At 46.5% G+C, this 141516-nt stretch overlaps 5 protein-coding genes across 11 annotated transcripts; 2 read left to right on the top strand and 3 right to left on the bottom strand.

The window, feature by feature from the left end:
• Positions 1-28732: 28732 nt before the first annotated feature.
• Positions 28733-38732, top strand: ZC3H12A (zinc finger CCCH-type containing 12A). Its single transcript, XM_036257054.1, has 6 exons — positions 28733-28829; positions 29604-30079; positions 34441-34580; positions 35803-36037; positions 36927-37033; positions 37177-38732. The coding sequence occupies exons 2-6, from the start codon at positions 29685-29687 to the stop codon at positions 38055-38057; spliced, it is 1758 nt and encodes a 585-aa protein (XP_036112947.1). The 5' UTR covers positions 28733-28829; positions 29604-29684; the 3' UTR covers positions 38058-38732.
• A 10871-nt stretch (positions 38733-49603) lies between these two features.
• On the bottom strand, positions 49604-75224 carry MEAF6 (MYST/Esa1 associated factor 6). Of its 5 annotated transcripts, XM_036257018.1 has the most exons (8): positions 75105-75224; positions 73800-73915; positions 69114-69201; positions 68932-68977; positions 56260-56449; positions 52447-52476; positions 51633-51666; positions 49604-51119 (listed from the first exon to the last, which is right to left on the bottom strand). In XM_036257018.1, the coding sequence occupies exons 1-8, from the start codon at positions 75192-75194 to the stop codon at positions 51111-51113; spliced, it is 603 nt and encodes a 200-aa protein (XP_036112911.1). In that variant the 5' UTR covers positions 75195-75224; the 3' UTR covers positions 49604-51110. The 5 variants fall into 5 exon arrangements, 4 of the variants coding, with proteins under 4 accessions (XP_036112911.1, XP_036112912.1, XP_036112913.1 ...); XM_036257019.1 differs by lacking the exon at positions 52447-52476 and having other exon boundaries at positions 50199-51119; XM_036257020.1 differs by lacking the exons at positions 49604-51119; positions 52447-52476 and adding an exon at positions 52284-52341 and having other exon boundaries at positions 51638-51666.
• An 8765-nt stretch (positions 75225-83989) lies between these two features.
• Positions 83990-91422, bottom strand: SNIP1 (Smad nuclear interacting protein 1). Its single transcript, XM_036257457.1, has 4 exons — positions 91133-91422; positions 89179-89278; positions 87299-87900; positions 83990-85475 (listed from the first exon to the last, which is right to left on the bottom strand). Exons 1-4 carry the CDS (start codon positions 91357-91359, stop codon positions 85211-85213), a joined length of 1194 nt encoding a protein of 397 aa, XP_036113350.1. The 5' UTR covers positions 91360-91422; the 3' UTR covers positions 83990-85210.
• An 830-nt stretch (positions 91423-92252) lies between these two features.
• On the top strand, positions 92253-101107 carry DNALI1 (dynein axonemal light intermediate chain 1). Its single transcript, XM_036256455.1, has 7 exons — positions 92253-92368; positions 93115-93260; positions 95252-95421; positions 96698-96876; positions 97216-97380; positions 99392-99466; positions 100905-101107. The coding sequence occupies exons 1-6, from the start codon at positions 92288-92290 to the stop codon at positions 99425-99427; spliced, it is 777 nt and encodes a 258-aa protein (XP_036112348.1). The 5' UTR covers positions 92253-92287; the 3' UTR covers positions 99428-99466; positions 100905-101107.
• A 13-nt stretch (positions 101108-101120) lies between these two features.
• On the bottom strand, positions 101121-127877 carry GNL2 (G protein nucleolar 2). Of its 3 annotated transcripts, XM_036256452.1 has the most exons (16): positions 127698-127877; positions 125677-125761; positions 124222-124316; positions 122510-122649; positions 119096-119280; positions 116719-116785; positions 115683-115841; positions 114773-114886; positions 109739-109867; positions 108633-108737; positions 107694-107852; positions 107372-107485; positions 103146-103603; positions 102486-102565; positions 101831-101916; positions 101121-101306 (listed from the first exon to the last, which is right to left on the bottom strand). In XM_036256452.1, the coding sequence occupies exons 1-16, from the start codon at positions 127759-127761 to the stop codon at positions 101154-101156; spliced, it is 2193 nt and encodes a 730-aa protein (XP_036112345.1). In that variant the 5' UTR covers positions 127762-127877; the 3' UTR covers positions 101121-101153. The 3 variants fall into 3 exon arrangements, with proteins under 3 accessions (XP_036112345.1, XP_036112347.1, XP_036112346.1); XM_036256454.1 differs by lacking the exons at positions 122510-122649; positions 125677-125761; positions 127698-127877 and having other exon boundaries at positions 101154-101306; positions 124222-124318; XM_036256453.1 differs by lacking the exons at positions 122510-122649; positions 124222-124316; positions 125677-125761; positions 127698-127877 and adding an exon at positions 121048-121175 and having other exon boundaries at positions 101154-101306.
• Positions 127878-141516: the final 13639 nt, after the last annotated feature.

The following is a 141516-nucleotide window of genomic DNA, read 5'->3' as shown; positions in this document are numbered from 1 at the left end:
TAAGTAACTTGCCCAAACACACAGCGGGGCGGTCGGGAGCTGGGATTCAGCCCGGGAGTGGGCTCCAGAGGCCACACTGTTGACCACACTTCCCTCTTAGGAACAGAGACTGTTGGTGGAGAGCCCGGCGCACTCTGGCCATGCCTGCCCCCCACCCCCACCCCGCGCCCCCTATGGGACACTGAGAAGTCCTTCCCAGGAGAAGCCAGGCCCAGAATCTCTCCAGCCGGCAGCTTTGGGGCTGTGGCTTCTTTCACTTCCTTCTTAATCTTTCTGACAAGAACAGATGCTACTGCAGCTGACAACCAGCCTGTCGTTGTGAACAGGAAGGCGGATCCAGCCCCTCGTTTGTCTGCTAAGAAAATGGGATTGGACAAGGAGGCAGCTGAGCTTTGATAGACTTGGAGGCTCTGGGTGTGGTGGCAGGAGCAGGCGAGCTCCCAGCAGGTGAGGAATGGGTGCAGAGACAGGACAGGAGTCCCTAGGTGCCTGCAGACCCCCAGGACCGCCCCTGCCTCTACTCCTTCCTTCCTCCCACCCCCCTTTATTCTCTCCCTTCATCCAGAACTGGTGAACAACTGCCATGTGCTGGGCCGGTGCTGGCTACCAGGAGCACAAGGACAAGTCATCACTGTTGTCCTCAAAGAGGACAGGCTGGGAGCCAGCAGGTAGAGGCCAGCAGAGCGAATGGTGCCCCGGGAGCGCGCCCATGCAGCGGGACTCCGGGGCCCTGCTGCCTGATTCCCCGCAGCCTCCTCCCCTTCCAAGCTTCGTGAATTGCACAAGGTCCTTAAGTTTCACATCTGTAAACAGGATGCTAACGACGCCCACTTCACTGGGTGTTGGAAGGATTAAACGAGTGCACACAAGGAACACTTTGGAGCATGCTTGGCACACAGCAAGCCCCTGCTCCCCACATCACACCCCAGAACAGCAGCTCCTCACCCAACCCCAGGAGCCTCACTGTGCCTCTGCTGTTCCTCCCAATCCAGAAGTGCCCCGTGAGGTCCACCCACCGCCCTCCTGCTGCAAGGTCCTGTTATCATCCACAGCAGACGTTTGCATGCCCCACGTGCACTGTGCTCCAGGCCGAGCTCACATCTCCTCTGCCCAAGCCCACCCGGCAGGGTCCCCCTGTCTCTGAACCCCTGGTCTTGGAAGAGGGTAAGAATTTTGCTTGGGGTTAAACAGCTTCCTGTTCAAACCAGTTCTCTAATGCCTGGGGCGGTGGCACCCCTGACTGCAGAAAGCTGCCTTCCCAGCCGGACAGTTCTCCCTGACGGCTGGCCTCAGCTCTCCAACTGCAGAACCAAGGGTCATGTTCCAGCAGAGTAGAGGAGTTGCTGGTGTGATCTACGAAGAATGTTCTCCCTGACTCCACCACAGCCCTGTGGCGCACAGTCGCAGGGAGCAGAATAAGGAAGTGGGGGAGCTGGGGTACACCTCTGGCCCCGCAAGCCCCCGCCCCGACATGAGCACCTGTGTGGATCCAGCGTGGCCGGTGTGTCTGGAGGGACTCTGCCAGCGTTTCCACCCGTGTGTGCGTCAGTGCGTGTCTGGGGGAAAGGGACCGTAACCGCGTTGTGTCTCTGTGCTTTGTGTCATTGCAGCTTCGCGTCTATGTATAACTGTGTGTCCAGGTACCTGCATGAGTGTGTCTGTGTCCCTGGGACACTGTCCCCAGCAGAGCATCTTGTTATCATCACCAGTACCAGGATCGCTGCCATCCACTGAGCATTCACTTTGGGCTCGGTGCTTTATCTACGTGTTTTTGTATATCCCCATTAAAAGAAGAAAAGCTTCCTGGCTCCAAGCCTGTCCCAAGCCCTACATACGAGATCTTAGAGGCAAGGTCTAGCCCCAATTTATGTACTATGGTCTTCAGAGCCCCCTCACAATCTAGCCCAAAGTGATTTCTTCCACTGTATCTTCCCCTCTACCCTCTCCTAATCTGGATTCCTCCTGCCCTGCCTCTCATGTCCAGGAAACTACTCACCTCGCAAGACCCAACAAACATTGCTTCCTCTGGAAAGTCTCCACGGATGGCTCTGCCACCTCCTCCAGGAAGCCTTCCCTGACTGTCCAAGAGTTGGCACCTTTGGTCCACCACTGCTGCTCTGATGCCCTCTGGGTGGTCATTACTTCTTACACATCTAGTTCCCCATCTGACGGGGGGCCTGATTCCCCCATGAATCTCCAGCCTGCTAAACAGTAGGTGTCCAGGAAATGTTGGCTGAGCATGCCATGCTTGGCTTGCTAGGGGTGAGGGAAGAAGGAAGGTGGCCCAGTTTCTATTCCCTGAGGCTGCCCCCACCCCCACTTCACTCACGGATGCAGCTCTGCTCCCTCTCCTGGCTCATCTGAAGGGTCAAGGTGCTTGGTCCAAATTCGACTGCCTGATGCCGCCCAGACCTGGAGGAGCTGCACAGGAGTGTGCCCAGAGCAGGCACAGACCTCTGCTGGAGGCTGAACGCTCCCCTGTCCCCAGAACAGCTGCTCCTGCAGACCGGAGGCCAAGCCCGGAGACCAGCCATGCCACCAGCACCACCCCCATCGCTGCAGTCGCTGTCACCATCAAAGAGGTCTCCCTCCGAAGGGGGCAGGGTGGAGAGGGGAGGAAGGAAGTGAGGGGGAGCAGAGGGGATGAGAGGCCGGAGCAGTGGGAGGGAAGGAGGGAAGGGTGAGGGGAGAAGAGAAAGGGAAACTGATCATTGGTTTCTCTCCGCCTGTGCAGGCTGTCACTTCTCCCTAGTTAACAATCGCCGGCCAAGCACAGCCCCCAGCCCCTGCTAATTACTATGATTAACACTAAGCTGAGCGAGCTGTCGCATTTTATGACTCTCCAAACCAAAAAAATAATTAAAGCTAGTACTGTCATTAACACCCCGTGTCTTCACCACCAGCTCTGAGAGTGAGCAGGGAACAGGCCCTGGGGGTCCTGCTGTCTTTCCGTCTCCTGTTGTGTCCCCCAACACCACTGCCACCACCCGCCACCTCCAGGAGCACCAGCCTGGACATCTCAAGGTGTCAGCAAGGCTAGGTGGCCACAAGGAACGGTCTCCATGGGACCCCGGGCAGACCCCCAGCATCTTTGAAAAAGTTAGAGCCAGGCCTCTGGGAAACTGCCCGGAGAGCCTACCACCCCGGGGCCCTGGCTCAGCCCCAGCTCTGCAGCCCTTGGTCCCAGAGAACAGAGGTCCGCCAGGCCCAGTCACCTCAAGATTTAGCCTTGTCCCCAATCCCACAGGCAGGTCTCCCCCAAGCATGTTCTCTCTGGCTCTCCAAGCTCCTGCCAAAGCCAACCCAATCCTCCAGCACTCCCCGGCTGAGGGACCTGGTCGCCTAAACCTCCGGTTTCCGTTTCATTGTCTGTCCAATGGGCTGTCTTAGCTCGCGCTGCTGTAACAAACGACCACAGACTAGGCGGCTTCAACAACAGACCTTCATCTCTCGTGGTTATGAAGACTGGATGTCCAATATCAAGGCCTGGCGAGAGCCCTCCTCCTGCCTTGCAGAAGGGCCTGCTCATGGTGTGCTCACCTGCTCTCCCTTGGTTCCTGCCCAGGAGGAAGGGGTGAAGGAAAAGGAGGGGAAGAGAGAGAAACAAGCTCGCTGGTGTCTCTTCTTGTAAGGGTGCTAATGCCATCATGGGAGCCCATCCTCATGTCCTCATCTCAATCTAATTACCCCCCACAGGCCCCACTTCCAAATACCACCACACGGGGGGTTAGGACTTCAACGTGTGAATTGGGAGGAGGAGACACAATTCAATCCACAGCACGGGCTTTGAGATGTCTGTGGAACAACCCCTTCCTCATGAGCGCCTTTGAAGATTAAAGGAAATAACAGACAGGAAGCTCCTAAAGCATTGCCCGGTACACACTCGGCCCTCCATCACCAGGGGTTCTCTTCAGTGTACCCCGGGAGCAAGAGGATCTGCTGAGGCGCCCAGGGAAGGGGCCAGGCAGGCTCAGGGCCCTGATGCTTTGTGAACCATGACGCCTGTGACCCAGGATCACTGCAGTGTCTCCCAACTGGTGTCCCTGCTGCTGTTCCTGCCCTTGCCCTTCCATTCATTCTCAACACATTCTCCAGAGTGAATCTGTTACAACGTAAGTCCCAGAGCACAGAGGGATTTTAGGGCAGCGAACTCACTCTGTATGATGCTATGATGATGGATACCTGTCATTACACATTTGTCCAAACCCATAGACTGTACACACCAAGAGTAAACTCTAAGATAAACTCTGGGCTCTGGGTGATAATGATGTGTCCGTATAGGTTCTTCGGTTGCAACAAATGTACCACGCTGGTGGGGACATTGACAATGGGGGAGGCTGGGCTTGTGTGGGGGTAGAGATCATGTGGGAAATCTCTGCATCTTCCTCTCCCTTTTGCTGTGAACCTAAAACTGCCCCCAAGAAATTAAATCTTTACGTTGCCCCCCAAAAAGTAATAAAGAAATGTACCACCATAAGTCAGATCATGTCATTTCCCCGCTCCAAATCCTGCAGAATAAAAACCAAAGTCCCTCTGATGGTCCCCAAGGCCACATTCCTTTCCTGCGATCATCCCCCTCACGCACTCTGACCTCAAACATCTCCAGCACTGTCCTGCCTTAGGGCTGACCCATCTGTCTGTAACTCTTCCTCCTCCAAGGCTTTATTCAATGTCTTCCCAATAATACAGCTCTCACTCAACATCCCGCCATGCCCTCCCAAGCCCCTCCCCTGTTTTACTTTTTCAACCTCTCGTTGTGTTTAACACTTCGGAACATGCTTTATAAGCTACTTCTTTCTGTACCGCAGGCCGACGCTCCAACCGCTGAGCCAAACCGGCCAGGGCTATAAGCTACTTCTTTATCGTGGTCACTGTTTATTGTCTAGCCCCCAGAAAGGGAGAGATTGTTGTCTACTTTCTTCTGATATTTCCCAGAACCTATCTCAATGCCTGGCACAGAGTAGGGACTCAGTAAATACTTATCTAATTAAGTGAGGAACTGTAATCTTAGCCAACACATATGGTTTCCTCTGGAAGATCTAGTGGTGCCCGTGGAGGGACCTGAACCAAAAGAGACCTCAGTATAGCAACGGACAAGCGATGTCCATCAGACAGTGCAAGACTAGTCTTCAACAGCGACACCATGTGGCAGGAAGAAGCAGTCCTAGTCGTGGGCTTTCTTTTTGCTTCTAGGAGCGGTCCGGGAAGCTGGGCTGACCTCAATTAGAAGGCATCAGCCACAGAGATTCCTGGCCAGGGAAGACATGGGGAGAGATTCTCAATCAGACTTTCTTCTAATAATCAGTGGCTCTCAGCAATTATTTAAAAATTAAAAGTTTTCACTTTGCATCCATTAAGATGGCTATTAATTAAAACAACAAAACGAGTGTTGGCAAGGCTGTGGAGCATTGGAACCCTTGTGCACTGCTGGTGGGAATGTAAAACGGTGCAGCTGCTATGGAAAACAGTAGTGTGGTCCCTCAAAAAACTAGACATAGGATTCTCCTATGACCCAGCAATTCCACTTCCAGGCATAGACCCAAAAGAATTGAAAGCAGGGATTTAAACAGATATTTGTGCACCAATGTTTATAGCAGTGTTATTCACAATAACCAAGAGATGGAAGTAACCCAAGTTTCATTGACAGATGAATGGATAAACAATGTGTAACAGATACACACAGTGAAATATTATTCAGCCTCAAACCGGAATGACACATAATACAACATGGAGGAACCTTGAGGATAGTACGCTAAGTGAAATAAGCCAGTCACAAAAGGACGACTACTATACAAGGTACTGGAGTCATCAAGTTCACAGATACAAAGTAGACTGTGGTTACCAGGGAGGGGGAGAAAATGGGGATTTCGTGTTTAACGGGCACAGAGATTCAGTCAGGGAGGATGAAAAAGTTCTGGAGAAGGATGATGGTAATGGTCACATAACCGTGGGAATGTACTTAATGCCAGTGAACTGTACTCTTCAGAATTATTGAAACTGTGATTTTTACGTTATGTATATTTTATCACAATAAAAAAATTTTTTTTTCATTAAAAACAAAGCCGGAAAAGAATTTCCAGAAAATAGAAAGGTTGGTGTGTCGCTGAGTCCAAGGAGAAGTGTTTCAAAGCACAGTACGGGGGTGGGTACAGGCCAATTTTCCACCCCACGGGGAGCCCACCAGCCACTGGCATGGACTGATCCTGCCCCACTTCACCATGTTGGGATTTAGCGTTGGCTCACATTTCCATTCTGGGGTCCATCTATAGTGGCTCTGAGCCCCTGAAATTCAAACTGCACAAAGCACATTCCCCTATGAGGTTCCTTCCCCCTCGTCTTATTCAACACTCGGAAATCCGCAGAACGATAGCTCTGGTCTGCTCAGGGCCTGGAACTGGCTAGCGTGCCGGCCAGAGGCAGCTGGCTCTCCAGGGCACGCTGCTTTGTTTGACGTTCTGATTACTATTGATTAGGGCCCATGCTCTGTAAAGTCAGATGTTCACTTGTAGAAAACTGATAAGGTATAAGTGATTTCCATCCAGTAGAGAAAACAACCCCAAAGGTTATAGTTTTGTTGCCCTATAGCAACGATTTTCAAGCGGTGTGCCGCAAGATTTTTTTTTAAACATGCAATACCTGACTATTTAGTCAGGGCACTGACCTCTTCTCCCTTAGCTTGTCAAATTAAAAAATGACAACAGCCAACAGGATAGCCATCCAGTGTGAATGGATCAAAAGTATAACCCCCCAGCCAGTTTGCTAAGTGGTTAGAGCATTGGCCCATGGACCAAAGAGTTGTGGGTTCGATTCCAGCCAAGGGTACATACCTCGGTTGCAGTTCATCCCCGGCCCTGATCTGGGTCACCAGGGCTGTGCAGGAGGCAACCGATGTGTCTCTCTCATATCAATGTTTCTCTCTCTCTTCCTCCCTCACTCCCTCCCACTCTATCTGAAGAAAAATGGAAAAATATCCTCCAGTGAGTTTTTTGGGTTGTTTTTTTGTTTTTGTTTTTGTTTTCTTGTCAGATTGGCAAAAAAATATATTTTTTAGTGTGCTGCAAAATTTTAGCAATTAGTTTATGTGTGCCATGAATGAAAAAGGTTAAGTGAAAGTCACTGTCCTATAGGATATTGGCCAATTTTGTATCTAGTTTAGTAATCTTCTTCCATCATATGAGCTTCTCATATCTTCCTCTGAACCACCTTTGTTTAGATTCTCTCATTGAGCTAAATAATAATATCTTGATTGTGCTCACTACGCATTGAATGAGAATTATGTTTTTAACATTTTGAGAATTATACCTGGGCATCTGGGGACCTAGAGAGGAGTTCATGTGTTGCACACATGGTTCTTCTTCTCCTTCCTCTCCTCCTCTTCTTCCTCCTCCTCCTTCTTCTCCTCTCTCTCTCATTTCACACACCTGAAAATCTCTATTCTCTTCTGTTGCTATCCCAGCCAATAAAACCAGGTCACACGTATAGCAAACTGCTTAAGTACTGTCATTACAAAACACAAAATGCACCACATCAGTTTGCCTTCCTGCACTTAGATTTCTTCTTCCAGGACTCTTTTTACAAAAACAGGTGGTATTGCCCTTATTTGTATCAATGACCCATCCCAGGGATGTTCTTGAAAAGGGGAGTTCTAATTCAAGGTCATGTGTGTCTCCACTTCTAGAAACCAACATGGTTTCCAGCAGTCAACTGTCCCCAAGTGAGCATCCTCATTAAGTTAAAAAAAAAAAAAAAAGTAAAAACCCTCTTCTCCAGATAACCTACTACAATATTTTAAAACTAATTATTATTGTTATAGAAAAAAGCCTTCCTTTCTTATATTTATTATTCTGTTTCCAGCATCTTATTAAACTCTTTTATTTGCCATAATTAATTATTTTGACTTAATTTTATTGGGTTTTCTAGTGATAAAATTGTGTCTTTGGCAAATGATGGTAATTTTCCCGTAGCTAAATTTTGTAATTATGTTTTCTGTCTTATCACATCAGCTGGAATATGTGCTTTTTTCCATGATTAAATGTGTTGAGCTTTTGAGCAGCTATTGAGAAAAATGTATTGGTGAGCAAAGAAGCTGGGGATGGATAAGCAGCTAAAAAAAAGTCATAGTAATTTGAGTATGGGTGGTGGGCCCTGGCCTGGACCACTATCATGCCTGCAAAGGAAGAGATACAGGGAAGAGAGAGTTTAGATGCTGAATCAGCAATGAGGACAGAACCAAACACGAATCTAGGTCTGCACACCTGTAGTCCAGTGGTCCACCTGGATGACCAGGTATGGTGGGCACCCATTCCACCTCCCTAAAACGGGGACTGTCTTAGGGATGGGCACTTGATCCAGATCTATGCCAAAAGGGGCTGGTATTCCCCATCCACATGACCCAATTGGTCCAATTAGAAGGGAGGTTCAGAGATTTTATTGGAGGGTTGTCCAGAGGGAGTCCCTCTCTCTCCCAGGATTTGGAGGAAGAAGCTGGAAGCTATTGGCACCCGACATGGAGAAGCTGGCCTGTGCACCAGGAGTATCCAACTCTGCATCTGACATACGTTGAAGTCCATGCTGCCTGTGGCCTTTCAAACCACCTAAACTACACTGGAGTCCCAACTGATGCACCAGGAAATTAACAATATTTTTAATAGCTATGCTAACTCTCTTACAGTGAGTTCATCTGAAAAGAGGTGTGAGGGAGAAGAGTAATTAGAATTCTCAGTTTGTAAACATTTCCTAAAATGTGAATTCAAGAGAGAAATTAGCAGATATTTTAATTGTCTACTCCATCTCCACATTCTCACACTTCACCTACCTACTCTTTAAATCTATTAACATTCTTATCAACACTTTTCCAGTGTACAGTGCAACTTCACACATCTCGACTCAGTTGTTCCCACGACAAACCAGAGAGGTGGGTGGTAACAGCAGTGCCTCATTTTGTGTGGTGCTCTACAGTTTGCAAGGCTGTCTCTCTCTCACCTTATTTTGTGTGATGCTCATACACCTAGCTCCTGCAAATTCTGGACCCCAGGAAAACCGATGTACTTGTAGTTTTCTTGGCCCACAGAGAACTGTTTTACATTCTATGTCTTCACTGTCATCACTCAGTCAATACTGTCCTTCCCACCTTGTTCACCAGGTGAACTCCTATTCATACTTAAAAACCCATTTCAGATAGGGCAAATTGTGTCTCTCTCTATAGAAAGATGGGCAGGTGGTGTGGTCCTCAAGAAGTGTGTTGCCTTTGCCATGTTTCTCAAGGACAGCCAGCTGGTTATCGGGATGGAATGGGGGTTCTGGTCAACTGTTTTGTGGTTTGAAGTAAACTTCATACATCACCAAAGGAAAGAAAGGGGCCACTCTGCCAGGCCCCTGGCCATAAGAATCCACTTCCAGCTTGGCCAGGTTTACTCCTTGTTGTATGGAGAGAGAAGGGTAAATGTCAGCCTTGGCCTTGGGCCGTTTTTATTGGTTTTATGCTACAAGTCCTCCGGCCAACCAGTCTTGACGCCTTCGAACAGGTCTCAAAGAGACTTACAAATAAACTCACACTTCTCAGGCTGGTTTCAAAGAGACCCTCACCTGGATCCTCGAGGCCATGGATCAGGGCTCAGACCTGCATCAGGAAGCCCCTTCCTGCCAGCGTCTGTGGCCATACCACCCTGAATGTGCCCGATCTCTGATCTCAGAAGAAGCCCCTTCCTCTGACCTCAGTTGTTCCCTCAAAGACACCCTCCCAGAAGAGCCTGGAACTGGCACCCACCATCCACAACCCCCGCTAGAGGTCTGTCTGGGGCACAGAACTGTCTGGGAATGCATTTGTGGGTCCAATGGCCTTATTGGAGAGGACTATGGGTGCTGGGGTGACCATACTAACCAGCTGGATTTCCTGACTCAGCAGGGGGGATACTCTGCCTTCCCCAACTTATTGTTGCCCTGGGGGTTCTAAGATGGCCCTCTCCACAGAATCAGGGTCAGAGGGCAGAAAGGAGGGGGAGAAAGCTGCCCCAGTGGAGGACAGAAAGAGTCAGTGAGGGGAGGAGGGAGGTGATGGGAGCAGAAAAGGTGGCCCAGGCCCCTTCTCTGAAACTGTTTTCCTGGGCGCTCCCTGGGGGCTGTGGCACCGCGGCCCAGTATTTACAGGATCCAGTTGTAACTGCCAGTGTGGAATCTGCTTCCTCCCAGCACAGTCAGGCCCACAGCTGCGGGTCAGCTTGTGTCGCCACACTCCGAACTCCAGTATCCAGGAGTCTAAAAACCCAAAGCAACCACCCATTTGCACACCAGTACCACCGCCTGCCATCTGGAAGTGCAGAGCGCGCACCTGGGCACGAGGTCCTGGGGGCAGCAGTGGGCGAGGCCCAAACGCACACGTGTGCCAGTGGCCGGCCCTTTGCTCCCCGGCACTGGCAGCCACCACCCTCCACGGCCGCCTGGCTGCTCACCTCCCCCAGCTCCCAGCACACCGCGCTCCTGTGGTTTAATTTTGCTGAACATTGAGTCACAACCCTGTGTTAATTGGTTTTACTCCAGCCTTTTGTACCTCCCATTAAACGAGGAAATGCCACCTATAAAAATTTAATTTTAAAAGCCAACTTGTTTGTTTTATACTGAAATTCCCCAGGCAGCTCCAGCAGAGGAAACAGACACATTTTCGTTTCATTAAAGCAACTTGAGTGAAGATAAAAAAAGGAGCTGAGAAATTAGATTTAAAAACAGAGTGAGAAGCATTTAAAGAAAATGAATGAAAATGAGCTGCTGCAGAGGACGTCAGAGATCGAGGTTCCGCCTCTACCTGCCTGTGCCTCAGGAGCAGAAGGGGGAGTCAGTAGACAACTGCACCCTGAGAAGGCTGGACCGTGGACTCTCTGCTCCCTGAAAATTGGCACACTGGGCATCCTAGAAGAAGCAGGCTAGCCTGGCTGGTGTGGTTCAGTGGATTGAGCATCATCCCATGGACTGAGAGCGCCCAGTTTGATTCCTGGTCAGGGCACATGCCTGGTTGTGCGTCTGATCCCCAATCGGGTCGTGCAGGAGGCAGCTGATCGATGTTTCTCTCTCACATCGGTGTTTCTATCTCTCCCTCTCTCTCTAAAATGTCAATAAAATATATTTGTAAAAAAAGAAAAAGAAGCAGGCTAGAGGACTCCACCCTGGGGCCAGCCGCATCCGCTTCCTCAAGGACCACCTGCATGATGGGTAAACCAACTGGGTGGTCCTGGACCTACCACTTACCAGCTGTGTAATGGAGGGCAAGTGGCCTCAGTTTCCTCATCTGTAAAATAGAAATAATAATGTTACTTTGTTGGAGGATTAAGTAGGCTAATACCTTGAAACTCTTAAAACAGAGCCTAGTATGCAGTAAGTGCTTAATAAATGTTAGCTTTTGTTATTCGATCCTGCTGCTACCCTTCCACTCCGCGGTCCTCCTGTGGTCCCCTCAGCTCAGTGCACCTGTCTCCCTCTTTCATCTACACATTCCCTGACCACTCAAAGGTCCTTTTAATGATATCCCGAAGCTAAAGACAGCTAAGAGAGCCCTGGCCGGTTTGGCTCAGCGGTTAGAGCGTCGGTCTGCGGTCCCAAGAGACCCGGGTTCGGTTCCCGCTAAGGGCATGTACTTGGGTTGCAGTTTGTCCCCAGCTCTGCTTGGGTCGTGCGGGTAGCAGCCACTCGATGTGTCCCTTTCACATCGATGTTTCTCTCTCCCTCCCTCCCACTCTATCTGAATAAAAAAATGGAAAAATGTCCTCGGATGAGGATAAAAAAAAAGATTTTTAAAGACAGCTAAGAGAGGTTGGGGGATCTGAGAAGCTTGAGGAACCCCCATTCTATGCCACAATTCTTGTGGCCCAAGCCAAGTCATTAGATTTTTATTATAATCCTTCCAAGGAAAGCCAGCTCCCCTGGGTTCATATCCCAGCTCCACCATTCACCAGCTGGGTGTTCTTGGGCAAGGGACTTCTGGGCCTCAGTCTCTCCAATAATAGAATGGGAACAGTAAGTGGATCAGCCACACCTTGTCATGAAGATCCAGTCAAACAAGCGCCGCAGAGTGCCCAGCACAGCTGAATGCCCAGTGAATGGCCACTTCTGCTTCAGGTCGTGGAGGTGGAAGAGGGTGGCACGGGTGGTTCTGTAAGAGCGTGACCTCACCTCCCACTTCCTGGTTCTTGCCATGGGGCAGTTACTAATGGTGTTCCCTTTCATTCTCCAAAGTGTCCTAATCTGGATGACTAAGTATATGGTCATCTGACTTCAAATCCCCCACCCCGGGGAGCGCCTCAGAGCTTGCCACCCACCCAGGGCTGGGAAAGGGTCCTGAGCCTTGGCCTATTTTCTGCCTGACTGCTGAGTGCTAACCTGGAGCCCTAACCTCACCTTGGCTCAAGCAAATGAAGCTCATTACCGCACTTAGCATGATAAAGACACAAGGCGGGGAGAAGCCTGGGGAAAGCCAAGGGTGCTGGGGTTGGAGTCTCGGCCTCCAATTCAGTGTCTACAGTTCAGAGCAATTTACGCAACTCGTGCTCTTTAACTTCCTCTTCTCTCCCGAGGAAATTAGTAACGGGTACTATTACCACCGATTGCAAAGATCAAGTCAAAACAGTGAATGAATGTGAAAGTGTTTCGTAAACTGTAGTGTTGCTCACAGTCTGATGAGTACCCTTAGGAGGTCAATGACATCTACGTCAGCCCCCAAAGCAGAATTTCCAGCTTCTGTTCCTGGAGGTGACCAGAGATGGGGACATCAAGAGTCTCAAAGAGGCACAGAGTGGGAAGGGGTGGCCTGCTCAGCTCTTTGGAACGTGGAGGTCCTACAACTCAGAGGCTGTGTCCTGCAGACCTTGACCTATTTCTCACAGGCGTCCAACACCTGCCCAGGGCCCTCTGGCCCCCTTCAGAGACCCTTCCTCCAGGCCGGAGCAACTGCAGGCCCAGGCTTCCCCACCAGCTCAGGATGAAAGGTGAGCCAGCAGCCTCATGTGCTGCTTCTCAGAAAAGCTCAGAGAGGACATCTTAGGAGCTGTGAATCAGCACCATTTTTATTCTAGGCAAAACCCTTTCCCACTGGTTCCCAAAGTGTACACCAGGACTTAGTGACAGCTCTGAGTGGGACCAAGTGGGTGGGGCCCTGGGTTCTCTCTCCCTACCTCTTCTCCCTCTCTCTACCCATCCCTCTCCTTCTCTCTCTCTCTCTCTCTCTCTCTTTAAATATGCTTTTATTGATTTGTTAGAGAGAAGAAAGGAGAGAGAAACATCCGTATGAGAGAGAAACATGGATCAGTTGCCTCCCTCACGCCCTGACTGGGGCTGGGGATTGAACCTGCAACTCAGGTATGTGCGCTTGACCGGAAATCAAACCTGTGACCCTTTGGTCTATGCGCCATGCTCTAATCACTGAGCCAAACCAGCCAGGGCTTCTCTTTTCCTCTCTCTCTATATCTATCTCTCTCCTCTCCACTCTCTCCACTCCTTCTCTCTTCAACCAGAGCAGCTCTATTTTATATATTCCTTCCAATATTTTGCTTGCACAAAGATTTCCATCTTTAAAATTGTGTGTGTGTGTGTGTGTGTGTGTGTGTGTGTGTGTTTCAAACACTGTTCTGCGGCTTCTCTCCCTTCCTGAAGCCACTAGGTGAGCAGAGCAAGGAAGACATCTGCAGGGAGTGGGGGGAGCTCCAAGGACCAGAGTGGGAGTCAGAGCAGAGGGTGGGCCCAGCTGGGTGAGGAGAGTGTCTATCACAAGGGCCAGCCTGGCCTGGAGGGTCGAAGTACAAGGGGGCGAGGGGATGCCCACACATGGGGCAGCTGGTGCAGTTGTCAGAGCCCAGTGGGGGTAAGTAGGGCAGCCACGTGAGGGGATGGGCCCAGTGTGGGAAATCAGGGCCTGGGTGAGGAGGGTTCGGCCCGGGAGAGGGTGTCAGGACCTAAGAGTGAGGAAGGTGTCTAAATGACGCCCCGGTGAAAGCCCACGCATGCACCCCACCAGCAAGCCAGCCCTCAGTGCTACTCCCCAAAGGGCCCTTTTAGCATAGAAACTCTACATGGGGTCCCACTCTAGATGGTGCTCCCTTCCATGGGCTCCAGGTGGCCCAGCCCAGCCTAGAAAAGGGACTGCCTGGACTCCTTACGACCTGATTTGCAGGCTTCCGACGGCCCAGGAGTTCAGGCCAGACCACCAACAAAAGCACTCTCTTTTGTTCAGAAAAGTGCCAACAGCCCTGGCCAGTTTGGCTCAGCGGTTGGAGTGAGGGCCTGCGGTCCAGAGAGACCCGGGTTCCTTCCCGCTAAGGCCATGTACCTCGGTTGCGGTTTGTCCCCGGCCCTGGTTGGTTGTGCGGGTGGCAGCCACTCGATGTGTCCCTTTCACATCGCCGTTTCTCTCTCTCTTCCTCTCTCCCCCTCCCGCTCTATCTGAGCAAAGAATGTCCTCAGGTGAGGATAAAAAAAAAGTGCCAACAGCGCCCCTGCGCCCGCTCCCTGCGGTCACCAGAAGGGGGCGCCACAGGTCAGCCACAGGTCGTGCGATCGGAGGACCCGCAGGAAGGAGGGAGGTCTGGAGGGAGGGTCTGCGAGCCCGGGCGAAGCAGTGGGGGCGCTGCGGGTCGGAAGGGGCGCACCGGCCAGCCCGAGGGGGAAGGGAGTGGCGTCGCGTCCGCCTAGTCATCGCCGGGGAGGACTTGCGTCACCTCTGATGTCAGGGCTTCAGGGGCTTCTTTCCAGCTCCGGGCTCCAGGAAGGGCGTCGCGGGGCCAGAGGTTACGCAGCTTCCCCGAGGTCGGGTGGAAGGCAGGGCTTTGAGCGCGGGCCCGTGGGCGCCGGCCGCGTGGGCCCGGCCCGGCCCGCCAGCACCGTCCGCAGGCGGCGGGCCCCCGGTCCCGCCCCTTCGGAAACCCGGGCAGCACCGGCCCTGGCCTCGCTTCCCTCTCGTCTCTGAAACAGGCTTTCAGAGTGAGCTCTCCCTGGCAGCTTCACAATTTAAAAAGCCTCCGGAAACCACAAATGTGTTCTAATGAATTCGGGTCCCAAATTCCCGGAGTGGGGTGGGAGGCGCAGGATGACGACCACCCCTTTGCTGTGCAAGTCAGCCGGCCGGGCCCTCCGCCGACCTCCGCGCTCGCGGGGCCGCGGGCTCGCCGCCTCCGCCAAGTGTCTCCTTTTGAAAACGCACCGGCCCTGGTGGTCTGAGTGTTTTGAGCTGCGTCCATTACGAGAAATCTTCTTTTGAGGATGGATATATTCAAATCCAGATGTTGTCCCCGCAGAACAAAGCGCTGTCTCCAAATTCTCTTTATGGAAAAATAGCTTCTCATCCATTGAAGGAATAACACCTCTTGATAAGTGGAATGTTTTGTCCCCAAGCCAAGAACCTGCTGCTCTGAATTTATTAAAAATGGTTTAATAGCCTGTCTCTGTTCCATTTCAGATGCAGCAAGGACAGCCGTGATGAGGTAAAATGTCACCTGCTGGTGGATTCAATAGACTGAGTATAGCTTCACTAAGAAGAGAACGTTGGAATGTTTTAAATATATTATTTATTTAGATAAATTTCTTTTCATTCGAGACAGACATTCTCATGGGACAAGTGTAAGATGAAATACAGATTGTCAAAAAGCTTCCCGAATCCTACATTTCATCTTGCTAATTCAAAAATGCTTGCATAACAACTCTTCAGAAAGAGGGGTGCATTAAATGTACACAATGATTGTAAGCAAGTCCCAATTTCAGTAGTATTCATTTTTAAAGTATACTTTTAAGTAGGGGAAATATGGATTACATATTTATTGACTACAATATGTAAATACATAGTGAACATATATATAACATGAATATACATATTGTATGTATTATAATATGTGATATAATATATAATATACATATAATATGTATATACATTTTTATCAGCAGGGTCTAGAGTTTTTTATTGAAATTGTGAGCCTGAAGCAGGAAGCCTTTCCTCACCCTCCTTGCACACCACTGGCGATGGGGTGCCCACCACCTCTGATCACAATCCTTTTCACTGTGGGATGGTTCTGGCAGGCAGAGTTGGTGCTCAGCCCCTTGTTATCTCCACCGGCCACAGTTAGGCCCTTAAAGCCAGGCAGGGTTGTGCTACTGCTCCTGCCTCTGCCCTTCTGAGTATCTCTTCTCCAAGGTCAGTATCCCCACGTCCTCACTATCCTTTGCCCTCCACAAGTTGGACTCTGGTCTCTCCCTGTCCCCTCAAAGGTATGGCAGCCAGCCCCCAGCCAGGTAGCTCAGTTGGTTGGAGCATCATCCTGTGCACCAAAAAGGTTGTGGGTTCAGTTCCCGGCCAGGGCACATACCTGGGTTGCAGGTTTGATCCCTGGTTGGGGTGTGTGGGGATGGTGACCAATCCATGTTTCTCTTTCACATCAATGTTTCTCTCTCACATCAATGTTTCTCTCTCGCTCACTCTTGCTCACTTTCGCTCTCTTTTTAAATCCTCACCTGAGGATATTTTGCCATTTATCTTCAGATGGAGTGGGAGGGAGAGAGAGAGAGAGAGAGAGAAACATAGATGTGAGAGAGACACACTGACTGGTTGTCTCCCACACGACCCCAACAGGGCTGGGGATGAGCCACAACCAAGGTACATGCCCTTGGCTGGAATCAAACCTGTGACTCTTTGGTCCACAGGCTGACACTCTAACTGCTGAGCCAAACTGACCAGGGCATCTCTCTCTCTCAAATCAATAGAAAGCATGTTCTCAGGCACCCTCCAGCTACCACCTCCCTCATCCTCAACCTTATATCTCTATAGATACAACCTGAGATCACATTAGCTTGGGACTAAACTATGATGAGATCACATTAGTTTGGGGCTAAGAATGTGCCACAGAGAGGTCAAGCAAGTCATTCAAGGAGGCAGGGCCAGAAGCAGTGAAGTCAGGATTCAAACTCAACCCCTTCAAGTGACCCCAAAGTTTCAAGGAGTTTTCCCGAGGAGGATCTATGTCTTTAAATGTAGTACTACCATCTGTTTCTACTTACATATTTTAATCAATTAATAAATACTAATGTATTAATTTTTTTAAAGAACACTGTTTTTTTTGTCGTTGTTTGCTTGTTTTGTTAATCCTCACAAGAGGATATTTTTCCATTGATTTTCAGATAGAGTGGAAGGGAGGGAAGGAAAGAGAGAAATATCTGTGTGAGAGAGACACATCACTTGGCTGCCTCCCACCAGGGATCAAACCTGCAACCCTTTGGTCCACAGGCTGACTCTCTAACCGCTGAGCCAAACCGGCCAGTGCAAAGGGAACTGTTTGAGAGATGCTGAGTGCTTATCAAATGCGGATACTCAGTTTTTTCATCCCTCAGCTGAACATTGCCAACCCCTGGGGTAGCTTGCCTATGAAACAGTTTTAAATGATTTTTATTATAATGACAAGTTTATAGTCTATATACATAATGGATCACTGGTTAAAAACAAATTCTTTTTAAAAATTGATGCTGAAATACAAGTTATTAGGAATATTTTTAATAAAAATATTTCTGCAAATTACCTATATCTACATACTGCCACCTCCAATCACAGTCTCACACATATCTGATAAATGTGTTGGGACCACCATGTATCCACCAGGATAACTTGACTGGATCCCTACCTTACACCTATGTCAAAATTAATTCCAATAGATACAGAAAATTATACATTAAAAAAAAAAGAAACCATGAATGTGCTAGAAAACAATGGGAGAATTTGTGTCAGAATCTTGAGTAGAGAAAACCTTCATAAGAAGCATAGAAAACAGCCCTGGCCAGTTTGGTTCAGCGGTTAGAGTGTCGGCCTGCGGTCCGGAGAGACCCGGGTTCGGTTCCCGCTAAGGGCACGTACTTCGGTTGCAGTTTATCCCTGGCCCTGGTTGGTTGTGCGGGTGGCAGCCACTCGATGTGTCCCTTCACGTCGATGTTTCTCTCTCTTTCTCCCTTCCTCTCTCTCCCTCCCACTCTATCTGTACAAAAAATGGAAAAATATCCTCGGGTGAGGATAAAAAAAAAAGAAGCATAGAAAACACCCAAGCCATAGAGAGAATGATTTCTTTGTCTACATCAAATTGAAATTTTTTCCTGGGTCAAAAAAGGAAAGAAAAAAAAGAAAGAAATCCATATATAAAGGCAAAAAACAATTGACTAACAGGAAAAGATAATATTTCAAATATATCACAATGAGCTAATTTCTCATCTTTAAAGACCTACATATCAATAAGAATAAAAAACCAGTAATTCAATAGAAACATAGGCAAAAGATGTAAACAACTGTTCACAAAAGCCATGCAAATTGGCCTTAAATATATGAGAAAAGTGAAATACCAGCTGGACTACCAGATACCACTTCTCATCTACTCGAATGGCAGGGCTCAAAGTGTCCGATGTGCTATTGTCCTCATTGCTCATGGGAAGGTAATGGTACAATTTCTATGAAGAGCAATTTAGCAACATTTTTCTAAAAGTAAATGCTCTTAGTCCGGCCGGTCTGGCTCAGTAGATTGAGTGCTGTCCCATGGACTGAGAGGTCCTGGTTGATTCCTGCTCAGGGCACATGCCTGAGTTGCAGACTCGATCCCCAATAGGGGGCATGTAGGAGGCAGCTGATCCATGTTTCTCTCTCACGTTGATGTTTCTATTTCTCTCTCCCTTCCTCTCTCTCTGAAAAAAAAATTCAATAAAAAACATATTTTAAAAAAATAAAAGTAAATGCTCATATATTCTTTGTTATGGATTGAATTGTGACCCCCTCCCAATTTGTATGTTTAAGGTCTAACCCTCAGCACCTCACATGCAGCCTCATCTGAATATAGGGTCATTGCAGATGTAATTAGTTAAGATGAGGTCATACTGGAGCAGGGTGGACCCCTACTCCAATATGACCTGTGTCTTTATAAAAGGAGAAATTAGGACACACACACACACACACACACACAACACCATGTGACCATCAAGTCAGAGATGGGTTGATGTGTCTACAAGCCAACGAGCACCAAAGGTTGTCAGCAAAACCTCCAGAAACCATGGGAGAAGCCTGGAACAGACTCCCTCACAGCTCTCAGCAGGAACCAACCCTGCCCACACCTTGATCTTGGACTTCCAACCTCCAGAACTGTGAAATAATACATTTCCGTTGCTTAACCTCCCACTCTATGGTACTGTGCTATGGCAGCCCTAGCAAACCAATACACACTTTGACCCAGCAAGACAAGTTCATCCCACTATGTATTTGCACAATTGCAAAGTGGTGAGTAATCCAGGGCCTACATTGCACTGTTGTTTGTAACAGCTAAAGCCCAGAAATAATCTAAATGTCTATCAGTCAAAAATGGCCTCAACAATCCTTACTATGGAATATTTTTTAGCTGAATCTTTTTCAGTAATGAGGCCATGTCACACGTGTACTGATTGGAATTGTCTCAAAGGTTTATTATGAGTTGAGAAAAGCAAGGTGCAGTTGGTTGCACAGAGGGACTCGTTTGTAGAGAAATAAAGAGAAACAAAGCAGAATATATCTGTGCAAATATTTGCTTGCAGCAGCATAGATTCTATCGGGAAAGATACGTAAGAAACTGCTCACTTCAGTTGTTCCTGGAGAGCAGACTCATTTGAAGGACCATGGAAAAAAAGATTTGGTTCTACTATAAACACACCTGTGCTTTCTGAATATTTTACATTGTTTATGTATCACCTGTTCAAAAAAAAAATCTTATGTAGAACATCAAGATGTCTCTAGTACTTCAAAACCCAACACTAGAAAGAGAAAATATAACCATTTTAGCTTTTCATCTTTTGGAAATAACAGCTATTCATACCTGAAATGGATTATTTGAAGAGCTTATATCTTCTCTCTTATCTCCTCATTTAGAAACAAAGCACAAAATGTGTTTTCAAAATAACTGGGTAAATCACAAAAATGGAGCATAAAATGCAAAAATTCTAAACTGCCATGTATTGAAAGCAAGTATATCTATTTTTCTAATTCATAGCATGTAGTTAAATTTCAATCTATAATGGTAATTTCAGCATACATTTAGTCCCCAAACCAAGCCCGATGAAACATTTTTAATTTATTTGTCTATAAATCTTGATTTTTCCTCGCAAAATTATTTAAATTCTATCAAACAGTAGGCATCATTTATGAAATAGGAAAGGGTCAAAAGTAGCCTTTAACAATAGCAAATCTTATTAAATATAAACTTGTAATACAATCTTTGAGATCAGACTACTCCGAAATAAATGTTCTCAAATTAATCTCCTTTATCATACAAAAATGATGAAATTACTCTTTTATTCAAAAAAGGGTTTGTAAGGTCACTGATTGCTGTGAAAACAACTGGAGTAGCCAAACATGTTGAGAAATGCAACCTGGGCTCACCGTGCACAGTCAGTTGTGCAAGCTGTGAACTGCACAACTCCAGGGGGCGCCATTCAGATCGTAATCCAAATTGCACAGTGCAGCACCTGTACAGCGGCACATATCAATCCCGTGGCCACTGAAAATGTTGAGGAACCACGGAAGGCTTTGGACCTGGGAGGGGAGGCATCAGAGCTGAGGTCACGTGGATTGTGAAGCCAGAATCTCATGCATACAGCCCCCCATCTCTAGGTTGCCCTTCCTTTTTGGAGGCTCTGGCAACAGAAATATCTTCAGTGTTCTCTGAGCTTCATAGCCTTGGTTTTCCTAAGGTTGGGGGGAAAGACCCATCTGCCAGGGCCAGTGGCTCTCTTGGCCTGTACAAGCCAAAGTCCTCTTTAATCACTGGGCAGCTGAGAAGGCAGGCTAGAAGAAAGAACCCCACCAGGTTCCTATTCTTCCCTCCTCCCCTAATGAGGCAGAAGGGGCCAGCACAAGGGGCGAGATAGAGGGGGCTGACCCTTAAGTGACATTCAGGACTTTTGGCCTCCGGAACCAGCTCCACCACTGCCTTTCTGCATGACTTTTGGCAAATCTCTAAGCCTCCAGGGACTCTGCCTTCCTCTTTGCAAAATGAAGAGGATTATTGCCATTCTTTCTCTGCCTCTTGAAAAAACAGGTAAGAGGGAAAAACATGTAGTGATTCAAAAGGAATGCATAGACATTCAAGCATTTCCATTAGTATCATTAAACATCAAGAATTAATAGACCGAGTCAGGAGGCCCTACTGAGCAGCTATAAAACCTCGAGTAAATCTCATGACCTTTCTGAGCTTTAGTTTTACCATGTGCCAAACAGTAAAACTTGAACTAGATCAGCAATTTGTTGACCTTTCATCACTAAGAGTCCATTTTACTATTTCCAAACCATTCCCACAGACCTCATATTTTATAAGATTTTATCCCCTAAGCTGTATTTAGGTAATTATTATATATTTAATAATCATTAAATAATTCTTGTTACCATTATAAAGGATACATTTGGTTGTGAGTGACAGAATTTATGAACTTACATAGCCAAAAAGCGTAGAAATGGGAATAGCTTCAGGCAAGGCTTGATCCAGCACTTATTACCAAAGCCCTATGTTCCTTCAGTCTCTTGACTCTGCCTCCTATGATGTGTCACAAAGTGGCTTCCAGAAACTCCTGGCACTACTTGCTTTCTTCATTTGTGATTGGCAAGAAACAGAGAGCTTACTTCCCAGTTCGTTCAAAAGACCCAGAACTGAGACTCAGATTGGCCTGATGGGGGTAAGGTGCCTTTTTCCAACCAATTACAACAGCCTGGAGGTTCGATATTCCCATTTGCTTAAGTCAGTTAGGTGCTACCCTTAGAATGGGGTCATTTCTGACAGATCACAAGGCTGGGAAATTCCCAGGACTGTTACGAAGGAGGAATCAGGCAAAGGGGGCTTTAGAAACTGCCAGAAGTTTCCTATGGCATGCGTATTGGACAGCCCGTCAGAACTTCTGACCAGCATGTGAGCTGCACATTAGTGACCTCTGGGATCTTGTGAGCTGGTCAGATGAAAAACCCATCTGTGGGTGGCCACACTGTCCACATGAGCTGACGTCAGCCCAGCAAGTTAGAACTGGCCTAGTTCATCTGTGTCCAGCTTTTAGATCTCCAGTCCCATCTGACTCTTCACAGACGGCTTAGGTGGAGGCTGCAGGAAAATCTCGAGCTCCTGAGTTCTTAGGCCCACGACTGCCCTTTTCATATACAAGGAGACATCACAAGCTGAACTTGAAAGGGGGGATGCAACAATCTCCACAACAAAACACACCTGGAACTACCCAGGCTCACTCAGGCACTGACTCTCCAAGCATCGGTGCCAGGTCCTATCCCGGGGATGCATCTTCAAGGAGCCACTCAGGTGGGAGGCAGTGGTGCCCCAGACCGTTAGCGTTCAGATGGAAACACACAGAGGAAGCAGAAGTGGAGGCCCTGGGACAGGAACCGGCCCCTCCCCCTCCCAGGCCAGCCGGCAAGAATGGCCACCGCGGCGAGCTGAGCACAGGGCCACCTCATGGTCTCATGGCCCGAGGGAAGGCCAGGGCCCTCTCTGGCAGCTTCCAGTAAATCACCAAAGTTGTGTCCCCCAGTACAGATTAGGGAGCGTTCAACCTCAAGACCCAATCCCTCCGCACACTCCGGGGGCTTGACAGCGTTCCCTCTGACCCCTTCACAGCAATGGCTCCGGAGCCGGGAGGAGGCAGGCAGCCTCACCCTTTTGCCTTCGTTCAGATCCACCTCTCCCTGGATCGTCCGAACTCGGTGGGATTCCCTGGCTGAGTGCACAGGGGGGCCAAGGGGACCATTTCACTGCAGCCGCACGCTCCAGCAGACACCAGCGAGCCTGCCATTCCTTCTTGTTAGGGACCGCCTTTCCCGGGGTTGGAAAGTCGGTCACCAGCACTGCTGAGCACCGAGCCCCATGTCTGTGGCAAACAGGGCCAGAGGTGCTTGGATGGCGAAAGCCTGGCTGGTCCCATGCTCAGCTTTGCCTAAATTAACTTGCCACATGACTAGGGGCAAGTGCCACCCCCTCTTTCAGTCTCCCTGGCTAACAAAACACAGGTTTTGGGCTTCCCCACCCTAACGGTGCAGAATGTGAGCATTCAAGGTATAGAAAAGAGGGGGCAGAGGTAGCTGAATTGAAGGAGGTGAGGGGAGCAGGAGGGAGCAGAGCCCTACAGGCAGAAAGTCCCCAAATTTAGACTTTAGACACGATCTCCAAATGATTATACTTAGTCATTTCTATATACCAATAGGAATGAACAAAGCCATCTGGCCCTATTACCAAAACATACTACCTGCAAGGCTCATGAAATTATATTTTTAAATAAACTTTTAAATGTTGGAATTAATTATAGATTTACAGAGGCTGCAAACACAGTAAAAACCATCCCCATATACCTCTCACTCAGTTTCCATTCCGCTCATGTTATCTCACACCACGGTGCTACATGGTCAGAACTAGAAATAAAAACAGCATTGGTACATCTCTGTTAACTAAAGTCCAGACCTGATTTGAATTGGACCAGCTTTTCCATCAACGCTCTCTCTGTCCCAGGACCCAACCCAGGAAACCTTCCTGCATCCAGTCGGGCGGCGTGTCTCCTCTCCTCCTCTGACCTGTGACTGCTTCTGTTTCCGCCTTTTTCAGGCCCCTTTCAGTGTTGAGAGTCCTGGTCAAGTATGTTGTAGAATGTCCTTCAAATGGGGTGTGTCTGATGTTCTTCTCTGAAGTTATGGGTTTGGGAGAAGAACACCACAGAAGTGAAGGGCCCTCCTTCATTACATAATATTGGGGGACATGATATCCACTTGACTTATTATTGGTGATGTTAACCTTGGTCACTTTGTCAGGGTGGTGTTTGTCAGGCTTCTCCACTATAAAGTGACTGTTGGATGAGGGGATAATGAAGCTGGGGGAGGGAGAATCCACATACACTATTTGAAAGATCTGTCTCTCTCCCCTGGTTTGTTCTTCAGTCAATCACTTATTTCTACCACTATGGACTCACCGATATGTATTTTATGCTTTGGGTTATAATCTAATACTCTGTCATTTATTAATTTATTTTTAATGTGTTTCTATTGATTTTTTTAGGGAGAGAGAGAGAGAAACATTGATGTGAGAGAGAAACATCAATTGGCTGCCTCCTGCACGCCCCTTACTTGGGATCGAGCCCACAACCCCGGGCATGTGCCCTGACTGGGAATCGAACCAGGACCTCTCAGTCCATGGGACAATGCTCAACCCACTAACCACACCTACCCGGCTACTCTATTATTTATTTTATTTCTCTAACTGTTGCAGTTTTGGGCATTGGGAGCTTTCAGCTCCTGGGTCCCTTTGACATCCCTCCCCATCTCCGCAATCTTTTTGTATTTTGAGCACTTCCTAACTCTGGTACCACAAGACCTTCCGGGCTCACCTTTTTCCTGCCCCAGCCCTAGAATCAGCCATTTCTCCAAGGAAGTAATATCTTCTAAAAACAAATCCTCCACCCTGGCCTGTTTGGCTCAGCAGTTAGAGTGTCGGCATGCCGCCTGGAGAGACCTGGGTTTGGTTCCTGCTAAGGGCACGTACCTCGGTTGCAGTTTGTTCCCGGCCCTGGTTGGGTCGTGAGGGTGGCGACCACTCGATGTGTCCCTTTCACATCGATGTTTCTCTCTTTCTCTCTCCCTCCCACTCTATCTGAACAAAATATCAAAAAGTGTCCTCGGGTGAGGATGAAAAAAAAAAAAATCCTCCAATTACCTTGTCTGTAGTCCAAATATATTACACTGCATTTTAATACATGATGAAAAGACTTAATTTGCTCAATTACAGTTTAAAACAGACTTTGATTTTTGTATTGCTATTGTGAAAAGTCTTTTTTTCTAAATCCCCAACCCCAAGGATATGTTTTTATTGATTTGAGAGAGAGGAAGGGAGATAGGGAAATATCAATGTGAGAGAGAAACATAGATTAGTTGTCCCCCACCCCATATGTGCCCCGACTGGGGATCAAACCCACAACCTAGGTATGTGCCCAGGCTGGGAATCAAACCTGCAACCTTTTGGTGTACAGGACGATGTTCCAACCAATTGAACTATCTGGCCAGAGTATGACAAGTCTTTTCTAAATATACCAGGAGCCTCAAAACCTGGGAGGGACCTGGCCCTTTCTCCACTGTCAGGCCTTGTTGAATTTAACCTCTGCAGCTACTCTGCCAAGGATTGGGGGCAGCCTGCCTTACCCTTCCTACAGAGGTGACCTAGTTCCTTCCTTTGCCACCCCAGTCTGAGCTGCCCAACAGAGTTACCAAAGGCCAAGGTAATTAATTCCTGGGACCTTTCCCTCTCTCCAGCCTCCTCCCCCACTCCCGCCCCCTCCAGGGGGTGACCAATCCTGGAGCTCTGCAGACCTCATCCAGGCTGTCCAGGTGCAGGCAGGTGTCAGGAAAGCAGAAAAATTCCAGGAAGGAAACTGGCAAGCCCAGCCGTTGTGTCATGCATGCAAGAGGCAAAGGGGTGTGTGGTTAGGCACCATGAGGTCCAGAAGTCTCCTGGGTACGAGGCCAAAGTTTGCAAAATCCAACCGTAAGTAGAGCAGGAGTTCAGTGGAGGAAGAGTCCCCAGAGCAGCCCTGGATTCTGCAGAAGAGAGGGGGCTTTTCAGCAAAGAGCAGCCTTTATGAGCCGGAAGAGAGCTAGACTTTGCTCACTCTGGGAGGGCACGGAGCTGGGTGACTCATCGCCCAGTCCCAGCCGGCTCCCTCTGGCACAGAGCTGCGCAGCATGGAACCTGGGAGCATACATAGGTGGAGTCCCAGCCCAGTCCTGGCTCCAGAGGAAATCCCAAGCAGGCAATCACAATCCAGCACGTAGGGACACACAGGGAGCACAGAGGAGGAAGCAAGTCAGCCCCGGCAGGCCTCACAGAGGAGGTGACATCATCAATAAGATGAATGGAATTGGCCAGGCAGCAGTGGGGAGGGAGGAAGAGGAAGACACTCCTGAGCTGGGGAAGAAGCAGATACAAAGGCACGGAAGTGTCTACAAGGTGCTGGCACAGTGACCACAACCTCATGAATGCTTCATAAATATGAGACATTATCACCATGGCATTCTTGACTTATCATTATGATTATGAACCTTAACTTGTCACTTACTATTTTTTCTATCTTAAAGGTAGTTACTACAATGAATAAATGTCTAGCTTCACTAAGCTTTTCTCAACTCTAAAAGGGACTGCTAGGCAGATGAGGGCTGCAGCGTACACAGTGCTCAGTGAGAGTGGCTGAGGTTGCTGTGTCCCTGAGGGGCACACAGGAGGGGAACAGCTACAGGACTGAACTAGAAATGCATGTTCCCCCCTCCCTGGGGTGGCCTGCGGCCTCCAGGAACAAGCAGGTGTCCACATGGAGATGGATGCCTTGGAGAGAGCTGTGAGATTTCCAGCTCCACCAGCCCTAGGAGCCTGGGCAAGTAACAACCTTTCTGAATCTCCAAGAGTCCAGTCCCTGAACCACACCTGCATTAAAGCAGCTACAAGGATATCCAAAGCATACTCTTTATAATAGTAAAAAAAAAAGAAGAAGAAGAAAGAAAGAAAGCCCTGGCCGGTTTGGCTCAGTGGTCAGAGCGTCGGCCCGCAGTCCAGAGAGACCCAGGTTTGGTTCCCACTAAGGGCATGTAACTCGGTTGCAGTTTGTCCCCGGCCCTGGTTGGTCGTACGGGTGGCAGCCATTCGATGTGTCCCTTTCACGTCAATGTTTCTCTCTCTTTCTTCCTCTCTCTCTCCCTCCCACTCTATCTGAATAAAAAAATGGAAAAATGTCCTTGGATGAGGGAAAAAAAAAGAAAGAAAATCCTATAAACAACATCTAACAACACAAGAATGGATAACCAGTAGTATATTCTAAAGTGGAATATTATTCAACAGTAAAATAAATATATTATATATACATAGCCAATAAAAGTGATTAAAAATAAAAGATTCCCTTGCCGGGCAGCTCAGTTGGTTAGAGCATCATCCCAATATGCCAAGATTGTGGGTTTGATCCCCAGTCAGGGATCAAACAAGAATCAACCAATGAATGCATAAATGAGTAGAACAAGAAATTGATGTATGTCTCTCTCTCTAAAATCAATCAATAAATTTTTTAAATGTTACATGAAAAAAGGAAGTCACATAATCATATAGAATGATTCCATTTGCACAAAGTAAAAAAAAAAAAAGTAAAACTAATATATTATTTAGGGATTATACAAAGGTGACAAAATTTTAAAATAGCAAAAAATTATGATCATAATTAGAACAAAATTCAAGAAAGTGGTTGTTCAGAATGGGGGTAAGAGATTGAAATGGAGGTACACAGAAGGCCTCAAAGGTACTGGCACAGGTCTGTTTTTTAAGTTAGGTGACAGATATATGGATGTTTTATTATTATTATCCATTAAGTTGCACATGTATAGAGTTTATGGTGTCTTTTACAATAAACAATGTTTGTTTACAACACTAATAACATGTAGCCTTACAGGATAGACACATGCCTATGATAAGGCAGAGAAGATGTAAGTAAAGTCTTGGTACACATAGGAAACGCTCAGTATTGAGTACTTTGGCTCCCTGGACTCATTTTCCACATCTGCAAAGTGAGCTGGTAGCACGGCCAGACTTGTCCTCTAGCTTGTGGGTTCCATGTGTTCCCTTTGTTCACACACACACACACATACACACACACACATTTGAAGGCAGGTTCCAGGCCTCACTCTTCTACCAGAAAAGTCTTCCCTCTGTCCTAGGTCACTGGTGGTTTCAAAAGTGGCAAAGGTAGCACCTGATGCCCTGGAATGGAAGCTCCTGGTCTGGTTCCCAGTCTTTCCAGCTGGGGAAATCAAGCCTTTTCTGAATTCCTCTAGGGTACAATAGACATAATAGACTCTGTCTCCCTTAGCTAAGCCCATGGGTAGATACTGTAAAGTGTTGTGCTCAGTGTGGTATCCTGACTGGCTGACCTGGGAACCTAGAAGCATCCTGGGGGAGGGCGGGACGGCCTCTGAATTTCACAGCTGTAAGTGTGAACACTCTGTGAACACTCACAGGGCGCTGGTGTCACTGCACCTCCACTGCCTGGTTTTCCGCCTCATCGCCGTGTACGTGTTAGTTGTACCTGCCTTCCTCTCCTGGTAAGGTCCTTATTTCAGAAAACGCGTGCCTGGCCCTGAGTGCGGCCCCACCGCTGTGTTCCTGCTCCTCACGGTGTACCTGCTGAGCGTTCCAGTCTCGACCCCAAGTGTCTGAGTGTGCCTATCTGGGTGTACCTGTCTTTATCATTATGACCCTACCTCCAGTGGTGCATGGACCACACTCTGTGTACCTGATTCCCTCTCTGCATCTGCGACTGCACCTTCACTCTGTCGGAGGCCGTACTTGTCAAGCGTGTGAGTGTACGTGGCTGGACCTGTCCGGCTTCTCGGTACGCACGCGGTCAGCCGTGCCCGACTCGGCGCGCGTACCTGGTGCAGCCTGTGCTTTCCTTCCACACGCGGGCCCTGCACTCCCACCCTCTGGATCGCCTCGCCGCCGGGGCCTGGAGGCCGGCAGCCTGGGCGGCGTCCCGGCGCCCCAGCCCCCGTTCCGGCCGGGCCCGCAGCGCTCGCGAGCGGCGGCGGAGCCCGAGGCGAGGACGGGGCGGGGCCGGCGGCGGGGCGGGACGGCGCGGGGCGGAGCAGGAAGGGGCGGTGGCCGACTAGCTCTTCGCCTACGGGGCTTCCGCGTCTCAGTCCTTAGCGCAACCTGCCCGCCTACCGCCCCGTATAAAGGCTCGGCTGGCCTTGCCCCTGGGACTCGGCCCCATGGAGACGCCGCCGGCCTCCCCAGGCGCACGGCGGGGTGAGTTGCGCGCGGTGGGGAGAGGGCGCGAGCCGCGGGCGGGAGGGGGCGGGGAGGGATGTGGGGCTGGTCCCGCCGGCCTCGCGGGTTCTCGGGCCCCCCCCCTCCAACTTAGCCCAAGTTGAGGGAACCCGGGGTAAGGGAGACCAAGCTCCGGAGGGGGAGCCTAGGGAGTCGGGGCCGGGACAGTCTCCGCGTCACCGAGCCCGGCGGCCAACCAGAGTTTCACAGCAACTTTTCTCGCTGGTGGGTCTCCCCGGAAAGTTCTCTCCCGGCCCAGGAGTTCGGCCACGGGCTCTGCGCCTCCTGGGCCTGGCTCGGAGCGCAGGGTAGGCGGGCGGGGGCGAAGGCCTCAGCGGGGAAGCCCCCGTCCCCCCCGCCCCCCACCGAGCACTTCCAACCCTAGGTTTCCATCCGAGCGCCCCGCCCCGCAGCTGTGGGGGCGCGGCAAGGTCTTCTAAGGCCTCCCAGGACATCTGGGTCCCCTGGGTTGGTGTGGGGCTGAGTTTGGGGTAGGAGGTGGAGTCACACTGCCTAAGTTCAAATCCTTGCGACACCAGCCAACCAGCTGGATGACCTTGAGCAAGATTTTAATGTCTGTGGCTCAGTTTCATCCTTGGGAATGAGGATCCCTAGCTGGGAGAGCTTTTGAAAGTACTAACAGATGTATGCATAGTGCCACCAGAGTTGCCTCATCTGGTTGGGTGGGGCGGGGCCAGAGCAGGATGGACGAGAGCCATTCCCCATCCCTAATACTTGTGGTTTTCCTACCAGGAGCTGTGACAGGTGACTTCCACCAATCTGATCTGTGAGTGGCTGGTGGAGAGAGGCCCACCCAGGAAGCCAGCCCCCACAATGAGTCTATGGGAACTTGAAAACAGCCACAGCTGCCAAGTTACCCCCAGGCCAGCCCAGGAGCCCTCCACTGAGGACCCATCCGCTGTGGAGCTGCAGATGAAGGTGGACTTCTTCCGAAAGCTGGGCTACTCATCTGCTGAGATCCACAGTGTCCTGCAGAAGCTGGGGGTCCACGCAGACACCAACACAGTGTTAGGCGAGCTGGTAAAACATGGGTCTGCAGCTGACCGTGAGCGCCAGGCCTCACCAGACCCCTCTTCTCAGCTTCCTCTGGTCCCCCGGGGTGGGGGCACCCCCAAGGCTCCCACCCTGGAGCCCTCACCCATAGAGGAGGACAAGGAGGGCAGTGACCTGAGGCCTGTGGTCATCGACGGGAGCAATGTGGCCATGAGGTACGTGTCACTTTTGCAGCCAAGACGTCTCCAGGAATGGTGGCCCTGTGTCTGCACCTCTGGTAGAGGGGCCTTCAGGGAAGAGTCTGACCTCTTCTCACACACTAAAGGAAGGGAAAGCCCTTTATTGAGGCCCTACTGTGTGCCAGGAGGCTCCCATAATCCTCATGGCTTCTTGTAATGTTTTAGGGATGAGCACAGAGGCTCAAAGACTTGCTCGGGGTCACACTACTGGGGAGCAGTGGAGCAAAGATTCGAGCTTGGGTCCTCTGTCTCCAGAGCTCGCTTTGCGCTCTTTGTCTCTTCCCAAGGGCCCACACTCAGTCTGAGTTTCTCTCCTGTTACTTGCAGTACAGTGGAAGGGTCAGACCGAGGTCCAGCTCGCTCTCAGCCTTCTTTCCTCATCTGTAAGCAGGTCTGACCTACCCCCTCAGGTGGTCGTGAGCAGTCAGTGTAGTCCCTAGAGAGAGTAACTACTCAGGAAACAGCAGTAGTTGATGTTATTACAATTATTCAGGGTCTGGGCTTCTGAGGCCTTGTCATCTCAGACCTGGGTTTCCATGGAAGCAGGCCCAGCTCCTGAGGCCTTTGTAGCTATGACCAAGAGTGACCTCGAGGACCTGGTTCTTTGAGGGGGGTGTGGCCCGGTGACCTGATGCATTGGCTTCAGGTGAGCTGTGACTTGGGTCCATTCTGATTCAGCAGGAGCCACCTGGGCTGGACCAGGCTCTGGGGGCTCCTAGGGGCCAGAGCCAGGACTCAACCCCAGTACCACTTCCCCTCATGCAGGCTTTAATAGGGAATGGGGTGGAATGGGGCCAGGGTTGCCCCTGGCCTTTCTTTCTTCTAGTCCCTCCAATGAGAGCAGGTGAGTCAGGGCTAGCAGACAGATTGTTCACAAGGAAAAGTTCCTGTGGGTGTGGACAGGGGGAGACCCCAGACTGCCCTCAGGGATCTCCCACGTTGGAAGTCTGCGTCTGGGGCTGCAATGCCTTTGGCCCCTCAGCCCCTCCCACTTCCTGCCTAGCTGGGTCAAGTCAGCTGTTTGGTTGGCCCTGGCCCAGCTTAAGCCATCTTTAGGTGAGTCTTCCAGTCTCTGAAATGGGTGGAAGGTTGGGTAAAGCTGGCTCCCAAATGCCAGTGGCTGCTGGTCAATGCATGTATATGCTTTGACAGTTAGGGGTCCCCTCTCAGGCTTCAGCTCCAGCAGTGTGTGCCTAGGAGATCTGTGACTCCTTCCTCTGGGGCTTCGCTGCGGTGGTAGCAGCCATGTGCATGTGTTGTTTGTGTGTTTGTATCCTCGAAGAAAGAGGAGGAGCCTGGGAGGGAGGGGCAGATCGAGGCGGGGGTGGCCTGAGGAGCTGGCTGGAGAGGCAGAGCCACTGGGGGTTTCTGAGCTGAGGCTGGAGCTAGAGGGGAATTCCAGCCTGAGACTTCCTGTCTCAGCTGTTTCTGGGTTTCTGCCCTGGTGCCCCTCCACCACAAGGGCAGGCGGGCCAGCCCCCACTGTATGCAAATCGTGGGGAAATTCACCTCTGTTTCCTTCTAAGGGAATTTTTCTCTAGCTGAGCCCAGCCCTGGCAGATCTGTTCACCTGGGTAGCCTGGTTTGGCCCTGCCCTCTGTCCTAGGGTGGGAACTGCTGGGCTAGAGTCTCCTACACGTCTTACCAGCATCTAGTTAGCCAGGCGGAGGGTCCCTGACCTTCTGGGCAAACAGGACTGTGGTGGGGGTTGGAGGATACCTGGTTTTCCTATGCCAGCCGAGCTTCTTTTATTGCAATGAGAGGGACTGAAGTTAGCTATAAGGAGGAGCTCTGGTCTGGGAGGGCAGTCAGTGTGTGATGTTCTACTTCTGCCAAGAGTACGACTGACTACCTGCCGAGGGGATATTCTGATGGCTAGGGCTGCTGAGAGTAGACTTGTCCCCCGCCAAGGTTGTTTTGTTTTGTTTTATTTTTATCTTTTTTGGTACGTGCCCCAAGTGGGAGCCGAACCCGGGACTCTCTGGTCCGCAGGCCGATGCTCCAGCCGCTGAGCCAAACTGGCCAGGGCCCCAGCCAAGGTTTTTGATGCCCAAAGGCAGTAGGCTGTCCCAAAAGCTCTGGCATTCCATTAAGTTCCAGGCCTCAAAGACGCTGGCCTAGAATGGGCCAGATGCATGTACACACGTGTGTATGCAAGGAGGTAGGTCGATGCCTGTGCAGACTGCATACCTGAGAGAGGAAGCCAAGCCGGAAAGATCACCCCCGCAGTCTTGGGAAGTTAGAGCTGAAGCTCCAGGGAAGGGAGGAATGTGTTGGGGGAAGCAGAATGCCCGATGGGAGCACCTCCCTACGCTCACTTTAGCCTCTCTTACTGCAACGAGCATTATGAGGACAGACCAAGGGCCTGACCCATCCGGGAAGGTCAGGGAAGCTTCTCAGAGGTGGTGATGCCTCACACAGGACCTGACAGAAGAGAAGTTTGCTAGATGCATCATTTTTCCTGTCCCCAGCCTGCCCCTCCCTCCTAACACTTGGTTCAAACTCAAGTTGGGGAACTTTTTTCTCCTAAATAAACTTCAGGTCTTACTGTTGGGGACAGGAAGGCAATCCAGTGGCCCCGGACATGGGTTCAAGTTCTGTCCCTTACCACTAGCCAGGGGATCTTAGATGAGCCTCAGAGCCTTGGTTTCCTTCACTGCAGCTAGCCTTGGTAAGGATGGAGCAAGGAGGAATGTGATGCACCTGGCCTCTGATAGGAGCCGGGTACCGCCAGTCCCCGCTGCGTCCCACCGGCAGGGCTGGCACCTGTCTGAGCATCAACATAGTGCTTCTGAGCACGGGCATCTCTGTCCCACAATTGCTGCCGTGTGGTGCTGGCAACGCGTTGCCCTCTGTGGACCAGTTTTCTCATCTGAAAAAAGGGGAAAGGAGCCTTTAATGACAGTACCCTCCCCCAGGGGCTTGCTGGCGATTCTGTGTGAAGCACTTAGATCAGGGCCCGGCTCAGAGCACTCAGTAAATGTTAACTTTTATCACAAACGGGCTGGGGGAGGCCCCAGCAGGTGAGGATGAGCGCTGCCCTCGGGCTGGACTTTGCCTCCCCTCCAGTTTACACAGCCCTTCAGACCTGGGAGTCCCAGCCGCGCCCCCAGGCAGCTCTGTCCCCCGGAGCGGCCCTGCCTTCTGTGACTCCGGCTATCACCCGCCCCCCCCACTCCAAACCCCACCCCCCACCGCCAAAAGCCACCTACAGGATGTGGTTGGCCATGGACTTGCCTCTTTTGTGTAACGTTTATAGTTTTATAGTTTTATTTGCGGAATAGGAGAGTCTGAGTTGTTCACAGAGGGATTAGTGAGGAGTAGCAGTGTCGGGGAGGGCCCCCAGCCTGGTCTGGAGCCCTTCCACCACACCAGTGTACCTGGGAGTCCCCCAGCCTCCTAGGAATCCAGTGGGACCCCTCACTTTTCTGGATTGTCTCGGCCTCAAGCAAACAGGAAAGTTGTCCCACTGATCTGGGCCCTTTGTAAGGAGGCTGCAGATGACCGGTCCCATTTTTCAGACACGGAAACTGAGCCAGAACAACCCAGCAGCACCTCAGGGCTTCCTTCTGGACCCGTCCACATGAGGATGGGGAGGTCTGGTCCTGGGGCCAGGGCAGGGGCATGTCCCTTCGGCTCTCAGTCCCCTGGCCACAGTCTTTCTGCCTGAGGCCTGCCCTTCTGAGGGGGTGAAGAGAGGACAGGGCAATCTAGGCATTTTGGGGAATTGGCGGTCTTGAGAGGAAAAGCAGTATCCTTTCACTTTCAAACCAAAAGGTTTGCAGCCTGCTCCGTCTGGCCCAGACTGGCCAGAAGGCTGGGATGTGGCTTCTTCCCCTTCGCCCTCCTCAGTCCCAGCCCCACCCCCACATCCTTAGAGGTTAGTGCAGGACTGAACTTTAATCCAGAGCAATCTGGTTTCTCTTCTGTTAGTGGGGCTGTGCCTTCCCTACCCCCACCCCTGGGTGAGGGAGGGGTGGTGACTCAGTCTGCATGTGTACATCAGTGTCCCCTTCGTCCCAGCACCCCCCGGGTGGGGCAGGAACCAGAAGTCTCCAGTGCCTTTCCCCCACCCCCAGGTGTGTTGCAAGCAGCCTGCCCCTGCCCCATGCAGGGAGCGAGTGCTGCCAGGTTCCTGGGCGTTTCCTCGTGTCGGGAGATGGAACCTCAGGGAAAGTCCCGGGTTTGCTCATCCCGGGTGCTGTGGGAACCAGGAGGGAATGCAGCCCAGGGCCCCAGCCTGAGGAGTGGGCTGAGCCAGGGAGGGGCTGGCGTGTGACCCACCTCCCTCCTGCCCAGGCCTCGCGGGCTGACCCCCTCCCTCTGCGCCCCTGCAGCCACGGGAACAAGGAGGTCTTCTCCTGCCGGGGCATCCTGCTGGCCGTGAACTGGTTTCTGGAGCGGGGCCACACGGACATCACCGTGTTTGTGCCGTCCTGGAGAAAGGAGCAGCCTCGGCCCGACGTGCCCATCACAGGTGAGGGACACCTCTGGACAGGGGTCAGCTTGCTGCCCAGGACAGACCCTGTGTGTGTGACCAACGACTTCCAGGCCTCAAGCAGGGAGCGGCATTTCTTTTCTCCGCGTGTGCTCTCCTCGGCATCCCTGCCCCAGGCAGGGGTCATTTGAGGTCACCTGTGCAGCCTCTGCTGAGTACTGGAAACGTCCCTCGTCTCATGGTGCGACGCCCTCTCCACTGCCCCAGTGGCGCGGGGCAGCACAGTGGTGACTGAGCCCATGGGCTCTGGAACCCTGGCTCTGTCCCTTCTGGGCGCCCTGCTCAGCCATTTGCTCCTCCCCTGAGACGGGTGGGGGTGGATACCATCACAGGGTTATTGTGAGGATCACGAGTTAATACATGGTAAGTGCTAGGAAGGGTGACTGGCACATAGTAAATGTCCGCTGTTAGCCAGCTCTTACAGCAAGAGCCCCCTCGCTTTGGGAGTAGAACCCGAGTTTATTTCCCTAGAAGTCTTAAGATCTGGGACAGGCTGGCTAGGGCCATCTGCTCTGGGAAAAGTGGCCCCTTCTGGATGGGCTCTTATAGCTTTGTCCTGGCTACACAGGAGACACAGCCGAGACACATCCCCTGCCCCAGCTCACGCTGGGGTCATTCGCGGACCCCTATGGGACTGGCTGGGTGAGCACCAAAGTCCCTCTGTGGCATGAACAGGCCTGATGTTCAGGGGGGAAAGGAGAGGGCCCAGTGTATGCTCTGCAGCCTTTGCTGAGCAGACGCACAGGCCTCATCTCAGGTGTTCTCGATCTTTTTTTAATCCTCGCCTGAGGATATTTTTACATTTACTTTCAGACAGAGGAGTAGGAGGGGGAGAGAGGGAGAAACATCAACATGAGAGGGACACATCAATTGGTTGCCACCTGCACAACCCCAACCAGAGCCGGGGATGAACCACAACCGAGGTGCGTGCTCTTGGCCGGAATCAAACCCGGACTCTTTGGTCTGCAGGCCGACGCTCTGACCGCTGGGCCAAACCAGCCAGGGAAGTGTTCTTGAGTTTTGGGCAGCAGACTGTGCGCAGGGCCCAGGGGAGGGGCTGAGGTGTGGTAGTGGCCTCAGCACAGCCGCCTCCTGCCCCGCAGCCAGGAGCCCCTGTGCCAGCCACCAGGAGGTTGGGAGCCCAGTGGGCCTGGCTCTGGGTCCAGGCCGAGCTCTGACCTGTGCCCCTGCCGCCTCCCAGACCAGCACATCCTGCGGGAACTGGAGAAGAAGAAGATCCTGGTGTTCACTCCGTCCCGGCGCGTGGGTGGCAAACGTGTGGTGTGCTATGACGACCGCTTCATCGTGAAACTGGCCTTCGAGTCTGACGGGGTGGTGGTCTCCAACGACACGTACCGGGACCTCCAGGGCGAGCGGCAGGAGTGGAAGCGCTTCATCGAGGAGCGGCTGCTCATGTATTCCTTCGTCAATGACAAGTGCGTTCCCGCCGGGGGGGTTGCACGGGGGGACCATGCAGCTTTGATAGGGAAATGGACACAGCGCCGCATAAGAAGGGTCAGACTGGGACCAGGCTGAGGCCGAGGGGTTTTGATTTGGGGGGCAGAGTTGTAGCCTCTTTTTTTTTTTTTTTTTTTTAATCTTTATCTGAGGACATGCTTAGAGAAAGGAACGGAGAGAGAGCAAAACATCCATGTGAGAGAAACATCAATCAGTTGCCTTCCGTATGTACCCTGTCCAGGGATTGAACCTGCAACCCAGGTAGGGGCCCTGACTGGGAATCAAACCAGCTACCTTTCAGTGTGCAGGGTGATGCTCGACCAACTGAGCCACCCTGGCCAGGCCAGAGCAGTAGCATTCGTTTTTGTGTGTGTGTTTTTCTTCATTGATTTCAGAGAGAGAGGAAGGGAGAGGGAGAGATGGAAACATCAATGAGAGAGAACATGGATTGGCTGCCTCCTGCATGCTCCCCACTGGGGACCAGGCCCACAACCTGGGCATGTGCCTTGACTGGGAATTGAACCGGCGACCTCTTGGTGCACGGATCGACGCTCAACCACTGAGCCACACCAACTGGGCAGAGCTGTAGCATTTGTAACAGAATGTGGTCTGTGGTTCCAAGAGAGCCTCTGGGTTCCCAGCACTGGACCTCTGACCAGAAGCCAGTGACAGCCTTCGATTCAGATTTTCAGGTTGCCCACCTCCCTGTGGCCTCAGAGAGCTCCTAGCATGAGGGTTGCCCAGGGGTGTCCTGCTGGGTGGGCTCCGGTTTTAGGAGCTACCCTCCTATCATTCCAAGTGAGGCTCACTGTCCAGCCCCCTTCCAGTACTTGGAAGTCCCCCTCATGTCTGCCACCTCTTCTGCAGGTTCATGCCCCCCGATGACCCCTTGGGCCGTCACGGGCCAAACCTGGACAACTTCCTTCGGAAGAAGCCGCTCACAGCCGAGCACAGGAAGCAGCAGTGTCCCTACGGTAAGAGACCAGCCCCACCCTCCACGGCCCTCCTCGCTCCTCCCCTCCCCTCACACAGATCTGCCTGCACCCAAGTTCTTCCTCGGAGGGACCTCCCCTGGTCCTAGGGATGCCCTGCTCAGAGCCCCCTCCCTTCTCTGCAGGGAGGAAGTGCACCTACGGGATCAAGTGCCGGTTCTTCCACCCCGAGAGGCCCAGCCGCCCCCAGCGCTCCGTGGCAGACGAGCTCCGTGCCAACGCCCTCCTCTCCCCGCCGCAGGCCCCCGGCAAGGACAGGCGCGGCCGGCGGCCTTCACCTCCGTCTCAGCCCGGCTCTCTGCCCACGGAGCGTGAGCAGTGCAGCCAGGAAGGGAAGAAGCTGGGAGCCCAGGCACCCCCAGGGCCTCACCGAGAGGGTCTGACCCAGACCTTTGCCCCGGCAAACACCGGCAGGAGCCTCCCACCCAGTGGCGGCAGCGGCAACAGCTTTGGGCCCACGGACTGGTTCCCACAGATCCTCGACTCTCTCCCGTACACCTCCCAGGACTGCCTGGACTCGGGCATCGGCTCCCTGGAGAGCCAGATGTCAGAACTGTGGGGGGGTCGAGGGGGGGGCTCTGCTGAGCCAGGCCCCCCTCGGGGCCCTTACACTGGCTATAACCCCTACGGGGCCGAGCTCCCGGCCGCTGCAGCCTTCTCTAACTTTGGACGGGCCGTGGGTGCCGGCCACTTCAGTGTCCCTGCCGACTACGCACCCCCGCCAGCTGCCTTTCCGCCTCGAGAGTACTGGTCTGAGCCATACCAGCTGCCCCAGCCCACCCCAGTCCTGCAGGAGCCCCAGGTGCCAAGCCCGGGGGCCGACAGGGGCCCGTGGGGTGGGGCAGGCAGCCTGGCCAAGGAGCGAGCCAGTGTGTACACCAAGCTGTGTGGCGTCTTCCCCCCACAACTGGTGGAGGCCGTGATGGGGCGCTTTCCACAGCTCCTGGACCCCCAGCAGCTGGCGGCCCAGATCCTCTCCTACAAGTCCCAGCACCTCAGCGAATAGGAGCCCTGGCGGCCCTCCAAGGGCCATCAGGCTGGGCTGCGGGCCCCCGAGTGGCCTGTTCCTGCCCTGAGGCCCACCCTGGAGGCTGGACAGAGGGAGGATTAAAGTAGAGAAGGGAACCCACAAACCAAAGATACTGTAGGATTGGTTCTGACCCGTTCGGCACCACTAGCTGTCCGCCGAGTGGGTGAGAAGCGATCACCCTGTTGATGCACATTGTATCTCTGTAGTGTAAGGAGACGCTGCCAGTAACGGCCGTCGGTCCGTGGCTAAAGCCCAAACCCTCCTTTCCCTCAGAGGGCGGGGAGGGAGGCGGGGGAGCAGAGGCCTGAGCTGGGGGCCCTGTACACAGCCCCCACCTCCACCCCGTCCCTGGGATGCCAGCCTTGCTGGCTAGTTGGGCACCGTGTGCCTGCCCTCCAAGGGCCGCTCCTCTAAGCCAATGAGGCCTCATCCATGCTCTCTTGGGCATGAGGCTTCATGTTAGTAAGCAAGATGCTTCTTAATAACCTACCTTCTGTCCACTCAGTTCGCCTATGCCATGTCCTCTGCCCCTGCCCTCTCTTCTTCGCACTTCGAGTCATTCACCCTTCCCCACAGATGGGGGGAGATGAGTGTAATGTTCATATTTTAGGTGGAAAGTCTATGCCCCCCTAACATGTCAATAAAATACAATGTGAGCCCCTTTAAGAGGTGATGGTCTTTGTTGTGCTTGAGGGTTGAGCTGGCCTTTGGAGGATGGAGGGTCAGAGGTGTGCGCACAGCCCTGCCAAGCTCCCCCAAGTGCTCCGTCCTTGGGGGCAGAGGCATCCCTGTGAGGCCCTGGGCCAGGCTTGAGAGGAGGCCATGGACGTGCGCAGGGTGCGGGGAGGTGAGAAGCAGAGGTGGACGAGCCTGGAGTCCTGAGACTGGTGTAGGGGGAGCTGTTCCCCTTTCCTGTCCTATGACCAGACAGGACGGGAAACCACCTGTCAGAAGATGCTCCCAGGGGAGCTGGGTGGAGTGGGAATGGGGGCCCTCGGGCTCTGATCCTACTCTCCCAGAGATGGAGTTAGAGTCAGAGAGCGGGCGGGGGCGCTGGGGCAGAAGCAGCCTGGAGTGGCAACGCCAGGCTAACCCAAGTGGCAGGGTAGAAGGTCATGGTCCCAAACTCAAGAACCGGCTCTGCCACCAATGATGTCACCTGGGGCAAGTGACTGCTTCTCCCTGGGTCTCAGTTTCTTCATCTCTGAAGTGAGGATAATAATGGTACCTGCCTTCCAGGGTCGCTGTGGGGAGGACGTCAGATCATACAAGCTGGGCGCGTGACCCAGTGGCCTGGCACATAGAAAGTGCTCATTAGAGGCCTGTGGTGTTGCTCTGGCTGGGCTCTATTCTCCTCCACCCACCATCTCAACCTGCCGTCCCCCCCAGGAGGGAAGGGGCCAGGTAAGAATATACATCTCTCGCTCGCTCGCTCTCTTTCTCTCATTTTTGCAGATAAAAAATTGAGGTATAAATATTAAATATTTTAAGTGAAAAGCTGGGCTGTCAGATGATCCCCAAACAAACACCATTGACAGGGGAAATGAAAAAAAATATAGTTTTCATAATTATATCTTTGACCATCTCACCTAATTTGTACATACTGTTCGTGAAGCTTTTAGGGCATCTTTTTTTTTTTTTTTGAGAAACTGCTTCACCACAGGACAGCCGTGCAGCATACGGAGAAACGCCACTCGGGCGGGCTCGCCCCGCCACCGCGCTTCACGAGCCTCCCTCGCCGGCGTGAGGCAGGAGTCCATGCCCAGTCCCACTGTCACCAAGGCACCCCAGGCCTGTGGCTTCCGGCCTCCTCAGGAAGTCGATCAGCACAAAGCTGTGTCATTGCATACTCATAAAATCTTGTTTCCCCAATGAAGAAGTGTACTCCAGGTTACGAGGCTATTTATGGGCTTCTGTTTTTATGGGACAGGAAGCTAACATACTGGACTGTCCTGTTTATTATCAGCCACTGGCAATGCTGAGGGACTTGCCCAAGGTCCCACGGAGAGGGATGGACTGGGGCAGGGCCTCGAATTCCGGTCCCCTGGCCCCACAATCCTGAGGGATGGATGCGGGGTGCTCAGCCTCACACCCCACAACCCTCTTCCCTTTACATTGTTCGCAGAGGAATCCCTCGAGCACGACAGTGACATGACCTCAGCTACCTGCTCAGCAGCAGGTACCCAGCAGCCCCACCCACCAAGCCTCTGTCTGTACCCCACAATGGAGCATGAGGGCAGTGAGGCCTCAGGGGGTCTGGAAACAGAACAGGGTGCCTTCATCCCTCCCCCCACCCCACCAGCCGCCCGTCCATAGACTTGAGAGCTCACACTTGGCCCTTGACCAGAGCTGAACTCCTGGTCATTTGCTGCCTCTGCTTTGTGGGGGAGGGTGGGGCAGATCCTACAGGAGTGGGCAGGAGGTGGCAGGTCCAGGCTGGCTGTAGAATGCCTGGAGACCAAGTCTGTCCCTGTGGCTTGTTGACAGGCACCGACAAGGACAGCGGAGCCCACGTGGCAGGTGCCAACTGGGGCTGAGCTCTGGGAGGATTAAGGCAGTTCAGCGCCCTGAGCGTGTATCCTGCTTTCCTGGCAGCCCCAGCCAGGCTGGGCTGGCCGTCCGGGGTTTGCAGCCTTCCCTCCAGCCTCTTTCTCAATCTGACTTCCAGGCAGAGCCACTTAGAGGCTGCTAGGCCCGAAACCCAGGATCTCTCTCCCACCATCTCTGGCCCCACCCTCTGAAGCACCTTTATGAATGGGGTCTCAGTGTCCCCACCTGTAAAAGAGACACAATGACCCCTGCATCCCTCGAGATGTGATAAGATAATAACTCTCTCGGTTCGGTGGCGGCAGCAGCATGAGAGGAAGAACGCCTGGGTGCGAGTCCCCGGCTGGCTGTGCGGCCCTGGGTGACGCCCGCCCCTGGCACAGCCCAGCTCCCTGGCCTGCCTCACCAGGCAGCTGTAAGGTTCTCATGGGCTCCTGTGCAGGAGAGGGGCCGGGCCTGGGCGGCCTGGGACAGCAGCTCAGGTGCTGAGGCACTGGGGGGTCAGGCTGGGGGCTGCCCCGTGTGCTTTCCTCTTCTTTTCCTGGTTCCAGAATCTGAGAAGCTGATGGGGAAACCATGAGTATGCAAATTCCTGCTTTGTTGGGAAATGATCCTGGGGAGCTCACAGAGGATGGCCCCCTGCCAGCCCTTCCCTGAACCTCCCCAGCCCCCCCACCCCATCCCGGGCCCTGAGCCTGAGTCTTGCAAGCTGTGTCGTTCACATGGGTTAACCCCGCTTCGGGCTCAGGATGACTGCGGAGACCTCAGCCACCCTGGCAGAGAATGGACTGGCCCACGTCACGGATAATTCCTTGCCCTGAATGTCCCCACCCACTCTGTCCCGTATCACTTCACCAGCCTGAGAAAAAACCCAGCTGTCCCTAAAGGTCTGGGGACCTAAACTAGGAGTAGGAGAGCTTTGGGGACCCAGAGGAACACCTCTCCCAGGGCCCCCAATGCTGCCACCACCCCAAACATGGCTAGTCTCCTGCGGGGGGGGGGGGGGGGGGGAGCGGCGGGGAAGAGGCCACCACTCACCCTGCAGCTGCCACTTCTTCCCTCTTCCTACCAGCACCGTCCTGTGCCCGCCCACCTCCCTGGGTCTCCTGGGAAGGCTGGAGTTGGTCTCCCCTACAAAGAAGGCCCAGACCCAGCCTGAAGGAGGTCTGGGCAGGTCTCTGTCAGAGACACAGTAAGCAAGAGAAATGGGGATTCCATGGGACACAAATTTAGGGGTTGGGGTTGCTCTCAGCCTGAGGCCTGGGCTCAGCTAATCCCCAGGGGCTTGTGCCCCCGAAGGTGGGCCAAGGATCAGCACTTTCACCCCAGGGCTTCTCAAACCTCTGGCTCAGTGGGTGGAGCAGAGGGTGGTGAGTAAGAGTCTCTTCTGAAGACCTCCTAATTCATGGGAAGGGTGTGGGAGATTTGGCTGAAACAGACAGGAAGTAGAGCCCTACAATTAAGAAAACCCAAGCCATCCAGGTCATGGTATGTAAATCCTTCCAACTAGTTCCTGGATGGGGAGTAGGCACCAGGCTGTCACCCTGGGGTGTGGCCTCTTGAATCCTATCTCAAGGCAGCTGCTGGAGATTGTGAACTGCTCACTCATTTAAGAAATGGCTGCAAAACTAAGTGAGAGGAAAGGATCAGGCAACCCCACCCCGCTGAGCTGGGCTTGTTGCTGCGAGGGCAGGTCACTGGGAAAGGGTCCAAAGGCTCTGATTCTGGCTGCTCTCCAGAGAGCCTTACAAAGGCCAGGCCGCCGGTTGTGCTCTGTCTGCCATCTGCCGGCGCCTCCAGGGATGACCGCGTGGAGCAGGAGGCGGGCCTCGCGCCTGTCACCAGCGCCCGGGCCCGAAAGAAGGGCCTGAAGACAAGGACCTTCAGTGGGGAACTGGTTATGGCCTCTGCAGCTCCACCCTGGAAAGTAACACCAGAGGGCACGGTCGTGCCTCCTACAAAGTTTAAAGTTCCAGAATATTCCAACTGTTCTGGGCAACAAACTACCCAAGTCAAACTCAGAGACTGAAGGAAGAGGGTGGGCGGGCAGGCATGCAGGAAGGAAGGAATGCAGCAGGCAGGCAGGAAAAGGAGAAAAAAAATACAAGTATTCATTTTTTTTTAAGTGATCTGGGAGGTGAAGTCACAGTGAGATCCACGTGTTTAAACCCTTTGACACACACCCTTTGGCTCAATAATCCCAGTGCTAAGAATTTATCCTCGAGATATTTACATACTTGCCAAATGAGGTGTGTAAAACACTGTATGAGCCCTGGCCAGGTGGCTCAGTTGGTTGGACTGTCATCCCATGCATCAAAAGGTTGTGGGTTCGATTCCCAGTCAGGGCACGTACCCAGATTTCAGGTTCAATCCTCGGTCGAGGCAAGTACTGGAGGCAACTGCTCAGTGTATCTCACACTGTCGTCTTTCTCTCTCTCTCCCCTTTCCTCTCTCTCTAAAATCAATAGACAACCTGCCGCCATCAACAAACAGCCGCCATCAACAAATCATCAAACAACAAGTGCTGGTGAGGGTGTGGAGAAAAGGTAACTCTAGTACACTGCTGGTGGGAATGCAGACTGGTGCAGCCACTATGGAAAACAAAAAATTACAAATTGAACTGCCATTTGATCCAGTGATCCTGCTTCTAGGGCTATATTGTAAGAAGCTTAAACACCCATCAGAAAGAATATATGTACCCCTATGTTCATAGCAGCACTATTTACAATTGCTAAGATCTGGAAACAGCCCAAGTGTCCATCAATAGATGAGTGGATAAAAAAAGATGGGGTGCCCAGTCAGTGTGGCTCAGTGGTTGAGCGTCGACCCGTGTACCAAGAGGTCGCCGGTTCGATTCCAGTCAGGGCACATGCTCAGGTTGTGGGCCAAATCCCCAGTGGGGTGCACGCAGGACATGGCCAATCGATGTTCTCTCTCATTGATGCTTCTCTCTCTCTCCCTCTACCTTCTTCTCTCTCTAAAATCAATAAAGAAAGAAAAAGCTGTGGTACATTTACACAACGGAATACTATGCAGCTATAAGAAAGAAAGATCTCTTATTCTTTGAGATGACATTGAGGGACCTGGAGAGCATTATGCTAAGCAAAATAAGCCAATCAGAGAAAGACAAATATCACATGATCTCACTCATTTGTGGAATATAATGAACAATACAAGCTGATGAACAAAATAGACACAGAGACATAGAAGTAGGATTCAGACTGATGAACCTCAGAAGAGGGGGATGGCGGTGGGGAGGGAGGGAAGAGATAAACCACAGAACTTACGTGCATGTACACATAACCAGGGACACAGACAACAATGCTGGGGGGGGGGGGGAGGGTGTCAATGGGGGAAAAAGGAGAAACATCTGTAACAAAATTAATTAATAAAAACTGCAAAAAAAATAAAATAAACAGATCCTTGGTTGAGGATAAAAAAAAAAATACACACTATATGACACAACAAAAGATAGGAAACACCATTAATACCACCAACAGAAGACTGGTTAAATGTTGGTATAGTATACACAATGGAATATTAAATAGCCAATAGAAATGAGGCATTTGCACAGATAGAATATCTAAGCTAGGTTGCTTACATGGAAAAAGCAAGGATATGACAGTGTGTGTTACATGCTAACATTTTTGTAAGAGACACACACATATTTCTCAGATGAGCACAAAGTTCCTCTGTGGGGATACACAGCTGGTAGCTGAGGGACAGGTAGACTTACTTTTTTTTTTAATCTTTATTGTTGTATGTATTACAGATGTTCCTCATTTCCCCCCCATTGACCTCCTCCTCCCCTGTCCCGCCCCCCTCCCACCTTTTCCCACACTATTGTCTGTGTCTACTGGTTATGCATATAAGTTCTTTGGTTTATTTCTTTCTACACCCCAACCCCTTTCCCTTTGAGGTTTGTCATTCTAGCAATGAATTTATACTTCTTAATCCTTTCACCTTTTTCACCCATTCCCCCAACCCCCCTCCCATCTGGCAACCAACAAAATATTCTCTGTATCTATGAGAATGTTTCTGTTCTGCCTGTTCATTTTGTTTGTAGATTCCATTGTCGATAGATATGTATTCATTGCCATTTTGTTTGTTCATATATTTTATCTTTCTCTTCAAAAAGACCCTTCATCGTTTCATACAATAACGGTTTGGTGATGATGAACTCCTTTAACTTTTTCTTGTCTAGGAAACTTTATATGGCCATCGATTCTAAATAACAGCTTTGCAGGATAGAGTAATCTTGGTTATAGGTTCTTGCTTTTCATCACTCTAAATGTTTCTTGCCACTCCCTTCTGGCCTGCAAAGTTTCTTTTGAGAAATCAGCTGACAGCCTTATGGGTACTCCCTTGTAGGTAACTAACTGCTTTTCTCTTGCTGCTTTTAAGATTCTCTCTTTGTCTTGAACCTTTTGCATTTTGATAATGATGTGTCTTGGTGTGGGCCTGTTGGGGTTCATCTTGTTTGGGACTCTCTGTGCTTCCTTGACTTGTATGTCTGTTTCCTTCACCAAGTTAGGAAAGTTTTCTGCCATTATTGTTTCAAACAGGTTTTCAATTTCTTGTTCTCTCTCTTCTCCTTCCGGCACCCCCAAGATGCGAATGTTGGCACGCTTGAAGTTGTCCCAGAGGCTCCTTACACTATCCTCATTTTTTTTTTATTCCTTTTTCTTTTTGCGGTTCTGATTGGGCGTTTTTTGCTTCCTTATATTCCAAATCAATGGGTTTGCTTCTTGGATTTACGTACTCTACTATTGAATCTTTGTAAATTATTCTTTATTTCAGTTAAAGCCTCCTTCATTTCTAATTGTGCATCCATCATTTCTGACTGGTCCTTTTTTATGCTCTTGAGGCCCTCACTAAGTTCACTGAACATCCTTATATGCAGTATTTTGAACTCAGCATCTGTTAGGTTGCTTATCTCCATTTCGCTTAGTTCTTTTCTTGGGGTTTTGTTCTGTTCTTTCATTTGGGACCTGTTTCTTTGTCTCCTCATTTTGGCTGCCTCCCTGTGTTTGTTTCTGTGTATTACTTAATGAGAGGTATGGGGCTATCTGAGACCAGATGCTGCTTGTTTGAAAGAATTTAGGAAAACCTGAAGCAGGATCGAAGACAGGCCAATCCTATGGTGAAGCAGCTGGCAACAGCTTGGGTGGGCCTGAAAGTTGGGTGGGCCTGAAAGTTGGGTGGGGCGGGGCCTCAGGGAGGCATAGGGCGGGGCTACCAGTGTGAGCCAGGTTGCTGGAGTCCCAGATGTGGCGGCTGTCTGCCGCCCCAGGGAAGGGCTCACCAAAGAAACAAAGGCCTCTGACAGCACATTTGTCCCGGAGAAAGCCCCCTCTCCAGCCCTCGCTCCAGTGCCAAACAGCTCAGTTCTTCCCTGTTTGTCTCTGGTACCCCTCGCGCTGCCTCTCCTCCAAGCTTAGAGGGAGAGAGTCCGATAAGTCTGTGCGCAGGCCCTTTAAGAGGAGATGCCGCCCTGGCCAATTTGGCTCAGCGGTTAGAGCGTCAGCCTGCGGTCCAGAGAGACCCGGGTTCGGTTCCCGCTAAGGGTGTGTACCTCGGTTGCAGTTTGTCCCTGGTTGATTGTGTGGGTGGCAGCCACTCGATGTGTCCCTTTCACGATGATGTTTCTCTCTCTCTCTCTCTCTTCCTCTCCCTCCCTTCCACTCTATCTAAACAAAAAATGGAAAAATGTCCTCGGGTGAGGATTAAAAAAAATAATAATGAGGATCTGCCTGGGGCTCCAGCCACGTCAGCTTCCCTGAGCCTCAGTTCCCGCTGGTTTTTCCAGCCAGAAGTTATGTGGACTTCTCTTCCTGGCACTGGAACCCTGAGCGGGGCGTCTGGTGTGGGACGGGGACCCCTCAGTCCTCAGGAAGGACCTTCCCAGCCGAGGTGTCCTCCTGATTTTTATCCGCCACACGTGGGTGTGGGACCAGCCCCTCTGCCTCCGCCCCTCCTACCAGTCTCAATGCAGCTTCTTTAATTCCATAGTTGTAAGACTTCCATTCAGATCGATTTTGAATGATGGTTGTTCTGTAGTTTTGTTGTAACTTTGATGTGGTTGTGGGAGGACGCGATACCGCGTTTACCTACGCCGCCATCTTGACCGGAAGTCGGTAGGCTTGCTTTTCATTGACCACACTTCAGTACCATTTGAATGTATGTCATTTGCATGTATTACTTATTCAAATTAAATATTTTAAAGTCCCCTTGGGGTATAGGACTAAATTATGAGTGTGGGGTGGTGGTCTGAGGATGGTTATATTAGCCAGGGTCTCCGAAGTTCATTTTTGTATACGAACAGTAAAAACTTAGAGCGTACGTATTCCTACCAGGTGTATGTAATCCATAACAACTGCCGTTTTCTGTTTTTTTTTAATCCTCACCCGAGGACATTTTTCCATTTTTTGTTCAGATAGAGTAGGAGGGAGAGAGAGAAACATCGATGTGAAAGGGACACATCGAGTGGTTGCCACCTGCACAACCCTACCAGGGCCGAGGACAAACTGCAACCGAGGTACGTGCCCTTAGCGGGAACCGAACCTGGGTCTCTCTGGACCGCAGGCTGACGCTCTAACCGCTGAGCCAATCTGGCCAGGGCACAACTGCCATTTTCGAAGATCAAAATGGTTAAGTATCATCAATTGCTGTGGTTCAGCCTAACATTTATTTATAAATGATCTAGCTGTACTAATAAACTAAGATCTGAGTATACTTTATGACACACTCAAAGTGAAAGTAAATACGAATCAAAGGCCCTGCCACAAGCCACTCTCCACACCCTCCCCCGTGGAGACGGGATGACTGGCCTGCGATGTGAGGATCAGAATCTCCTGCACCATCTCAGTGGTGAGAACTTTTACTCTACAGAAGCAGTTCTTCTAAACGAACACTGTTTCAAATCATGAAGTTTAGCGCTTGTTTAAAATTCAGATGTGATAACATTAATTTAGATCAACAGAGGAATGAGAGTCCCAATCCGTTCTTCTCATCATCTTTGCATCCCCCTGCACATCACCTTCCCAGGCACCAAATACACTACCATTCTGGGAGAAGCAAATGTGTACAAAGTCACACGATCCACTCTCTCCACACTGCACCCAAGCCAGGGCACTGCCCCAGAGTGCGGCTTTAGGTGTGAATGTTTAGGGTAGCAATGCCTCAGTAATTTGGAGTTAAGGTTGAGGAGCAGAAAATTCAGAATAAAAGCAAAAACTAAGTCACGGGCTATTTCAAAACAGCATGCTTACTGCTTTCCAACTCAGGCCACACCACACTTGACTGACTCTCCTTTTTGCTGCACAGGTCAAGATGTCATGAATGCTCTTTATAGAATACTCACTTACATCACCCCAGCACCCAAAGGCCCCAGCCTGGACTTGGAACTAATTCCAATGCCTGCTTCCTACTCTTTCAAAGCAAGGGATTTTTTCCTAAGCAAACAGTATAAACTCAGTTGTGGGGAGAACGGTTAACCTACTTTTTGACAAGTTCTTAAAGCACTCCGAAGACCCCCAAGATATGTATAGCAGCTTTTAAGTCCATGCTCTCTCAACCCACACTGGCCATGTCCAAATTCATGCTTCCCTTCAGTCCCTCCACTGGCCCACACAGCTTCTAATCTTTTACTCTGTGGGTTGTTCCTACAAAGTTGCTGTGGACAATTTGTAGGGTCGGAGGGCAGTTCAGGGGGCTGCTAAGATGGAACAACGTAGGCCACCCAGCAGATAACCTCTACTCAGTTATACACAGGCGCACTATGAAAGCATCTGCCACCTAAATAAATGTATCCCTCCTGTTAGCACCTTTGTTCTCTTGAACAATGACTTGATCGAAGTCATTACCTTTTTTTTTTTTTTTTTTTAATTTCACCTGAGGACCCTTTCCATTGATTTTCAGATAGAATGGGAGAGAGGGAGAGAGAGAAACATCGATGTTAGAAAGACACATAGATTGGCTGCCTCCCACAGGAGCTCGACCAAGGCCAGGAATCAAACTGCAACCCAGGTATATACCCTTGACCAGAATTGAACCCGTGACTCTGGTCCTAGGGCCGATGCTCTAACCGCTGAGCCAAACAGGCCAGGGCCCTTATCTTCTTTTAAGTCAAGCAAACTTAGTTTATAATCAAGGTTACAAGTATCACAAGCATGGTGAGCAGGTACCCCTTGGTCCCTCTTTCTAAACCACCCCAATGTAGAGGACCTAAGCAATCTCTCAGGACTTGAAAATCTCCAGTATACTTTGGCCAACTTACAAGAAAACTGGGAGGTTCCCCTAATCAATGATTAAACTTCATGGAGAAAGTAAGTATAAAACAAGGAGCCTGGCTCTATGATCACATACACACGTGGGTATATTCGTGCACACAGATATACTTTTTAATAATACACCTTTTTAAGAGCAGTCCTGCCCTGGCCGGTTTGGTTCAGTGGTTAGTGTCGGCCTGCGGTCCAGAGAGACCCAGGTTCGGTTCCCGCTAAGGGTGCAAACCTTGGTTGCACTTTGTCCCCGGCCCTGGTTGGTCGTGCGAGTGGGAGCCACTCAATGTGTCCCTTTCATGTCAATGTCTCTCTCTCTGTCTCTTCCTCTCTCCCCCTCCCACTCTATCTGAACAAAAAATGGAAAGATGTCCTTGGGTGAGGATAAAAAAAAAAAAAAAAAGAGCAGTCCTGCTACGCATCTCCAGCAAATGTCAAACTAGGAGAGAAATGTTTTGAGGTCTACCATGTGCTTTGCTCAGAGTCAGGGACACTGTTAGGCATCCCTCTTCTCCCTCCTGGAAAGGAGACAAATTGACAAAGGATACAGAATGCTTCTGGTTTACATTGTTGTGTTGTTGTTTTTTTCTTTTTCAAAGGAACAATCTAAATATAAGAAACTATTTTCTTACAAACCCTGACATTACAGTTCTGCTATCAAAGACATAGCCAAAGACATCTAAATAGCCACAGAATCCAAAAAATTTATTTGAGAAAAAGAGTGAAAGCTTTTGCACATCTGACAAGGTAGAATTGTTTTGATCATCGACACCACCCACATTCAGCTCTACCAATATTATCACAAATAGAACATATTTTTTCTAATAAAGATATAGGCATAAGTGAAGGCTATAACTAAATAGAGTCAAAGGAGAGGTGAGGCCCCAAATCGTACCCCTTAGACTGATTCACAACACAGGAGTTAAATCACATCATCCAGTCTCCTAATGCAGTGGGTCTTAACTTGGCTTCCTATCAGAATCCCAGGGACTCTCTGAAAGGATTTCCCACAGCTAGACAGTACCCTAGCCCAGAGTCTCTGGGGATGGGACCCAGGCGTCGGCCTTTTTCGAAGCCCCGGTGATTCCAATGTGCAGCCAGGGTAGATCACAACTGCTCCTCAGCCTGCTAACCATCAGCAATTTCCTGGGCCCATGACCCCCTCTAGGAACGGGGGACCTGTTGGGCTGGCTCTCGTTGATCCTATATTTCACTCTGCCCAGGAACTCTACATATTATCAGTTTTGAGTGCAATTATGAGCCTTTCCATATGCCTTCATGATTTTCTGAGCACTATTTAATCAGGCAAATACCAGCAAAGAGAGAAAAGATGAAAAAAGAAATTTCCATAAGGTATGATATGAATAAATAAGTGAAAAAAAAACCTCAGGTTTAAAAGCATGAAAAGTTAAAGCCTGTGAAATTTTATTTATACAAAAGAATAAAAATATTTTAAAAGGACTGATTTAAACTTACGTTTTTCAACTTTTCCTATTCCTTGAACATGACTGCTTCCAACACAGAGATTTAAGATAGGTAATTATTAAATAAACATACCTTACCTTTCCCCTTCAAAAAACCAAAGAGCCAAGTTCCCCATTTTATTTATGGTAAACCAGGTCACTTTCAGTTTAAGAACATTGGCAACTCCGCAAAACAGATTATTAGATATGTCAGCAGGAAGGTATGAGCTGTACAAAGTCATTACAAAAAGCCCCAAAAGAAAAAAAGATGGTAAAAACAACAATAGAAAAATGATAAAACACAAACAAAATAAGGATATGCCAGATATTTACAGCCTCCCTCTGAAATGTGATCTGTGCTCTACTTTCAGCGGAAAAACCAAAGCAGAGACCATGTCCCGAAGGGTATCACAGACAAAGCTGGTGCCGGCCAGTTTGGGGGTAGATATTTGTTCCAAGAAGGGAGAGATTCAGTTAGCAACTTGCTGGGATTCTAACCATGTCTTGGTCTCCCTGCAGTTCTGTTACTAAGAATGACACAATGTGAATGATCCGATGTGGTCTTACAGAAATGACTTTTCACCACTTTTCAGAACAAACTACTCAGAGTCACAGACACTGGGTCTGGGAAAGCAGAGGTGGATGGCCACACACGCGGGCAGGGATGTTTGTCTTTGTGAGGTCGGAGGAGGGAAGCAGGGCTCTACAGCCTGGAAGCTTCTGCACTAACGAGTCTTCTAATAGTCCTAAAGAGAGCAAAACAAAACCCCATTTATTCTCAGAAGAACAGTGGTTTGAACACATATATATATCTCAATCTCATGAATAATTCTGCTAGGGGACTGTTCTATAGCCAAAGATTCTATTTCAAATGTAGCCAAAGATTTCTATTTCAGGTATATTTCACACCTGAAAATGATCTGTCTTCTGAATCCACAAGGGACTGAAACACAAATTCTGCCCTAATTATTAGACATCCTGAGCTCCCAGTCAGATATAAAAAAGCTAATATTAACAACTCATCATTTAACCAACGGGATGTTTACTTCAGTAAAAATGTGCGACTCCTTTCTTTCTCTAATATAAAAAACGTAAATAACACCTAAAAGTTGAAGTTTATACAAATGGACACCCCAGACTTTAAAATTAGAGCTTTGACCCCAGATTTGAGACACTCAAGCTCTGAAGACATTCTTCTAATTATTTTTCTAATCATCAACAAAGTTATCAGTCTCTGAAATGGTCCAGCTGATACTTACAGCTCGTGGTTTTTTATTTAACTTCAGATCAATCCTGTATAGAAAAGATAAAGATATTTGCATTTCAATTTACAGAAAAAGAGTCCAAGAATCAGCTACTGCTTAGGGCACAAGCTATAACAAAGACTATTTGGTTAAGTAAAATTCACATTCTTCATTACACTATGTCATATTTAGTTGTTTATCCAGATATTATTAAGCAAGTATTTAAAAACATGAGCAGACACTCCTGCCACAAGGCAAACTTAGATGACTCAGAAAGAAATATAGAACAGTTATAAAAGCCATATAATTTTTAAAAATTATTCCAAAATTACACGTTAAAGAGACTGAATTAAGAGGGCATGCTCTATGTTAATGTGTTAGCTCTGTAACTATATCACTGATAATCACTAGACACATAGTGATTAAGAATAGGAAAGAGACTAGGAGTTTGTATTTCCAGACATGAAACACAAAAGAAATTAAACAAATTTCAATTTTTAAATCTTTCCAAAGCAAAATATCAAGATCTTAAACTATTAATCTCCTTATGAAGCAAAGCCAGAAATAAAATTAAATATAAATTAAAGTTATCTATTTTAAAAGCAATTAAAATGCATAAAAGTGAAGTTTACTTAATTTTGCTGAAGTTATTAAATAAAATGTTACCTCCATCACGTTTTTCTGTTTTTAAAAAAAACTTCCCAGCCTAACCTAATATACATACCTACAATTAAACAGATAAACTATGGGTTAGAAAGGTCTCAAAAAGGCATATTGGTCTCTACACACTAAACAACACAGCACAAACACTAATTCAAATCAAACTTACTCAAAGTCATAATCAAACATGCCAGACGGGCTGAGGGGCAGCATTTGAAAGGAAGAAAGCAATAGAAATTAATATACTAATTGAATAAATTAGTTGATTAGCCACCCTAGCAAGATTTATAGAAACAAAATCAGCTTTAAGAATCTTAAGCCATAAAGTTTCAAACATCAAAGCACCGAAGATTTTGTGGTTGGGAGATTCCCTTCCCTCAATGGTTTTCAAATAAGAACAGACTATGAAAGGATAAGTTATTTCATTAGAAAACTAGATACCTGCAGGCCTTCTATTAGCTGCCAGATTCAGAGTTAGAAGTTGAGAAATATTTCATTGTAATAACAATTATTAGGGCATTAGAAGAAGTAGAAAAGGAAGGGTTTAGTCATATAATGAAAGGTGCTTTGAAGATAGTACTACCAATTTAGCAAAATACACTTGCACTAAAACAAAAGATAAAAACATACATTTTTTAAAAAGAAAACATTTTGTAATTTTGAACTCAAGTTATATGTTCTAAACAAGTTATATGTTCTAATCATGTCCAGGGAACATGGTACTCCTTTTTTACAGCATTCATTTTAGAAGCCCAGGGTCGAATGAAGGAACTTCAGTGACAGGTGATTCTTGTTCCAGAAACTGCAGAGCCTGAACTGGTGATGGCAGTTAACTGTTTATGTCAGGGCTACAGTATGGGACACCAAAGTCTGCAGCACCCCTATGAAAACAAAGAAAAGTTGACACCCACAAGCACCCAAGCCTCGGGGATCTGGATGGGAGCAGTATGAGAAGGTCATGTGGGGCCATCACTGATAACCATGATCTGGGCAGACCTCCAAAGCAAACATTTACCCAGAGCATGACACCAACTCCTTGCTGGCTCCAACTTCTCAGACTATAGATAGGTGGTAAAACAATATGCAAAATGGCTAACTTTTCCTCCTAACCAGTGTTTGCAAGAGTGACGCTAGAAGAAAGCTTAACGTTAAAATCCCTTATGTAACAGTTTCACTCAAGACATTTCGAAAAGAGTATACAGTGCGTGTACAAACCAGGAACTATCAAAAATTTAACTCTCAGCATCGCTTAACTTTGTTTACAAAGTAGACTGTACCTATTAATGAAAACTGAACAAACCTAGAAGAATTCTAGAGTTTCGTATAGTAATAAAAACCTAAGAGCAGCTATAAGTTACTATTTCAACTTTTTTCTTTAAAGATACTGGAACTTATCATTCAGATATCATGTAAAACATACAAATTCAGAATAGTGTGGTCATTTATGAATACTAAAAATTACCTGATAAATTTTCATATTCCTGAAGACAGATTCAAAACGTATTCCTTTTTGCTAAAGTAACGTATTTATTTCCACTTTGCTTTACTCATCACAAAACAGTGCCTGGCACATAGTAGGTACTCAGACATTGGTTGAAATAATTTACTATTGACTATCTGACTATTTGGGGTGTGGTACGTTGGAGGAGAAACAAGTACTATACAAGTACTAAACATTTTCACAAATATGTACAAAATGCTCCACCCCCAGCCCCACTAAGACATTAGTCAGGGGCCAAGGGTTTGAGCCAGACACATTTTCTGACTAAAGACGGCAGGAATCTGAGAAGCTTAACTGGCCACTGAGCTGCCAGTCAGGTACACTCAACCTGTTTTCCCTAGAAAGAAGGTAAATAGCTCTACTCTGCTCACTGGGACAGGTGAGTACCTAAGTCCAAGGGAGAAGCCCAGCCAGATTAAACCAGGGAAATGGTCAAAGGATCCTGCTTTCCAAACAGAAAGCACCATTTGTGAAAATAATAACTAACATCAAAGATCTTTATAAATCCTACTTATTTTTCTGGAAGGAGTTCGCTTCTAGGGCCAGGAGAGAAAAGGGTAGAAGGAAGTGCAGTTCCTATGTAAATCTACTAGAAACCCACAAGAAGAAAGATTTAATGTCTAATGCCATTTTCTCATCAGCTGATCATGTCACTAAATGAAATGAAGTATTACCTGAAATAAACAACAGCTATCTAGAGTGTCTATTGGTATCAGTAATTGAAAAAAACCTGTCCCAGAAAATTTCATAGAATTTCCCCCTACTCTAGACACTGAATAGGAAAAGCATCATTACTTTAAAATGACACTGGAGCCCTGGCCGGTTTGTTTGGCTCAGTGGTTAAGAGCATCGGCCTGCGCTCCAGAGAGACCCGGGTTCAGTTCCCACTAAGGACGCATACCTCGGTTGCAGTTTGTCCCTGGCCCTGGTTGGTCATGTGGGTGGCAGCCACTCTATGTGTCCCTTTCACGTCAATGTTTCTCTCTCTCTCTCTCTTCCTCTCTCTCCGTCCCACTCTATCTGAACAAAAAATGGAAAAATGTCCTCGGGTGAGGATAAAAAAATAAAATGACACTGGAGTAAATGTAATAAAAGCAACACAGCATGACATTTAATTATCTTGACAGTTTTTAAAAATACTTTTAAGAGTATGGTTCTCTGCTACTATTGTGATAAGCTAGCATCAGTCCTACCACAGTGATCAAACATGTAGCTTACAAAAAAGGAAAGATAGGTAATTTTTGCTATTTCTTACTGCACTTAGAGACTGGCATGGTGATCTGTGGTTTGCAGAAAAATGCTGAGCTAGCAGTCCTTAGTCACTATTTGGAGGAAATACTATTTCTGCATTCTAAAAACCACCACCGCCATCGACAATAAAAACTCTTCGAACAAAAGAATCAGTTGATTCCAAAGAGCCTTAAACCAGTTAGAGTTCATTCTACATTATCCCCGTGTGCCACATCCAGAGCTAACAACTCAATACCTTGGATGCATGAAGGAAAATCCCACAGGTTTGTAAAGCAACCCAACCCAGAAGCAAACTGGAGGGCAGGGAACTCCACCCATCCCTTGCATGCCTCCTTTCATCTCCTCAGCATTCAGGCTCCTTAGAGGAGCAGGACAAAAGCCAGCCTATGGATACCTAGTTTCCATGCCTCCCAGAAGCAGGCCTGAGGCCAGGGCAAGATTCCTTACTCTAGAAACGATGCCCTCTTTGAATGCAGCTGTATAATTTTTAATTATCTGAGTAAACAAGCCCCGTATTATCATACAAACCCCAAGCAGAGTGAATGCTACAATCCTCTCTGGGTGATACCTGACCTCTCTGTCCACTGATGTCATTCCTATCTCATTACGCACTGCAAAAAAACACAGTGGACAAATGTTACCTAGGAAGGCACTCTCATATCTTACAGACTTTACATTCTTCCTCTAATATCTGAAATCAGCATATTGCAGCTACATAAAAACAGAGAAATCACATGCGATAAAAAAAACTTGTATTTATAAAGAAAAAAGGCACATCAAATTGGTTCTCTCCATTCACAAGGAAACAAGAGGAGACAGGGATTGGGATTAAAAGCAAAGGACTTTATCTGATTTTGCAGCTTCCCAACATGGACTAGTGGCATTATACAGACTCTGTTTCTATTTCCCTTTTTCCACTTCTAAAAGGATTCCAAATTCATTGTATTAAACAAGTTTTTTACAAAATAAAATTCTTCCACAGCAAAAACAGTGAGAAGGGTATCCTACATGGTTATGCCCACTAATCTCTCCCCTAGAAAGAGAAAAAGTAGTTTGTTTCATTTGGACCAATGGAATGTCTTCCCAACTGCACAGGACTAAACCAATCATGAAGAATTTTTATTCTAGTAAAATCCCTTCACAGCAATAGTCATGAAAGCTATAGAAGGGTGGGGCTGGGGATGGGGAAATATGGTGGATGGGAGGGGGGAAGTGGTCCCTACCACTGACCTGTGTCGGTTTTTATTCTTTCGTTTTTTATGGCTGCTGTGATGACTCCCTGAGGAAGTAGAAGCAGCCTTCTGAGGTTTCACTCCCTGCACAGATCCATCCAGATCCTCAGGATCCTCCTGGTTGGGCTCATTTTCCTGATTGTGGAAGTCTGGAGAAGTATCACTTTCCGTCCCACTTCCTGGTTCCCCTGGAAGGAATAAACACAAATCCCCAGAAGCATCATCAATACTCAAACAATCTATCAGTCAGGAAAAAATTTTTGAGCACTAATATATAAAAAAGACTATATGCCTATTCTCATTGATCATACCTCTAATTGACAAGAAGTTACATATAATCAAAGCACCAAGGTTACCAGAGTTCCTGACATGTAATCTCAAACAGTGTAACTAAAGGCCAGATCTAAGGACTGCTGGGAGATGGGACCACACATTCAGGATAACCTCACTGCATAAAGGTTACTTAAACATAGAAGACACTAATGGGATTAATAGTTATGCAGGAAGGTGAGGGGTGACCTTGAAAAAAAACTTCCTATAGCTGGCCCAGTTCCTTCCCTAAACCATACAAGAATCCTGTCTTTCTATCAAGAAAAGAGACTCATGAGAAGAGCCCCATTACCTAAATTACTGAGAAATCTTAAGAATATTATTTTTTAAAATAGTAATAATACTCTTCAGCTGACACATATTCCAATTTTATAACACCCCTTAAATATATTAAATACATACGGTCAAGAACAATTTGTATAAATATATACATTTTAAGAATAATTACATATATTTTGGTAAATGTGTACTTTTGTTTTCTACTAAAAGTAATATCTTGCAACTCTTAATAGAAGAGGATGGGCAATGATTTTCACTTTACTCAATTATTGAAGGATCCTAAATATGTACACTATCTGTTTCTAAAATGTATCAAAAAAGTTTATATAGACAGTAGGACCTGGGGCCATGTTTCTTCTTCTGATGTCTTTGTATCATAAACTGCTGGAAAGATTTTAAATTGAGTAGCACATGGACACAAGAAAAGAAAGAGATGGTCCCAAAAAGCAAAAGAGAAACAGAACCAGATCTCAGAAATCCTGAAATCTTATTTTTGATCACTTCATGAAAGCAACAAAAGAGGGAGCTCTAGAACTATAAAGCCAGGAAAAGTATATTGATCAATCTGGCCTTTCTATAGTTCGGGAAAAACAGATTTCATATAAAAATTAGCAAAAGAACTTCGAAAATTACCACATAAAACTACAGTAACCAAGGGAGTGTGGTACTGACATAAGAACAGACATACAGAAACCAGGCAAAAGAATTCAGAGGCCAGATATCAACCCCTAACATTTATGATGAACTGATTTTCAACAAGGGTATATTGACCCATCAGGCCCTTCTAAATTTGACAGGGCAATTCAATTAAAAGACACTAAAGAACAAAACAAACTATTTATTCATTGTGGGCCAGATACTATGGGAGTATTGAGTAAATTAATGAGTTGGTCATATTCTATAACCAAACACATGCATATAAAACAGTGTACATCAAATCAAAGTCCTGTGATTGGAGAAAGTAGCATGCCAGGCAGTATCCAATGTCACAAAGTACTGATACGGATATTAAGTATCATGAGAGTCAGAGAAGAAAGAGTGAATTACTCAATAAAAAGTTTCACTGAAGGGGTAGAATTTAAACTGAACCTTTAAAAATGAGAAGCCAAAAACATCCTTCAGAACCACCTGAAATCAAGGTGAATGGAAGTCCTACAACTATGAAATGAAAGCAGCAGCCACATCGAGACTGGTAGGAGGGGCGGAGGCAGAGGCGCAGATGGGCTGGTCCCACACCCATGTGTGGTAGATAAAAATCTGAAGGACACCTCAACTATGAAGGTCCTCCCTGAGGTGCCCAGTTCAGGGTTCCAGGACCAGGAAGAGAAGTCCCCATAACTTCTGGCTGGAAAAACCAGCGGGAACTGAGGCAGAGGGAGGCTGAGTCTGCTGGAGCCCCAGGCAGCTCCTCTTAAAGGGCCCGCGCACGAACTAACTCAGACTTGCTCCCTCTGAAGTCCAGTGCATAGGGGAGGCAACTTGAAAGGCACCAGGGACATACGGGGAAGAACTGAGCTGTTTGGCATCAGGGTGAGGACTGGAAAGGCAGCTTTCTCCTGGAGAGACTTACTAATGGAGGCCATTGGTCCTTTGGTGTTCCACCGTTCCATTGTTCCTTCTCCCATTAGGCCAGCAGACAGGCACCATAACTGGGACTCCCGCAACCTGGCTCACACTGTTTGCCCCTCCCTGGTGATTCCCTGAGGCTCTGCCCCACCCAACTTTCAAGACCACCCAAGCCGTTCCCAGTGGCTTTACCTTAGGAATGGCCTGTCTTGGATCCTGCTTCAGATATTCCTAAATTCTCTCAAACAAGCAGCATCTGGTCTCAGCGAGCCCCATACCTCTCACTAAGTGGCCCCAGGTCTGGCACTAGAAGCAGCCAGCCTTGGTTCACAGCTTGGCTTCGGCTGGGTACCTCTAAGCCCAGCACAAGAAGCAGCCATCTGAAGACCACTTTGTAGCTTATGTCTGGTGGCCCTGGGTAGAACATAGGCAGTGGCTGACCTTGACCCAGAGCCAGCACACCCAGTGGATAGCTTCAGATCATGTCAAAGCACCACCATCCAACCACCTCCACAAGTGACACACTCAAGGAGTGGACTTAGTGGGTACCAGAGCCCTGCTGAAGTAAATCTTGCTCCTGCACAGCTGTTCATCCAAGGTAGTCAGAGGTCAGTGGTTAGTGGGCACAGCCAGTCCTTGCAGCTGATCAGCCTGAGTAAAACCTTCCCACTGATGTGCCAACAGCAATCAAGACTCAATTACAAACACCTCGAGGACCAGGCTAGGAGACCAGGGAGGCTGTGCCACTGGATCCTACAGGACATCTACGGGACGCTCAATAGGCCACCCTATGAAGCCTAGGAGACATAGCAACTGTACCTAATATGAAGATACACAGGAGGCAGCCAAAATGAGGAGACAAAGAAACATGTCCCAAATAAAAGAACAGAACAAAATTCCAGGAAAAGAACTAAACAAAATGGAGATAAGCAATCTAATAGATGCAGAGTTCAAAACACTGTTTGTAAGGACGCTCAATGAACTCAGTGAGAATTTCAAGGAACTTTGTGAGGATCTCAAGAGCATAATAAAGGACCAGTCAGAAATGAAGGTTGCACTAACTGAAATAAAGAATAATTTACAGGGAATCAATAGTAGAGTAGGTGAAGCCAAGAAGCAAACCATCAATTTGGAATATAAGGAAGCAAAAAAACACCCAATCAGAACAGCAAAAAGAAAAAAAGAATCCAAAAAAATGAGGACAGTATAAGGAGCCTGTGGGACAACTTCAAGTGTGCCAACATTCGCATCATGGGAGTGCCAGAAGGAGAAGAGAGAGGGCAAGAAATTGAAAACCTATTTGAAAAATTAATGACAGAAAACTTTCCTAACTAGGTGAAGGAAACAGACATACAAGCCCAGGAAGCACAGAGAGTCCCAAATAAGATGAACCCCAAGAGGCCCACACCAAGACACATCATCATCAAAATGCAAAAGGTTAAAGACAAAGAGAGAATCTTAAAAGCAGCAAGAGAAAAGCAGTTACCAACAAAGGAGTTCCCATAAGGCTGTCAGCCAATTTCTCAAAATAACTTTGTAGGCCAGGAAGGAGTGGCAAGAAATATTTAAAGAGATGAAAAGCAACGACCTACAACCAAGATTACTCTATCCTGCAAAGCTATCATTTAGAATCGATGGCCACATAAAAAGTTTCCCAGACAAGAAAAAGCTAAAGAAGTTCACCACCACCAAACCAGTATTATATGAAATGTTGACAGGTCTTCTTAAAGAAGACAAAAAATATATAAACAATAAAATGGCAATAAATACATATCTGTCAACAATTGAATCTACAAACAAAATGAACAAGCAGAACAGAAACAGACTCATAGATAGAGAAGTTTTTGTTGGTTGTCAGATGGGAGGGAGGTTGAGGAAATGGGTGGAAAAGGTGAAGGGATTAAGAAATACAAACTAGTTGTTAGACTGATGAACCTCAGAGGGAAGGGGGGAGGTGGGGCAGGAAGAGAGAAACCAAAAAACTTATATGCATATATGCATAACCAGTAGACACAGACAATAGTGTGGAGAAAGCAGAAAGGGGGTGGGCCTGGGGAGGAGGGGGTAAAGGGAGGAAAAAAGAGGGACATCTGTAATACATTCAACAATAAAGATAAGTTAAAAAATTTTTTTTAAAGAAAAAAAATGAGAAGCCAAAACAAGTAAAAAAAAATAGCACAAGCAAAAGCATAGAGGTGAGCCCAGACAGTGTGGCTCAGTTGGCTGAGCATGGTCCCATGCACTGAGAGGTCACTGGTTCGATTCTCTCTCTCCCTCCTTCTCTCTAAAATCAATAAAAATGTATATTTTTAAAAGTGTAGAGGTGATACTGTGGCCCAGCGGTTAGAGCATCAGCCCACAGACCAAAGACTCATGGGTTCGATTCCAGTCAAGGGCACGCATATTGGTTGCGGTTTGGTCCCTGGCCCTGGTTGGGGTAGGACAGGGGCAATCAATCGATGTGTGTCTCTCACATCACTGTTTCTCTCTCTCTCTCTCTCTCTCTCTCTCTCTCTCTCCCCCCCCCCCTCCCATTCTGTCTGAAAATAAATAAAAAAACTATCCTTGGGTGAGAATTTAAAAAATTAAAAGATAAAAATAAATAAATAAAAAAAATGTAGAGGTGAGAAAACACAAGGTGTATTTGGGACAAATGAATCAAACAACATCATTTAAACAGAGAGCTTAATAAATCAAAGGTGAGCTCTGGCCGGTTTGGCTCAGCAGTTAGAGCATTGGCCCGTGAACCAGAGAGACCCAGATTTGGTTTCCACTAAGGGCACGTACCTCAGTTGGGGTTTGTCCCCAGCCCCGGTTAGGGTCGTGTGGGTGGCAACCACTCAATGTGTCTCTTTCACATCGATGTTTCTCTCTCTCTCTCTCCACTCTCCCTCCCTCCCTCTCTCCCTCTCACTCTATCTCAAGATAAATGCAAAAATGTCCTCAGGTAAGAACAAAAAATAAAAAAAAATTAAAGAAATCAGAGGTGAAATGGAATGACAGGTTAAGAGGACTCAAGTGTCAGATTAAGTAAAGGATTTAATCCAGGGAGACAGTATAAAGTGATGGTCAAGAGAACTGATTTGTGGCTTAACCTTTCAAAGCCTGTTTCCCCATTTGTAAAGTAAGAATTCGTTCTTTCATGTGTTGAGTATCTCTTATGGATGAGACATTGGGCTAGTCACTGTGGCTACCAAAATGTTCCCTATTTTTAAGGAGTAGCTTTAAGAACTAAACGAAATAATGCAAGTCACGTGTCTGCTTGCTGTGTGAAAAACAGTACATGTACAAATCTCAATGTCCTTGAGATCCACAGCATGCAAGTCAAATTCTAAACAAACAGTAAAGACTACTTGCAGTAAAATAGTTGTTAGCAGGACATAACAAGGCAGAAAGATCAAGAATCTCTGAACAGAGAAGTGACATCCAACAATCAATATTTATAGAGTTCTCTGTACAAATCCGTGTTTCAGGGTTATTAGGCTAGAGGGACTGGAGCCAGGGAGACTAAACACTGTTAAAATACAAAGTGAGACCACAAAGTAGGAATAATTTTCTTCCTTGGCTCAGGAAGCAGAGGAGGAGTGATGGCAGAAGGGCTTGGTGACAATATCTCAAAGTGCAGCAGTGAGTCAGTCAACCGTATGGTGCTGCCACCAGGGACAGACACATACGCTTGTTTCTCACTGACACAAAAGTGAGCAACTCATTTTTAGAACAAAGAACATCAGATTTTGATTAAGTGTAATAAATCTACAAATGAGACACTGTACTTATTAAAAGAAGGGAACAGAATTAAATAATGTCAAGGCAATAACTCTGAGCAGCACAAACAGTTGAAAGGAGGCAGGGAAGGTGTCCAGAACAGATTTCATGCAGTCGTATATTTATCCACTGAAGCCATGTCAATGCTGAGAGATCTGGTTTGATGAAAGCTCAAAAGGAGTCCAGTAAAACTAACAGTAAAGCCTTGTGCTGATCCTTTAAAGGAAACTGGGTAAATTCTGCCTGTTTTGTTTTTCTCTTATTATTTTTTTAAAAATAGTAAATGGTTCACTAATCTGCATAAAATTCCCCTTTAGGGGCCATGCTAACCCACTTTATTATTCTAGTGTGGGTATGTCTGAAGCCAAAGGAAGCAGAAAGCAATGCATTTCTGAGGAAAAATTTCAAAATGGTTTGAAAATAAAATGCCAAAAGTGAAAAAAAATTAAATCCTTGAGATCTAAGAATATGCAAGTCAGAATTCTTTCTTTTTTAAAACAGGAAACATTTTTATTATTTATTTATTTATTTTTATCCTCACCCGAGGACATTTTTCCTTTTTTTTTATCCTCACCCGAGGATATTTTTCCATTTTTTGTACAGATAGAGTGGGAGGGAGAGAGAGGAAGGGAGAGAGAGAGAGAAACATCGACGTGAAGGGACACATCGAGTGGCTGCCACCTGCACGACCAACCAGGGCCGGGGACAAACTGCAACCGAAGTACGTGCCCTTAGCGGGAACCGAACCCGGGTCTCTCCGGACCGCAGGCCGATGCTCTAACCACTGAGCCAAACTGGCCAGGGCCATTTTTCCATTTTTTATTCAGATAGAGCAGAAGGGAAAGAGCGGAAGAGAGAGAGAGAAACATCGACATGAAAGAAACACATCGAGTGGCTGCCACCTGCATGACCCAACCAGGGCCAGGGACTAACCGCAACTGAGGTACGTGCCCTTAGCGGGAACCAAACCCGGCTCTCACCGGACTGCAGCCCGACGCTCTAACTGCAGAGCCAAACTGGCCAGGGCTGCAAGACAGAATTCTAAGAGAAAAGAATGTTCATTTCATTGACACCAAAGATCAAAAACAGAAATCATTCCACAAGATTTGTTATATGGAAATTCTGAGATATTGCAGAGATTTTGTACAAAGGAAAAGATATGAGAGGCAACACAGACCATTCCTTCCTCTCATGGAATTAAAGCTTAGTTTGAATCATTTGAGTCACTCAGGGACACTCAAGCCTTGAACTTGGTTTAAAGAGGTACACATAGCCCTGGTCAGTTTGGTTCAGAGGTTAGAGTGTCGGCCTGCGGTCCAGAGAGACCCGGGTTCAGTTCCCACTAAGGGCATGTACCTCGGTTGCAGTTTGTCTCCCGCCCTAGTTGGTTGTTTGGTTGGCAGCCACTCCGATGTGTTCCCTTAACGTCGATGTTTCTCTCTCTCTCTCTCTCTCTCTCTCTTCCTCTCTCTCCCTCCCACTCTACCTGAACAAAAAATGGAAAAATGTCCTCGGGTGAGGATACAAAAATAAATAAATAAAATAAAGAGGTACACATACCGGTCAGTGTGGCTCAGTGGTTGAGCATCGACCCATGCACCAAGAGGTCACTGGTTCCATTCCTGGTCAGGACACATGCCTGGGTTGTGGGCCAGATCCCCAGTGGGGAGCATACAGGAGGCGGCCAATCAGTGTTCTTTCTCATTGATATTTCTATCTCTCTCTCCCTCTCACTTCCGCTCTCTCTAAAAATCAGTAAAGGGAAGGAAGGAAGGAAGGAAGGAAGGAAGGAAGGAAGGAAGGAAGGAAGGAAGGAAGGAAGGAAGGAAGGAAGGAAAGGAAGGAAGGAAGGAAGGAAGGAAGGGGTCTACATACCTAGCAGAAGCAAACATTAAGTCTTCTCTGGAAGACAGCACCTTCATCCTCACTCTCAAATTATTCTCTGAATACTCTTTTTAAAATATGTTTTTATAGATTTTAGAGAGAGGAAGGGAGAGGGAGAGAGACAGAAACACCAATGAGGGAGAAACATCAATTGGCTGTCTCCTGCACATGCCCCTTTGGGGATTAAGCCTGAAACCCAACCATGTGCCCAGCCTGCAAATCGAACTGGTGACCCCTTGGTGCAAGGGAGGATGCCCAACCAACTGAACCACACTGGCCAAGGTCTATGAACACTTTTAACAATAATGAGCAGTACATAAAGATAACCAAGCATACAGGGAGATTAGATTTCATGAGTAATGACCAGTAGAAACTAAACAAAAACAGGTCATTAAGGACTTCAGAAACTGAAATTAAATACAGACTATAGATAACTATGCTTACTATACTTAAAGAAGTAAAAGATGCCCTGGCTGGTTTGGCTCAGCAGTTAGAGTGTCCACCCATGGACCAGAGAGATCCAGGTTCGGTTCCCGCTAGGGGCACGTATCTCGGTTGTAGTTTGTCCCCGGTCCTGGTTGGGGTCATGTGGGTGGCAACCACTCGATGTGTCTCTCTCACATCAATGTTTCACTCTCTCTCTCCCTCCCTCTCTCCCTCCGGCTCTATCTGAAGATAACTGCAAAAATGTCCTCGAGTTAGGATAAAAAAAAAGTAAAAGACAAGTTTGAAAATAACTGCAAAGAAAGCTACTGAAAAATTACATAACAGAGTTTTAAAATAATTAAGTAGAATTTATGGAAATAAAGTTGTAATAACAAAAGATTTAAAAAATCAAGGAAACAGCAAATCAGATTTAATTGTGTGGACAAAAAGGGGCCACATGCTAACCTGACAGGCTCAGGTAAGACCTGCGGAGTGACCTTGCAAAAAGACCTAAAGAAACCATAAAGGATGGTCTGAAATTAAAACTTTCTAATCTGATGGAAGGTAGTCATGTCCTAGGCTGGCATCTTCCCAGAACAAAGGTCAATCTTTACTTTAACTGAGCCTGTCTATTGACTTTTTGCATCTACAATATCTTTGAAATGTCAAAGTAATTTTCCTTTTTCTGGACCCCTCAAAGCACAGGTACCACTCTGCGGAAACCACAAACTCCCGCATTGTTATGGAGTTAACTGTTGACTGTTAACTATCCTGTACCCACTTATGTAAAAGATGTATGTGTCTATCATTTTTGTATGTCTATCATTTTACTTTTCATCCAATCCCAGAGGTTTGCCTTCTCCTGACTCTCTAATCTATCACCAACAGATTTCATGTAACCCACTTATGTCTCCTCTTTTTATTGTAATGTATAAAATAAGGTGCAAAACTACCATTCTCTGGAGCATTATCTCAATCTGTTGAGGTTTTGCTTCCTGGCATTTGTTGACGGTTTTGGCTCAAATAAACTCACAAAAATTCTTCACAGGTTTGAATGTTTCTTACGTCGACAATTGAAAAGAGAATTAGGAAGTGGTATGTCAGGAAAAAATTACTCATAATGCAGCACAGAGACAAAAAGATATGAGATATAGAAGAGATAATAAAAGACATAAAGGTTAAAATGAGGTTTAACATACACTTAAACAGAGTACCAGAAGGAGAGGAGAGAAAGCATGAAACAAATGCAGTATCTGAAAAGATAACAGCTGAGAATTTTCCAGAACTGATTAAAAAAATACCAAACACAATTTCAACAAGTCCAGTGAAACCCAAGCCAGATAAATTTTTAAAAATTCATACTTAGACACATTGTAGTTAACTGCAGAAAATCAAGACAAAAATAAAATCTTGTAAATGGCAGTGGGAAGTGGTAATGGTAGAGGTGGTGAGATAAAATGCAATAGAATTACTTTAAAGGGACTCTGACAATTTGAATTAATGAACTCCAGTATTTGTGTAATTCTCTATACTCTGCTTTATTCCAAAAAGAATTCCAGGCAGCTTGCCAAGATTCATATAATGTAATCCAGTAAAATAAATTTAAAATGAGATAAGGCAAAGAGGAAAGTAAGCTGGATGTAGTACTAAGGTTCGGTCCCAAAATGCATGCTATAAATTCCTCTTTGCTTCCTAGAAGGGCACCACAAATTTGGCTTTAAGCATTTTAGCACCCATACAAAGAGAGAAACTGTCAATTACAAGATTTTCAGTAAAAAACAACTAGTCCCTCAGGGAAAGCAACTATTTCTAAAGGAGATGATAATGAGAATGATAGTAAACAACATCTGCAACATCCTCTTACAATAAATAGAAACACCTTTTATAAGATCAAATGCAACTTTAAAGGGAAGACCAATATGATGTATTGCAGGGGTGAGGCTCAATCCAGGAGGAAGATCTCAGGGTAGTGGATGGTCTGCATATGCTTCATAAAATCTTTAATACATAAGTACTTTCTCAGGTAAGCTTCTGAAAGGAGTGGCTTTAAGAGTCTTCCTGACAAGAACCTAGGTGTAACTACTCTGTTGAGTAATTAGGTGCAGAGCATATACTAAACTATCTACTAAGCCAGGGGCAGGATAACAGGCTCTTGTGAAAACTGAGGAGTCAGACATGATTCCATCTCAACTCAGATGAGTGAGATCCAGAATGTTCCTTAACCAGTCTCATTACCCTATAAAGCAGATGAAATGACTCTATATTCTACAAGTGGCATTAATTGAGAAAAAACAAGATATAACTGACAATCATAGCAAAAGGAAAAAAAAAATACTTGGTACAATTAATTAGGTTGGCAAAAAGAAGTAGAGATGCCTACAAAGTTTCTAATAATACGGAGAACAAAAGTACAATAACAGAAAAATTGGGCAGACACATTTTGAAGGAAACAGAACAGCTCTTTTAGACAAAATGTTTGGGTCTGAATATCTGAATGGAAATGTACAGATGACATTTCCTAGTATTTTCTAGAAATGTATCACTAAAGCTCAGGAAAGGGATTAAGGATAGAACTAAAAATTTTGAAATCTGTACATAGACATAAAAATTGAAATCACTGAACGTTCTTTCCAACTTGGGCCTGGCATAATGGCTCTCACAAAGAAGGGTAGAAGAAGGGCTGTTCTGCCATCAATGGGGTAGTAACCAGAGAATACCCCATCAACATTCACGAGTGCATCCATGAAGTGGGTTCAAGAAGCGTGCCCCTGAAGCACTCAAGGAGAGCCGGGAATTTACCATGATGGAGATGGGAACTCCAGATGTACCCATTGACACCAGGCTGAACAAAGCTGCCTGGGCCAAAGGAATGAGGACTGTCCCATACCATATCCAGGTGTGATTGTCCAGAAAACGTAATGAGGATGAAGACTCACCAAACAAGCTCTATACATCGGTCACCTATGTACCTGTTACCACTTTCTTCTTATTTTTTATCCTCACCCAAAGACATTTTTCCATTTTTTATTCAGATAGAGTTGGAGGAAGAGAGAGAGAGAGAGGAACATCGATATGAGAGTGGCTGCCACCCACACGACCAACCAGGGCCGGGGACAAACCGCAACCGAGGTACGCGCCCTGAGCGGGAACCGAACCCGGGTCCTTTGGACTGCAGGCTGACGCTCTCACCGCTGAGCCAAACCGGCCAGGGCCTTATTACCAGTTTCAAAAATATACAAACAGTTAATGTGGATGAGAACTGCTGATTGTCAAATTAAGTCATAAAACTGGGGGAAAAAATTGAAGTCATTGAGTAGTCCTAATTCCCAAACCACTAAATCCCTTCTCCTTAAACCACTGCCCCAGTGTTAACAAAAGAAATGGATCCCATAAGACATGCCATCTGAAAGAAGTACACAGCCACAATACAAAAAGCAGGTTGTATTTCAAAGTGACCCAATGCACAGAGAGAACATTCAATACAGCTACAGAGTCTGACTCAGAAAGAGAAATGTACAGGTCTATATCCCATCACTAGAAATTAGAACAGAACTACATTATATGGCTCACAGAGAATGACACAATTTCTCTACAAAGTAAATATATCTACTCTCCATTTTATACTTAAGAATACATAGATCCATTCTGTTTCACGATTAGAATTTCCTAAAAATTATTAAGTTCGGTACATGGCAATTTATTAAATATGTCTGAAATTTTCCATGATAAAAGATTTTTTTAAACTTTTTTTTTAATCCTCACCCAAGGATATTTTCCACTGATTTTTTTTTTTTTTTTAAGATAGAGTGGGAGGGAGAGAGAGAAACATCGAAGTGAGAGAGACACATCGATTGGTTGCCTCCCACAAGACCCTGACAGGGCCAGGGATCAAACCTGCAACCAAAGTATGTGCCCTTGACCAGGAATCAAACCTGTGAATCTTTGGTCCAAGAGCCAATGCTCTAACCACTAAGCAAAACCGGCCAGGGTGTTTTTTTTTTAACTTTTAAAAAATTCCCTAGGCCCTGCCTAGTTTGGCTCATCGGTTGGAGTATCGGCCGGCGGACCAGAGAGTCCTGGGTTCGGTTCCCACTAGGGGCACGTACCAAAAAAAAAAAAATTCCCTAAAACTTAAAGAGACATATTTTTCTGTCTTTGAGCAGATATTCCCTAAAACTTAAGAGACATATCTTTCTGTCTTTGAGCAGCTAACATTAACCTTCCTGTGATATAAGAGGCAGGAAGGAAGGACATGGTCATTTCTTTCTCATTTTCAATAACAAGAGGTTATTAAATTCTAGAAAGAAGACGCAAGAGTGTAAGAGATGCAGTCTTCAGATACACAGTTGGATAGGTGTTAAAGATAGGAACTATGGTAGCTTCAAAATAAACTAATGGAAAAGTAAAAAAATAAACTTACTCTTTTCAATGAGCTGGTCCTGAACCCCTGCCAGCGCACTTACTGCCTAAAAGAAAAAACCACCAGTTATGAGAAAAATTATCACGGACCTCAGGAGAGCACTCACAAACAGAAGGGAAAGAGAAAACCCACATAATTTCCTCAACAATGGGCCACATAAAGAGTCCCCCCACCTCACTTACAGCTGCTGAAGTCACTGAGGATTTACTGAAGAGCCGCTCAGCTTCCTTAAACTTCCGGTTCCTTCTATCATTTTTGCTATTGGAGTTTCTAAAACACACAAGGATTCATTATAAGCTCCAAGCTTTGTCTATGGCTCAAGCTAAGGATGTCCCAGGGAAAATGTAAGGAACTCTTTTTGCTTTTATTACCTCCATACCACTTGGACTGACCAAAACAACCTTATGCTGAATGCCTATGTAGACAGACAATGTTTTCCAATGTACGGAATGTGCTCCACTGTGGTACATGAGACTGCTTCGGTTGGTTCATAATCATTTTCATTTTAATATGTATATACTATAATAATTTTTAAAACAATTAGCATAGACTAGTGATATGAAGTGTCTGTTAAATAAAGTTAAATTTTAAAAATTTAAAGGAAAAAAACAAGATTTTTGTTTTTTATTTTTATCCTCACCTGAGGACACTTTTTTGTTTTGTTTTGTTTTGTTTTGTTTTGCATTTATCTTCAGAGAGAGTAGGAGGGAGAGAAGGAGGAAGTGAGACAGAGAAACATAAATGTGAGAGAGACACATTGAGTGGTTACCACCAACACAACCCCAACCGGGGCCAGGGACAAACTACAACTGAGGTACGTGTCCTTAGCAGGAACCAAACCCGGGACTCTCCAGTCCTCGGATTGAAGCTCTAACCACTGAACCAAACCACCCAGGGCAAAAAACAGGGTTTTTTAGAAAAATGGTCTGGAACAAGGAAAAGGTGACAGAAAAGAACAAGGTGGTCAAACTAATAAAATCATATCAAAAGGACAAAGGAATCAGCTTAAGGAGGTTCCCTCTGGCCACATTTGAGATAAACTAAGCATCAAAAAGAATGATGGGAGTCCTAGCCAGGTGGCTTGGTTGGCTGAAGCGTCATCCCGTACACCAAAAGGCTGCGGCATGATTTCCAGTGAGGGCACACATCTAAGTTGTGGGTTCCATCCCCAGTCAGGGTATAGACAGGAGGCAATAGATTGATGTTTCTCTTTCACATCGATGTTTCTCTTTCTTTCTCTCTCTTTCTCTCTCTCTCTTTTTTTCTCTCTCTCTCCCCCCTTCTCCCTCTAAAATTAATAAACATATCCTCAGGTGAGGCTTTTTTTTATCCTCACCTGAGGACATTTTTGCATTTATCTTCAGATAAAGCGGGAGAAAGAGAGTGAGGGATAGAGAGAGAGAGAGAGAAACATTGATGTGAGAGAGACACATCGAGTGGTTGTTACCCACACAACCCCAACCGGGGCCGGGGACAAACTGCAACTGAAGTACATGCCCTTAGTGGGAACCAAACCCGGGCCTCTCTGGTTTGCGGGCCAACCCTCTAACCACTGAGCAAAACCAGCCAAGGCGGATTTTTTAAAAAAAGAAAAAGCCCGCTGGTGTTGCTCAGTGGATTGAGCATTGTCCCATGGACTGAGAGGTTCCAGTTTGATTCCTGGTCAGGGCACATGCCCAGGTTTGGGGCTCCATCTCCAGCAGGGGGCGTGCAGGAAATAGCCCATAGATGTTTTTCTCTCATCGATGTTTCTCTCTCTCTCCCCCTTCCTCTCTAAAAAAATCAATAAAACATATTTTTTTTAAAATATGTAAAAAAATGTTAGAAAAAAAATGATGGATGTGTCAGCTTTATGAAAAGTCACTGAGCTGTATATTTATGATTTGTGCACCTCTCTGTATACATTGCAACAAATTAATTTATATTTAAAGAATAAACCTCTATAATAAAAAAGTGAAAGTGCTAGATCCCAACAGTAATTTAAAAAAAAAATCCATGAGTCTATAGTGATACTAAAGAGAGACAGAGATAAAGAGGATGAAAGGGAGAAGATAAAAAGGAAAGGCTCTGCTTTCAGAATACCAGTAACAAATGCAAAAGGAATAGTAAAATTGGAATCACCATTCTGCAACCTCCATACAATAACTGAGTCAGATAGGAATCAACAATGTAGACTAAAACCACTGAATAAAAATTTGGGAGTAGGCATATATTCCCACTGCCTCAAAGTATAGGCTCCAAACTTACATGTTAATTACGAAGAGAAGTAATAAACTTTATAATGTAAAAATCACATGGTCAAACTTAACAGCACCAATAATGGGGCAATCTGACATTACATGCCTCCTGATGAAACAGAGGTAAACACCAAGAGGTACACAAATTACTAATGCAACATTTCTGCCAAAAATGTTTCAAGTATCTCTCATGAGATCGCAGTAAGAAAAATCTGGAGTTGGGACATTCTATAAGACAATGTCATAAACAACTACTTTACCATCAAAAAATGTTGCAGACCCTCCTAAATTAAGAGACTAAAGAGACATTAGAGCCAAATGCAATGAAAAACTCTGACGGGATCAAAATAAGGTAGCAAAACATGTTGGGGATAATTAGGGAAATTTGAATAAAGACTTAGTATTAATATTATTAGATGATACTATTAATGTAATGCTAATTTTTCTCGACATAATTGTGGGTAGGTAAGAAAAATGTTCTTGCTCCACTGGTGTGGCTCAGTGGACTGAGTATCGTCCCATGGACTGAGAGGTCCCGGTTCGATTCCTGGTCAGGGCACATGTCTGGGTTGCAAGCTCAATCCCCAGTAGGGAGCGTGCAGGAGGCAGCTGATCAATATTTCTCTCTCATCGACATTTCTCTCTCTCTCCCCTCCTCTCTCTAAAAAAATCAATAAAACCATTAAAAAAAAGAGAAAGAAAAATATTCTTAGTCTCAGGAGATAACTGCTGATATATTTAGGGGCAGTATGTCATAATTTCTGCTTCTAATTTAAAAAATATTTTTTTTCTTTACTGATTTATAGAGAGGAAAGAAGAGGGAGAGAGAGCTAGAAACATCGATGAGAGAGAACATCAATTGGCTGCCTCCTGCATGCCCCTCACTGGGGACTGGGCCCACAACCTGGGCATGTGCCCTGACCGGAAATCGAACTAGCAACCTCTTGGTCGACGCTCAACCACTGACCCACACTGCCCAGGCTCTGCTTCTAATTTTGAATGGGTTAGCAAAAAAAAACCCCACAAAGTATAAAGGAGATACAACCGTAAAGGAATGGCATAACAGAGATCATTATGGTGGTGAATAGTTCTGTGTCTTTTTTTTTTTTTTTTAAATCCTTACCCAGGGATATCTTTGCATTTATCCTCAGATACAGTGAGGGAGGAAGAGAGAGAGAGAAACGTTGATGTGAGAGAGACACACTGAATGGTTGCCACGCACAGGATCCCAACTGGGGCCGGGGACAAACTGCAACCGATGTACGTGCCCTTAGTGGGAACCAAACCCAGGACTCTCTGGTCCATGGGCCAATGCTCTAACCGCTGCGCAAAACTGGCCAGGGCAATAGTTCTGTATCTTAATTGCAGTGGTCATTATAGGAATCTACACATGTGATAAAAAATGATAGAACTATAGCTACACATTGTGCTACTGCCAATTTCCTGGTTTTGATATTGTAGAATAGCTACATAAAACCCAATGGGGAAAACTGGGTGAAGGGTACATGGGACCTCTCTGAACTATTTTTATAACTCCCTATGCATCTATAACTATTTTAAAAATCTTTTTAATTGATGCAGATATAGGTGAGTTTATATATATATATTGTACAAAAAGAAGAGAGAGAAAACAAATGTAGTAACAAGTTAACTAGCAATTGGTGAATTCCAGTGAAGGGTATCAAGTGCTCATGTACTATTCTTTCACTTTTTTTTTTCTTTCTTTAAAATTTTATTGATTTTTTAGAGAGAGAAAGGGAAAGAAAGGAAGAGAGAGAGGGAGGGAGAAACATGGATTGGTTGCCTCCTGCAAGCATCCCGATTGGGTATCAAACCCAAAACCTGAGTACGTGCCTTGACCAGAAATCTAACCCTCCACTTTTGGTGTGCTCCAACCAACTGAGCCACACTAGCCAGAGCGCTTTCAATTTTTCAATAGACTTAAAAATTTTTCAAAAAGTTTAGAAAGTTTTTGAAAATACTATTACTAAATAAATCATGGTACAGTTGGTAATAGGTATGGCAAATATTGTGAAGGTGGAACTCAGAACTGATTAAAATGTGGAAAACACTAATAGAATGCTGCTGTATAAGGTATTATATGAGCCCTGGCTGGTTTGGCTCAGCGGTTAGAGCATCGGCTCGAAGACCAATGAGTCACAGGTTCAATGTCAGTCAAGGGCACGTACCTCGGTTGCGATTGTGCTCGGCCCTGGTTTGGGATTGTGTGGGACCCTACTAGATGTGTCCCTTTCACTTCGATGTTTCTCTTTGTCTCTCTTCCTCTCTCTCCCTCCCACTCTATCTGAACAAAAATGGAAAAATGTCCTTGGGTGAGGATAAAAAATAAATTAAATAAATAAATAAGGTATTATATGTTGTATTTCACTTAAGCCTCACACACCCCTGTGCCACAGGCAGGTCTTTTCCCTATTCTACAGATGTAGGATTTGTTTAGGATTATTTAGTGAGAGTGAGGCTGAGGCTGAGGATGAGCCAGAATCCAAGTTCAAGCCCAAATCTCCTTCCACACTACTGCCTCCCTGCAAAGCTGCTAGCAAAGACTTATAAAGTCCTAAAAACAAGTATTAGTAGGTCACAACACAAACACCATAGGCTTCTGACACTCACTTTTGGTTGGTCAGATACCTATCCCAGCCACGAATAATATTGCCATACATCTGTGTGTCTTCAAGGTAGCTCCCTTCAAACGCATAGATCTGTCTCTCCAAGTTTGCCAGTGTTTCCTGAGAGATGAAAAACAAGTAAATGGATAATGCCTTTTAACAAAAAAAATCTTTATTGTTGAAAGCATTACAGACGTTCCCCCTTTTTCCCCCTGGATAATGCCTTTTGAATACAAACATTAAGTCTGACAAAAACTGAAATCTTGCTATTAGACTTATAAACTCAAGCACAAATACACTAAACCACAGAGATGGATGGCATGGGGGGTAGCAGGCAGATGAAGACAAACCTAGACTTGTCTTGTTGGATCCCTTTGACAATAGAATGAAACAGAGAGAGCCTGTCCCCTGAAAAAATGTATACACATGCAAAACTGTGTTTATACTTCACAGGGTCCATGGAAACCCAGCTGTGAAGAGTCCTGGCTCAGGCGGACTCCACTGCCATGCATAAAAGGTATGGCTGGAAGGGGAGCAGCCTTCCCGTGCTAGCCAACTCGCTCCCCTCCCCTCAGAAAGCCGCCTACACTGGACAGACAGTTGCTATGGAAACCTGGAAGGACAGCTTCAGGTGAGATGTGCCTCCCAGGTGCCCAAACCTGGACGCTGGGTGCAGGGAGCGCTTAGCCACTTGGGTGCATAGGACCTTGGCTGCATGTCACAATTCCTAATTCCCCCCAGAGTCCGCTCCCCTCGCCTCCCACCTTCTAGACATTCCCCAGCACACCGCATCCCTGCCCATCGGAAATCCCATTCAACGGATCTACTACTGGTCCCCAAAGGGACATGCGTCCCTCCATTCTCCAAAGACCAGACTGGATGACTGGGTCCCCCTCCCACAGCCGCCACCTACCCCACCCCGCCAAAGCCCACCGGCAAGCCTAACCCATCCCGACAGCCTACCGACACGCCCGCCCCCTCCGCCCACCGAAGCTCCCGGCACCAGCCTTTCCAGGGCTCCCGCACGCAAGCCCCCAGCCCCGGCGCCATCTGGCCTCCACGCCCCCCGCCCGCCGCGTCCCCTCCGCCTCCCCGGCCCGGCGCCCCCGCCCCTGGCCCCGGCTCGGGCGCAGCCGGGAAGCCGAGGCGCCGGCGGGCCGCGGAATGCGCAGCCCTGCCTCAGGCCGCCGGGCTCCGGACCGCCGCGCAGTGCCCGCGAAGTAACGGCCTGGCGCGGCGGGGCTGAGGCCGGGAAGCGGGGGTAGACGTGGGGGACCCCCTGAACCCCCCTCGGGTGTCAGCCCCTCACCGCCAGCTCCTGCTTCCGCTTCACGAGCTCCGCCAGCTCCCGCCGAGTGTCCGGGATCTGCGGTGGCGCTGCCTTGTTGTGCATCGCCATGTTGGGCTGAGGCGGGCAGCGGCGGCGCCGGGCGGGGGCGGTCCCTGCGCGCCGCCGCCCGCCAGGGGGCGCCCGCGCCGCACTGCGCCTGCGCGCGCGGCTTCCGGAGACGCGGGCCGCGCCGCGCTCTGCGCCTCCCGCTCGCCGCGCCGGGCCTGGAGGCGCCCGGTGGGGACTCTCTGGTCCTGGTACTGCGGCAGTTTTGCCCCTGGTGGACGACTTACCTTTACAGGCACCGCAAACTCACCGTGCCAAAACCAGACTCCACCTTAGTCCCCTCGGGGAAGGACTGTCACTGTCCACCGAATAGCCCAAGTCCGAAACCTGCGTATCCTCGCCCTCCTGCACACCTCAATCCCGTCCGAAACCAGGTCCCCTGGCCTGACCCCTTTGCTTTTGTCCGCCACCTCCCTCGTTCCTCCAGGACCTTCCTGCTGTGGGCTGCGTTATTCCAACAGACACCCTGTTTCCACGCTGAGCTGCCTGTAATCCGTGACCCACAGCGGTGCCAGCATAACTTGATTTTGGAAAACAAATGTGTCGTTCCCCTGGATTGAACGTTTCACTGGCTTCCCTTTGCCCTCTATAGAGGCAAGAACTACGGAATGTAAGTGTAGTGGTTACTGTGGCGAACTGGAGCCAGAACTACCTTGTCCAGTATCCTTCTACCACTGAGCTGTGCCACCTTGGGCAAGTATCCGAACTCCACTTGTCCCAACTTCCTCATCTGTAAAATGGGGGTGATAGTGGTACCCACCCAATACAGTTGCTGTGGGGTGTAAGTCACTTCATGTCTGGCTGCGCTTGGCAAGTACAGCAATGACCTAAATACTACCTATTTTAACATTGAAGTCCAGCCTTGACTTTGTTTTCACTTGGCCCCTACTTACTTCTCCTGCCTCACCTCTCTCCATTTTTCAGGGTTCTGCACATTTCACTATCATGAATCTAGGTAGGATATATTTTTCCCCTTCCTTCCTTCGGTTTCGGGAAATGGGACCTAGACTTGGGTGGGCCAGCTGGTAGTTTGTAGGTTCTTGACCTCATGCGAGAAAGAGTTCACATCATGGGTTCAGGTGATTTTTTTTTTTTTTTTTATCCTCACCCGAGGACATTTTTCCATTTTTTTGCACAGACAGAGTGGGAGGGAGAGAGAGGAAGAGAGAGAGAGGGAAACATCGATGTGAAAGGGACACATCGAGTGGCTGCCACCCGCACGACCAACCAGGGCCGGGGACAAACTGCAACCGAGGTACATGCCCTTAGCAGGAACCGAACCCGGGTCTCTCCGGACCGCAGGTGGATGCTCTAACCGCTGAGCAAAACAGGCCAGGGCGGTTCAGGTGATTTTTAGGGTACATTTATTAAAGCTGTACAGTGAAACAAGGAAAGGCCTAAGATAGAAGAAGCAACAGGAGAGACAAGGTGGGGAAGGGAGCCTAGGCTGGGCTGCTTTGGCTCACTAAGAAGTCAGAGAAAAGGAGACCTTGGGGACAGGGTTAGCCCGGGATGAACTGCTGCTGCCTATTGCTCCCCAGTTTGCAAGCCTCGTGTGGTCCCTTAGAGTTTAGGAGACACTCCCCGGTGGGGGAAGAAAAAGGGGAAGGGGAAAGCTCCACTGCTCCTGGTAAGGGAGAGCCGATGCTGGGACTTTCATTTTTGAGGAAGACTGAGAGTTTAGGAGAGGTCCTAGGGGAGGGGCTAAGTAGAATATTCATTGGTTTTATGCTGATAGGCCAAATGAGATTTATTCCCTTCATCTGTCCTTTGATGTTGTTGACAACCCGCACTAGTTGGATTATCCTCTGATTGGGGAGAAGTATAAACCATTTATTCTTTTTTTTTTTTTTTTATCCTCACCAAGGACATTTTTCAATTTTTTGTTCAGATATAGTGGGAGGGAGAGAGAGAGAGAAACAGATGTGGAAAGGGACACATCAAGTGGCTGCCACCCGCACAACTCAACCAGGGCCAGGGACAAACTGCAACGGAGGTACGCGCCCTTAGCGGGAACCAAACCCAGGTCTCTCTGGACCAAAGGTCAACGCTCTAACCGCTGAGCCAAACCGGCCAGTGCTAAACCATTTATTCTTAAATGTCCTTGGTTACAGAATATTTTGCAGTTGACTAGGTGGTTGTAAACTACTTAGCCATTTATCTGTCTGTTTGCCCCTATTCTGCTTGTCCTGGCTTACTAACCTGTTTCCTTCCCTCCTTCTTTTATCCTTTCTTCCTTTCCCTTGCTTGGAAGTCTTTAGGTTTCTACAATCTGGAAATTCACCAGTTCTGGGAAATTCTCAGCTTTCTTCAGATATACCTCTGCCTCACTTTCTCTCTCCTTCTGGAACTTTGATTAAATAAAATAATCCTTTATATTGTTTACCCGCTTTCTTTTAAATCTGTTTGTTTCTCTCTGCTGCATTCTGCATGATTTCTTTTGTGTGTTGCTTTTGTAAACTGGGATCTTGCTGAACTCTCCTAATAATTCTAGGAGGGTTTGTTTATTTATTTTTAGATTCCTTGGGGTTTTTTACATAGACAATAATTTCCTCTTCAAATAGGGAGTTTTATATTTTCCTTTCCAATCTGTATGCTTTTTATTTCCTTTTCTGCATACTGTCCTGGCTAGGACTTCCAGTGCTATGTTGAATAAGAGTGGTCAGAGCAGACAACCTTGACTTGTTCCCTGTTAGGAGAAAAGTATTATCTTTCACAATGAAGTATGATGTTAGCTGTAAGGTTTTTGTAGATGCTATTTATCAAGTTGAGGAAGTTCCCTTCTGTTCCTGGTTTACTGGCAGTTTTTATCATGAAATGGGTGTTTTGTCAGATGCTTTTCCTGCATTAATTGACGTGATTGTGATTTTTCTTCTCTAGCCTGTTGGTATAGTGGACCACATAGATTCATTTCCAAGTGTTGAACCAGCTTTGTATATCTGAAATAAACTCCACTTGGCTGTGTGGTATAATTCTTTTTGTATATTGCTAGTTTCAATTTGTTAATATTTTATTGAGGATTTTGGTGGCTAAATTCATGGATGTTGGTCTGTAAGCTTATTTTTGTACTTTCTTATCTGACTTTGTTATCGAAATAATAATGGCCTTATAAAATGAGCTGGGAGGTGTTCCTTGCTTTTCTAACTTCTAGCAGAGGTGGTAGAGAATGGTGCTAATTCTTGAAATGTTTGGTAGAATTCTTCAGTGAAACCATGACCACCTGGGTCTAGATATTTCTTTTTAATCACAAGTTCAATTTCTTTAATATTTATAGGACTATTCAGATGATCTATTTCTTATCAGGTGAATGGTTTTTGAAGAATAGGTCCACTTCATCTAAATTGTTAAATTTATGTACACAGATAATTTCTTTTGTCCTGTCTTGCAATTCATTAATTCTTCCTCAAACGTCTGTTGAAGCCATCCATTGATGGATTTTTATACATTTACTATATTTTTCACTTCTAAAAGTTCTAGTTGGTCTCTTAAATAACTCCCATTTCACTTGTTGCCATTTCTTGTTCCTTGTGGGTATTTTCAAGCTTATCATTTACTTCTTAGAAAATAGTAACCGTGAACATTTCATACTTATCTTGTAATTCAAGTATCTGAAGCTCTTTGAGAATCAGTTTCTGTTATGTTATTTCTTTTGGTTTTCACAACTACAGTGCCTTTTATTGAGTACCCTAAATAATTAATTGGTCCTGGAGCCGACTGATCAATGTTCCCCTTTCATATCAGTTTCTCTTTCTCCCTCTCCCTTTCTCTCTCTAAAAATCAATAAAAATATTTTTTAAAAATAGTAATTATATTGTTTGGAGGGAAATTTGGAAACAATTGGATAGAAGTTAAAAGTCCCTGCAAAGAGAAATTTCACATATTTCTTTTTTTCTTTTTCTTTATTGATGTTAGAGAGAGAAAGGGAGAGAGAGAGATAGAAACATCAATTGGCCGCCTCCTGCATGCCCCCCACTGGGAATCAGGCCCACAACCTGGGCATGTGCCCTGACCAGGAATTGAACCAGTGACCTCTTGGTGCATGGGTCGATGCTCAACCACTGAGCCACACCAGCCAGGCGCTGATCCGCTTTTATCCTGCAAATTATAGCCCTTTGGCATAACAGCTTTTTCTAGGCAACATCTACTATACTATCCACTGTATGTGGGCTTTGGGTCTTGACTTCTATGTCAGGCAACCTAGGATAAGGTCTGATTTACGAGAATCAAATAGGGGTTGCCACTAGACCAAATGTGGTTTCCAGGCATCTATGTTCCATTTCTCTCTGGATTCTTGTTTATCTTCACTTTTGGTCAGATAACTTTACTAATTTGTCAATTCTTGGATGATTTAAGATTTTTTTTTTTTTTTGCTTATATTTTATCTAGAAGTTTTGGCTGTTTTAAGCAGGTTTCAGAAAAATAACTTAGTCTCTCATTATCAGAATCCAGAAGTCTCCCTCACCTTTCTCCATAATTAAACTTGGAAGTGCTTCCAAAGCCTCATTAATTTACCACCTCAGGCATTTCTGAGTACTAGCTTTTTTTCATCCCCACTGGCCTCTTCTGAGTTCTGCTCGTTCTTCCCTTACTACAAGGCTTTGTTGAATGTTATTTCTCTGACCTTCCATAATCCCCAATGCTTCTATCTAGCACTGTCTGTAACTCCTGGTTACATTGCTCTTCGAGGGCCAGACCTTGTACATCTCATAGTCAGAGGCAGTTTATCACAGTGGTTAAGTATGTGGCATCTGAAACCAGAGGGACTGAGTTTGAATCCCAGTCCTACCAACCACTGTGATCGCAACCTCTGTTCCCCAGTTCTCCCATCTGTAATGAAAGAAGTGGAACAAGGAAAGAAGCCTGCCTCATAGGATTATGAGGAATGAGTTAAAGTATGCATTAGTGTACATGTAAAATGCTTAGAACTGTGCTCATGTAGAAAGTGCTCCTACATATTAGCCGGTTTTATTATTGAGGTCTCGGTCCATACCACTTTTTAGGCACCAAATTATTGAATATTTGTGTATTTCTATGAATCAATGATTTCCAAGGAGCTCTGGCTGTGACTTGGAGGATTTGCCTGAACCACTCTCTACCCCTGAAAATCTCACCCACTGTGATTTCCTTGAACCCCCTATGAATAGGACAACCTATTTTTCTCAAGTCTCTCCACTAAGCTCTGCTAGGGAGGTGGAAAGTGACACTCCAGAGGAAAGACCAATGAACTGGACTGAGGTTCCTAGCTCTACCACTAATTTGCTATGAGCCTTCAGCTAAACAGCTTAATTTTATAAGGTCCTTTCCATATCCTCCATTCTAGTCCTGCTCTCCCCTGGACTGCTCAGTCTGAAACAACACCCTCCTGGAGACCTGGGTTCGGGTCCCGCTAAGGGCACGTACCTCGGTTGCAGTTTGTCCCCGGCCCTGGTTGGTCGTGCGGGTGGCAGCCACTCGATGTGTCCCTTCACATCGATGTTTCTCTCTCTCTCTCTTCCTCTCTCTCCCTCCCGCTCTGTCTGAACAAAAAATGCAAAAATGTCCTTGGGTGAGGATTAAAAAAAACAAAAAAAAAACACCCTCCTGTAATACTGGTTCAAAATCCACTTAGTCTCTAAGACTTCTCTTAAATGCTATCTCTTGCCTACAGTGCAGCCCACCTCCATAATACTGCTCCCTGCTTCGAACTGTCAGTTGTAAGCCAAATGCTAGCATAGTAAGCTTATACAACTGTTGTTTTAGTGAATTAACTCACTTTAACTTTAGAGTACATGTGAACAAATCAACTGTCTTAAAATTGTTTTTCATTTGATATAGATACAAGAAACTTCACCCAAGAGACTGAATGAAGCTTTCAATTCCAAAGCTTTAATTTAAATCAAGTATCCTTTTCAGTTGATATAAACTCACATACCCAGGAACATTGTGGGCTCACAAGTAAGCATTGCTGGCATGTTGAGTGTGTCACCTATAAGCTTTGATTAATGTCATATCATTACATTCTTCATATCCACTAATGTACCCAAGGAGAAAGACGTTAAAAAATGTAACCAGCCCTGGCTGGTTTGGCTCAGCGGTTAGAGCCTTGGCCTGCGGTCTGGAGAGACCCGGGTTCGGTTCCTGCTAAGGGCACGTACCTCGGTTGCAGTTTGTCCCCTGCCCTAGTTGGGTCGTGTGGGTGGCAGCCACTCGATGTGTTCCTTTCACGTTGATGTTTCTCTCTCTCTCTCCCTTTCACTCTATCTGAACAAAATATCAAAAAATGTCCTCGGGTGAGGATAAAAAAAAAAATTTATATATAACCAGCCCTGGCAGGTTTGGCTCAGCCATTAGAGTGTTGGCCCATGGACGAGAGGGTCGCAGGTTGAATTCTCAGTCAAGGGTTCCTGCCTGGGTTGCAGGTTTGATCCCCAGCCCCAGTCAGGGTCATGTGGGAGGCAACCAATGTGCCTCTTTCACATCAATGTTTCTCTCTCTCCCCCCTTCACTCCCTCCCTCCCTCCCACTCTACCTAAAAATCAATGGAAAATATATCAATCATTTGCCCTGGCCAGTGCAATTCAGTGGTTAGAGCTTTGGCCCATACAATGAAGGGTCTCAGGTATAATTCCCGATCAAGGGCACATACCTTGGTTGCAGTTCGTCCCTGGCCCTGGTTGGGGTCGTGTGCAAGGCAGCTACTCGATGTGTCCCTTTCACATTGATTTCTCTCTCTCTCTCTCTCTCTCTCTCTCTCTGTCTCCCTCTCTCTCTCTCTCCCTCCCACTCTATCTGAACTAAAATGGAAAAATGTTCTCAGGTGAGGATTAAAAAACAAACAAAAAACACCGTATCAAATGATAACCTGAAATATGTAAGTTCTAAGCCTTTTGAAATGAAGCTATATTGTATAATGACATGCTCAATACAATAATACAATTAAAAAATATTTTGCCCTGGCCGGTTTTGCTCAGCAGTTGGAGCAACAGCCCGTGGACCAGAGACTCCTGGGTTTGGTTCCTGCTAGGGGCACATACCAAAAAAAAAAAAAAGAAAAAGAAAAAAAATTTTTTTTCTTTATTGATTTTAGGGAGAGAGAGAGATAGAAACTTTGATGAGAGAGAACATCGATTGGCCGCCTCCTGCACGTCCCCCACTGGGGATTTGGCCCACAAGCTGGGCATGTGCCCTGTCTGTAATTGAACTGGTGACCTCATGGTGCATGGGTCAACACTCAACCACTGAGCCACACCAGCCGGGCATAATACAATTTTTGAAAATTTTCAGTTATCGGAATCGATTACTCTTTCACTTATCACCAGGATACAATAAAAGTATTTGAAAGTTACATCACCAGCTGCACTTAATGAGCTGACTTTGGTTAATGTTCGAATAAGAGAACAAGATAACTAGGAAAGGGCTTGATGGGGAAAATCTGGATTCTGTCCCATACCTCTGCAGAAATGTAGACTACCAAAGAGGATTTGGGAAAGGCCCAGAAGCAAAGCGCTGCTTTACAGATGACTTGATTTTGACAATGACTTGTAGATAAACCAAACAGGGTGGAGAAAAGGTAGGAAATAAAGAAGCTGCAAATAGCTTAGATGAGCATGAGTTTCTAAGCAATAAATTAACTTAAGAAGAAAGCTTTCTGATTATGTCAACTTCAAATGAGAAGCCTGCTGTAATGTCTGGCTTTGGAGATGAGAGGGATAATGTCTTTTCTTTAATCCTCTTTCTTTAAAAAAAGGAAAAGAAAACAGGAGGGGGAGCACCTTCCTAGATACTTGGATGAATTTCTTAACCCAGGAAGCAAAAGTTTACTACACAATTGGGACTTCTTATTGAAAAATGTAGGCAAGCCCTGGCCGGTTTGGCTTAACGGTTAGAGCGTCGGCCTGCGGTCCAGAGAGATCCGTGTTCGGTTCCCGCTAGAGGCACTTACCTCGGTTGCGGTTTGTCCCCGGCCCTGGTTGGTTGTGCGGGTGGCAGCCACTCAATGTGTCCCTTTCACGTGGATGTTTCTCTCTCTCTCTCTCTTCCTTTCTCTCCCTTCCACTCTATCTGAACAAAAAATGGAAATGTGTCCTCGGGTGAGGATAAAAAAAACAAAAAGAAAAATGTAGGCAAAATGGTCATCTATCACAGTGCCCACCAGGATGGTGTTTAAGCAAAGCCCAACGCCTCCAGGAAGCAGTAATAGCACAAGGAGGCCTTGGAGGGAGATGCCAGATAAGTGCCTAATCCCTAAAAGACAAAACCATCATCAGTCTGGATCAACAGAAAAATCCATCACAATAAAGCCCACCTTTTAGACATGCACATATGTAATATGTGATCTATGGCACATACCAAAATAGGAAAAAAGAGCCATTACAGTAACCCATGTAGAACACAGTGCGGGGATGGTAACTGCTCTTACCTGGTTATAGCTTCCCTTCATCTAACCTTTCATCTTACTAAGCTTATTAAGTGTTCACTCTTCAAATAGGATCTTTTCTTTTTTTTTTTTTGAGTAAATATTAGTCAGCTGCTCCCCTAAGTACACATGGGTATGAGACCTTAATGGAAAAACAACATATAGAAGACAATCTAATAGTATACTAAGTTTCAACCCAAGAGGAATAGTTAGCAGTAGCAATGATTGAGTTGTATCATGTCTCCTTTCTCTCCACCCCACACCCCCATCACCACCTGAGGGTGAATTAGTGAGGACAGGGATAAATTGCTAGGCCCCCTATGACTATTCTTCCCCAACTCTGACTATTCTGGGAAGGAAAATCCCTTCACTGCCAATTCAGAAAACACTGCTGCTTCAGTAGGACCAACACTCACTTGCCAAGAGATGGGGCTATATTTACAAATTTTATTATTATTATTTTATCTCAAAAATACATATAAACGAAAACCTGCTCTTCAAATGCAGGGAGGCCTTTGCCTATAATGTAGTATTACATTTACATCACAAAACATTCTCATGTGAAAATCAGTATGCAGCTCTTTCACACACAATTATATATATACATATATACACACTATATATGTAAGCAGTTATGAATTTTCTACTTACACAGATTCCTTTAGTGGAAATTGGGCAATCCCCATGCTTTCCAGCCTTGGGAAGGTAAATACAACCTCTGAATGTTTTTAAAAAGATGAAATACATAAACTACACAACCTCCTTTAGACATGTACATATGTTGTGAGAATAAAGCAAAGACCCTGCCACCTAAATGATAGTATGTTTTTCAAAAGAGGAAGAAAAGAGGTCATATGAATAAAAATGCAAAGTTGAAGAACATAAGATGATCAAAATTGTTATGTACATGCTCCATGGAGAAATCAGAATTCTCTCACGGGAAACAGATCCTTGATCATTTCAGCCTTCCGTGACATTAAGTCAGCACCCACTGGCAGTAGTCATGATCTTCCTGTACAGTCAAATGCTTAAGCAGGCTCCGTAAAGCATCTCTTTAAGTCCAACACTTAATAATGAGGTCATGTGGTAAATTCCCAAAAAAAGAAGTGCAAAATCAACTTCTGTGACTCAAGAGCTCAACCAAGTCAAAGCTTTGGTATATACTGGAGGCTGTTTTGGTGATAACCAAAGCTAAGAAAAGTTCTGTTAAGGGATTTGCCCCAGAAACAAAAACAAAAACTCAGTCCACAAAGCCTATAAATAAAGTTAACTGTACCAAGAGAACAAGCCACAATTCCCATTTAGCCAAGGGTTTCTAGTTTCCTAGGCAGCAGTTCTGAAAGCACCAACTAAAGCCACAATGCTTCTATGAAAACACGATGTGTTGGTGAGACTGTTCTGAAAACATATGCCCACAGGCAAGTGGCTAATGGGCCACAGAAAAAAAAAGTTCAAACAAACATAAGTCAGTTTTCTTACATTATAACACAAGCTGGTCAGCAAACGAGGAAAGACTTAAGGCAATAAGAGGCGTTACAAAGAGCACCACGGTGCTCTTGAGTCAATCACAAAGCCTTCGCAGAAAGGAAAGGTCTCTCATGAGTTCAGGTTGTTTATTAGTTTGCTAGCTGTCAGATACTTCCTCCTCCTCCTCGTCATCCTCATCTTCTTTCCTGTCTACTTCAGAGGTGTCAGAGGACTCATGAAGCAGAACATACTCTCTGCTGCTGAACCCAAATTTAAGTACATCTTTTTCCTTCAGTTCGTAGTATCTCTGTGGCTCAATGCGCTTGTTGTTCAAGAACGTTCCATTGCCTGAGCCAAGGTCAATGATGTAGGGCTTCACCCTGCGGCCAACTGTCCCATCAGCACGGGTGTATTCCACAAGCCTAGAAGAGATAAAAGAGAAAAACCTAAGGGGGGTGAGGGTAGGTAGAGGAGGGTATAGAGGGAATAAATGGTGATGAAAGAAGACTTGACTTGGGGTAGTAAACACACAATACAATATACAGAAGATATATTATAGAACTGTACACCTGAGCTCTGGCCTGTATTATTCAGTGATTAGAGCATCAGCCTGTGGACTGAAGAGTTTCGGGTTCAATTCCCAGTCAAGGGCACGTACCTGGGTTGCAAGTTTGATCCCTGGCCCCAATCGGGGTCATCAGGAGGCAACCAATCAATGTGTCTCTCTCTCTCCTCCTCCTCCTTTCTCCCTTCCACTCTGTCTAAAAATAAATGGAAAAATATCCTCAAGTGAGGATTAAAAAAAAATTAGAATTGTACACCTGCACCTATATAATTGTATTAACCAATGTCACCCCAATAAATTCAATACAAAAGGAAAAAGAGAAAACTATGAGCCAAATCCTGCCTCATATCACCCAGCTTTTTGCTAACACAGTCTAGATATGGTCAATAACCTGGCTTTAACACAGTTCAAATTCAAACTCTAAGAAATCAAGGGGACGGCATGGCCTTAAACCTAGAAATTAGGAGCAAGTTAAATAATACTTAGTAAAAAGGTGAGAACTGGTACCTGATGGGTGGGAAATTCATGGTATATCAAAAGCTTAAATGTAGGCCCTAGCGCCCTGGCCGGTTTGGCTCAGCGGTTAGAGCGTCGGCCTGCGGTACAGAGAGACCCGGGTTCGGTTCCCGCTAAGGGCACGTACCTCGGTTGCAGTTTGTCCCCGGCCCTGGTTGGTTGTGCGGGTGGCAACCACTCGATGTGTCCCTTCACATCGATGTTTCCCTCTCTCTCTCTTCCTCTCTCTCCCTCCCGCTCTGTCTGAACAAAAAATGCAAAAATGTCCTCGGGTGAGGATAAAAAAATAAAAAAAAATGTAGGCCCTAGCTAGGTGGCTCAATTGTGAGAACAGTTTGTCCTGATATGTTAAGGTTGGTAGTTTGATTCCCCATCAGGGCACATGCAAGAATCAACCAATGAATACATAACTAATTGGAACATTTGATGTTTCTCTCTCTCTCTCTCCCCCCACCCTCTTCCTCTCTCTAAAATCAATCAATCAATAAAAATAAAATATAAGCTTAAAATGCAGAATTCAAGGCTTCTTGCCATAGTTCAGAAAATACATCTTTGTTGTTATTTGCAATTAATACAATGCTTCTTTCATCTATATTTCCATTTATTTTATCTCCTGTCCCAATGGAAATAAAGCAGATGTGGACTTCAGAGATAAGGGAGCCAGAGTTCTACTACTGTGATCATTTATTAGGCAAGTCACTTGGCTCTGCTGAATTGTAGTCTTCTCACCTGTCAGATGGGAATATTAGTACCCATGTGATCTGCATCACAGGACTGTTGTAAGGATCAAACAATAACAGGTACACTATGCAAACTGTCAAGATACAGATGCAACCAACACATAAGCCAGGCATTCTCAATTGTATTTCCATTTCACCCTCATAATAGCCCTGTGAGGCAGGTAGAAACTGAGACCCAGAGAGTGGCTTGTCCCAGGTCAAATACTTGATAAATGGCAGTGGCAGGATTCCCAACACCAATTTCAATGTTCTTAAACAAATATAAGTGATTATTCAAAGGGCAGTTAGAGGAATAGTTCTTAAGATGAACATTAGCTATGAGGGGTATGGATCTTTTTGCACATGCATGCACACAAAACTTAGTAATCCTAACTTAAGACACTAGCTCCTGCTCACACTTGAGTTTTTCTCCAAATGTACTTACCGATACTGAAAGACGGCGTGCTGCTTTGAACAAGAGGGATGATCGATTGGAATGTCTGCAATTCGGCGGTGTCGTCCCAGGAGGTAAGCACTTTGTCGATGGATGTACATGATTGGAAGCACCTCGTCATTTTTAAAGGGGTAGAGACGCCACCGTTTCTTAGGGATACGTGCTTCAGGGGGCTCACTATATTTAATGACTACACCTCGGAAGGTGTTGGTGTCCTCAAGAAGTGCCCCAGAAAGTTCAAAGCTTGGCTTTTCCTTAACGGGCACCTCTTTGTTTTTGTTGTTGCCACCAGGTGGAGGAGCCAGCTCCTGAGACTCATTACCGCTGGTACTAACTTCATTCTTTTGGCGATGCTCCCGTCTTCGGGCATTATAAAACTCCCGCTCTGCTTCCTGAGCCTGCAGGTTCTGAAGGTCTCGATCACGTCCCTGAGCCTGCCCACTCCCAGGTCTCTCGTTAGAGGTTCTCCTCTGATGGGAGTGGCCCTTGTGCCTGTCTCGGTCACTGTTCCTAGCTCGCCGGTGTTCCTGTCCTGATGCTTCCCGGTGCTGCCGATCTTCCCGATCTCTCCGGGGGGGATGATCCTCCCGTTCCTGAAATTTGAACAGATTCAGTAAATTCAAGGCAGTCCACAATCTATGAACAAGCTGCATTCAAAAAGTCATGTGTGATTTGGAGTCTGGCATCCAAGGGCAAAACGTCCCACAGAAATAAGGTTATCAGTGGTGGCTGTTTCCGTGCAAGGCCACACTGACTGTATATCCCATGCTGTTGCCCAATTATAGCTCTAGAGTGCAAGCCCATGTTCAGAGCCCTAGAAACATGAGTACTTGCAGGCAAACTTAAAGGGGGACACATACAGAAAAAAGAATTAACAAAGAGAGTTAACTAGTCATGTACAGAATAAACGTGTAAAGAAAAAGCTAGTTTTCTCTTATGCCAAAAATAAGAATGTAATAGTAATGTTAAAATACCTCATTTCAACAGTAACAAAAATTATTCAATACCTAGGAATACACTTTAAGACATATGTAAGCTCTGCCCTGGCCAGTGGGGCTCACTTGGTTGGAGCATCATACCATGCACCCGGAATGTCCTGGTTCAATTCCCAGTCAGGGCACATACCCAGGTTGTGGATTCAGTCCCAGGTTGGGGCATGTACAGGAGGCAACCAATCAATGTTTCTTTCTCTCCATCCCTCTTCCTCTCTAATATCAATAAAAATAAAAAAAGACATGTAAGATCCGAAGTGACAAAATTATAGAAATGGAGAACAGATGAGCAGTTGCCAGAAATGAGGGTAAAAGTGGGAAGGGAAGGGAGTGAGTGTGACTATACAAGGACAACATGAGGGATCCTTGTGATGAAAATGTTTTATATCTTGACTGTATAGATGTCACCACCAAGAGAAACATGGTAGAGTATATGGCTGGCCCTGGCCAGTTTGGCTCAATGGTCAGAGCGTCGGTCTGTGGACTAGAGAGACTCGGGTTCAGTTTCCGCTAAAGGCACGTACCTCGGTTACAATTTGTCCCTGGCCCCAGTTGGCGTTGTGTGGGTGACAGCCAGTCGATAAGTCTCTCTCACATCGATGTTCTCTTTTCCTCTCTCTCTCCCTCCTGCTCTGTCTGAAGATAAATGCAAAAATGTCTTCACCAAAGAGTACATGCCTGTATTATTTTTACAACTGCATGTCAATCAACAATTATCTCAAAATAAAAAGTTTCATTTAACAAAACAAGCAGGGAAAAAGCCCACCAAGTTTGGAGAAAAGCCCTCTGCAGGTACAAGTGAATACGTACACAACACCTGAGCTATGATGGTAAGGCTCTAGATTTGGACTGAGCATCAAAACACCTGAATCCACTTACCTGCTTCACTTTGACTGTTGAGTGGTGAGGACTTCGGCTTCTATTACTCCGAGGAGACTTGCTTTTTCTCCCTGAAGACTTTTTCTTTTTGGCTGGAGACCTGTTAAGAGAATGGTACACAGGATTTTATCTCCATTTCCCTCCCCACATATAAATTACTTTCAAATATCAGGCTTACCTACCACACAAACACCACATTTGTGAAGGTCTCTGCTTTTCACACTTTAGTTGTCAGGAGCTTCACCTTCCTAGACTAACGTCTCCCCTGAGTTGCCAACCCACAGACATAACTGCCTACCAAACCTTCTCTCACTTAAGATAACTCTTGATTCCCAACCCCTCAAAACCTTTCCCCTCTCAGTCTTTGCCATCTCAGTAAGTGACACCACCATACACCCTGCTCCTCAAACCAAAAATCTAGAAGTCATCCTTGATTCTTTTTTTCCTCATCAACAGCTCTCCACACCCCTCCTCCACTATCACATTCAATTCAACAGCAAGTCCTCTAGCTCTGTCTCCTTCCTCTCTTTCCTATCTCATTCCAACTACTCTCCTTGATCACTACACTTTTTTTCTTTTCTTTTTAAAACAGTAGCTTAGTTGGTTAGCACATCACGATACCCCAAGATTTTGGGTTCCATCCTTGGTCAGGACACACAACAAGAATAACTAATGAGCCCTGGCCGGTTTTGCTCAGCGGTTAGAGCATCGGCCTGCGGTCCAGAGAGACGGGTTCGGTTCCCGCTAAGGGCACGTACCTTGGTTGCAGTTTGTCCCCGGCCCTGGTTGGGTCGTGCGGGTGGCAGCCACTCGATGTGTCCCTTTCACGTCAATGTTTCTCTCTCTCTCTCTCTCCCTCCCGCTCTATCTGAACAAAAAATGGAAAAATGTCCTCGGGTGAGGATAAAAAAAAAAAAAAAGAATAACTAATGAATGCATAAATATATGGAACAAATCAATGTTTCTCTAAAACCGGTAAATTATATACATACATATATATATAAACAAACAATCACAATTCCAACACAAGCTCTTCACATTTGTTTCCCCTACCTGGACCCTTTACAAGGCTGGATTAGTCTTACCATTCAGGTCTCAGCTCAAATGTCACCTTTTCAGAGAGGTCTTCTCCTACTTCCCTCCAATCTCTATCACATTACTGTTTTAACCTATAGCCTAACATTTGTTACTAACTGAAACTATTTTCTTTATTTGCTAGTTATTTTATCTTAGGGTTGGAGGACATCAATTCCAGAGAGTAATAACCATCTACCTTTTTTTTTTTTTTAAAGAGGAAAGAGGAGGAGAGGAGGGAGAGGGAAGGGGAAAGAGAGAGACAGCGATTTGTTGTTCCACTCATTTATACACTCACTGGTTGACTCTTGTATATGCCCTGACCAAGGATCAAACCAGAAACCGTGGTGGATCGGGACAAGTTCTAATCAACTGAGAGCTACCTAGGAACACTAACCATCTATTTTGTTCACCCTTTCAGCCTCAGTACCTAGAGCAGTCTTTAGCACATAATAGATATTCAGTAAAACTATGTTGAATGAACAAATAAACGAGTCTAGCAAGAGACAATTTTTTCCCAGAAGTTCTATCAGGTAGATCCCCTAGGCCCTCGATGTGGAAACCTTTTGGGGCAGATAACTGGAAAGACACCACCCGCACTCCACTTGCAGGCAGATGGGGAAAACATTTCATTTCAACTTAAATAATCATTGCTATCCCCTGAGCCTTACTCAGCTTAGTGCTGGGCACACAGAGAAGGGGCGGGATCCTGTCCATTAGGCCCTTAACGCTCAGCTACAACGCCAGTGACAGGTAAACAATCACACGAGCATCACCGGCTCACTTCCACCGCCGTAGGCTGAAGTCCAAGCCGCTGCGCTCGGCATCCTGGGTGTGCTTCTAACGCTAGCCCTGTCCACCCCGGCTGCTTCCCACTCACCGGCTCCGTCTCTGGGCTCGGTTCCCGCGGTGACCAGGGCGGCCGGGCTCGCCGGCGGGCGGGGACGCGCTGCCACCGGAGGAGTCCTGGCGGCGGTGAACGGGAGGCGCGGCCTCCGGGCTGAGGCGCTCCTGCTTCACCACCACCGCCGCCGCCGCCGCCACGACGTCCTCGTCCCGGTGCCTTCGCCGGCTCCCCCGCTCCCGCTCGCTCTTCACCTCCTTCATGCTGAGATCTCCGCGGAGCGAAGGGAAAACTCGTCCGTTGCACCCCGCTCGTAGAAAGGAAATGACGTGCGGGGCCCTCGGACTTCCGCTTCTGGGGTGCACGCTCTCCCAGAAACCCTCGCGGGGCAGAGGGTAGACACGTGACCACGAGTCTCTTGTGGGCGGGGCCGTCGTGACGCGGCCCGGGTGGCGGGGGTTTTAAGTTTCAAAAACAAACTTCTGGGGAAAAGGTACGCCCAAGGCTGTTGCCGCGTCATTAGTAATCCCTAAACAAGGAGACAACCTAAATACCCAGCATTAGGGAATTGTTTAGCCACCTGGTGGATGTCATATCACCATTTGCAATGCTATCTACAAACTTGATTATGACAAAACAAGACCCAGACGTGAAACGAAAGAAGCAGGTTACAAAATTGTGCGCAAATCGTGTTTACATTTACGTTTGGAAATACGAAGGAAAGAAGGAAGGAAATGCAATCATAGGTGGTTGGGCAAATTAGTAGCATTGGCCCTCTATTCTTGAACCGTTATGTTGTCATTTCCCCACTTAATTAAAAACAAATGCTTTTTAAATCCTGGGGACTCCAGAGGCCTTCCTCTATGACTCCCACTCTGCAGATGAAAAATAGGGGGTCAGAGAAGGTGATCTGCCACCTCATTCAAATCGCGAGCTAGGCGCGGCGCAGGAACTCGAGCCTCTGCCTTCCCTGCTTCCAGGAGTACGCGAGCGAGCCGGCAGCTGGAAGCCCGCCCAGCTGAGCGCAGGAGAACGTCTCCGGAAGGCGGCGCAGACAGAAACCCCAGCGCTGCGGGCCCCGCCCAACTTCGAAGCCCCGCCCATGCCTGAAGGCTAGAGGAAGAGGTTTCCATAGTGACGGTAAACAAGGCCGGGCCTGGAGGGCCCTCCGCTGGGCTACGCGCAGTCGCCATGATACCCCCCGCGGACTCTCTGCTCAAGTATGACACTCCGGTGCTGGTGAGCCGGAACACGGAGAAACGGAGCCCTAAGGTAAGGACCGGTCTCAGGGGGCGGGGGAGCCCGGAAGCTCGGTCGGGGAAAGACAGATGCCCGCCCTGAGGATGCGGAGTCCCGAGGGATGGAGGCTGAAGCAACTGGAAGTAAAGGGAATTGGGATGCGGAAAGGAGGGTGGGAGAGCCGCACCAGAAGCCTGGATGTTGGGCGACTCAAGGGGGTAGATTTAGGATGGGGAAAGAAGTCACGGAGATGAATGGGGCTGTTTTTCATGGTAGGGAGGTCCAATAATAGATCTGGTAGTGAAAGCAGAGGCCTGAGCACCCGGGCTAGAAAGATAGGTTCAAGCCCGGCTGGTGTGGCCCAGTGGTTGAGCGTCGACCCATGCACCAGGAGACCGCCGGTTCGATTCCCGGTCAAGACATTCCCAGGTTGTGGGCTTGATCCCCAGTGGGGGTCAAGCAGGAGGCCGCCAATTGATGTTCTCTCATCGATGTTTCTCTCTCCCTCTCATTTGCCCTTCCTCCCTCTCTAATATCAATAAAGAAAAAAAATTAAAAAGAAACATAGGTTCAAAGAGATACAAGCATTGGATTGGGGTGGGACCAGAGACTCTTCATGGCTCCCTTTAGCTCTGAGACATAACTTCTGATGAGAAGACAGATGGGGAAAGTGAGCTGGAAATGGGGGAAGGGTGTGTGGGAGATCTGGAGCAAGGGCCAGAATGTGTGGAGCTTAGTGTCTGAATCACCTCCTGCCCTAATTTGTCCCTTTTTCCCAGGCTCGACCATTGAAAGTCAGTCCCCAGCAACCTGGACCCTCAGGTCTAGTCCCACAGCCACCCAAGACCAAGCTCTCCTCAACTTCCTGTGTCCCAGATCCTACAAAGCAGGCAGAAGAAGTCTTGAATGCCATCCTGCCCCCAAGGTAAAAACAACAACAACAAAAAAAAGCAAGAGTAGCGGCTAGAAGGCCCAGGCTCTTGCATCCCAGAACCTGGGAATGTGGAAAGAGGTATGCTGTCTCTGTTCCTGGCTGAGATTTCCTCCCAGTGTCTCAGAACTCCTAGAGCTTACCGATGGCTGGATTCTGGGAAAGTGGGTCTACCTTGTTCTCCATCTACCCCATTTCCAGAGTGCTCATGGCTTTTAATACCATCTGTATGCTGATGGCTCCCAAATGTATATTTCCAGCCCTGTCCTCCCCTCTAAACGCCAGGCCCATATATTCTACTACTTCCTCATTACCTTCATGAAGATGTTAATAGACACCTCAAACTCAACATGTCTGAACTCACAATTTCTTCCTTCCCCCAACCTTCTCATCCCTAGTCTTCTCTTTCTACTAGGGGCTCAGGCCACCTCTCCTCCCCTTTGGTCTTTCACATCACAAATTCTACTCTTTATCAATTTCTTTTGGCTCTGCCTTCAAATTATATCCCAAACCTGACCACTTTCACCACCTCTGCTTCCACCATCTTGTTTGTAGTCACTGTTTGTCACCTGTACCACTGCAGTGGCCTCCCATCCGAAAACTTGGCTTCCACTCTGCCTCTACAATCTATCTTCCACACAGCCCCCAAATCATAAACCAGATCATGCCAGGCTTCTGCCAGAACCCTAATGGCTTCCCATTCTACTCAGACGAAAATCCAAAGTCCTTACAGTGATCTGGAAGATCTGGCATGATCTGGCCCCAATATACCTGTGATCTTATCACCTGTTACGCTTTTTCATGTTCACTATGCTAATGCCACAGGAGCCTCTGCTGGCTACTTCTGAAGCACTTCACTCTTCCACCTCAGGGCCTTGACAACTGTTATTCTTACCGCCAAGGATACTCTTCCCCAGGTTCCCTTCCTTGCTTCACTCAGGTCTTGCTCAGGTGCCATTTCCTCAAGGAGGCCTTCCTTGAGAATCCTTATAAAAGAGCACCTTGTCCCTTCATGATCCTCTTACCCCACTGCTTTCTTCTGCAGCTACATGTATCACTGTCTGACATGCCTTTTCAACTATTTTATGAAATAAGTCGACAGCACAATTTTTAAGGCTACAATGAAAAGAGAGGCTGCACCTGGCTGGTGTGGCTCAGTGGTTGAGTGTCGACCCATGCACCAAAAGGTCGCCAGTTCGATTCCCAGTCAGGGCACATTCCCAGGTTGTGGGCCAAATCCCCAGTGGGAGGCATGCAGGAGGCGGCCAATCGATGTTCTCTTTCATTGATGTTTCTGTCTCTTTCTCCCTCTCCCTTCATCTCTCTCTAAAAATCAATAAAGAAAAAAAAAAAAGGAGAGGCTGCAATCTCCTTTGAGACGGAAGTCAAAAAAAGGGGAGGGGATGATTCCTCTGTGGATTCCCTCCCACCAATGCATGGACGTCCTCTCCCTGATGGAGGTTCTGCCCTTAGGCTCCCGCCTCATGATTCCAGACCTGGCCCTGCCTCTGACACAGGGTTTACTATGAGGGGCTACACGCCTTCAGGAACTCCCCCTCCTCCCTGTATACATATTGCCTCTTTCTGATTGGCACAGGTATATAGTGCCCTGTGTCTCCACCCCACAAGTCAGTGGGCAATTCCCACTGGGCGTTCTGTTCAGATCAAGCAACAACCATAAATTTGTCCTTAACACATTAGGAGGGTAAGATCTGGAACATGGGTGATAATTTCACAGAGGGTGGTAGGAGAGTGGAGATTGCCCAATCCCAAGGTAGGGGCCCTAAGGAGCAGCTTAGTGGTTATGGCTTTGGAGTTGCACACTCCCCAATGAAGAGGGAGGGAGGGAGGACTCTGGTGGGTTGGTGACAGAGCTGCCCCTCATTCCTGCTCAGGCAGAGAGCTCAAAGGGCCATCTCTACTCATGTCCTGAGGACCCTCTCTGGTAGTGGGTTTCGCTCAGCCTGGCTGTGTCTGTGCTGCAGGGAGTGGGTGGAAGACACACAGCTATGGATCCAGCAGGTGTCCAGCACCCCCAGCACCAGGATGGATGTGGTGCACCTCCAGGAACAGCTGGACCTCAAGCTGCAGCAGCGGCAGGCCAGGGAGACTGGCATCTGCCCTGTCCGCAGGGAGCTCTACTCACAGTGTTTTGGTGAGTGGCCTGGGGAGTGGGGGAGGGTGCACTGTACTCTACTGCCTCTTTCCCTTCCCCTTCAGCACAGCCCCGAGCTCTGAGTATCCCTGAGCTGGAGCCCACCCTGTCCTGGAGTCACCTGTGCCCTCTACCTGTCTCATGCAGCATCTGCTAAACGCACTCTCTCCCCCCAGCCCCACCTCTCCCACCAGTGCCTCCACTTACCAGTCAATCTGACAACCTGTTCCTCATCTCTTAGCAGATGTTTGGAGTAAATGAGAACTTCCATTTTAAATATTTGTTTTTTCAAAGATTTCTATAATAAGCATGTGTTAATTTTTGTTAATCCTCACCTGAGGATATTTTTCCATTGATTTTTAGATAGAGTGAAAGGGAGAGAGAGAGAAACATTGATGTGAGAGATACACATCGCTTGGTTGCCTCCTGCATGACCCCAACCTGGGCTGGGGATCGAACCTGCAACCCAGGTACGTGCCCTTGACCGGGATCAAACCCGAGACCCTTTGGTCCGAGGGCAGATGCTCTAAGCACTGAGCCAAACCGGCCAGGGCAAGCGTGTGTTAATTTTTAAATCAGAAAAATTAATGTTTTATATTTATATCCATCCATCAGTATCTGGCCCTTGGTCCAGAAAACATTTCAGAGTAATTTGTAGTTCACTGACAGACACGGGGATTTAAGCTCTGCCTCCTCAAGTGCCAGTGTGAAGTGGCTGTCCTCCAGCCCAATGTCACTGGCCCATGTGGACTCAGACACGCAAACCACCTCCAAACCCTGAGGCAGCCGCAGGGGCCACGGGCTCCCTGCGCACTGAGTGTGATTATGGTTGGCCCTCCAGGCCAGCATTCATGGAGGGGATGGGTGGGCCAGCTCTAAACGATGCTGTTTCCAGCCCCAAACCAGTCCAGCCAAGGAGACACGTAGGGTTTCCCAGCTGCTTTAAAGCACCCACCATCTTCAAGTTGAAAAGTCGCATTTCTTTTAATAGTACCCAGGTCTTGGCTGAGGCTGGAAGAGAGGGGCCTCATGCTGCAGACAAACCTGGGGCGTGTCTCCCTCTGCCCTGGGCTTGCCTATCCTCCCAAGTGCCAAGTTCAGAGCAGTGGCTTCATGGCAAGGTTCCTGGGACCACTGAAGGCCCCTTGCTGAGATCTGTCTCCAAGTGAGGAGGACACACCTTAGCACCCTTCCCAGTAGGAAGGGTGGTTTGCAATAGAAACGGTGCATTTCCCCTCCTGCCTGCCTTCTCTGACCTCGATGTGTGCATTGGAAGATGAGCTGATTCGTGAGGTCACCATCAACTGTGCGGAGAGGGGGCTGCTGCTGCTGCGAGTCCGAGACGAGATCCGCATGACCATCGCTGCCTACCAGACCTTGTATGAGAGCAGCGTGGCGTTTGGCATGAGAAAGGCGCTGCAGGCTGAGCAGGGGAAGTCAGACATGGAGAGGAAAGTGAGTGGGGTTTACACGAGCCTTGGCCCTATCACTCTTCTGTCTCGGGGCCACGTGGTTGTCATTCTGGCACTAACTTCTGGCCTCCTAGGGTGCTTTCCATCACCTCAGTGAGGACCCTTGGTTCAGAGTGTAAGGGCCAGCCTGGTCATGGCAGGGTTGTCTCCTCTTGGACGTGCCATGCCAGGCACTGACCTCCCACAGGGTGGCAGTACAGACCCTGGCAATGTCTTGGGTTGGACAGCTGTGTTGCAGGTCCCCTCCACCCAGGCACTCAAGTCCCCCCCCCCCCCGCCCCCCTTGGCAATGTCCCAGGATGACTGGGGGTTCTGTCCTTAGATTGCAGAATTAGAAACGGAAAAGAGAGACTTGGAGAGGCAAGTGAACGAGCAGAAGGCAAAGTGTGAGGCCACGGAGAAGAGGGAGAGTGAGAGGAGACAGGTGGAGGAGAAGAAGCACAATGAGGAGATTCAGTTCCTCAAGCGGACGAACCAGCAGCTGAAGGTAATGGTCGCGCAGGCCCAGGTGGAGGTGCTCGCCCACCTGCCCTCCCTGTCGCGCAGGCCAGGCATTCGGTTCCTTTTCCTATGGATGGTGTTAAATACTTGTCCACATGTGCTGCCCAGGAGTAACGGAAGCTGACTTGGGGTGGGGAGGATGAGAGTCATTACCCAGATTCTCCATCCATCCGGTTCTGGAGGAGGCTCTAATCACAACTCTGAATCCCCATGCCCCCCAGCTTGGCTCTCCAGCGGAGGTTTTCCCCTCTCGGATGAAGGTTGCCCATCTTCTGGAGAGGAGGATATGGCAAAAAATGGAACTTCTTTCCCATGGGTGCTGGTCATCTGAGCCTGCACTCAGTCCCCTCCGAGGCCCTGCATTTGGGGTGGGCCGGGAAGGCCCTTTGAGAGGGAAGAACCATTTCAAATCAGAAACCTTCCCCAGGTGTGTGGTCAGAGAAACTCGGTGTACCTGTTTTCCCTCAAAGCACTCTTGCGGATATATACTTTTATCCAGCTGAGCTGAAGGGAAGGGGAGCAGGGCTAGGTAAGAAGAGGGGTGGGCAGGGGCCAGGCCTCTGAAACTCCAGGTTGTCTGGTCCAAAGGCTCTCAGAGGTTGGGTTCCAGCGCTGGTTGGTGTGCTCAGTTGGTTGGAGTGTCGTCTGCACACCGAAAAGTTGTGGGTTTGGTCCCTGGTCGGGGCATGTATGGGAGGCAACTAATTGATGTTTCTCTCTCTCCCTGCCCCTCTGTCTAAAATCAATAAGCATGTCCTCGGGTTGGGTTCCAGACAAGCATCATCCTTATCACCTGGCAACTGTTAGGAATACAGATGATTGGGCCCACCCCAGATCTCCTGGATCGGGAACTTTGGGGTTGGGGTCCAACATTCTGTTCCAACAAGGTCTCCAGGTGATTCTGATGCTAACATTTGACAACCACTGTTCTGGCTGTATGGCCTCCTGACTCCCAAGTGGCTGTCTCCCAAGGCCCTGGCCAGAACAGAAGTGGTCCCTGAATTTTTCTTCTCTCCTCCCTAGTCTCATAGAAAGCTGACATTCTTGAGGCTGGCAGGCTTGTTGGCACTGCAAAACAAGATAGGCAGGCACTTGAGATAAAGAAGGGCTTGTGTTAACAGCCAGTGCAGGATAACATAGATTTTCTTGTTGCGGAGTTTAACAAAAACGAAAAGCTAGAAAGTTCACCAGCAGAGGTGCACGTTTACTTAGCAGCCTCCGAAGCTGCCTCCCTTATCTGCCACACTCCTTTATCATAAGCCCAAGTTCCTCGGTTCCTCCTGGAGTACTGGCGGCAAGAGCAAAGCAGAAGAGCTTGGCATCTAACATTTGCAAGCGACCTTGTAATCCCCAAGGTGAAGTACTCCTTAGAAGTGAGTTATTTTTATTGGCTCAAAACCACACTGCAAGTAAAGCAGTGTTTGCAGTCCCCAGGATAGACCTACTTAGAGATCTGTCCATGCACCATGATAGTAAATTATGTTTCTGGCTGCCAAAGAAACAGCAAATGACTCCCAAGTGTCTTCGGCTTTACATGTAAGACTGACAGCGCGCTACTCACTGGTAGCAGTTTTCTCTAATTGGGTGTCAATTGTCTCAGTGGCTGAAAATTTGCTGTTTTCCCAAACCTCTTGTCCCAACACACAGCTCCCAGGATCCCGAAGTTTAACATAGCAGACATATTTAGGCCTGAAATCTGAGCCATGAAAAACCACTATTTCAACAACTTTTATTCAATTTCCTTTTCAATGCTTTATATTATGCACTGAGCCATTACTGTATGGAAACCAGGACAGCTCTGGTTTCTCCTAACGCAGCAAGACTACGCCAAGCCAGAAACCAGCTAATCTAGAAAATATGGAGTTGGGAACGAAGGGGAAAAAATGCTTGGAGTGGCAGCATTGGGATCATCCTTCCCAGAGACTTTTCTCACCTCTTGGTTATTTATGTTAGACTGCAAGTTTCAAATATTAATGGAGTTTGTTTTTGTTTTTCAGGCCCAACTGGAAGGCATTATTGCACCAAAGAAGTGATAATTTCCATATGGGTCGCACAAGCACTACTCCCCCATCGTAAGCCCTTTTTAATAAAAAGCTAGTTTCCTGAACGAACAAGCCATACCCGCCCCTGATCACCACCAACACATTTGTCAGAAGTCACACCATTGGCCCAGTGTCATGAAACACCTAAGTCTGGCAGCCAGGCTCCTGGCTGGGCAATGGAAGGTGATGTAGCCCAGTTTCAGTATATGGCCGGCCTTGGGATGTGCCGACTCAAATAGTAAGACTTAGAATCCACCCCTTTCTACTGTGTCCCTTGGGTGAAGAAAGTGCTCCCATCACTGTACTTGCCGAGTGAAGCTGCTTCTGTCCCCACATTTCTGGTCCACAATTCGTCTTGTCCCTTAACATGGGCTCCTCTGGCCCATCTCTCCCTTATTTGATGTCTTTCCATCATCCCTGCTCCAACAGAGTCCTAGTAGCTCAATTTAGAGTATGGGGTTTGTGCTGTCTGATCCCCGCCGGCAAGTCACCTGGACCCTTCCTCCTCAGTGTCAGACTGCCTAGGTGAGCAGGTGGTGGCAGAGTCAAACCCATGGCTTGTAAGAAAGTAAATGTTTTCTGGCAAGAACTACACATCAGTGTCCACTGTGAGCTGCTTGCATCTCATTTCCACCCCAACACCAATTGTTCCCTTTCTTCTACAGAAAATTAAACCTGGTCCTACACCCCCTCTAACTAGCTCAGTTTAATGAACAACAGGAGAGGTGCCCAAACCCTACATGCAGTTCGAATTATTAATGACCAGGTTATGGCCTGCAGGCAGCTGCATTTTACTGTTCCTAAGTTCAGCTCCGAGTCTGGAGGCTCAGGACCCTTCTGGTCTCGTAGGCCCAGACTACACGGAGACTACAAACACCTTTAGTTCAGGGCAGCCCTGGGTGCGGCTGGGCAGCAAGCTGAGTGACTTCACTAACACTCCCTCAGCTGGCAAGTCTCACGTGCTCTGCACTCCCCCGGAGAGGTGAAGACGGCTCTGCAGTGGCGCCCTGACCTGCCACCCGTCCTGGTTAGGGCTTCAAGGCTCCCTGGAGAACTCCAGTCCGCCAGACAAGAGCTGCGTCTGCCGAGTCAAATGCACCCGTCACTACTCCAATTTGAAGTGGCAGCTCCTACCCTTGTCTGGGGCCCTGAGGAGTTCTGAGACCCCCTATGACCTGTCTGTGCTCTGTCGTTTTCATGTGCAAGAATGCGGGTCACCGAGATTACGTGCTGCGACTCCTGACAGTAGAGTGCGTGTCCCAACTGGCACCTGCCAGACGAATGAGGGACCACAGAAATTGCTGTAGCTTTTCTTCACATTTTAAAGCCTAGGCCATGTACACTACATCCTTGAAATTTTGTTTTATATTCTTCTATTCCGAACAGCTTCTGTTCCAAATTACTAATTGCCAGTACAAATGAAATACCACACGTCCCATTTCATAGAGCTCATCCTTGTTTCTGTCAGACATTTACGTGACAGTTTCACCCTGGAGGAACCGAGAGGGCTGACTCGTGTCGGAAGTGCCAATGGACTCCATCGCTGAAATCCATGCGGCAGGGGACGTTCTATTTTCACTGGCACTGGTAAATGGTGTCGCCTGTCAAACCTCAGAACGAATGCACTGTGGCTTTAAAAATGCCAACCGGGCATGAAGAAAATAAACAGTTTCTAACAGCATAGTTTTGTATAATTTAATAAACAGCTTTTAAACTGTCACTGCTTATGCTTGAATTTTTTGTGTCTGTGTTTCTGTCCCTCTGAGTCATCGGTCTTCTTTCTGTTCCTGTTCCTATTTTTCACGTTGTGTGTTTCGTAGTAGCGGACACCAACTTTTCTGGATTGTTGCTTCCGTGCTGCCCGCCTCCGCTGTAAAAAATGGCAAAACAAGGCAAACCATTCAGACACAGAAAACCACCAAACAGGCCTGTTTCTCTGTGCTCCGTTCCCATGCTTCCTCCACAACCATGGAAGCAGGCAGTGCTAGCGAGGGAGGGTTCACAACAAGCTCTCCACCTGCCAAGAGGGCCCGCTCCAGCTCTGAAGAGTCCAGTTACACAGCTAACTTCACAGGGGCAGTGATCTGCCTAATAACAGCTCCACTCACCATGTGTCATTTCCCTGGGGCCACATAAAACCAACAGATGCTTCCAGATGACAGGCTACATCTGAGGACAGCAATCAGAAACTCTAACCATAAGACATGAACTCAAGACCTTCAATCATTGGTCCAACTCTTGATCCTATTTACCTGCCCTCAACTAGGTCACTTAGGACTGGGGTTCCTTAAACTCAACTCTAGACCACTAGTTTCAGAAAAAGTGCAGCTTAAGAACTGCGATTCTCCTCTCTACTTTCTAGACCTGGAAGATACTTAAAACAAAAACACGTACTTCCTTAGACGTAAGTGTCTTGCGAGTTTTGTCTGAATGCTCCTCTTCCCTCTGTGCCTTCCTCTTCTTTCCCTTTTTGGCAGGTGCTAGAAACATTGAACACACACACAAAAGAAACAGGAATTTTCTATTCAACAAGTGTCTGTGAATCCTAAGGTGGAAATGAGCTTGATGTGTTGGAAGAAGGAAGAGGCCAGAGTGAGTGGAGTGCAGTGAGCCCAGCGCAGAGTAGAGCAGGATAAGACTGGAAGGGCGCCAGGCCAGCAGGGACGCACGGGCCATGTCAGGGCACGAACTGTCATGAAAACACACTCTAGACTGAGAAGCTGTTAGTCCAAGGGAGTGAAAAATAAATGCATGAACCACCCTGCCCACGGAGGGGAAAAAAAACCTGACTGCAGACCCACCCTTAAATCATAAGGTTAATAATGTACCCTTTTGAAGAGTAACTTTCCTGAATTACCAATTTAATTCTAAGAAACACGAAGACTAAAAAGCAGATAATCCAATTTGTATTGTAGATTGTGTAGCCAAGGTAACCTGCCAGATGTAAATAACTATGGGGATAATGATGGTACAAAAGATAATTTGGAAATTTAACTTAGATTTCCTAAAGATGCAATCACATATAAATGATTTGATACATAAACTCTACCTGTATCTTCCACATCTTCAGCTGTTGTTTTCTGTTCTTCAGATTTTGCAAAAACCTTTTCACTTAGTCCCTTGGATATTCTGAAACAGAAAAGCAAACTAATGAAACTGTCAGACATTCCCCTCCACTGCTCAAGTCACATGCTGACTTGTGACGGCCTCGCGGATTCAGGACAACCCACTCGTCTTCACACGCACCGCCACTGGCAGACGGCAACGCCAGCAGTTCTGCAGCTCCCGGGCATTTCTAAAAGACAACCAGCTTCTCATATGTTAGGGGGCTGAACTTTAAAAATATAACATCACTTTTTAAAAATGGGGGCAAACCCAGTCAGTGTGGCTCAGTGGTTGAGCATCGACCCATGCACGCAGGTCGCAGGTTTGATTCCCAGTCAGGGCACATGCCCACGTTGTGGGCCCATATCCCCAGTGGGGGGCACGCAGGAGGTAGTCAATCGATGTTCTCTCTCATCAATGTTTCTCTTTCTCTGCCTTTCCTTTCCTTTCTAAAATCAATGAAGAAAAAATATTTTTTAAAAAAAATGTGGGCAATACCCCCTAATCCACCCCAATCCCGTAACTACATCACTTCAGTTCCTCATAGCAAGTTTCTTGGAAAGAAAGCAGTAAAATGCAATTCGTGAAGAGATGAAAACAATACCTGACCGCTGAAAACTTTTTCGCTTTGGCTTTGTTTAAAAACTTCTGATATTTAGCTATCTTTTCATCCAGGGCTTTAATCACTGCCTTGGTGTCGTTTTCCACGTGTTCTTCCTGGGACTCTGGGTAATACTCTTCATCGTCGCCTCCTTGTTGCTCCTGTCCCTCCTCCTCCTCCTCCTCTGCAGAAGAGCTCACAAGCTCTTCGTCGATATCTGACATCTCTAAAGGAACCAGGTCGTCCCCAGAAAACGCAGGCACGACGTTGATTTTGCCGAAGTTCTGCCGAACCCGGGCAAGGATCTGTTGCATCTCTGAGCTGGCATCGCAGGGACTGTTCTCTCCCTTTTCCTTCTCAATGACAGATTCTGGCTCCTCACCTACAGTTTCTGTGATTTTCTCCTCTGGGTTGTTCTGGGTTGTTTCTGTGGCAGCCTCCAAAGATGACGAGGCTGCAAGCTATTCAGGCAAAAAAAAGGGTGGAGGTGGGGGAGAGAAATAGAATCAGAAAATAAAAACTGGATTTCTGAATTTATACCATGCTCTCAAATGAGGTAGTCCTCTTCTCAGGACTAAGGGGAGTACTGAGAACACCCATTTTTGAGCATATCCCTCATGTACTGTAAGCCAATGTGCATCGGATCAAGGCCTCTATCTGCAGTTCCAAAGGAAGAACCCACTTGTAAGAGTATTTCATCATTATTACCAATCACCTATTTACTGTTAGGTAAGATTCCCTGAGGATTACAAGGAATGGGGGTTGTGGAGATAAGCACATTCAAAATTTGCACACACGACGACGTAAGAACGAAAGCAGCGTTGGTTCGGCAGGTGTGGAGTGCGAGGGGGAGGCACCAGGGAGACATCTAGGAGGAGGTCCACGGCGAGCTCCGAAGGAGCAGGAACACGGACACGACCGGCCTGTTTCAGCCGACCACGCAGCGAAGTACGTGCTTCACGTGTCCCATTTCATTCTGCAGCTGAAACTCAGAGCTTAAGTGATTTTCCCAAAAAAAGTACTAAATAAATCATGAATCCATAAAATTCAGGAAATTATATACAAATGTGTATGCATATTTGTGTACATTTTTGTAGTGAAGTGACTTCTTTAGCTTTTGGATTCTCAAGGGGGTTTCTGCCACCACGAAAAAAAAAGGAAAAAGAAAAGACGAAAATCAGAGTATGGGAACTCATTACCTAAACTCAGTAACAAGACATGGAGGAAGAATTCAAGAGGACCCCACTGTCTCCACACAGGCTCACAGGAGAGCGGTGCCAAACTTGCTCAGACCCGGCAGCTCCCTAACTTACACCGCCTGTGGCTTCCCGCCACATCGCCCACCCTTGCCAACTCCTTCCAGCCCCATGACTTCCCGTCAGAACTATGAACTCACTGGGCATTCTCCCGCCTCAGGTGCTTTGGGTGCTCTGCTCCCTTTGCCTAGAATGTTCTCCTCCCAAGACATTCGTGTGGCTCCTGCCTCGTATCATTAAGGTCTGTGCTAAAATGCCACTTCCTGAGGCTGTATGTACACCAGCACCCGTCTCCCACACACCCTTCCCCAGGTTCAGTTTTCCTCATAGCAACCAACACTCCAAGTGTTCATCTGTTTTCCATCTCCCCGCAGTACAATAAAAATACCCACTTGATCTCTGACCCTAGCTAGGACCTGGCACAAGAGCTCCTAAAATCCTTGAACTTTTCTAAGTAGACAAGGGTGTCTGTTTTTAAATCCTCACCCGAGGACATTTTTGCATTTATCTTCAGATAGAGTAGGAGGGAGAGAGAGAGAGAGAGAAAAACATCGATGTGAGAGACATCGAGTGGCTGCCACCCACATGACCCCACCCGGGGCCGGACACAAACTGCAACCAAGGTACGTGCCCCTAGCGGGAACCGAACCCGGGACTCTCTGGTCCACAGGTCGATGCTCTAACCGCTGAGCCAAAATGGCTAGGACATTGGTGTCTTTTGTTACTCACAAAAGCCCCTTTCCACCACACCAGAGTTTCTGCTAATGAGATGCCTCAAGGTGGGACCTCTCCAGCATGAAGACTGGTCACCAGAAGGCCCAAGCATTTGTAAATTTTTAAAAAATTGATTTTAGAGAGAGAAACACTGACAGGTTGCCTCCCAAGTGCAATCGGACCGGGGATCAAACCTGTAACCCGGGCATGTGCCCTGACCAGGAATCGAATTAGCAACCTTTCAGTGCATGGGATGATGCTCAACCAACGGAGCCACACACTGGCCAGGCAAGCCCAAGCATCTGATTCGAGGGCTGGAGACTGAGCTCAATCACCAACAGCCAATGAGTTCATCAACCACACCTATGTAGTGGAACCTCCATAAAACCCCAGTAGCTTCTGGGTTGATGAACACATGTGTCAGGAGGGTATGGTGCCCCATGCCACCCCCTACCTCATACCTTGTCCCATGTGTCTCTTCCCAAGTTGTAACCTTTACAATAAATCGGTCATCATAAGTAAAGCACTTCTCAGAATTCCATTGTTTTGTTTTAGCAAATTATACACCTTAAATTTGTAGTCAGGTGGACAGAAGTGGGGGTAGCCTGGGAACCCCATCTGTAGCTGGCATCTGAAGTGGGGGCAGCCTTGTGGGACTGAGACCTTAACTTGTGGGGTCTCTGGGAGTTACGTGTCAAGGAATTGCAGAATCGGTATGGAAAAACAAAATATATTTGGTATCAGAAAAAACCACACACTCCTCCACTGGCATATACTATATACACATACATATGCATATGCGTTTACCTGCGCAGGAGGGCGGAGACTTGCCTGCTTATCTCTGCAGTACCTCCAGTACCCAGAAGAATGCTGGGCACACAGGAGACAGGCAATACATTTTTGCTACAGGATATTTCTAGTTGACATCTGAAACTCCAGGAATAAAGCTCAATAAAAGCTATGAAAGCAAAACTTAAAGTCATCTCTTCCAGCCCAGCCGGTGTGGCATCAACCCATGGACCATGGGGTTGCCGGTTCGATTCCCAGTCAGGGCACATGTCCGGACTGTGGGCTCGATTCCCAATGGGGGGTGTTGCAGGAGGCGGCTAATCGATGTTCTCTCTCATTGCTGTTTCTATCTTTCTCTCCCTCTCCCTTCTTCTCTAAAATAAATAAAAATATTTTTTTAAAAAAGAAAGTCATCTCTTCAAGAGGGCTGGCTGAGCTCTGGGAAAGATCCTGGAAACAGCTCTGGAGGGGTGGATCAGTTGGCTGGAGCATCACCCCGTAAACCAAAAGGTTGTGGGTCTGATCCCTTGCTGTGAGGTGCGAGGGAGGCAACGAATTCAGGTTTCTCTAACATTCACATTTTTCTCTTCTCTCCCTCCCTTCCTCTCTCTCTAAAATCAATAAAAAACATATCCTTGGGTGAGGATAAAAAAAAATATCCTAGAATAGAAAAATAAAGTGCTAAAGCTGGAGCCAACAGAAGTCCACTGCCGGGGTGAGGGAAGTGGAACAGCAGGGAAGCATCTCAATCCGGTACAGAGGCCCCAAATCTCAGACTTCTTTCAGAGTATCAACTGTACCACCCTCCTCTCCCACCTAGTAGAGCGTCCTTACGACAAGGGCTGTGTTATTTACTCCTTCGTCCCCTGTGCCTGCCCATGGCTGGCTCCAGTAAATGTCTGTTAAAAGAAATGAATCTTAGAAATGCCTCTGTTCCTCAAGCGTCAAAAAGACACAGGTACCAGAAAAACACTTATATTTAATGAGCCCTTGTTTTTCAAGGCCATAAAGACTGGTATTTAAAATTAGTCTTGCCCTGGCCGGTTTGGCTCAGCGGTTAGAGCATCGGCCTGCAGTCCGGAGAGACCCGGGTTCGGTTCCCGCAAAGGGCACGTACCTCGGTTGCAGTTTGTCCCCGGCCCTGGTTGGTCGTGCGGGTGGCAGCCACTAGATGTGTCCCTTTCACATCGATGTTTCTCTCTTTCTCTCTCTCCCTCTCTACCTCCCACTCTACCTGAACAAAAAATGGAAAAAATGTCCTCGGGTGAGGATTAAAAAAAAAAAAAAATTAGTCTTCTACCATATAGCTACTTTCTGGTCTCCAGATGCCACCCCCCAACAAGGTCATGGTGATGGCACTCTGGACTGGGAGACACCAGGCTAAAATACCTAACCCGTAAAGAAAGGCAACCGAGACACCACACCTAGGTCAGTAACTGCTTTCCAAGAGAGAGCCCACCCTGTCCTTACCTCGGGGGCGGAAGGGGGCTCTGCGTTGGGTGGCTTGACAAAGAAAGGAATGCGGCCCCTCTGCCAGTCATTGAGAACCATCTTGCCCACAGTCTGCAAGTCGGGCTCGCCGCCCTGAAATGTCACAGAAAAAACTCCCAATTAAATTCAAAGAGCAGAATCACCCCCTGGTTTGGAGCCACGCCCACGCTCCCAGTTGTTCGTCACCATCTACTTGTCACCCAGTGTCACGCTGCTCACACAGCTCAGACAAAAGGCCCAGACCACACACACACAAGCCTGCAGGATGTCCCCATCTAAAATCTAGCAAAGCCTGGCTCACCTTTAATAGCTTTCCAGTCCGGAAAGCTAGCTTCTCAAGAAAGTCCTCGGCATTCTCCCAAGACTCAATCTTGTATGTCTTGCTGATATACTCTGGTTTTGCTCGTTCAAGTACAGCACCAATGTGGTCCTCAGGAGTCTTAATTTTTTCAACTTGAACCTAGATGTTAATAGGAAAGCTCTTGCTTACAAATCTTATGGAAGCAGGGAAGTTCCGAGTGTTGCTTGTAACAATATCTGAAAATAAATTTCAAAACCACAGCGAGTGGGGCCTGGCAGGAGCTCGTCTCCGAGGTGCTGGATGTGGTCGGCTGGAAGGAGCACCACAGAAAGGTGGCCAGAGCCACGGAGCCCAGGGCTTGGCTCTAATCCCAGTTCACCACAAACTAACTGAGTGGCTTCCACAAACAGTTTAAACTTGGAATGCTTCGTGCTACTCATTTGCAGAAATGGTTAAAAGCCTGCCAATCCCAGCACACCAGGAGCACGAAACAGCTTGAGAGAGGAGGGGAGGAACGTGCACAGGATGTATAGCCCGCAGCACTGGTTAAGGTTAAGTGGAACCAGTTAAAGTTTTCAGTTGTATTCAGAAACAAGTGAGGAAATGACTGAGTTCCAAAATGACTCAACCCATAAACCCACGAAGATGAATTATCGCTAAACATAAACAGGCCCTGCTTTCCTTTGGATCCTATGTGTAAACTACAAACTCTTTGTGGGATGACATTAACCAGATATGCCCATGGTCCCACTAACTCCTTGAACAGGCTTAAAGGGAATGGAAAGGGCACCCTGTTCAGCATCATGTTCCTAAACTTTGATCAGACAGCTTGATCCCAAACCGTCTTCTGAAGGAGTGAAAAGCAAAGGTCTCCAGTGTTCCCCACAGAATGTTTCCCTGAAAGGCCAATCAAGAGCCTGGGAGGACCAGAGTACTCACAATTCCTTTCAGCACAATGTCTGTCTCCGAGTCCTCAGAGGGGTAAACCACACCTGGACAGTCGATAAGGAATATCCGACGCATCAAGGTAATATACTGCCAGACCTGAGACAGAAAAAAGGCAGAGACTTCCCTGGTCAAACACTAGCAGTCTAATTTCACAAACCCCTAATGCTCATGAAAGGGGAAGGGGGTAGGCACTGAGAAGCCACCTGTGGAGTAACTAAGCTACGAAGCCTCTCCTACTAGTGCCGGCACCAGGCCCTTCAGAGTGTACCGTGGTTTCCAACAGCTAGGAGTCTCGGGTTGCCGCAGAGGCAGGATCCCCGTCCAGTACTGTGCAATAACATCCAGGAAACCTTGCCCTGATTTTAAAAGCACTCTTGGAAGCTTAATGCTGCTTGGCCTCTCTTCCTTTCAGCAGAACCATGCTGCCCTCCAAATATTCTGTGTTCCAGCGTACGACCCCCAACTACCAGCATCTACCCTATTGTTGAGCTTGCTTTTTCTTTCCTATATATTTTTTTATTAATTTATTTTTGTTACAGATGTTTCTCCTTTTTCCCCCATTGACGCCCTCCTCCCCATCCCTCCCACCTCATCCCCAGCTTTGTGGTCCATGTCCATCGGTTATACATACATGCATATAAGTTCTGTGGTTTATCTCTTCCCTCCCCCCTCGGCCCCTCTTCTGAGGATTGTCAGTCTGTGTCCTACTTCCACGTCCTCTGGGTCTACCCTGTTCCTCCGACTGTTATGTTCATTATATTCCATGAGCTTTCTTTCTTAATCCATCAAATATTCTTGAGTTAACTTTGTGTTTCAAGGTAAAAGGTTGCAGTTACCATTTAAAATATTGACTTAAATATGAACAGCACTTACCAAACGATGCCAAAGCCACCCAGTGGCACACAAAGTACTTTCAGTCTTATCAAAATGGGCAGAAACCACTCACTTGGTACATTTCAAACTACTATGTTGAGACTAACCCTTCAATGGTAGTCTTCATTCAAGAGAAGCAGACAGAAATCTCCATTACTAAATAATCACCCTCCATGGAAATAAAATACTTGGAAGTAAACAAGACCCCCTCAAACCAGATGTACCTTTGTTTCACCTGCAATGGGGGCCACACTGCACACTTTCTTGGAGCGTAATGTGTTTATCACAGAGCTCTTGCCAACATTTGGATAGCCAATGAACCCAACGCTGATCTGTTTCTTGTCAGTGTGCAACTGTTGAAAAAAAAGAATACACACCCTGTACATGCAATCACGAAACTCCCTTTGGGCAAACAGGTTGTATTACTTTGCTCATATAAAGGATACAGTGCAAAACTGTTACTAGAACTTAATTTAAAGCATACGTCAGGGGTGGAGAATGTCTGGCCCGCGAAATCAATACCAGCTACCATCACACGCCTCACCAAATATAGCAGGCTAATTTTTTTAAAAATTGATTTTAGAGAGAGAGGAAGGGAGAGGGAGAGAGAGATAAAAACATCGATGAGAGAGAACATCGATTGGCCACCTCCTGCATGCCTCCCACTGGGGATTTGGCCTACAACTTGGGCATGTGCCCTGACCAGGAATCGAACCAGCGACCTCTTGGTGCATGGGTTGACGCTCAACCACTGAGCCGTACCAGCTGGGTAGCAAGCTAATTTTTAAGTTGATAATTTTGTATGGCCCAAGAATGATGTTAGAAATAACCAAGTGGTCCTTAGCAGAAAAAAAGTTCCCTGCCCCTGACCTACGTAGTCTGTGCAGGCTGGATACATATGCTTATTAATAAATCAGAGGTGAGTCATTTCCTCAGTCATCCATGTGAAATTATTCTTGAATGTTTTAAGGTTAAAGTATGTAGGTCAAGAAACAAAGGAAGAAACAGTTAGTCATCAATTTAGAAGAACACCAACCATCGATAAACCATCTTCAGGGAACAGAACCTTAGCAGATGCACCAATTGGCAATGCCGCATCCCAGAACATTTTACTTTTTTTTTTTTTTTTTTTTTAATCATCCTCACCCGAGGACATTTTTCCACTTTTTGTTCAGGTAGAGTGGGAGGGAGAGAGAGGAACAGAGAGAGAGAGAAACATCGATGTGAAAGGAACACATCGAGTGGTTGCCACCCACACAACCAACCAGGGCCGGGGACAAACTGCAACCGAGGTACGTGCCCTTAGCGGGAACCGAACCCGGGTCTCTCAGGACCGCAGGCCGAGGCTCTAACCGCTGAGCCAAACCGGCCAGGGCACATTTTGCATTTTTATTGCCAAAAAGACATGAAGGAGGCAGAGCTCAAGAAGAGGGTCTACAAATGGATGGGGACTTCCAATTAAAGATGGCAGAGTGAATATCCATGTCTACCTGACTCCTTCCCCACACTTCACTAGAATGACAGCAGTGGGAATTCACACATATAAACCCACAGAACCAAAGAATGAGCTGCAGATGAGACAATAAAAACTAACGTGATGTTAACAAAATACTAGCTGCTAAAAAGCAGTATCTGACTTGGCCCACTACAAAATATGAAAACTAAGTGGCTACAAAGGAAGAAAAACTAAAAATCCAGCAACAATAGTGTCAGGGAATCAAAAAAGACCTGGGAAATTAACAACATAGGTGGCTCTCAAGGTTGAGCAGAAATCAAGGAGACCACTGACAAGTTTGTAGAAGCAGTCACCTCTCTGTCCCCTCTCTCTCATCACGGGGCACACAACTTCTCCAGCTCTAAGCCTTAAAAAAAAATGATTTTTTTTGAAACCCTGCATTGTGAAAAGATCTTTAATTTTCAGACCTGAAAGGGACCCTAGATTCAGAGTTAACAGTGGCTGAAAGCAAATGTTCCTAAGTGAGTAACTGAAGTCTACCCTCAGGCCCTTACTCTCACTGAGTTCGCAGAACCCTGGCCAGGCTCACACACTCCTGAGCTGGAGATCGGACGACTTCTTTCAGGAAACTCACAGGCCCAACAGTATACACCCAGACACTGACATCCACGGTATCCTTCAACAAAACACTGGCATTCTATCCAATCCCCATACAGTGAAGTCTATTATTCAACAACTCCTCCACCACACACACAGAACTCTTATCAGCCTTTTCTTTTAGTGGCCTACTCTTAAATAGGAATAGAGAGCCAAAAATAACCAGACCTTTGAAGTATGAGTACGGTAGAAAAGACAGAAAAACACACAAAGAAACTGGGAGGAAACAGTCAATGTAGAAAGAGAGGAAAATTTCAAAACACCACTATCATTCTGAGAGAGACAGATGACATTTCATCAGTAGAAAAGAAGAGGCTGTTGCCCTGGATGGTTTTGCTCAGTGGTTAAAGCACCGACCTGTGGACCGAAGGGTTGAAAGTTTGATTCTCTGTCAAGGGCATGTACGTACCTGGGTTGCAGGTTTGATCTCGAGCCCCAGTTGGAGTCATGCAGGAAGCAACCACTCATTGTGTCTCTCATATCAATGTTTCTTTCTCCCTCCCTTCCACTCTATCTAAAAATCAATGGAAAAATATCCTCAGTTGAAAATTAACAACAACAACAACAACAACAAAAGAAGAGGCTGTAGAAGAGGCCAGGCCAATTCAGAGTTAAACAAGAGGACTCAGGAATTAAGAATGAAAAGTGAGAGGCAAAATAAAATTTTGTGGTAAAAAAGCTAGATGATCAAGAAAATAGAGCAAAATGTCATAAATGTACTGAAATAAGGAAAAGATTAAAAAAATTCAAGAATTAAACCAGGAGATAAAACCAAACTTTTAACAAGAACAGAAATGATGGGGGCTGGGGTTTCTAAGAAATAACATAGGCCCTGGGCAGTTTGGCTCAGGGGATAGAACATTGGCACACAGACTGAAGAGCCGAGGGTTTGATTCTGGTCAAGGAACGTACCTCGGTTGTGGTTCAATCCCTGGCCCTGGTCAGGGTCATGCGGGAGGCAACCAATCGATGTGTTCCCCACCCCCCAACCCCTGAAAATAAAGAAATAAATATTTTCGTGTGAGGATTAGAAAAAGAAATAACACAGGACACTATCAGACTCTAAGTCCCATCCAATGTCTAGCTCACTGAATAACAAAAGATCAATTTTAAAGTACATCGTTGTGAAATTATAGAACAGAAATTTTATTTTTAAAAATACAACATCGATGTGAGAGAGAAACATGCCATCGGCTGCCTCCTGTACGCCCCCTACTGGAGATCGAGCCTGAAACCCAGGCATGTGCCCTGACCGGGGATCAAACCAGGACCTCTCAGTTCATGGGCTGCTGCTGCTCAATCCACTGAGCCATACCAGCCAGGCTACAACGGGAATTTAAAAAGAGATCCCAGCCACAAAGGAACAGGAGCCAGAACAAACCCTGACTTCTCAACCAAAACATAAGAAGACAGTGCAGCAGTGCCTTCAACATTCTGAGCAGGAATGCTGTGAGGGTAAAAATATTTCAAGAACACGAGGTCTCAAAAAATGTTCTTTAAAAACACTCCTCAGGAAACTTTTGGAAATATATCCCATCAAAAGGAAGGAGTAAATCAAGAAAGAAAAGGATCAATACACAAGGGATCCGACACAGGGAACAGCCATGGTGATCCTCAGGACGGTGTGAGAGGCCAGCCAGGAAGGACCTTGCAGCTGGCCCAGGACCAGCCGGTACCCGCTCATTCTGAAAGGTCCCACTCATTCCACCAAGGGCTTTGGAGGGCCATTGGTGACAAATAAAATGGAACAAACTAACACCAGGGAAGCAGGTTTTGTTAGAAAGGAATCACAGCACTGTGTGGATCGGCTACAACGGATATTTTAGTCATGATTATGTCAACACTGAATTTAGCCAAACATACAATGATACAGGAAGGACAGAACGAGGGAAGTATGTGTGGAGGGAAGGTGGCTGTGAGAAACCCAATCCTCATTTTCAATTATAGGAACTTAAATATCTAAAACTGGAGGGGTGAGGGGTGTGTTTGTCAAGAAACAGACTCATGCCCTGGCCGGTTTGGCTCAGCGATTGGAGTGTCGGCCTGCGGTAGAGACCCGGGTTCGGTTCCCACTAAGGGCACGTACCTCGGTTGCAGTTTGTCCCCAGCCCTGGATGGTCGTGTGGGGGGCAGCCACTGATGTGTCCCTTCACATCGATGTTTCTCTCTCTCTCTCTTTCTCTCTCTCCCCCCCGCTCTATCTGAACAAAAAATGAAAAAATGGAAAAATGTCATCGGGTGAGGATAAAAAAAAAAGAAATAGACTCATAAGCACATATAAAAAATATGGAAGAAGCCCTGGCCGGTTTGGCTCAGTGGTTAGAGCGTCAGCCTGCGGTCCAGAGAGACCCAGGTTCGGTTCTGCTAAGGGCACGTACCTCGGTTGCAGTTTGTCCCCGGCCCTGGTTGGGTCGTGTGGGTGGCAGCCACTCGATGTGTCCCTTTCACGTCAATGTTTCTCTCTCTCTCTCTCTCTCTCCCTCCCACTCTATCTGAACAAAAAATGGAAAAAAAATGTCCTCGGGTGAGGATAAAAAATAAAAATAAAAAAAATATGGAAGAAAATAACAGAATAACTAAGAGGTGGAAGAGTTTGCCTCTGGGAAGTTGGGAAGGGTGGGACAGAGAGCATGTGTCTTTTGTTAGAAGCCAGGTAGAAGTAATTAAACACACGAAGTTGCAGGTACAGAACATGAAGCTAGCTTTGAGAACACCTGCCAGGGTGACCTGGTTTCAGGGCTTCCCTGAGGAACTGACATCTGACCGGGACCAGAAGCCAGAGTTTGGCAGGGCGCCTTCCAGGAGGAGGGGACAGAAACTGCTCAGGCCTCGAAAGCCCAGGGCAGAGAACACAGTGTGTGGGTGCTAGGGGCCCATCCTCAAGTAGAGGTTGGGCTATAAGGTGCAGGGATGTGGCAGAAAGGGAAGCAATGTTGGTCAGGGTGGGAGTCAAGGTTGACCTAGAAAATATTTCAGAATCCATTATAATCCTGAAGCTCTATTGGTTCTTACATCTCTAGAACACACGTTTCTCATTACCAAGATGTGGGAAGTGAGGTTTCTAACTTCCTGACACACTGGCGAGAGAAATTATTAACACAAACCCATAGCTTCACAACCTAAGAAACAGATCAGGTCTGCGTACCTTTCCAAACTGCCGTAGAAGCTGAATAAATGCTCCTTTGCCGAAGGGGTTAGTAAGACTTGCATGGAAAGCAAGTGTCGGATAATCCTGGGAGAGGACAGCAACCCATCGTTTCTAAAAAGGGAAAAGAAAAGATGCTGGTAAATTGTAATATGTTTATTTACAATACAGGAAGACTCAGAGCTTGAATTACAGGATTGTGCTTCAAAACGACATAGCTGTCTATGGAAAATGTTAGCTATAACTCTTTGAAATGTTTTTTTCAAATATGACAGTTAATGCTTTGTCTTTTGTCTTCTAAGCACAAAGCAATATTCCAAAAATGCCTTCACTGCTACTACATGCAATTAATGTAACATGATGTGAAACAGGCCGTGGCCATGGCAGCCACCTCCTTCTGAAGGGATACACTGAAGCTGCCCCATTACCAACCATCAGACGATAAAAAGTAACGCTGCCCAATCAATGGAACCTGTTTTAGTTATGTTTTCAATGAGAATAGTTCAATGACTACAATCTCAAGAGTCCCAATGCTTTAACTAATGTCCCAAGTCCTAAAAAGCATAAAACTAATTACTTTTATTTTTTTTGTTAATCCTTACCCAAGGATATTTTTCCATTGATTTTTAGATAGAGTGGAAGAAAGGGGTGGAGAGATAGAAAAACATGGATGCGAGATAGACATATCAACTGGTTAACTCCCAAACGGTCCCGGGGTTGGGGATCGAACCTGCAAACCAGGTACATGCTCTTGACTGGGAATCAAACCCAAGACCCTTTGGTCCTCAGGCCGATGCTCTAACCGCTGAGCCAAACCAGCCAGAGTGAAACTAATTAATTTATGGACACGCAAAGCTTGCCCGTGTTGAGTGGCCTCGGAAGTCTGTTTTGTGTTAGCAGCTGTACTTACTGTTGCCCAGGTTGGAACAAGGTCACACTTGTTAAGAACAAAAATGAGATGTTTCCAGGGCTTTTCCTTTTTCAAGTAAGTCTCTATGTGAGGGGAACGGGTACCCATTGGATCTCTAGCATCAAGAACTTGAACTACAACATCTGATGAATCTATCACCTGCAAATTCAAAGAGGCAAAAATGACTTGCTATTGTACAGGGTAAAATGAACAAGGGCTGACATTTAAGGGAATGCGGGGAAAAGAAAACAGCAGCATTAACTTCACAGTAGTCTTAGAGGGGTGGATATAGATAATCTCAATGCCCAGTGATGAGAATTCAAAAGTTTTTTCATCCTGTGGTATTTGAAACTTGTCAAATTTCAAGCAGGAAAACTAGCTTAATAAAATCCATGTTACTTCATGACTACTATGCATTATTGAACAGAATCATTAAGACTTCTAAAAGTTTCTACTGTTACAGGTTTTGTGCATTTTACAAAAAATTAAAAAATTTAGTTTGCTTTCACAGTACTAGTTTCCTATTATGTTACTGTTTAATTATGTAACTATGCTTGAATGTCTTTGTTACTGAAAATATTACTAGTGTGTGGATAAAACTCAGGCAGCTCCAAAGTACTGGACCAGGAGTCAGGACGCAAAAAGATTTCCACTACACAGCTGGGTGAGCTGGGTAAGGTATTCAACCTTTCTAGAAGGCCTGACTAAAGAACCTTAAAAATTCTCATGCAGCTCTAACCATGTATGGTAAAACCAAACAGGATTATCATTTTAGCAGGTAATCCAAAGAAATATTGACAGAATATACAAATGTATATATAAGGAAGCTGTTAGTATTATATAAGTAATAAAAATGCCATTATCTAGACCGATGGTAGTGCGTTCACGGCCACATCCATCCTGGTCTCTCTGGGAGAAAGAGGTGGAATGGGCAGCAGAGCTTGTACTTTATCTGACAGCTTCAACACATCAAAATCCGTGTCCCCCAGAACACGTGAAAGCCAAAGGGTCCACCAATGAGAGAGTTTAGTCTTACCTTGTAGAGCTCACCCCATATTCTTTTGGACTGTCCCTTTTTGTATATTTCCTCCTGGGCTTCATTTCTAAAGAAGAAAGCACCCAAAGTGAGCAACGGAAGCATTGTGAAGATTAAAAGGATGTTTTAGGGGAAAGTCAACCCTATACCGAAGGAAAAGGGCATCACAACTAGCTGCAGATGGACCAAAAAAACAAACAATTCTAAAAGTGACTGTATCCAAATGTCCACCAACAGATGAATGGATTAAAAACAGTGTACACACTATTCAGTAATAAAAAAAATAAAGTACTGATTAGTGCTACAACATGGATGACCTTGAAGACATTATACTAATGAAATAAGCCAGACACAAAGGACATCTATTGTATGACTGCACTGACATGAAGTATTACTTGTAAGTCAAACTCATGAGACAGAAAGCAGAATGAACGGTGGCTGCCAGGGGCCGGGGAGAGGGAGAACGGAGAGTTAAGTGTTTAATGAGTACAGAATTTCAATTTGAGATAATGTGAAAAATTCTGGAGGTGGATAATGGTGATGGTTTCATAACCATGTGAATGTACTTAAATGCCACTGCACTGTATGCTAACAATGGTTAAAGTGGTACATTTTGTTGTTTATTTTACCATAATAAAATTTTTTTGAAAATGTGTAATTAGACAATATATAAGAGAATTATGAAAAGGAATTGGCAGCACACGAACCGTCTATGCTCCCATGTAAAGTGAATTTGTTCTGATTACACTGAGAATCTGCTTATTTACTAGCCTCAAAGACACAATGACTTTGAAACAAAAATAGTTTTGTTCCCCTCACTACCTCCTGTATCTGTTGGAAGAAGAAGAAAATTCAGATCAGCAGAAGTACACAAAGCCAACCAGAAAGTCCAAATAATTCTAAGAATATATGAACTTGCTGGGCCTCAAATGGCTTGACACCATGTCTGGGAGGCCCAAAGCTCCCAGACAGCAGTACTGAGCTGGAACTGCTGCAGTCACGGGACAACACTTCTTCACTAAGGCACTCGGGAGACAGGGAGAGCCCTAGCTGGTTTGGCTCAGCGGTTAGAGCATCGCCTGTGGACCAATGTGTCACAGGTTCGATTCTGGTCAAGGGCACAGACCTCGGTTGCAGTCGGTCCCCGGCCTTGGTCGGGGTCATGTGGGAGCCAACCAGTTGATGCGTCCCTCTCATATCAATGTTTCCCTCTCTCTCCCTCCCTCTCACTCTATCTGAAAATAAATAAATATCCTCGGGTGAGGATTAAAAAAAAAAAAGCCCTGGCTGGATAGCTCAGTTGGTTAGAGCATCTCCCTGATATACTAAAGTTGCTGGTTCTATCCCCGGGGAGGGCACATATAAGAACCAATCAGTGAATGAATAAGTGAGACAATATATCGATGTTTCTCTCTCTAAAAAAAATCAATCAATAAAAAAATGTTTACAGAGAGACACGAGAGAAACAATGAGGACTACCGGCACTGCCAGGGAAAACTAAACTGGTGCCCCCTTCTGGAGAGCAAGACAGCAGCTCTCGTCAATACAGTCCACCCCACAAGAGTTTACTCTGGGTTATAATTAAGGACGAGAAAGGTTTGGTCACACAGATGTTTCACTGTAACTATAAACAGTGTAAATGGCCAACAGTGGGAATGGCCACAACAAAACACTCCTCTGACATTAAATATTATATTGCTGTTAAGGACTGACATGAAAACATACTCTTAACAATTTAAAAAACGTATTAAAATAAAAGGCGAGTTAAAATACAGTCTTAGGGTATTATATTCGTGGATAAAAACTGAGTGTAAGAAAGATCTAGAAGAATACATATATACTGGTGACTGATTCTTAACCTTTTTGGGCTATGGACCCTTTGTCTCCTCCCACCTCCCCAAAACAATACACAACAAAAATAAAAACAACAAAATCCCACAACCTTAAACATGTACACAAATCTTCAAAGGGTCACGGAAGCATCAAAGGCCATCTGTGAGTCCCCCAGTGGCCCAGACTTCGGGTGAAGGAAGCCCTGATCTTCACAATGCTCAACATAGGTTGGAATTATGCATATATTTTGTTGCATTTCAACTTTAACTGTATTTCCTAATCTGCTCATGACAGAATATACTGGTCTTACAACAAAGAAAATGTTACTTATTTTTACTCTGGTACTGAAGAGACCTAAGTAAACAAGTTACCATAAATTATTCAGTGTGGCCCCAATTTCACCACATTGTCTAGTCTAAGGGAAGAGGATAACTCTCCATCTAGAAGTTGAATCGTCGAGCTTCGTGCAGGCAAACAAGTGTAGAGGAAATGTTTTATTGCAGAAGAGCAAATGATTAGACCTCCATGAACTTCAAAACTGTACCTCACACCTGTGTCTTCAGTTACCAAATCCCGATCCTTGTCCTGGTCATAGTTGTCAGTGGACATTTCTGCATTTTCTACAAGAGACTGCATGTCACTCGCAAATAAATTGGGTCGCTTCCTCTGTGACTTGGGGCCAAATGTAGTTTCAAAGCTTTCAGTATCGAGAATGTGGACCTTTGCATTCTAAAGAGAAAGGAGAATTACTGGTAAAATTAAGGAAAGCACTTATAAAAAGCAAAAAATTAAAAACCTACATAGGAAAGGCTTTCTGCTTTTATTCTTCCAAAGCTCAACCCATACCAAAGTCTACATGGAGGCAGTTCGATTTCAAATCAGAAATGCTTATTTAAATAGCAAAAGCACTTGTTTCTCTATTCTGAAGTTCTGTAAGCCTCCTTGGAGAAATACAAAAGTAATACAAATAGTCAAAGCAAATATGAATAGTTGTGCAAGACTTGCCAAAAACTCTGCTTTATTTCATTTATCATAAACTTTAGTCAAATGTAATTAAGTCTACAATGCTGAAAATTAACTTATCTTTTCTTTTGGAGCTTTTAAACAAGTGCATAAAATTCGCCAAATTCACAGATTTTGTCAAGGATGATCATACTCAAATTTGTGTTTCTTTTTTAAACCAACTGTAAATGCCAACTTTTTCTTGGAAGTTCATTTCTTTCATGGCTAAAAGGAATTGCTTGTTTTGTAAGATGCATTTTAGTTTCAGATAACATTTTCCCTAATTTAGGTAACGTTTTTATTAAATGCACATGGAAAGTCTTCAGATGAAAAACATCTAGCAAGAGTCCAAAATAATAGTTGAGATGTGATAAAAGGAACCTGAAACTAACTAGAATTTAATGTGACTGTAAAGGAGTCACGGGCATAGGAATTTCTGAAGCCAGATAAAAGTCAAAGTTTGAGTTAGAACTATCACGTGACAGAATGTTAACAGCTGGCAGAGGATATAAAAAAAAAAACCACACACACAAACAAAAACCCACCCTCTGCCCTCCGCACAAGCTCCTCTGTAAGCACAGACACTAAACACGGATGATGAAACAACACGGTGGCTTCTGAACTTTAACACATCCCCCCTCCAACTTCTAAAGACCCTTAAGCTGTTACCATTTTCTCAAATCCTCTAACCCATCTCTTAGTTTAGATTTTTTGTTTTGTCAATCCTCATCTGAGAATATTTTTCCATTGATTTTTTTTTTTAAAAGAGAGAATGGAAGAAAGGTAGAGAGGAAAGGAGGAGGGAAAGAGGAAGACAGGGAAGGAAGGGAGGGAGGGAGGGAGACATCGATGGCTGCCTCCTGACCAACCTTGACTGGAGCAGGGAAACCTGCAATCCAGGCATGTGCCCTTGACCAGAATTAAACCCGTGAATCCAGGCACGTGCCCTTGACCAGAATTAAACCCGTGACCCTACGGACCACGGGCTGACACTCTAACCACTGAGTCAAACTAGCCAGGGCTTGTAGTTTAGTTTTACTTGCTACCTTCCAAAAAGGGAATATCCTCAAGCCCAGATGAGTTTACATGGGAACTAGGTTCTAATGTCAGTAAGGAAATTATGATCAAAATTATCCTTGAAAATCTCTGAAATAACCTATAAAGTGCACATGACTGTGTGAATAAATCTATACATTTGTAAGTAAAACACAGTAATATGCAGTACACAATGAAGCATAGAAAATAAGTTGATATTTTTAATATAATGCTACAGAAATATAATTATAATGCACATTTAACTGAATGTGCAAAGGTAAAACTGTATCTGAGTTGACTCTGCTCTGCAGCAATCTCCAAATTAGATTTTATATGAAATAGTAGATACCACTCTAAAATAAAACAGGTAAGGTTTCCCGTGGCCAAAGCAGAAACCTCATCAACTGCTCTGAGCCCCCATCCACATCGCAACGCAAGCTGACTGACGCAGCTCAGCACCTTCGTTCTGCACATCGGAGAGCTAAGCGCTGGGTTTTGGAAGCATGAGCAACTGGAATGGGCAACAAATCCGTAATAGAACCTCTCTGCTCTTCTCATAAACAGGATTCAATAGTTTGTTGAAAGATGGCTTTAGGGGGAACAGACAAAGAGAACAAGGGAAATGAGCAACTTGTCTGTGGTTCATGAATTACACTCATGTGTTTCCTGAAAGAAAACAGTCATTCCACTAATAGGTGCCATTCTTCTAGTCTGTCATAAAACAAAGCATAATTGATAAAACCTGAGGCAATAACCAGGCCTTGGTTTTTATTTTGTTCTGCAAGTAAACACTTTTCTTTGAACTGTTAATCCATGTATGCATGTCAATGTTTTCTTCCCCTCCTTATACTGGAACTGAAGCTATGCACTGGTTCCATTTCTGGGAATTATTATTCAATGCAAGTAAAAACGTGCAGGAAAACATTAGGCCATTTTTTTGGTTCTGTGTGAAACTCATTCTGCTCAAGCCAGATTCAGTTCTTACTGTACTTTGAACTTCAATGATTAACAACCAATCTGACCAGCATCCTTTCCTTCAGCTCCAAAGGATCTCCAAGGATCTCACGGGCGCTACAATTCCACACCACCAAAGCTCTCCCTCCTACCAACCCAATCCTCAGTCTACGTTTCCCCAAAGTCTGAAGGAAATGGCGCTTAAACAAGCTTGTTTACCCTAAAAATTTAAGAATAGCATTAGTAATAGCTATGATCTATTTAGCTCTGATTAGGTGGCAGGTATGTGCTATGTCCCAAGAGTTACTGACGTTTCATCTGCATCCAGTCACCTGAGGAGGTGGGTTACCTTGACTTTTTTTTTTTTATCCTCACCCGAGGACATTTTTCCATATTTTTGTTCAGATAGAGTTGGAGGGAGGGAGGGAGGGAGGGAGGGAGGGAGGGAGGGAGGGAGGGAGGGAGGGAGGGAGGGAAGGAGGGAAGGAGAGAAACATCAACGTGAAAGGGACACATCGAGTGGTTGCCACCCACAGGACCCAACCAGGGCCAGGGACAAACTGCAACCGAGGTACATGCCCTTAGCGGGACCTGAACCTGGGTCTCTGGACCGCAGGCTGACGCTCTAACCGCTGAGCCAAACCGGCCAGGGCTTACCTTGACTTTTTATAGCTGGGGAAGTGAAAGCTCAGAGACACGTAACTAAGGCCACAGAAAGGGGTAAAGTAAAAATTAAAATTCAGATCTTGCTCCAAAGCCAGTATTTGATCAGCATTACCGAACCTCCCTGGACAGAATGTGATTCATACTAAAGGTGAGACCTAACAAAGGTGAAGAGAGAAGCCTCAGAAAGCTCACCAGTTCTGCGTTTAAGTCACTATTCTCTGGAAAACAAGACAGTTATGGAGAGAGGATCTACATGGCATTTGCCAAAGAAACTCCACCACCAGGGATCCCTCCATCTTACATGAGGCTGGACTCGATCGTGGAGAAGAGACATGGGTAGCTTGCTTTGTTTCATGACAACTTTGTATGGATCCTTCATAATTATATCCATTTCCTCTTGAAATTTTTGTAATGACGACTGCTTAATCACACGTGTGTTTCCTGTTTTATAAAATAATGTTGCCATTTAGTAAACAACTCCTTTTTACTTCTGTGTCCATCTTCCCAATGACATAGTGAAAGGCAAAATTTCAAATTACCCTTGCTCACCCAAATACATCCATCCATGCATGCAGTCATTTTTAAAACTTAAAAGAGGGAAAACTACCAAAAAACAAAAAAACTCTCCTGCATTCATTACACTATGAACTAATCCACCAACCCAGACACATAAAGGGTTTTAATAGTTTTCCAAGCCCAATTTCCTGACTGGATGAAACTGAAAAATAAACAACACCACAGAATGGAACCCAGATTTGACAAATGTCCTACTTCCTGTTAGATCTGGCAAAGAAATTTGGATCCGATCACAGCTGATCAGTTGGTACACACAGAGAATCCCGAAGCACAGAACCTAAGTCAGTTGCTGTTTTTAGGGTTACAAGGGTTCGAAGGGACTATTAAGTGAACCAATAAATCCCTGTAAGGGGACAAAATAAAGCTATATACCACCACCTGGAGAACACTTTGTAAGTGAGAGCTCCTGAAGAGTGCATTCAATTAAGCAGCATGTTGCAGCACAAACCCAAAACTCAAGATGTTGAAGACTATGATGGGGATGTGACCGTGGTCAATGCTTCCGTTGTACTTAACTATTTGCTAGGCTCTGTTCTCAGCTCTTTACATAGGTTTACTCATTTAGTTACCACAACAGTCCTCTTAAATGGGTACTATTTTTATCTTCATTTTAGAGATGAGGAAATTGATAAACAGACTTAATAACATGCCAAGTCACAAAAATGGCAGAATCTAGAGGACTCAAACCCAGGTGGTCTGAATCTGGGGTCACAATACCTAGCCACCACATTAAAGGCCTCTCTATGGAGTTTTTTCCGATGCTTTTCTGTGCTGCAGTTTCCAAGGGGGTATCCCATCAAAAGACAGAAGAGCTGTTCAAAGGTAGCTGCCATCGGCCCTCAAGTAGAGAGGTCAAATACCAGAGAAATCAAGGGGTCCCATCATCTGACAGGCCCACATACCTATCAGGGGCTAAGGGAGAGCCTGAAAGCCCAGACTGAAAGGAAGGTGGACTTTCCAAAGGAAAGTGACTCTGCAGATACTCTATTCACTTCTGGGAAGGACCACCAATGAGACACAACCCCATTAGGACAAAGTGGTTCAGAGGAACGTCAGGCTAATGTATTCACCCTTCACGCAAAAGCCCAAACATACCCAGCAAGGCACCTCTCCAACAGTAACCTCTCCAGATTACCAGAAACAAAGAGATGAGAGTTCTAAGGTCTATGAATGCTGGTCTTTAAAAGTGGTCTTACTAATTTAAGAGTATCACTTACAATTAACAATGATGCACTCTTTTCAAAATAATTTATGAAATCCACCACCTCTACTTTTCTCTGCACTTTGCCCACCATGAGTACTTACCTTATTCCCTTTCTCAAATAATCCTTGACAGTTGTGCTCATCCCAAACTCCTGCCTTTTAGCCACCTGAACACCCTCCTTTTCCACACAGCACAGAGTTGATAGAGCAAAAGTAACAGAGGACAATACTCACCAAACCATTTAATATTTGGCTCCACTCTCGCCACTGTGCCAGAAGCCACTGTTGATTGATACTGCAGAGGCTTAATCACTTTACCACGATTGTTCCTAAATTGAGGAAATTAACGGATTTTGGTTGAGGACAGAAGAAAGGCAACAGCAAAGCTTGGTTTACAGAACACCCTTTCCATCAAAAGGACCTTTTCTTTCTTTTTTTTTGTTTTTTTGTTTTAAATGATCATGAAATACAGATTTCAGTAAACAAAAAGTACTTCTACATTTGAAACAGATTGCCCAAAAGCCATTTATCCTCTTGCAACAGAGCACGTAATGATTTCTGCTAGATGAATAACAAATAATGCCAATGTTTAAAAATCTGTTTACTGTTTCTTGCTTAAAAAAAAAAAATCACATATTTGACTTTTTTGGGTAATTATTTGAAGGCTGCTTTAAATGAATTTTATGTAGAGGGTGATTTATGTTGGAACTCAAAATTCTAAAACAAACTACAGACTAGGTGACTAAGGCAGATTAAGTTCATGGACATTTGTGCTTTAGACACATCTTTTAGAACGGATGAAGAATCTAATCACCAAACAAATTAAGACCAGCTAGGAAAGTGCCACACTCAGCAAGTCCCTGGGATAGAGGCTGCCTCAGCAGAACTCAGAGTTGTGATGAGTTTTCTTTTTTTTTTTATTAATTAATTTTTGTTACAGATGTTTCTCCTTTTTCCCCCATTGACACCCTCCTCCCCATTCCCACCCCCCCACCCCGAGAGTCGTGATGAGTTTTCAAGTGCCACAATGTTGTAATAGAAAGTTTGGCCTTAAAAAAAAAGTTTTCTGGCTGCTTTTATGATACTGTCCTATATGCTTTGTGAAAGAAAACAAGATTTCCATCTGACAGATATCTGAGATTTATTTTTTTTTTATTTTTTATTTTTTTTATCCTCACCCGAGGATATTTTTCGATATTTTGTTCAGATAGAGGGAGAGGGAGAGGGAGAGAGAGAGAGAGAAACATCGACGTGAAAGGGACACATCGAGTGGTTGCCACCCACACGACCCAACCAGGGCCGGGGACAAACTGCAACCGAGGTACGTGCCCTTAGCGGGAACCGAACCCGGGTCTCTCCGGACCGCAGGCCGACGCTCTAACCGCTGAGCCAAACCGGCCAGGGCGATATCTGAGATTTAATATGCCACCCGTGGAGGCCGAGGCCGTGAGGAACGAGACCTCTAATTGTTGCAGAGTATTGTGACACAATCAAAATTTCACCTTCACTACCCTCATCTGAACCAAAAACTCACAATTTATCATAACAACGCCCATATAAAATAATATATGAAAGTTCACTACTCCTATCTGGGGAAAGTGGGAGTGGGAATATCAAAGGTTTAATGGGTCTCGGCTACGAGTCAAGGGCACGGAGGAAAGGGGAAAGGACGACAGCGCCGATGCTCACCTGCGCTCCTTCTGCCTGTACATATTCAGGCGCCGGATTGTGGCCCGGTCCCTCATGTTTTGGCCTCCTGCTCCCTGTACTCGATCTAAGAAACACAGAAGTAGACAGCCCACTGTATGATAACCAACAAGTCTAAGTATGAATATTGCTTAGAACACACCAATTCGTTCACTCAGAGTAGGCCGGTGGACACCTCACTGCAAAATCTCTCCTTTCTCCATATGTTGTTCCAACCAAGCTATTACTAGAAGCTACACGGTATGACAAAGCTGACCTAGTCTTTTTTTTTTGTATCCTCACCCAGGGACATTTTTGCATTTATCTTCAGATAGAGAGGGAGGAAGAGTGAGAGAAACACTGATGTGAGAGAGACACATCGACTGGCTGCCACCCACATGACTCCAACCGGGGCCAGGGACAAACCGCAACCAAGGTACGTGCCCTTAGCGGGAACTGAACCCAGGTCTCTCTGGTCCGTAGGCCAAGGCTCTAACCGCTGAGGCAAACCAGCCAGGGCAAAGCTGACCTAATCTTTGATCCACAAAAGGACTGTACTTAATAATAATAATAGCTAATGATTTTGAGCATTAATTATGGCACTGTGCTATTCACATCACAGGCATTGTCTCGTGTAATCCACACAATAATCCTATAAAGATGAACATCGTATCCCCATTCTGCAGGCTAAGAAACGGATGCACAAGTGGTCAGACACCTTGCTCAGGGTCACACAGCTACTAAATGGCAAAGCCACAATTTGAACACAAGCATTTAATCACCATTTGTGCTCTTAACTTCTAAGACACCTACCTCTGCATCTCAGTTGAGCAAAAATCAAGTGTCTGCTATATGCAAGCCATCATGGAGACTATAATTTTGATACGGTCATGTTCCTAATGTACCAGTTTCCTAACACTCTAATATTTGATTTTAGTTTGAGCAACAGCTAGTAATTCTTGCCTTACATCTCAAAGAGAAAGAGAAGGACAAATATGCATGGCAATACTAGCCTAGTTTCTCATTTTGGGATCCCCTCAAATCAACTGTCTACTCTTGAAGCAATGCAGTAAAAAGCAAGCTAAAATCACAGGCTGGCGGCCCTACTGCTCACTAACTTGACCAGTTGTGACAAGCCACTTTCCCTATTTTGGCTCAGTGTCTTCACCTGTAACATCATAATCTCTTATGGGCCTTTTAGGGTCTCACATTCTAAGATTCCAGTCTACCCAAACCGAGTAATTTATTAGCAATCCAGAGAAAACATTCAACACAAAAAGTCATCAAAAACTTTAATCGTATATAAAAGTAAAGTTTTATTCATTAAACCTGAATGGAAGGGGCCCCCTCAAAGTTTATCTTGTCCATCCTGTAAGTGGAACCTCCACAAAACTCCTACACATCTTCAAAAACATCCTTATTTATTTTATCTGTAGGGTTTTCTCTGAGCTTTACTACATGGGATGACTCCAAGAGCCAAATCTACAATCCCCTTCTTATTCAAATGGCCAAAGCTTAGGTGGCAGGCAAGTGTGGTCAAGAATAAAAGGCCAGCTGGGTTGGCCTTCACCACTTTTAATCTGACTTTATCTAATTTACTTCTCGAAACTCCTTGAGCTGGAAAGGTGCAATCATAACAAGACTGAAATACACTGGGGGAGGGGCTTCAACACCTGATTCGCACAGGAACACAAGAAGAGGTCAAGTTTAACGCTCCCTTCCAGCTCAGACCTTCCCAGGCTCTGCATCTCACAACTAGAGTCGCCCCACGGCTGCCGGGCCTGTGTGTTCTTTCCCCGACGTTAGACCTGGTGCTTGACACACAGCCCTGACAGGCGTGAAGGACGTCAGCCCTCTTCAGTTCCGAAAAAAGAAACCACCTTCTCACTCCCCAATAGCCACACAGCTCGAAGTCACGCCAAGTAACGCCACCCGAGTGTGTCTCCCCCCACCACCAGTCTCCACGGAGCCCTCCCCCCAAGTTTCCTCTAAGCTCCACCCTCCACGAGCCCCGCCGCCAGTACCGGGGTTTGTGCTGGACTTAGACGGGTTGATGGTGCTCCGTCCTTTATACTTGGGCTTCACCATCTTGCCGGCCGGACGGGGACCGGAGGTCTAGATTCGGCCTACTGCAGGTAAACGAGCTCGTAACTTCCCAAACTCGGCCGAAGCGCCCCGCGTGAACTGCGCTAGACCACGTGTGCTGGCTCTACGTCACTTCCGCTCGCGTCCCTTCCTCCCCGCCCTCCCGCGCGCGACTTCCTGTGAACGCGCTGAGCGCGCCGTCGCATTCAAGGCTCCACCCCCATCCCCGCCGCAGGGACCCGGCCCTGCGCGGAGGCCTCGCCCCTCTTCCTAGCAACCGCCAAGCCGCCCCTCCATAGCAACCGCCTAGATAACCAGACCAAGGGCCCAGAGCTGCTAGTTGGGTCCACCCCCAAACACAGGAGTCTCGCCCCAGGCCAATGGCACAAGCTTAAGTTTAATGATCTGAATTTGTCTTTTAAAGCCCTTCTAGAAGTGACTGACCACACGTCAGCCAGACATCAATCAGATTGTGTCACCCCCTCCTTAAAACTCCAATGGCTTAGAATTAGAGAGACAGACAGACACACACACACAGAAATTCGGACTGCGTGTCATTCCTACAGAATTCTGCATGATCTGGCTCCTGCCTATTTATCTGACTTCATCTGTGCCTCCTTCCCATCCAGTGTAAATGGTTATTCTGGTATTTACACTGGATGTTCCTTCTGCCTGAAGCACTCTTTCCCTGAATCTTGGCTTAGTTCGTTCCTCATGGTCATTCAGTTCTCAGCTCCAATGTCACCTACTGGTAGGGTCGCAAGATTAGCAAGTAAAAATATGCCCAGTTAAATTTGAATTTCGGATAAACAATGAATAATTTTTAGTATAAGTATGCCCCATGCCCTATGTTGGACATACATATACTAAAAGAAATGCATTGTCTGAAATTTAAATTTACCTATGCATCCTGTATTTTATCTGGCAACCCTTCCTACTAGGAGTAGTCTTTCCTGTTGTTAAAAAAAAGAAACAGGCCAAAATGGAGTCACTTTTGCTAAGCTACGTCACCAAACCAAAACTTAATAACTAACCTAATTGCAGTTTCAGCCTGTCCCAGGAATGGGATTTTCCAATCAATCTGGAATTTCCTGGTCAACAATAGTGAGATAATCTGCCTGAAATAATACAGTCTTTTAATTTCTTAGTCCTGCTCTCTTTCTGCCTATAAAAACCTTCCATTTTGTATAAATCCTTGGAGTGCCTTTCTAGTTGCTAGATGGGATGCTGCCTGATTCACAACTCAATAAAGTCAATTAGAGCTTCAAATGTACTTGGTTGAATTTTGTTCTTTCATACTGTCTAATGAGTCTAAATCAACCATCTCCCCCATCCTTCTGCAATTATTCTATTACATTTTTCTGTTGTATTTCCTTCATGGCATTTATTAGTAGCTGAAATTATGTTATTTACAAGTTTATCTGCTGCTTCCCCAAAACTAGAATGTACACTTCTTGAGAGCAGGAACGTTATGGGTTTGTTCACTACTGTATCTCCAAGATTTGGAATAGCACTTGAAATTCAGCGAGGACTCAATTCACTGAATGAAGGAATGAATAGATGGTGTCTTAGCTTATCCTGCTGTTACAAAATAACCACAGACCGGGTGGTTTAAACAACAGACTTTTATTTTTCACAGTTCTGGTGTCTGGGAAGCCCCAAATCAGGGCACCAGCCTGGTTGGGCTCCTGGTGAGAACTCTCTTCCTGGCTTGCAGACAGCTAGCTGTCTTCTCACTATGTCCTCACAGGTTGGAGAGACAGGGAAGGCGTTAGTTTCTTTCTCTTCTAGAGCACTAAACCTAATTATTTCCTTAAGGCCCCTCTTCCAAGTAGTATCACACTGGGGATTAGCACTTCAACCTTTGAACTTTAAGGAGACACAAACACTTAGTTAATAGTAGAAGGGAAAGTCTCTTGCCTTAAGGGGGCATGAGAGTGGTAAGACCCAACCTTTCTGTTTCTACTAGTCAAAGTAAAGTCTCTAGATGCCAGTGTTTCAACCAAGAATCCTTGCCCTTTTTTTTTTTTTTTGGCACCTCAAATTGCCAGGAAGTGCCCATCACTGTGCTTTTAGGATAGGCCAGAGAAGAGGTGGTTAGGCAGGAGGAAGGTGGATGCTAGCCTGTGATGAGGCTCATTCTGTAAAAACAAACAAAGTGAGTTACTCTAATTGTAGGAGAAATGATTGAGTCTTTATTTCTCTGAGTCTGAAACAAACAAACCCTAAAACATTCTTTCTAGAGCAAAAGAATATCATGTTCTAGACAAGAGCGGGAAATACCTTCTCTCCCCTGAGACTCACTTTTATTGTCCCCAGAGCAAGCATCATTAGATTAAACACAATTTTGCTACAAAGGCCTGACCCTGACAGAGTCTTTGAGAGCTGATCAGAAACAACTTTTTGTCCATTGAGGATCCAAAGATGTCCTCTTCTGCCTCACACTGTCCCTTTGATCCCCCAAATGAGGGTACAATAGCCCACTCCCAGAGAGAAGACCAGGATAATGTGTTTCTGATGCCTCAATTTGGTTCAAACCAGAATAAACACGAATGGCAAAAATCAGCCCATGAGCTCATTCAGGCTTTGATCAGAGACATAATTTCATTATGAAATTTTGAATCAAGTTGTTGTGAAGTCTTGCCAAGGAGTTTCATTTTCCCAGATGATATGGTGGGTTGTTTCTCTCCTGCTCTCATACTCAGCTTGCGTTTATCATACAAACTTTCCATCTATTTTTATAACCTGATCCATCAATCCTTTTACAACAGCATTTGCTGATCCTGACAACTAACCTCAGTTCTACTAGCCAAAAATAAGCTTGATCAAGGTGGGTCAAGCTGAAGTTATTGGTTTGGTTTGCCTGCCCTGCTTACTACAATTGAAATACACTGTTTTTACTCCCCTCTCGTGAGAACCAGAGAAGGCAAGACACACCTTCAGGCCTACAATTGTTCAGCTTTGAAACAGAAGTATTAACCACCCTGCAAGGTTGCTGTGTGGTCATATGAATTACAATATATGAATTACATTATATTGTAGACATGACACAGATGGACTGCTTTCTCCTGTCCTCCAGATCCATGGTTAGCCCTCATTCCCTCGACTCCTACTCCCAGGAACCAGAAGTTGGTGTGAATAGGAAGACCCCAAAGGAACTACCTGAAAATGCCACTCTTCTGAAACAGGCTCATGCCAGGTTCTGATAGGAAAGAATGGGCTGGTGTTCCCACAGGAAGCAGAGGATCTTGACCTCACTGTCTTCCTCACTCTGTAAAACCTTTTTCATTAGGATCTAACAGGCAAAGAGCAGCAGCTTCTGAGGTCTGAAGACTTTCAGCACCAGAATCACTTGGGAAAGCTGGTTAAAAATGCAGACTCCTGGGCTTCACCACAGAGCTACTGAACTCAGACCCTCTGAAGGTAGGGCCCAGAGAATATACATTTTAAGGGGCTCCTCACATGCTTCCTTTATACACAGAACTTTGAGATCTGAAAGGCAAAGTCTTTCCCAAAAGTCACCCTGACCAGAAGGCAGCCCTAGGCAGACCCAGCTCCTTTTCCACCTATCTGAAATCCTCTTGTCTTTCTCAGCAGAGCCAAGATGAAGAAGGCTGCAGCAGTGTCTAATGCACTCTGAAAATATATGTCTTGGCTCTGCCCCAAATGCCTTGATATTTATGCTGCAGCTGGAGGGTCGTTATCCTTTGGCAACGCTCCATTGTAAGGCCATTAGCTCTTAATTAGTGCCAGCTTGTTGGTTTATCCTTCCCAGTTGAACTGAGAGCAGAGACTTCTCTATTCAACCTCCTGTGTCTCTCCTCTGTCAAGTCCATAAGGAATTGACCCCTGCCTATTGGGGCCAAGAGTTGAACCCCAGTAGTGGCTGCTGCTCAATGTGAAATAGTTACTAGCCCCCAAGCAGAGGCTCTGGGATCCTGGAAGAACAGGGAAGCACTTGGAATATGTCTTCACAGTTTTTTGTGTGTGTTTTGTTTGTAGAAAACAAAAGAAGAGAGTCCTTGGTCATACAACTACAACAGTTTACAAGGGACTATAAGAGAAACAAGGTGCAGCCCAACAGGTGTGGCTCAATGGACTGAGCATCACCCCATGGACTGAGAGGTCCTGGTTCCATTCCTGGTCAGGGCACATGCTTGGGTTGAGGGCTCGATCCCCAGGAGGGGGAGTGCAGGAGGCAGCTGATGGATGTTTCTCTCTCACATCAATGTTTCTATCTCTTTCTCCCTTCCTCCTTCTCTAAAAAAAAATAAATAAAATCATATTTAAAAAAGAAATAAAAACAAGGTGCATAGCCCTGGCCAGGTAGTTCAGTTGGTTAGAAGGTAGTCCCAATACACCAAGGTTGCTGGTTTGATCCCCAGTCAGGGCACATACAAAAAGCAACCAATGAACGCATAAATAAAGTGGAACAACAATTCGATGTTTCTCTCCTTCTCTCTCTATTCCCCTCTCTCTCTAAAATCAATCAATTAAAAAATAATAAGATGCTTTAAATTGGAGCTGTGTGGGCCAAATTGCCTCAGTTTTCAGACTAGGATGCCTGGGACAAGGACAACAGCAACCTGGTGGGCTGGATAGCTATGAAAAGTGGTTGAGGGGCTTACCTCTGGGAACCCCAAGAAACTTCTCTTCATGGATGATGTATCTGGTCCCCACTTCTAAGTGGGGAAAGCAAAGTCTGTATTGGTCTTGGCATTCATCTAATTGCTGGGTAAGGAGCTCTTCAAAAAGATCTCTAGATTAAGCTTTGAAAAAATAACTAGCAGCGTTTTGCTCTTTCCTATCACTGAATCCCTGTGGTCCTCAGCATATTCCCCTTAAGAAAATCTGAGAAGTAATTGTATGAGATGCTATTAATGGCCTCTAATTTTCAGCCTGGTTTAGATAACTCAAGACTGCTGGCTGAGTCCTGAGAAATGTATCCAGAACACACACCGATGTGGGAATTCAAAGTATAATTCCAAATCGTGGATAATAGTTTAAGCTCCAAGGTGGCTGGAGGGCCCATATTAAGTCATATCCCCAGGATCAGTGTGTTTCCTATTACACTTGATACCTATCTGTCCAATGATCCTTTTGATTTTTAAGCCGTTAGACGAAGTCTTTGTGTAATTCTTTACCCACTCATCTCCTGCCTACCTCCCCCTTTTCTCTCAGCAAAACACTCTTCTAAAATGTTAGCCAGGACCGTTGGATTGTTTCCAGAAGAATAATGTTATGTTAAAGCATCTGAAAAGTCAACTCCCCAAACCAATGTGTCAGGGGGACCTCTGTTTGTCAGAAGGTCAGTCTTGCCCAAGAGGCAGCTTCTGCCCATCAAGACACTAAGGTTTTCCTTGGCCTCCTGCACCCCTCTTGCTCGCTTGTCTGATCTAGGCTAGCCTGGGAACAAAATCTTACTTCCCAAGTAGAGACTCAGACTGAGGTGCGGAAGAAGGTAGAACGAGTACCTTCTCAAGCAGTCGAGGAAGAAGTGGTCAAAACCTACATTCATTGCCTCCTTAGACCCTTGATTAGAAAAAGAGAAGTCTACCATGCCCACATCTCAAAAAGCAACCTTTCCAACTCACGGTGTAAGGAAACTTCTAGGGGCTTTAAATGTCTATTTGAACTGCTTTAGAGTTGTCAGTTTTGCTTCCAGCCAAAGCTGGGCATATCCCCAGGATGCCTGGCCACTGGGGACTCAGGTTATTGTTGTGTTCTCCCATCCCCCACCTCCCCAGTTCACCAGGCACAAGCCAAGCAGTTTATCTCCAAGGGCAGGGACAGACAAACTACAGCCCTCCCTCCAGATCCCACCAGCTATTGTTTTCATGTGGCCCATGGACTTAGAATGGTCTTTATGTTTTTTTTGTTTTTTTTTCCTCACCCGAGGACATTTTTTTTGTTCAGTTAGAGTGGGAGGGAGAGAGAGGAAGAGAGAGAGAGAAAGAGAGAGAGAGAGAGAGAGAGAGAGAGAGAGAGAGAGAGAGAGAGAGAGAAACATCGATGTGAAAGGGACACATCGAGTGGCTGCCACCCGCACGACCAACCAGGGCCGGGGACAAACTACAACCAAGGTACATGCCCTTAGCGGGAACCGAACCCGGGTCTCTCGAGACCGCAGGCCGATGCTCTAACCGCTGAGCCAAACCGGCCAGGGCGGTCTTTATGTTTTTAAAATAAGAATATTTTATGACATATAAAGATGATATAAAATGAAAATTTCAAGGTTTATAAATAAAGTTTTATTGGAACACAGCCATGCCATTTGTTTACAGATGGTCTATGCTGCTTTTGAACTGCACTGGCAGAAATGAGTAGCTGCCCTGCAAAGCCTGAAATATTTACTACTGGGCCCTTTACAGGAAAAGCTTCTCCATAACTCTGCGCTAGGGCTCTGGTGTGTGTTCTTGGCATTGAATAGGCATGCAACTGACTATCAGCTGACCCTCTACTTGCCACTGTCCTCTGAGAGTGAACAGCTGCCTGTCCCAATGAGGTACATTTATTTAATTTTTTCTGCTCTGGGAATTCAAATGAGGGATCCATAACACACATCTGAGTGTAGCTGATACTTTAGTGGACCAGCAGGGGGCGCTCTGCTGAGTTTTAAACTTCATGGGAAGGAGACAGAAGGAATCTGTTAGAAGGAGAAATGGGGGTCTGGGAGAAGCAGCACTGATCTATCAGTTCCCTGGACCAGCCCTGGAATTTTTTTTTTTTTTTTTTTTGAGCCCAAAGAAGAAGGGGGTTTCAGGCAGAAATCCAAACAGCATCTTGTCCAGAGTCTTTGTGAGACAGGCTTAAGGCAAAGCATGACACAGGTAGGAAAGAGACTCTTGGCTTTGCCCAACATGATTCTGGTGCACTGAAGTCTTCAGGGGCTGTACCTCGGGGTGGGCAGCTTCAGGAGTGTCCCGAGGAAGTCCCTGTGGCCCGGAGGTCCAACACTGGCACCATATGCTGACAGCCATGCTGTGGTAAGGTGGTCCTGAGCAGCTTCATGAGCAAGGGATGCTGATGAAGGGCTGGAGTGGAGAGGCGGGGCCTGGTAGGTGCCTGTGAAGACTTTATGGCATTATTTGTGAGCACATGTGATCCATCCCCTGGTCCCCCTCCTCTTCCCAATAAACGAATGGAACTCTGGACAGGCTGCGTATCACGGCATGCAGGTGGGGAAAAGACATGCAAAATGTGAGTTTTCACACAGCTAGGCAGTAGGGCGTGGAAACTTGCTGAGTTCAAATTCTGGCTCCACCGTTTATTAGTTGTGTGTCCTTGGTCACATGCTTTCACTTTTTTGTGTCTCAGTGTACTCTTCTGTAAAATGGGCATAAATAACAGTATCCACCTCTCAGGGCCATGTTGAGAATTAAGTGAGGCAATGCCAGTAAAAGGCTTAACAATGTAAGTGCTACATGAACATTTGCCATTGTTATTATAAGTCATGTCTCCAACTGCACACACAGCTTCATGAGACTTGGGGAAGGACAGGGAACACAGTAATGAGTCCCACAGTCCCTGCTCTCAGGAGCTAATGTTGGGGGGGGGGGGCAGAGACTTAGATGCGATAAAAGTGCACAAATAGTCCATAGAAACACAGAGTGGGGAGCAACCGCCAGTGAGGGGACCTCCTTCATATAATAATTGGATCTGGTGTGAACTATGAATATTAGTCCGAGGAAACAGCCTGAACAAAGGCACTGAAATTTGAACCTTCATTTATATTGAGCACCACTGAGTCCTTCTGAGTAGAAGTGTAGGCGGAAGTGGCAGGAGATGATTTTGGAAAAGCTGGGTTATCACAGCCTGTCGTGGCCAAATAACAAAAAGATCAAAAAGTCAAATTGCTTTGGGTCTAGTGCCCTACTAAACTGTGATGCTGGCCTTGTTCTTCTTCCCAGAAGGAAAATAGAATAGGCGCTATCAATAACTATGATCTCCAGGAATCCTATGAGAATAAACCCATTCCAGTGGGACCTTCTCATTCATTCACTTTTTTTGTTCATTCAACAAACATCTGGCCTATAAGACGAATGCGGCTGGTCAAATGTACAGGGGAAATGTGGGCCGGGCAGGCCACCATTGTGAAGATCAGGGGGCTGCTCATGAGAAGAAAAGGGAGACAAAGATGGTGCTGGGAGGAGACGTAAAAGGGAAACCAGAGAAGGGTAAACCAAGGGAATGCAAAGAGGATGTGTCTGTGAGAAACTGAGGTGCCATGTCTGTGGGCATTTTGTTGGTTTGGTGGCTGGGAAGGAATTGTAAATATGCATGGTAGGCAAATACCTCATACAATAAAACACCTTGTGAGAATGAATGTGAGGACTTGAGAGAAATCAAACATAGCCTATTGGTAATGGTCCCGCCCTTGGGAGAAAGGCCAAGTGTATATTCAAGGCAGTTGTTGCCAATCTCCCAGTCCCTGGAGAAGATCCAGAGTCTGAACCAGATGGGTTATGTGTATCTCCACTGGCGCGAGCAGCTGTGGGGCCTCATCAGGCTCTTCTGTACAAAGTGGAGGGTGCTGCTCCCCTCCCTGCACTCGGTGCTCAGGCCAGCCCCGGAGTGCGACTCGCTTTGGGCTTTGCTCTGCCCCTGGTTCATCAGATCAAGTGAGCTGAGAGCTGTCTGATACCCTTAGGATGTGGTTTCCTTGTGCTCCACACAGTAAAGAGTACAGAAGCAAGACTCTGCCTCAAACCAGGAACAATGATCCAAATGCAAAGCCCTCAGAGGTAAATCTAATGACAGAGATGTTCGCATTAAAATGCTGGGTTCTACAATCACCAGTCTGCTCTTCACTTGGCCTTGACAACTGAGTCCTCCCACTTTGAATCCTCGAAGATGAGACGGTGAAATTCAACTGTCCAAGTGGCCATCCTCATGTGCCCACTGGTCAGGCCTGGGGCCAGCGAAGCCAGAGCTCACGGATCCACCAACACAACTGGCCCAGCCTCTTTCCATGTCAACGTCTTGCTCCACCTCCCAATCCTTGAGAGGACACTCCCCATGGTCCCTGGGACTGTGACACTCTTGTTGTCACCAGCTTTGCCAAGTGAGTGTTCCAGGGCTGGCCTGGGAAAGCACTTTTCTTTGTTCCTTGAGCTGCCAGCTTGTTTGACAGGCTTTGAACCTGGTCTGGCTGTTCCAGCATCACTTAACCCCCTCCGCTGCCCCCAAATCCCCATTCCCCCTCCTCTCGTTCCTCTGCCCTGAAGGCTGCCGGCTTATTCCTTTTGGAGATGAACTCATTGTTGACTTTAACTCACTTCGATGTTTCCCAGGGAAGCATGCTGGCGGGAGGCCCACCGCAGCTCCTTGAAGAAGACAGCCGGTCCAGTGCCAAGACTGGGTGCCAGGGGCCTCGGAACTGCCAAAATGCCTCCCATTTTATGGATAGGCCTGGCTCGACCTGAAAACGTTCCAAGTATTTAATCAGCAGCCCATGGTACATATTGGGTTGCAGAAGGAGCCCTCAGAAACCAGCCCTTCCAGGAGACGAAACTCAGCCAAAGGAAGAAGCCGGCCTTCTGCATGGGCTAGGCTGATGCTCAACAGATGGAAAAAGTGCATCCCAATAACAATAATCAATAACCAAAGGCTGGCCGCTGCTGCGCATGGCCTGAGGGACTTTCGGGGGCTTGGCTCTGCTTTCTTTCTCACACCAGACAGAGTCCAGCCAGGAACCCATCTCACCCACCTCCCCGCACCAAGCTCCGGGAGAGCGGACAGGCGAGGGAGGAACCATATTTCACATACTTTCTCTTTCAAAATGTTGCCCTGTTTCGCAATTTCCTACTTAAGTTCTGGAAGGCTCTGCGGTAGGACCCAAGCCACCTTCTCCAGCCACTGACCTGGGTCTCTTCTCCTCCTCACCACCACCCTGGTAGGCTGGTGGTACCAGACAAAGGGGGCACACGTTAGTGGCTGTCGCGCCACGCCCATCAGTGGCTGCTCATCCAGGGTTGTGTGATGCTGCAGGAGCCTCAATGAAGCCTCCAGCCAAAAGCCGTTGGTTCTTTACCCTGTGCCGGCTCTTTCTCTCGGGAGAGCCAGGAGGTTGACCACACCAAACAGGTGCACCCAACTCTGGCAAGCTCGGTCTCCGTCTCAGCAACCCTGAAGGCATCCGATCTTCAGATCTTCTCTACTTCCCTACAATGAGGCTTTTGTTCTGACTCACTTTTATTGGCTGGACAGTCCTCCAGGCCCTTTGCAATGAACCCACTTAGTCCTTCCAAATGGAACCTGTTCTCTTTTCCTTCTTCACCTTTCAGCAAGGTTTCCACCTGTTGACCCTTCCAGTCTGGTCTGGACCACAGTTGGAAGTGTCGCGGGTGAGAAAGGCAGGACCTAGATGGCTGGCTGTGTGTCAGGGACCTGACTCAGGGCCTAGGAAGCTGACCCTTTTTTAAAAAATTCCCTCTTGGTCCTTCTAAACCAAACCAAACCAAACAAATCAGAAGAGGGAACATACTTAAACAAATCCAGAAAACACAACGCCATCACCCAAAATATTGAAATGGAAAACAAACCCTTTCTCTGGAGACTTGGTCTGAAACATACCAAGCTGGCACTGGGCGAGTCAGTGACCCCGTAGAGGAGAAGACTAACGTTTTCCAAATGAACGTGTGGGCAATAATAGTCGCAAACAAATCATGTGCTGTTGTTGCCTAAATCTCGGGAGCAGGGTTGGGGATCTTGATGTGACTCACTCTCTCTAGCACCTCACTCACTATGAAAGTCATGTGTGACTTCTAATCCTAGGGTCTCCGGCCTCAGGTGGGCTGCTTCTTGGGCTGTGAATAGGTAACTGCCCCCCGTCTTGAAACCCACACCCCAACTCCTGCTCAAAAAAAGTATGCTTACTCTTGAAAGCACAGAGTGAGTAGGTCCAGGTGGGTCTGTTTTCAGGGTTACATGGAGATTGCACTTGAGAGCACCCAGCATTTTAGTATCAGGAGAATCCCCTCCCACCAGTAGTACAGATGTGGAAGCTCATGATGTTCCCTCCCTTCACTGTCTGGGGCTTTAGGAGTCTTGAGGAGGTGATGCAGAGAAGCTGAGTGCCTCTGAGCATCACCAAAGTGATGCAGGAGATACTGGAAGATCCAGTTCATCCGTGTTACTAAGATTCTGGATTTTTGTTTTAATGTTGTTTTTAAAAAAAAAAAAAAAAAAAAAGCTTTCAGTGATGCTTCTCAAACGTTTAACATGCACATGAATTACCTGGGAGATCATCTGTTACAAGGCAGATTCAGATGCTTTAGGTCTGGGAGGGGCCTGACACTCTGCCTCTTTAACAAGCTCCCAGATGAAGTTGCTGATCCGAGGCCACACTTTGAGCAGCAAGGACCTAAAGATCTGGGAGACTGGGAGACATCAGAGCCAGAGAAGTCAAGACACACAAGGATTGATGATGGATACCCAGAAGAGGGACAGAAAAGCAGAGAGAAACAAGGGTACATACACACAGAATCAGAGGCTGAGGTGGGAACAGAGAAAGACATGGTGATGAAAAGAGACAGAGAAGGGAACCGAGTCAGAGAAACAGAGAGAGGCAAAGGCAGAGAGACGAAGCCCAGAGACGGAAGAATGATAGGGCCAGAGAGACTGGCAGACAGAGCCAGGGTCAGGGAAAGGAGGCAAGGTGAAGAGCCAGGGAGAGGCCAGAGTTGGCCACGGGCAGCCCATGACCACTCAGGCTTCTGACCAGCCGGGAAGGGGCTCACAGGTATGGGTGGGATGAGCCCCACAGAGTGTCAGGTGCGCAGACCTGAGATGCCCCACCTTCCAAGCCCCTCAGCCTTCCCACACCCACACCACCTCTCCTTGCTCCTGTAGTGCTGCCCCCACCTTTCTCGACTTACTCCCCCTTGGCTCTCCTATGAATCCATTCTTTCTCCTAACTGGACCTTTACCAGCAGGTTGTAAACATTTTAAAGCCTTTCCAACCTAAACAACAACAACAAAAAACTCTTCCTTGACCCCACACCTCTTTCTAGCCTGTCCTTTCTCAGCTAAACTTTCTGAAGGAATTGTCTGTACTGATTTCTGCCTCTACCACTTTCCCCAAACAGCTCTTGTTAAGGTCCCTGCTGGAGCACATGGTAAGTTCAGCAGTCAATTTCCAGTCCTCATTTACTTGGTGTCTCAGCAGCCTTTTGGCCTCTCGATCTCCCCTCCTGCTTGCTGGCTTCCGGGACATGATATTCCCTGGTTTCCCTGCTCCTTTTCTGATTCCTTTGCCAACCGATCCTCCATTACTCGATCTTCCTACTTGAAGGGCTACAGACCTGAGTCCTGAGCTCTCGTCACCTGGTCCTGTTTTTAGTCAACCTCTTCCAAACCCTAAGCAGCTTCTCTTCAGCCTGTCTTCTACACCACAGCCAACGTGATCTTGGTAAAATGCAAATCTGGTCATGTTGGCTTGCAATTAAAAAACCCTTCAGACCCTGGCCGGTTTGGCTCAGCGGTTAGAGCGTCGGCCTGCGGTCCAGACAGACCCGGGTTCGGTTCCCGCTAAGGGCATGTACCTCGGTTGCAGTTTGTCCCCAGCCCTGGTTGGGTTGTGTGGGTGGCAACCGCTCGATGTGTCTCTCTCACGTCGATGTTTCTCTCTCTTTCTCTCTCCCTCCCACTCTATCTGAACAAAAAATGGAAAAATGTCCTCGGGTGAGGATAAAAACAAACAAACCCTTCAGCAGCTTCCCCTGGCTCTGAGAATAAAGACCCAACTACAGGTGACCTTTCTGAGATGCTCTCACCTTCCCTTGCCCTCCAGGCCTTCTAGCTATATTGGCCTTCTTTCTGTTCCTTGAATTCCAAGCTCCATTCTACCACAGGACATTTGCATGTGCTATGCCCTCTATATAGAACTATGCTGTACAATACAGAAGCCACTAGCCACATGTGTCTAGTGAGCGCTTGGAGCATGGCTAGTGCAACTGAAAAACTGAATTGTTAATGTTATTTAATTTTAATTAATTAAATTTAAAATCATTCAATTCAATATTGGTGAACTTAACTATTCTTCAAACAACTTGAGTATGTGAATCCACTATTCAACCTTAATTTTTATGAACTCTAAATATAGCTCAACTATTTCTGATGACAATTCAGAGTCTAAAATAAGATATGCTATACAGTGTAAAAAATATATATCAAAGACTTAGTTTGAAAAAATGTAAAAGATCTGATTAATAATTTCTTATATTGATTATATGTTAAAAAGATAACATTTTGCATATATTTAGTTGAAGAAAAAATATAATCAAAATTAATTTCACCTGTTTTTTTTTAGTCTGTAAATCTAGCTACTAGAAAATTTTACATTCATAATTAGTTCATATTATATTTCTATTGGACAGCATTGGTCTAGAATGCCATCTCTGGACTGCAGGCTGATGCTCTAACCGCTGAGCCAAACCGGCCAGGTCTAGAATGCCATCTATTCTCTTTGTCTTAACTACTTCTACTTGTCCTAAGCTTGGCTCAAGTATCACTTCCTCTGAAAAGCTTTGAGATAAAGTCTTTCACATTTATTCACTTTCATAGCTATGTGTATGTCAGTGGTTGCCTGCCCTTAACTCTACTCAATTGTAATTATACGTTTATTTGAATGATTATTTGATTCACGTGGTCACCCTCACCAAACTCTAAGCACCAAACTCTAAGAATCCTGTCTGGTTCCCCTCCTGGAACTAAACACTTAGTCCAGAGCCTGGTGCATGGGTGGCTGCCAGTGGA

The sequence above is a fragment of the Molossus molossus genome, unplaced genomic scaffold (assembly GCF_014108415.1).
Source record: "Molossus molossus isolate mMolMol1 unplaced genomic scaffold, mMolMol1.p scaffold_m16_p_12, whole genome shotgun sequence".
Classification (NCBI taxonomy): Eukaryota; Metazoa; Chordata; class Mammalia; order Chiroptera; family Molossidae; genus Molossus; species Molossus molossus.
Note: the sequence above shows the minus strand (reverse complement) of the source record. Positions and strands in the feature narration are given on the sequence as shown.

Bases quoted from the DNA above. Each gene is read 5' to 3' on its own strand.
- ZC3H12A (XM_036257054.1), top strand. From the start codon at position 29,685: ATGAGTCTATGGGAACTTGAAAACAGCCACAGCTGCCAAGTTACCCCC. The intron at 34,581-35,802 runs GTGAGGGACACC...GCCGCCTCCCAG, and splicing joins GCCCGACGTGCCCATCACAG to ACCAGCACATCCTGCGGGAA. The intron at 37,034-37,176 runs GTAAGAGACCAG...CCTTCTCTGCAG, and splicing joins GAAGCAGCAGTGTCCCTACG to GGAGGAAGTGCACCTACGGG.
- MEAF6 (XM_036257018.1), bottom strand. From the start codon at position 75,194: ATGGCGATGCACAACAAGGCAGCGCCACCGCAGATCCCGGACACTCGG. The intron at 69,202-73,799 runs GTGAGTGTCAGA...TGTGTGTTTTAG, and splicing joins AGGTATCTGACCAACCAAAA to AAACTCCAATAGCAAAAATG. The intron at 56,450-68,931 runs GTAAGTTTATTT...TATTCCTTCCAG, and splicing joins GGACCAGCTCATTGAAAAGA to GGGAACCAGGAAGTGGGACG.
- SNIP1 (XM_036257457.1), bottom strand. From the start codon at position 91,359: ATGAAGGAGGTGAAGAGCGAGCGGGAGCGGGGGAGCCGGCGAAGGCAC. The intron at 89,279-91,132 runs GTGAGTGGGAAG...TTCTCTTAACAG, and splicing joins CGAGCCCAGAGACGGAGCCG to GTCTCCAGCCAAAAAGAAAA. The intron at 85,476-87,298 runs GTAAGTACATTT...TATCTCTTCTAG, and splicing joins CACGCCGTCTTTCAGTATCG to GCTTGTGGAATACACCCGTG.
- DNALI1 (XM_036256455.1), top strand. From the start codon at position 92,288: ATGATACCCCCCGCGGACTCTCTGCTCAAGTATGACACTCCGGTGCTG. The intron at 92,369-93,114 runs GTAAGGACCGGT...CCTTTTTCCCAG, and splicing joins CGGAGAAACGGAGCCCTAAG to GCTCGACCATTGAAAGTCAG. The intron at 97,381-99,391 runs GTAATGGTCGCG...TTTGTTTTTCAG, and splicing joins GGACGAACCAGCAGCTGAAG to GCCCAACTGGAAGGCATTAT.
- GNL2 (XM_036256452.1), bottom strand. From the start codon at position 127,761: ATGGTGAAGCCCAAGTATAAAGGACGGAGCACCATCAACCCGTCTAAG. The intron at 116,786-119,095 runs GTACAGTTTTGA...TTTCTTCTTTAG, and splicing joins ACTGAAGACACAGGTGTGAG to AAATGAAGCCCAGGAGGAAA. The intron at 101,307-101,830 runs GTACGTGTTTTT...CATTTTTTACAG, and splicing joins AGACACTTACGTCTAAGGAA to CGGAGGCGGGCAGCACGGAA.